Source organism: Xenopus laevis, chromosome 6L (genome assembly GCF_017654675.1).
Source record: "Xenopus laevis strain J_2021 chromosome 6L, Xenopus_laevis_v10.1, whole genome shotgun sequence".
In the NCBI taxonomy this organism is placed as follows: Eukaryota; Metazoa; Chordata; class Amphibia; order Anura; family Pipidae; genus Xenopus; species Xenopus laevis.
In genome coordinates this window covers 57,991,091-58,135,269 of record NC_054381.1, presented here as the reverse complement: position 1 = coordinate 58,135,269, position 144,179 = coordinate 57,991,091, and the positions used below count along the sequence as shown (strand labels likewise).

The 144,179-nt window shown below is 38.3% G+C and overlaps 1 protein-coding gene across 3 annotated transcripts; it reads left to right on the top strand.

Annotated features, from left to right (window-relative positions):
- Positions 1 to 29,200: 29,200 nt before the first annotated feature.
- Positions 29,201 to 119,771, top strand: lars2.L (leucyl-tRNA synthetase 2 L homeolog). Of its 3 annotated transcripts, none has more exons than XM_018266444.2 (22): positions 29,201 to 29,355; positions 32,821 to 32,880; positions 35,274 to 35,526; positions 39,809 to 39,937; positions 45,985 to 46,076; positions 59,492 to 59,552; positions 65,688 to 65,777; positions 74,826 to 74,969; positions 84,894 to 85,001; positions 90,102 to 90,261; positions 93,117 to 93,221; positions 95,992 to 96,107; positions 97,165 to 97,448; positions 98,977 to 99,075; positions 101,479 to 101,616; positions 108,342 to 108,445; positions 109,246 to 109,428; positions 110,034 to 110,203; positions 111,691 to 111,768; positions 116,299 to 116,410; positions 117,093 to 117,220; positions 117,315 to 117,807. In XM_018266444.2, the coding sequence occupies exons 3-22, from the start codon at positions 35,305 to 35,307 to the stop codon at positions 117,492 to 117,494; spliced, it is 2,703 nt and encodes a 900-aa protein (XP_018121933.1). In that variant the 5' UTR covers positions 29,201 to 29,355; positions 32,821 to 32,880; positions 35,274 to 35,304; the 3' UTR covers positions 117,495 to 117,807.
- Positions 119,772 to 144,179: the final 24,408 nt, after the last annotated feature.

Genomic DNA, 144,179 nt, shown 5'->3' with positions numbered 1-144,179 from the left:
GGTCTGCAAGTTTGGATTGCTCTGAAAGATTAAATTTGTGCTAACAAACCAGTGGTTCCAGGATCACAGTTGGCCTCGAAGACATAAACTTGAAAGTTAAATGCTCTCATTAAGGGCAGAGACACACGCGAAGATTCAGGGAGATTTAATCGCCTCTTCTTCGGGCGACTAACCTCCCCAAAAGGACTTCCCGCTGGCTAGAATCAAAATCACCGGTGGGATGGCACTTCATTTTCCGAAGTCGCCCGAAGTTTCCTTGTGAGGCAACTTTGGGCGACTTCAGAAAACGAAGCTCTCCGAGTGCCATCCCAACGGCGATTTTGATTCTAGCCGGCAGGAAGGCAGTTCAGGAATATTAGTCGCCCAAATAAAAAGGGGATTTGTCGCTGGGCGATAAATCTCCCCGAATCTTCGCGTGTGTCTCTGCCCTTATGGCATGTAAATACCAGTTGTTATAAGTAGGCTTTTACAACATATACATTTTTGATTTAAGAAACTTGTTTCAGACTGCACCTTTCCAGGGTTTGCAAATGGGGCTGACAGGCAGACCTCTCCAATCCTGCACCATAAGTGTTCGTTTTCCCTAAGCTGCCATTGCAGCCTGTCTGGAAGGTGGGTTACAAAATGTCCTAATTACTTTCCATATTACTTCTATTGTGTTATAAGCCCATTATAAGAAGGCAAGTCACTAAATGAATACCAGCAAATGTAGTCTCCTGTAAGCATAGTTTTATAGAAAAACATTAGAATACTTTGGGAGTGCATAACCACTTACAATACATAAGGGCCTAAATAAGAATAAACATATCCAAAGTGTTTGTTATTATATAGAATACAGGTATTGGATCTTAGAAAGCTAAGAATTATGGGATGACCATCGCCCATAGATTCCTTTTATACAAAAAATCTAATATAAAATCTGTAATAATAAAATAGTAAATTGTACTTGATCCAAACTAAGATATAATTAATCATCATTGGAAGCAAAACCAACCTATTGGGTTTATTTAATGTTTAAATGATTTTCTAGTAGACTAAAGGTACAAAGATCCATTATACAGAAAACCCCAGGTCCCAAGTATTCTGGATAATAGGTCCTACACCTGTACAAACTTTTCTGTGCCTCGTTTACTTGAGTTGCTTCCCTGGGGCCTTCTGTGTAGTTCAGAATGAATTCATAGAGAGGAAATCATTATAGCCCATAAACACAAATACTAAAGTTGTCAAGTGCTTTTAACAAAACATATTCTAACTTTTCTGAAATGAGGCTCAGAATTGCAGTTCAGCTGTTTCTATATATAGGTCCATTCGTTTTTGAAATGTGAAAATAAAGACATGAAGGCCTAGGCTCCTCATACAAATTCTAATTGTCAGAATATGCGCCCAAGCTGATAACTTGCATTCAACGCACTTACTATTTTTGCTATTGCGTATCTGAAACATGGCATGTCACAATATGATCTAATTAATCCCTAGGGAGATAGTGACAGGAACGTGCCAGAGGGGACACATACCAGATAATTCTTCAGTTTTAGGGTATCCTAATTGGTTGCGTGATGTGATATCTTGTAAATCCCTCTCTGGGATTGCATTCAGTATTAGGTCCTGTTTTGTTGATTTCTAATCCATTGTGTGCACATAATAATGCTGTAGGTTTATGAAGATTCTCATTCTTTCAGGTCATGGTATATAAACTGCTGCTGTTTATCGATCCCATGTACTGAGATTGATTCAGCTCTGATCACTTTTTTGGGGGAATTATTATTTTAGATGCATTCTTTATTAATGCAATAATAACTGGATTAGTTACTAGATATATGTTGTGAATTAGTTACTAGATATATGTTGTGAATTAAGGAGAAAGACCATATATACCTTATTAAAATTGCATGCTTCTTCACAGGTATTGTAATGTAAGTAATATGCATTGATATATAGTATACCGTATATACACAGGCTGAACATGTGCATTAGCAATCCATTTCTTATTTTATGAGCTTATAAATCTGTATATTACCGGTATTTTTTTCTTGCAGCTGGCCAACTCCAGAATTTTGGTTAGACCAAGCACTGTCAAAAGAGAGCTTTCAGCAGCTGATCAATGCTACAACATGCCCTAGAATAAAGTTTTTTTCTTTCATTCCTGTAAAAGTCGTCTTTTTCACAGGTATACCTTAATTGGCTAGTTTTTAAGTTTCCCTTCTTGTCTTACTTGAGCACCTCATTAATTGGTTAGTGAACAAGGTTGTACAGCTGAGTTTCACATTAATGCATACTGTTGGTAGGGCAATAATGAGTTTAAATGCAATATAAGAAACTTACTTAATTTGGCCAAAGTGTGCTACGCTTCATTTTTCTAATAAGTATTCATATATATATCTACGCAGGCTGAATTTGACCAATGCAGGAATGGGATCTGTTATCCGGAACCTGTTATCCAGAAAGCTCTGAATTACAGGAAGGCCATCTCCCATGCACTTTTTTTCATAGTGAATTTTTTTAAACAGAAAAAAACAAAACAGGAACCAGTTGGGTTGGAACAAAACATGGGGAAGGGGAAGCCAATTTCTTTACATACTGCTTGATGCATTTACGGTTATTCTGATGTGTATCAATAATAAAGTGAGGTACTCACTTGTACAGTGTTACAGGTTATTTGTAATAAAAAGGTACAGATATAATATGGTATCTCTGTTCCATACATTGTTCATTAGTTACCTCATGGATCCCATTGCCATCCAATCCCGGTCCCACCAGGCACTCCATAGCTTATCAAACCGCTTGGCGCCCTAGCTATCTGAGTTAGTTTAAGAAGAGGTAGTGTTTGATTAAATAGGAATATCCATTGTTGCACTGTTGGTCCCATCCATGATTTGGCAATAAGCTTCCTGGCATAGAAGAGTAGGGTCCTGTATCTGTGCCTGGCTTGTCTGGTGGTGACTAGTTCATCCACTACCCTGAAAATGCACACCAGAGGGGTTAGTATGTTTGGGAATTATATGGCTGTGTTTCAGCCATCAGCCTAGTGATTTATTTCCGGAATTAGGCTACTGCTGGACATTGCCAGGCCATGTGCAAATAGTCTGCCCCTTCAGCCCTACATCTATGACATCTGGCTTCTGGGTTGGGCTTTGTCTAATTTAGGCTGAGTCCACCCAATCTCTAACAAGCCAAACTGTGCTAGGACTATTTGATTCAGTTGTAAGTATCTCTATTGGGATAACTTTGGATCCTTTGTTTTATTTGTGAGGACATCTTCTAGGCGTTTGATTTGCTTACGGGCCACTATAGGAAGTCCTCATAGTGGTAAAAGTGTGGAAGCAGTGAATTCGCCCACAGGGGTAAGTTTGGCATAAGGATGGGGCACTTCACAGTGTATAGGCGCAGAGCCTGTACCCAGGCTTGCAGCAGAGTAAACATCACAAATGGGCCTTGGTAGATCTAATAGGGTTTTGTAGGGTTGATATCTGAGTGCTTCCCATGAGCCGACCTGTAGGGCCTGTAAAGTAGTGTTGGGATTATATGGGTCTAAATCAAACCACCACCTGACAAAGTGCAACTGGGCAGCAAAGTAATACATGTAAAGTTCTGGCAGTCCAAGTCCCCTTTCTGCTGTAGGGGGGGGTCAACTTGTGTCAGGACATCCTCGGATGCGTCCTCCCCATATAAACTGGATTAGTGCTGTTTTGAAGAAGGGTTTAGGTATTGGTTTATTATAGAACATATACATGAAGTGGGAGAGTTATACCATTTTAAAAATGTTGATTTTATCCCACATTTTTTGACCAGATAACGATGGCATTATTGGGGTTAGGTTTTGGCATATAAAGGCAGAGGGATCTGTATGTACATAAATGCCAAGATATATAAAACGTTTTGTGTTTCCTTACCTGTCTCAGAGACTGTTCCTCCTCATTCTGCTGCTGTTGTGTTTGCAGGTTGGGTGGAGATGCGGTTGCGAGTCCGCGGTGCCATGTGGTGGTTGCAACTGAGGTGTGCCAGGCCTTAAAGCAGGGGGACTGGATGTGCTTTGGCTCTTCGTATTTGCAGTAATCTGTCCATTCTTCTGTCCCCATGAGGTTTGTTTTTCTGCCCACCCCTGCTACGAGGCTTTGGGCACATATGGGTGCAGTTTGGAGCATTTAAGGGCCCAGGATTCTGTACAAGATCACTATGGACATGGGAGAGCTCTTGGCTCAAGTCTCCTCAGAGCACCATCTTGGACACGCCCCCCCTCATGCCCTCTATTTTAATCAAATCATTCAAAATGTTTAAACATATTTCCTTTTTCTCTGTAATAATAAAACAGTACCTTGTACTTGATCCCAACTAAGATATAATCAGCAACAGACTGGAGGTCCGGAGTTCTCCAGTCCGACGTCATGTTTTCATGTCATCTTTTCCAATGACAGAATCACTTCAAAGTTTCTTTGTGTCCAAATCCTCTACTTTCAACTCTGTATATTTGTGTTGGCGCCGCTGCCTCCTCCCATTACAAACTTTGCTACAGTATTACGAACTAATGACACACAGTTAGCAAAATGTATTTTCAGTTGCAATTGCCATGTTTTTTTTCTCATTGAAAAAATAATCAGATGATACCCTTGATTATTTACTAATTTATCCACTTGATTAGAGCTGAAGTCTGATTTAAAATCAGTATAACAGAATAAAATTAATTAGAAGAGAGAGAAAAGCACCCCGCTTCTATCAATTACAACAACTGGTCTCCAAAGGTTATTGTCTTTCCAATTCTAAACACAAACGACCATAGGAATTAAAGAATCAGTAGAATATCAACTGTGCAACAACACCAGTTCAACCACCATAATAATTAGTGGTCCGCCTTCACTTGACCTAAAGTTTCTTATTAAAGTGCACGTGCAATTGTTTCAATTCATGAATTTACTATTTGCAAATCAATTGATTAATGCCTCCTTCTGATAAAACAATTAATTAATAACTATATAAAGTGCATATAAGAATTCATTAAAGAATAATTTTCTCATCCCTGTGTATGACATACTAAAATGTATGTTTAAAATCATCTTACCAATTGTAGTTATTGTAGTTTTTCCTTACCCAAAATAGGAATGAAATAAACTCGTAATATTATTTTTACATGATATTACATAAAATAGAATAAATGTGACTTTAATGTATTTTAATGTACTTATATAGTTATCATAAAAAAATGTTGGTGTGTGAATCATACTTTCTTCACCTTTGCATAATGCTGGTAATGGAGGTCTGACACAATTCATTATTTCATGTATTAAAAACCATTTAATAATCTCCTTGATTTTTAATAAAGCATAAATAATTAACATGATAAATAAAGGGAACTGCATTGAAATTTAAAATTTTTCAATGTTTTAAGATTGGTTAGAGAATTTCGTTTTCTCTTGCTCCACAACAGATGCTCAGTTTGTATAATTCGTAGATATAGGGGCCGATTCACTAGCTTCGAGTGAAGGATTCGAAGTTAAAAAACTTCGAATTTCGAAGGTTTTTTTGGGCTACTTCGACCATCGAATGGGCTACTTCGACCTTCGACTACGTCTACGAATCGAAGGATTCGAACTAAAAATCGACCATTTGATAGTAAAAGTACTGTCTCTTTAAAAAAAACTTCGACCCCCTAGTTCGCCATCTAAAAGCTACTGAAGTCAATGTTAGCCTATGGGGAAGGTCCCCATACGCTTGGCTAACTTTTTTTGATCGAAGGATATTCCTTCAATCGTTGGATTTAAATCCTTCGAATCGTTCGATCGAAGGAATTATCGAACTATCTGCGCTAAATCCTTCGACTTCGATATTCGAAGTCGAAGGATTTTAATTCCTAGTCGAATATCGAGGGTTAATTAACCCTCGGTATTCGACCCTTAGTGAATCGGCCCCTTAGTTATGCAATTCTCATGTGGGCAAGTTCAACATAAAATCATAACATAAAATCAGATTTCCTTTATTGGTGTATTGTATGTGTTTTTCCTTGGACGCCCTTGGTTTTTATGAACTTGAGAAATTCTTGTAATAAACCCCATTTAATCTTATTCCATCATAAGGAATTCAAACAGCATATTTGGGCATAATGCTCAGGAATAAAAAAATTGTGTTTTTGAAACCAAGTGCAATGTAAGATATACTATTTTTCCCACAATGCAGCATTTTCTATTGTTTTTTCATGCAAATTAAACTTCACATACACTATATAAATTATTTAAATCTTGTATCCTTCAGCCTTGGAATCACACAATCACAGCAATCAGGCAGGTGCCATATTGTGGACACTGTTATTAAGGCAAGCTTTGCATCATCCCAAAATCTCGTTTATGTGCCAGAATGGGGGACCTGATGCTCATGTCCATGCACTGGCAACACAATTTGATGGTGAAGAGGGAGGGGGAATGTGAGGAGTGCAGTCACATGTTCACTTGCCACAAATTGTAGCTCATGGGATGTTGTTGACTGACTTATTAATTCGATAGTTAAAACCGTACTAGCCTTTGTTGATGTCAATGTGGTATATGGGTAGTCTTTAATATCTTGGCCAGATTTTCCATAGCTTTCCTTAAAAGAAGAAGAAATATTTTAATTCTATGGCTGAAGTTATCTTTGAGGCCAGAAGAACAAAATGTGCTACTTCTTTCTCTTTTTGAGTCTTTGTTTCTCTTTTTACAATCATTGTTCTATTAATGATGGATAGTAAGCCATTCTTTAATCACCTATTACAACAGGTGCATCAAATAGTCATACTAAAGCTTTTTTGGTCTGCAAACCAGGAAACAGATGCAATGTTGAGCTTGTATATTTAAGGGCTAACCCCAGTTTTATTGTCTATACAGTCAAAATATTTATTTACGCTCTAGCGCCACTGTCGCTTCTGAAATCAACATGTACATGTGGCAGCTCATGCTCTTTATATAGCTAGAGTCTGCTTTGCAAGGTTTTAAGCATTATAATGCTGGCATGAAAGATATGTGTAAAAGTATGACATATGGTCTTTTTTGGGGATTGCCACATAGACAGACAGTTTCCACTGCTCTTTTTTTTCCAAAAAATATTTGTATATATCAAGCAACAATTTGATAGGTTATCTTGCAGAACTTTGGAATCCTGCAGCTTTCCAGAGAATCTGATCACACCCACTACGGAAAGCAGAGGGACTTCAAGTCCCATAATCCATCACATTGCATAGCGATGGGAAGGGTTGGATTACACTGTGAGCCTAAGTGATGAAGGGAACAGGCTCCAGTGTGCAAAGAGACATACTATCATGGTTTTTGGACTTGATGTCCCTCAGTTTTCCAGAGGATCTGATCACCACCCAGTATGGAAAGCAGAGGGACTTAAGAATCCATTAACAATGGACCAAGGTATGGAAGGAGTTGCTCTGATTTGAACTGGAATGTTTATATAATTTTTTCATTTGTAACTGAGCACTGATTTGACTTCCTTATATTGAATATGAGGGCTATACCATTTGTTCGGCAGGATTTGTGCAGAAGAGTTGTTGGTTGATGTGAGGTGCCACAAAAAGGTACATTTAATTCACTAATTCTCAAGAAAGTTTACAGTCTTGAGATCTCATCTCAATCAAAATTTATCTTATGTAAATTTTACATTCCAGGTTCCAGTGTAATACAGTTATTTCAATAATCCAAATTCAATGTGATTCTGGAAACATTAACAGCTAGATACCTCTAAGTTTTAATCCAGTCATATCATAACATCACAACTTTTGTTCTTTCCCAACAATACTTTGGGCACTTTGCAAACCTGTGGGGCTTTTCTTTCAGTGGCATTTCATTATTTCTTTGGTTGTTTTGGTCCATGGTAATTTCTTCTCTAAAATATTGGAGTGGGCTGGCATTTCCTTCTCTAGTGAACAGTGTTCTGATCTCTCTCTAATCTATGACCTGCCTTGGACGGCCCTACATGATATAGCGCATAGCTTCAGTAATATATACCAGTTCAAGGCAACAATCCTCAACCAGGGCTTTTTATGGGCCCTACAAAGGAGGCAAGAAATCAGGTATATTATGTATATTAATGGCATATTTACTATCTTTAGCTGTAAAGTGTACCTAATGGTACTTATGCAACATTTATATATATATATATATATATATTTATATATATATATATATATATATATATATATATATATATATATATATATATATATATATATATATGATTTATGAACCACAATAGAGCACCTTGGGGTTAAAATCACGAAGACTTGTCAAACCTTATATCAATCTAACTTTCCATCTATGTATAACAAACTGAATTTTTTTTTATAGATTGGAATAATTTACATATCTCATGGTATGGTCGTATTGCTGCTATACGAATGATAGTTCTCCCTAAGATCATATATTTATTCAGAGCTCTAACTATAGCGGTTAAAACAAAGGACCTTACATTACTACAAAAACAGGCTTGGCAATTTATATGGAAACATAAACTCCTTAGGTTGAATAGGAACACTCTATACTGTAATCCACGGTGGCCTTAAGATTCCGAATATTCGGCAATGTTATAGATCAACCAGGCTAGCTCAGATAATTCAATGGCATAATACTCCCGGCACACTTCGATGGGTAGATTTTGAAAATGATAACATATTTCTTTTACAACTTTCAGCACTTTTATGGACCACTACCAATAATATTATAAAATACACTATTACCAACCCCATTGTTAAGTACCATTTACATTTGTGGAAAACAATGAAAGCTAAGATCATCCCACACACGGCTAACAGCTATATGCAAGGTATAATTGGTAATCCAGATTTTCCCCCAGGACTGCATCATTAAGAATTTCAATGGTGGTCCTCTGAAAACTTCACCAAACTGTATGACCTTTTAACTCTCGGAGGTTTCAAATCATGGACTACTCTTAAAGGGGAAGAAAACCTAGTCGGCGCAAAACACCCACCCCCCCACTCGTTTGTTGCCCACCCTCCCTCCTCCCCCCTGGCCTACCCGTCCCGCTGGGCAAATGCCCCTAACTTGTTACTTACCCTTCTGCGCAGGTCCAGTCCAGGGAGTTCACAGACGACATCTTCTTCCACGCGATCTTCTTCCTGCTGTGAACGGCGTTTTGGCGCATGCGCAGTAGGATCATTTCGCCGGTACGGATCTACTGCGCATGCGCCAAAAGTCACGCGCATGCGCAGTAGATCGTACCGGCGAAATGATCCTACTGCGCATGCGCCGTTCAAAGCAGGAAGAAGATCTCGTGGAAGAAGATGTCGTCTGTGAACTCCCTGGACTGGACCTGCGCAGAAGGGTAAGTAACAAGTTAGGGGCATTTGCCCAGCGGGACGGGTAGGCCAGGGGGAGGAGGGAGGGTGGGCAACAAACGGGAGGGGGGGTGGGGGGTTTGTGCCGACTAGGTTTCCTTCCCCTTTAAAGACCAGTCAACTATACCCCAGAGGGAATTTTTGAGATACTCCCAACTCTGTCATTTTGATTCCTCCCAATTGGATCGTAAACCCACTCTAAGGGGATCATTATATGAGAATTGTTGTAGAAATCTGCTATTTATTAAAGGGAGTATTTCACAGATATATTAGTTACTAATAGAAATACAACCACCAGCTTTAACGTCTTATATGGCAGCAAGGGAAAAAGACTTTCATCTATCTTGGTCTTTGGAGAACTGGACTAGATCACTGACATCCACACATAAAATTTCAACCAACATTGCGAGTCGAGAAATATCTTATAAAGTGTTGTCAAGGTGGTACATTACTCCACAATGTAAAAAATTTGATGCATCCCAATATATCTCCATTATTTTTTAGAGGTTATGGTACAGTCAGTGATTATAAGCATTCTTGGTGGTCCTGCCCAATAGTAACGAACTTTTGGCAAGCGAAAGGTTTCCTTGAAATGTTGTCCACAATATACTTTGTTAAACTACCCTTATCCCGGTTTATCTAAAGAAGCTAATTACTTACTGCTACAATTATGGGCTGCTGCTCGATGGGTAATAGCATTAAACTGGATCTCCCCGGAGTATGTTTCTAGATTAAACTACATGGAAGAAATGTTGTACTTAACCTCAATAAATGAGAATAATAGAGAGATTCATGTAATGAGGTGGCAACCATGGACTGAATTTAAACAGTCTTCCTCGTTCCCATTGCTACTCACCCAATCTGGGATTACCCAGCAACCCAGTTAAATTTCTGAGCTGACATATTTTCCATACCTTAATATCTGCTAGATATGTTGCTTCTTATGGAATATCTTAACCCTTAACTCTGCTGGAATATATATAATAAGGACAAGTCTACAACTTTTTTATTTTTTTATTTTTTAAGAAAGTTTATTGCTTTATTGGTTTTTTGTACAGTTTGTTTTTTCACTCTTATGCTCCATATGCTTCATGATAAAAATTTGATCGTACTTTACTGAAATTGTAATTTATGCGTTAATGAAACCTGTAAAAGATCAGTATAACGATTTCACTGTACAATTGAATGCGATTTCTTGACATGTATGCTTTACTGAAAATAAAGAGAGAAGTTAAAAAAAATGAATTTATGAATTTGGCATTAGGGGTAAAATGTATTGCCTTGGATTGGATTGTGTTAGTAATACCTGTTCCGCAGCTCTTTAGCTATTTTTCCTATTACTTACTTGTTAGTCGACATTTGGATTTGTAATTTAACAGCTGCATGTTGAATAGACCTTATGTAAAGTTTTAATGTTGCAGCTACCCAACAGAAACAGTATAAGTCAGTGGGGCAAATCATTTCTTTACTGTCCCCTTGCATACATTTTAAAGGGCCCTAATGTTCAATGTCCTGCTCTTCATCACACCCCAAGACAGCTCCGTAATAATAATACAAAAACTAAAATGAAAACTCATTTAATGCATTTTCAGGCGTTTAAAATATCATATATTATGTAACGGCAGCCTCAAATTGGTATTTAGGAACTATAACAAAGTTTAGTCATTGCAATTGCTGCTAATTATTTTACCAACAAAAAAGACTTTAAATATGAGAACATCACATCAAAGTATGTCTAGCCCTAGCAAAAGAATTAGCAGCATTAATGCTTATAGTCTGTGTTCTGAATGAAGATTTAATACTAATCGCTAGGACACATTGCTATAACCCATCAGTAGAGACCTACAATAATTACAGTATTTCTACAAAAGCTATTAAAGCTGTGACACTAATTATCCAAATTATTTGCTGTTTGTCTGCTAAATCATCAGAGAACTCATCATTAATGCATGGTTTCCTTGGTTATAAGTCAGTTCATATTAAAAATGTATCAGTTGCGTTGAATAAACTGAAAAAGTCTAATCAATATCCTTAGGCCGGCAGATGCTGTAATCTGGGGACTAATGTGATCTCTTTATTTTCAAGACACATAAATTGGCAGGGGCGCTTCGTCAATGAGGCGAACCGAGAATTTCGCCTCAGGCGGCAGCGCCCCGCTAGATACCAGGGGCGGCAAAAATGCCGCTCCTGGTACTCTAAGAGCCGAATTTCCGTTTTTCAAACCGGAAATTCACCTCTTCTAACGCAGAGAGCTCAATTGTGCTCTCTGCGCTAGCATCCTGGCCCTGTCTGCTGCCCTCGTGGACCCCCCCCGACCCCTTCCGGCGCAAAAAGGTGAGTGCACGGGGGAGGGGGGCGGCAGCAACCGCAGGCTGCCTTGGGCGGCGAAGGGGCCAGGATCACCCCTGTAAATTGGAACTTTTGTGTCACTGCCATAAGGGTGCTGCCACTTCACTAATACATAACGCGTTTGTGTCAGTAAAGAAAATGGATATTTATAAATAGTGATGGGCAAATAAATTTACCTGGCGCGAATTCATGGGGAATTCCCCCATTTCGTTGCTGGCGAATAATATATCCCGAGAAAATTCACCGGCGAAATTTGCCGGAATTAAAAAACGCACATCACAAAAGTCACTCATGTCAAAACCGTCACGCATCAACATTATTCAGGCGCCCAATTGACTGTAACACCGGCATCAAAATTGATGCGAGCATCAGAGTTGACATGGACGTCAAAATTCGCGTTTCGGGAGAAATTTGTCCATCACTTTTCATAAAATAATGTACAAAGAAAAATACTAGGGAACAAAGCAATTTGAACCCTATTGCTATAAATTATTGTAGCAGCCACAAATGTGTTCTAAAAAGTACTGCTTATTATTCAAATATAAAAATAGGAGGCTTGTCGTGTGTTTAAAGAGATACTAACACCATACATTAAATCTTTTTCACATCTATCATAGCATTGTCTTTGCATGCTATTTATAATTTTGCCATATGTATTTTCCCAATGCGTTTACATTACCTATCTGAGCCCCCATGTTCCACCGAAGTTAAGAAGGGACAGTCAGGTTGGCAATACAGGCAGTTTTAGGAATGTCAAGTAACAATTAATTACAAAAGCAGACCTCTCTGCATCAAACAATCAACATGACCTATAGGTAGCTTTTAATGTACATTAGTATTTTGAAGAGTGCTTTTTTAGTGTCAGTATCACTTTAAGTATATGCATTTGAGTATATTCCTCCTGAACTGCACAGTACACAGATAGCTGGGCAGTGACACTAAAATTGGTCAAACCGAGCAAACTGTCCATGTACGACAGTCTAAAGGTGGCCATACACGCATAGATATTATTGTATTAAACTAGGTTTCGACCGATATTCAGTGTGTGTGTGGCGGGATATGAAGAGACTAATATTGGCAAAAACCTGGGATAGGACAGGATGGAAATTTTTTATAAGGCATCCAAACATCGCCAAAACGTAAATGCTGAAAAAAGATAAGAATAAGAATACAAAAAAGATTATAAGAATAGGAGCAATGTAACAATTTACCGTGGTGGTCTAGTGGGAGGGGGTCTGCAGGGATACCTGCCGCCCCCTTGGTGGGGACGCCCACCACGAGGTGCATCCTCTTCTTCCGCTTTTGTGAGCACTAAAGGCGCGTTCGGCGCGCCTCTGCTCCCTTTTATAGGCACATTTGCACTGATGTGGTTAAGTCAGCGCGCAGCGCGAAGTTTGAAAGTATAAAAGGCACACTTGGGCTGTAGTTCATTGCCCATTATAGGTTGCTTTTATGTAAGTTCCGGGGTGTGCTCCCTGTTTGGTTTTCCTGATATCTGATACCCTGTTGTGACCCTGCCTGCTACTGCCGATTCTGATCTCTGTAATCCTGACCCTGCCTGGTAACCGACTCTACTATATATCCTTATCCCTCCTGATTGATCTCCTGGTTTGACCCTTGCCTGTCTGACTCCACTTGTACTCTGCCTGCCCCTACCCGGCCTGATTTGACTACGTTTTCTGCCTACGCCTGGTACTGTGACCTTCTGCCCAAAAGACTTTGCTTTACTGTTGTGCCCCTTTGCTCGTCCAGAACCTTTCGCTTGGCACCTCTCTTAATAAGACCTGGCGGCATTCGACTAGCCGAGGGCTCCTCCCAAGGTGAAAGGCGGCTGTTAAAGGCAGAAGCATGTGCTGAGAACAGGCTGCTTAACATTGGTTCTGGATTTAGGGTGCCGACCGTGACAAGCAAGCTTCAGACACAATCACATTAGACTTTTCATGAGCCTTAATATTGGGAAATTCAGCATTGAAAAAAAAAGATGCTAAGAACAAGAACACGCAGACACAATCACATTATACTTTTAAATCTACTGACTTTGTAGAATAAATAAATATTATAAGAGATTTGGATGCAACAAACATTTGTTTTTTTCCCCCCTCTATTAATGTACTGGCCTGGATTTTTTCCTGCTAATAATGAAATTGATTGATTTATGTAATATACCTGCTGTGGAATACATAAAGCCATTTTTATGCATTTTAAATCGTATAAAGGAAGCAATTCTCTTGGATGATAAGAGATTGCGGCATTGCCCCTTTTTTATGATGATGAAGGGAAACATATGAATTCATGTATAGCCAGAGAAATCTGATGCTCAGGTTATGAACTCCATAACAGTGACAGTGAAGTTTCATTAAGCATTCTTTTAAATATATTTCTTATTTATTTTACATCAGGCATTGCAAACAAATCGCAGACACAATAGGACGCCCCAAAATGTCACATAACTACCTAGTTTATTAAATTATACGTATGTTTCCATTTCATGGAAATAAACTGTCTCCTAGCAAAACTGCGACAATTGACTAATACTAACAGAACTATAAAGTTTCACTTTGTATCCAATGGCTCTGGCATTTCATAGAAGCATTGTATTGTGACCTTTCTATCTATCTTATGCAGTAGAAGCAGAAGAGAGATCAGACACAAAGGTGGTTGCCAGAAATATCAGACAACATTTGAAAGTGGATTTGGGAGATGGAATAAGTACTTATTTATAAAGCGAAAGCAAAGCCAGATAACGACTTAAGTGTATGTCAAAGACACCTTGTAGATATTTATAAAACCAGGCAGATTAAACTTCTTTCTTCTTTTTGATAGGAAGTCACTTAAAAAGAGTACCGTAACTTGTTTTTAAGTGTTGTTTGTTTCATAAAAATTTGTAACATAAAGGGCCAGTTACACTATTTTCCATCAAGCAATTGTAGGCTGAGACAAGCAAATCAGTCAATATATGTATCATTGGCTACCTAACCTTCAGGAACAACAGACACCTGGGGCCTCCTTTTTTTTAAAAAAAAAAACTCTAAAGATTTACTAAAGGGCAGATTTATTAAGGTTTGAGTTGTGTTATCCAAGAAAAATTTGAGTTTTCAGGGAGTCCAAAATCGATTTTTCAGAAAAAAAGGTTTTTTAAAAAACTCAAATTTTTCGAGATTTATTGTACCCCACCCTGGAAATAGGTAAAATCTGAAAATGCTTCATCTAAAACCTGTCAAGGTCATGTAGGAGTCAATGGCAGAGGTCCCTTGAACCATTTAAAGATGTTAATAGCCTTCATGATGTGTTTTTTCGGAGGGTTTTGCCTGAAAAAGCGATCAATTCACGTGATTCTAGTTTTTTTGGCCAAAACTTGATCAATTCTAGTTTTTGGATTGTTAACCTCAAAATTGCTGATTGAAGCTTTTTCTTAAAATATAAGCCATTCGAATTGTGATTTCATTCAAGTTCATTCGAGGTTAAAAAACTCTAAAATCGACCTTTGATAAATAACCCCCTAAGTGTAAAAATCATGAAAACTTTGCAAGGTATAGTTGTCAAGGTCCTATGGAAGTTAATGGGAGCTGTGTGAATCCTGTTGGACCGCTTAAAATCAATTCGGACTTTTAGAGGTTTTTGGATTTTTTTTTCCGATAGGTATTGCCTGAAAAACGCTGTTTGAAATTTTTTTTTTTATTATTTGGATACTTAAATAAATGTCATGACATTCAGAGGGTTATTTACAAAACTCAGGTCTGGCTTTTTGGGGCAAAACTCAAATTTTTTGAGTTTTTTTTTTTTAAAAAAAAAAAGCCAGATGCAGCAAAAAAACAGAATCCGAAAATCCGCCATCTCAGACCTGCCCAGGTTGTGTATAAGTCAATTGGAGAGATCCCTTATCTTATATTGAAGTGTATGTGGTCTTTGCTGGAATTAGCCCGAAAATCGAACCTTTTCCAGCTTTTCATGCAAAATCCACAAAATTCAGGCTTTTAGGGAAAAAGCCCAAAAAAAATTGAGTGATTTGGGAAACTCAGAAAAAAATCGTATGATTTGAGTTTTTGCATGATTTTATAGAGTTTTTGCCCGAACCGATTAAATCAAGCTTTTTTTAATAATAAATAAAGTCAAATTGCGGGTTCTAGTTTGGTTGGACTTTTTTTATTTAAAAAATCAGAAAAATTTGGATTTTGATAAATATCTCATATAGTATAGGTAAATCTAAAAACAACTAGACTTGCTGAGTAATCAATGAAGACGTTTCATTGATTACTCAGCAAGTTCAGTTGTTTTTTTAGATTTAGCTATACTAGATATACCATGACCTGGATGAATGAAAATCTTCATAGTCAACCCCCTCATAGTTTTACAGAAAGTGAGTATAGTTGTGGTTTCAAAAACCTCTAGAAACCACTAAATTCCGACCCATAATAACTAGGCCTCAATGTGTATATTTGTTTTTGTTTAAGAAACTCCTAACACCTTTGAAAGCAATATGCCTGGTTAATTATGCAGGGTGCCATGCAAGCAGGTTTTTCACAAAGTCTGTCTAAACATCATCTGTCATAACAGTTGTTCAGGGATGCAGCTTTCTGCAAACTCCCATGACTCTTACATAATACATGGAAGCTGTGGAGCAAAGTCCAGTAGTGCTAAATGAATACAGATAGAATAATATTTGGTTAGGGATATCTGGGCTTCAATACTGTTTTCACTATGAGAAAGGTACATATACTGTAGGTCGTATCGGAAATAAATCTTTAACAGTTAGGATTTTTGAAGGCAATTCCACTTTAAAAAATAAAAAATGCAAGCGTTTTTTTACAACTTTTATGACTTTCCGGCATACAGGATATGATGTCACTGACATAAGATTGAGGAGGCTGTAGCTTCATCTTTCGCCAGGTCTAAGGTGGAGAAGGAAACTCTGGTGAAAGAGGAACCGTTCTGTAATATTCACAATTTGCAGAGTAATGATTGTTCACCTGAGCGCAAATGCTTTCGCTAGCGAATTGTCATCTATGCCTGTTGTAAATTGGCAATGTCCCTGAGAGATTTCTGAAGAATTTTCTCTATCGACGGCCACTTCGCCCTTTAGTAAGTCTGCCTCTTTGTTCCTTTGCTTGACACTATCTACTAACTTTCAGATTTCCATTTTTTAAAAATGTCTCTAAAACTCTAAAAATGTGAGCTGTATTAAGTGTAAAACCACAAAAAACTGTAATATAAAACGTCTCCAAGTAAAAGCAGTCATGGTTCCATAGAAGTTAATCAGAACTGCACTGATCCTACTGGACCTTTTTTTTTTTTTAGCCATTTAGACTTTTAGAGGTTTTTGCTAGCCATTATCCAAGTTTTTAGAGATCTTTTTGGCATTCGTACTGTTTATGTTTGGATCTTTAATTAGTTATCATGGCATTCCAGATTTTGGAGAAATAGAGTTTAAATATGGTCTGCTTACCCATCAAAAGGAATGTGACCTGTTATCCAGAATGCTCGAGAGATGGGGTTTTCCGGATAATGGATCTCTCTGTAATTTGGATCTTCATACCTTAAATCTACTAGACAATTATATAAACATTATATAAACCCTATAGGCTGGTTTTGCTTCCAATAAGGATTAATTAAATCTTAGTTGGGATCAAGTACAAGGTACTGTTTTATTAACAAAGAGAAAAAGTAAATCATTATTTAAAATTGTATTTATTTGAATAAAATGGAGTCTATGGGAGATCGCCTTTCTGTAATTCTGAGCTTTCTGGATAACGGGTTTTCGGATAATGGATTCCATACCTGTACCACTAAAATTCCACCTTTAATAAATGAGCCCCCCAAGATTAGACACAAAGGGGTATATTTACTAAAGTGTGAATTTTGTCCTGATCTAACTTCATCAAAGTTCACTTCAATACATTAGGGGGCTGATTCACTATCGTCGAATATCGTTAATTAACCCTCGATATTCGACTAGGAATTTAAATCCTTCTACTTCGAATATCGAAGTCGAAGGATTTAGCGCAAATGCTACGATCGTACGATCCAAGGATTATTCCTTCGATCGAACAATTAAATCCTTCGAATTGAACGATTCGAAGGATTTAAATCCAACGATCGAAGGAATATCCTTCGATCAAAAAAATGTAGGCAAGCCTATGGGGACCTTCCCCATAGGCTAACATTGACTTCGGTAGCTTTTATCTGCCGAACTAGGGGGTCGAAGTTTTTTTTAAAGAGACAGTACTTCGACTATCGAATGGTCGAATAGTCGAACGATTTTTAGTTCGAATCCTTCGATTCGTAGTCGTAGTCGAAGGTCGAAGTAGCCCATTCGATGGTCGAAGTAGCCCAAAAAATACTTCGAAATTCGAAGTTTTTTTACTTCGAATCCTTCACTCGAATTTAGTGAATCGGCCCCTGTATATTCTCATATTTACAAAAAGAAGTACATAGTCGCAAGAATGATGTGAACATTTTCTCTTGGTGCATTTTCCCCATACAGTTAGAGTATTTACATAAAGATATGATGTATGTGAGATATTAGCATGGAGATGATAATAAATGCACAAGTGGCTGCAATAACTTGTGTAATTGTAGTTTGCTTGCCTGAACCTGAAGAAACTCCTTTTGGGTAACTGTGAATATTCACAGTTTTGTACTGAAAATGTGTATTCTCATTTAATTTAATTGCCAATATTGTGTAAATTACTTTCATAAATATGCCCCATAGCCTTTTATATTCTTTTTTTTTGGGATCTGTATAAATGGTTAAATGAGTGATATCAGTATTAGAATGTAGTTTCTCTATGTTTACATGATTAAGACTATCAATCAAACCCACACAGGGAGACGTGATAGTAATAGTGGGAAGGATGACATTTAGAGGCTGCAAGGAGGAAAGTGCTTCTCCACTGCGCATTCACGCATTCCCCTGCAATGTAATGCATTTAAAAGGATGCTTAATCTGAAAAGAAGTTTTTTAAATCTAAAAAATGTGAAATGTTAAAACATGAAAAAACTATAAGGGAAACATTTGCCTGTACATATAATGCACAGTGGAATAGCACTGACTCATGTTTTAGTGCAATTTAGAGCATTATGTCTAGTAGTAGTTATTTTCAAATTAAATGTGTAGGTGTACTGTGTGACAGATTATCTTATTATACTAAGCACAAAGGGATTTAATGTACATTATTTTTAATAAAATATAGCAACTTTTTAAAAGTTGCATAACGGAGTATATTTCTTTCTCCTTCAAATCATAGGTTTCTTGTTGTCAGTAGAGGCATGTTCAGTGGTCATGTTTTTCAAACTTAAAATAAATAATGCTTTTCCATTGTTGAAAAAAATCAAATGATTTCTGATGATAGTGCCTCCTTAAACGTTTTTTGCAAAAAAATGTAAAAATTCTAAGTGGCAGATTCACTAAGCGCCGAATTTGTGCTAGTGTCCGCTTCACTCACATCGCAACACTTCGCCAGGAGTAAATTCGCCCAGACAACGCTTATTCACTAACATGCGAAGTTACGTCCAGGGCGATGAACGCTGGTGTAGTTGTGTTAGTGTTACTTCGGCAAGCAAAGCGAAGTTGCGCTAGCGTTGGCTAATTTGACTACGGCGGGAAGTGAAAGTTGGATGCACGTATATGTTGCAGCAAATACATTACATTACACAAGCCCAGGGGACCTTAAAAAAATAAAATAGAGTTGTTATAATGTCCTATTCATGAGCCCAGTGTATAGTTTATGTGCCATATGTTAGGAAATGTAGGGGGGAACCGGGTACCCAAAAAAAATTTTACGGACTTTTTCAGCCTATCACCCTGAAAAAGTGAAAAGACACCGGCGTCTTTTGGGACTTAGAAAATTTTTCAACAAAAAATTGCACTCCATTGCACTTCGCCTGGTCTGAGCTGGCGAAGGCAAGTCTGGCGGAACAGCTAACGTTCAGTAAAATTTGCATCTTGGTGAATTTGCGCCGTTACGTCCATTCGCCAGAGTGAAAATTCACCTGCCGCTAGAGTGCGAAGTTGCGCTAGTGTCTCCTTCGCTAGTGAAATTATGCCTGCGCCTGTTAGTAAATCGGTGAAGTACCGAAATTACGTCACGCTGGGGAATTTTCGCCAGCGTTAGTCACTTTGCACCTCTAAAGAGATGGAAACAAAGAACAGAAAAGGATTGCCAAATTCTGAATTCCAATGCAATTTCATTTACAAGTGACTTTAAAACCAATGAATAATAATGTAATTATGTAAATGTAAAGTGGATGGTTCCCCAGAATTACATTTACTTTCATTATGCAAACAATGGCTTTTTCTTTAAGCAAAGAACATATTTAGGGCAAACTAAAAAAAAGAAAAGCTTCTAGGAGTGTCCTGATCTGTATGAATGTTGCTAGTGTCAAGGAAGGTTACATTTAGATAATACATCCCATTTCATGTAATAGGGGCTCTCCTTTTGCACTTCTTTCCCCACTCATCGTTAATGACTGCTACTGTGCCACATTTGGGTAGGCCCATTTATTAGCATTCTTATTTTAGTGGTTTTTGAAACCACAAATAAACAAATTTTCTTTAAAACCACAAATGCCATGTTTATGATTAAAAGATCTGAAGATATAAAGCATGAACGAAAACAAATCGTAATGATGCGCTAAAATTACGAAAAACCTGGAAAAATCCAAGTTTTTCAAATTTAGAAGTTTTGAATGGCTAAAAAAATGTCCAATAGGATCAGCACAGCTCCCACTGACTTCTATGGGATCTTGACTGCTTTTACTTGGCAAAGTTTTGTATTAAGTGTTTTTTCTGATTTTTATACTTTATAAATCACACATTTTTAGTTTTAGAGAAATAAAAAAAATACAAATGTTTAAATAAAAATACGATTCAAAGTGCTGTCAAAGTTATCTTCCGATAACTATATATATAACAAGCTAATAAAAGCTATGTTTTAAATATGGAGTGCGATCTGGTTGGACCAATATAACTAAGAAGCGGAATTACTCACTGCTATTGGGATCAGCACCTTTGACTTTGATATACATTGGGATTAGTGCATCATAAACGTTGGAATTGTATATATATATATATATATATATATATGTATATATAAATATATTACTCCATTTTATCAGCACTCACCACATAATAGCACAGTTCCACAGCTGAAAGCACTCATGGCAAATCACTCGCTTAGGTAGTGTAGTAAAAAAGCTTTATTTGTCCATTATAACATATCTACGCGTTTCAATCTGCAGAAGATCGTCATCGAATTGTCTATAAAGCAGGCATCTGCTGTACCCTAGGATCATATGTTACATTGCAGGAAATCAGCATTGTTAAAGAAAAGATTCTTTTGACAGCTTGAGATGATTCATGTACTTGGCCCACACACAGAATGCCTCTGAGAAGCCCCCCTTCCAATCTGTGCACATTTTTAAATAATCATCTTATTATAAACCACTTAAGAAACTGTTCAGCACAGGGGAGAAATATGTATCAGGGAAACAAAAGGATATTACAAGCATCTAATTGGAAAACACATACTGGCAGAGGTTTATATATAAGGCTAAGCAACGGTGGCTCATTTCTTAATTGTTTGGAAGCTTAAAAACGTTTCTAGGTGTATTATACACTGCATACAAACACCCCCTCTCTCCAAGCTTTGGGAAAAGGTGGTGTCCTATAGGCAAATTTTATATATTAAAACTCTGTAGCACAAGGGTCAGAGAGCACAGCGGTTACTGGCATAAGGGTGTAACTACAGGGATCCAAATGTACACCCCTTTAATGTACATCTCTTATTGGAGTTGTATCTATTTGGTTTTCAACAGTTTAGCACTCTATCATATCTAAAAGATTTGTGAGAAAGAACCATGGCATTCCTGTATTTTTTTTAATTTTAAGAATTGCTGTGATAAACTTCTTTCTAGAGTGCAAGCATGTTCCTGGTGGATGCTCTATGGTATGCAATATTTCCATCCAAATGTATCAGTTGAGAACATGAAAGTCAGCTGACTTTTGCATCACAAACTGATACATGCTTAGTTGAAATAGTTTGTTGTTTAAAGCAACCTTTTTCAATTCACCATTGCAAGATCATAGCTAGCAATCAACGCTGTTGTGCCATGAGCCTTAAAGTGGACCTGTCAACCAGACATAAAAATCTGTATAATAAAAGTCCTTTTCAAATTAAGCAAGAAATCCAAATCCTTTTTTTTAATTTAAGCATTCATATCAGTTGTAAACTCATTTAAAAATCTCAGCTATCAATCAAATACTGGCCGCGCCTCCTCTATGCCTTAGGCATAGAGGCGGGGCAGACAACTTTTCATTCAGCACTAACCCAAATTCATTCACTTCACTCCCCACATTCCCCCTGTCTCTTCCCCATTTAGGGTAGGACTACACGGACATTTTCGGCGCAATCTGACGTGCTGCTACAAAACGACTGCGCGTCGCTTCCGATGAACGCTGCGAGTTCATCCGACATTTCTATCTCTTACCTTATTTCTGTCGAGCGCAACTTCTGTCGCAGGCATTTTGTCGCAGCGCGTCGGATTGCGCCGAAAATGTCCGTGTAGTCCTACAGTTAAGTGTGTAACCAGTGCATGGGGATGGACATCAGGTCCCCCGTTATGGTGCACAAACAAGATTTTAAGATGATACAAGGCTTGTCTTAATAACAGTGTCCACAAAATGGCTCCTGCCTGCTAGCTTTAATTATGAGTTCCCATACAGAAGGAAACAAGATTCAAATAATTTTTACAGTGTAATTAAAGTTAATTTTGCTTGACTAACATTATAAAATAGGATTTGGAATATTTTTTTTGGGTGACGGGTCCCCTTTAAAACAGACCTACAAAAATGTTTTGATGATGTAGTTTTTATTTCTATATTACACTATTTACACTGCAAATAATTTACTCTACAATATAAATTCCTGAACCAGCAAGTGTATTTTTTTAGGTGTAATATTGGTATGTAGGCAGCCATCTCAGGTCATTTTGCCTGGTCATGTGCTTTCAGAAAAAGCAAGTACTTTAGGATGGAACTGCTTTAAAAAAAAAATCGCAAATTCAGCTCTTAAAGTTACCAGGAGCGGCAACCAGAGAGGCTCTGCCGGCTGAGGCGAGTGCCTCAACTCGCCTCATTGGTGGAGCACCCCTGATATAACTCCAATTATTGGACCATTATAATACATTTAGTTTTATATTATAGTTGATTCCAAGAGCAACAATTTGGAATAAACCTTACCTCAAATTAAAATATTTACCTTATGTAATATTAGCCAGTGAATTCAATTATTTTTCTATGTAGTTCTTCTTTTCAAGGGAGGACCTTTAATCTCTAAGTGCATTGCCCAGTGTTATAGATTTACACCGAGTGAACCACATAGCAATTATGAATGTAGAGCATGCCATGGTTGTGCCTGTGTTTCTTTAAGCGCATTACTTTTTAAAACTATTTTCATCTGAAATGTCAACATATGGCCACTAAGAAAAGTGCTACTGGCATAAAGTCTAAATAATAAATGAAGGGAAAAATGACTCATTAGACTTCATGAAATAGCTACTATTAGCTAGCACTATTATTGGTTGCCATATAAGTTTTAATGGTGTGGTTCAAAGGCACAATAATTACACACTGTTAGCTAGAACTGTTAATTAGATTATTTCTGCATTTTTGTTTGCTCAATACAATGACCATTCCAATTTTTTTCCTGTTACTTATTTGTGCTTCTTGTTAAATTGATTTATTCTAGGGTAAATCTGATCATTAGTTTAATAGCACATGGAGCATTTATTATGGGGCAGATTTACTATGGGTCGAATATCGAGGGTTAATTAACCCTCGATATTCGACTAGGAACTAAAATCGTTCGACTTCGAATATCGAAGTCGAACGATTTAGCGCTAATGCTACGATCGAAGGATTATTCGTTCGATCAAACGATTAAATCCTTCGAATCGAACGATTCGAAGGATTTTAATACAACGATCGAAGGAATATTCTTCGATCAAAAAAACGCTGGCAAGCCTATGGGGACCTTCCCCATAGGCTAACATTGACTTCGGTAGCTTTTAGCTGCCAAAGTAGGGGGTCGAAGTTTTTCTTAAAGAGACAGTACTTCGATTATCGAATGGTCGAATAGTCGAACGATTTTTAGTTCGAATCGTTCGATTCGAAGTCGAAGTAGTAGTCGAAGGTCGAAGTAGCCCATTCGATGGTCGAAGTAGCCAAAAAAACACTTCGAAATTCGAAGTTTTTTTAATTCGAATCCTTCACTCGAGCTTTGTAAATGTGCCCCTATGTGTAAAAACCACAAAAAAACTCTACTAAAACACTTCTCCAAGTAAAAGCAAAGTCCCATAGAAGTCAAAGGGGAACTGCACTGATCCTTTTAGACCTTTTTTTATAAAACCATTTAAATTTTTAGAGGTTTTTGTTTTTTCTTTTTGCTGACAATTGTCTGAAAAACTCACATTGTTAGAGGTTTTAGAGATATTTGTATCTTTTAGCACATCATGGAGCCGTCATACTTTTTATATTTGGATGTTTTAATAACTCAAGGCATTCGGGATTTAAAGTGAAATAGAGTTGATACCTGGTTTAAAAAAACTAAAATTTGATCTCTGAGAGGCCCATTTATTAATACTTGAGCCTTCCGCTACTTAAAGGAACAGTAACGTCAAAAAATAAAAGTGTTTTAAAGTAATGAAAATATAATGCAGTGTTGCCCTGCACTGGTAAAATTGCTGTGTTTGCTTCAGAAACACTACTATTGTTTATATAAATAAGCTGCCGTGTAGCAATGGGGGCAGCCATTCAAAGGAGAAAAGGCACAGGTTACACATCAGATAGCAGATAAGCTCTGTCTGTCTAATGGTGTTATCAGTTATCCATTAGTTATCCTGTGCCATATAGCCATTTTTCAATTTCCACCATTGCTCCCCAGCAGCTTGTTTATATGAACTATAGTATTGTTTCTGAAGCAAACACACCAGTTTTACCAGTGCAGGGCATGACAGTACATGATATTTTCATTACTTTAAAACACTTTAATTTTTTGGTTTTACTGTTCCTTTAAAGGGGTTGTTCACCTTAAAACACTTTTTTCAGTTCAGTTGTTTTCAGATAGTTCACTAGAAATAAAGACTTTGTCAAAGTGCATGTTATTTTCTACGTGTGAACTTTTTTTCTAATATTGAAGTCTAAAATTTTGTTTTTTTAACCTTTTCTTTCTAAAGCAGTTCTGGGAGGGGGGTCGCCGACCCTGTAATTGTTTTAAATTGATACATTTAGTTGATACATTTCTTATCTTTGGCCCAGCTGAGTAGAATCCACAAAGCTATTAGAATGTAATTGCTGAATACAATAGTTGCTAATATTCCAAAGATACTGCTGAGAAATATATTAACTAATGTAGCAAGTTGAAACAGTTCAGAATCTGCATCCTGAACACTGAGCTGCGAGACTGAAACACCAGAGACAGGAACATTAAACTCTAAACTTCAATTTTGATAAAACAGCAAGAATTGGAAAGCAATTGAAAAAAGTCTTTATTTCTAGTGAACAAATAACTCAACTGAAAATAACTCAATGGGAAAAAAGTGTTTAGAAGTGAACAAACCCTTTAAACTACATGTGAGCATGAATATATTGTCACCTAAATATCTTCATGCTAATAGCTGCATGCTGAAACTTGCATTTAATGACATACAGTTATTGCAATTTGTCTTGCTCTAGCTGTACAAAATGTAGCATCCCAGTTGTGAGGGACAGTGGATATCAGAGGCAAGCATAAATAACAGACAAGGGCAAATGGAAACATAGAAACGAGGGTTTCTCAATGTGTTCAAGAGTCCTGTGTTAATGGACTGTTTGTTAGTTAAAGTATCCCAGCATGGCTGAGAACTGCTTATTGGGTGTTGTTTTCTATATATAGCAGAGTTGTATTTCACTTCCATTATACAGAATGGTCTATTATACCCTGTATCTGTATTTGCAAAATTGGAGCCATTGTTTGTAGAAAAAAGAGGGAGAATATTTTCAGATATGAGAACAAAGACCCGATGAATGCAATGGAAATGCCTTTAATCAATTGAAGCTTTAATCTCCTTGAATAAAATAGAGACAAAAAATAATAGATACGAATGGAGGAGAAGAAATTTAGGTGACTACGGGAAGCAGGATAATGGAAGATATTAAACAGCAAGTTTAAAGTACATTCTGGCATAAAAGGGAATAAATAATGAGATCTAAGGCTTTTAAATAGTTCATGCTAATAATGTATAATGACTGTTCAGTCCTTTATAGAGTCAAGGACAAACTGGAGTGGCATAGAGTCAAGGTCAGAGAGTTGTAGGACAAAGCGGGGGTACAACAAAAGACAGGACAGTGCGGGCAAGGAGGCAGAATCTGGATCAGGACTGGGGAGCAGAACCAGACAGGACAGGAAACTAGGAGCAGGAGGGGTGAGAGCACAGGAACAGGAGAAGCTAATGCTCAGGCACCAGCTGTAAGGAAGGCTGGGCTTATATAGAGCAGAATCAGCCGACTGGCTAACCCTGCCCAACCTATAGGGCTGCTTGGCTAATGCAACACAGCCAGAGGAACAGGTGGAAGGGAGCTATGTATATACTGGCTGCCCTCCCAGCTAGGGTTGCCACCAGGCTGGTATTTTACAGACCTAGCCGGTAAAACACTAACACTTATCCCAAGTGAGGGGAGTTACTGGGGCTCATCTATGAGCGTTTTGTAGGTACTGATAGAGAGAGAAAATTCTGTGTATGCAGATTTCCCCATACAACTCCACTGACTTGGATGGATTATGTTATTATGCTATCCTTGGTCTCTAATACCCTGGTAAAGAGTTGGCACCTTTTATGGAAAAAAATACCGGCCTTCCTATATTCTGGCCATTTTTTCCTATTAATAACATTGGCATCAAGCATCATTTTTACTGGCCAGGTGGCAACCCTACCCTGGCATTGAGGGCAGAGACCCCATTTTGCAGTAAGAGCTCTTCTTTGCTTTTCTGTTTATATAAAGCTTGTGATTTCTTTGTTTGGGGTTCTGACTTTTGCAGAATCCACAGAGCTTGTGTCTTTTAACTCAAGTGGTCTCCAGTAGCTTTCCCTAAACAATACTAGAGCGGTTACCACATCGCAATTAGTTTTCATCGGTCTACATGAAAAAGAATGCAAATATCTGATTGGTTGCTTTAGGTAACTTAGCCCCTCTGTAACACTGTGTACCACAATCCATCAGTGCCTTGGGTGACTTGAGAGCTGAAACTGAATTACAAAGAGTAAATGGACAGAGTAAAAGGATGGAATGATATAAAACTGTGTATATTAGATGCTGTTAAGTGCATTCATGAGCTTGAAAGGCAGAAGCTACTTTTATGTTCTATTGCATTCTACTTCTAATAAAATCCCAAAGAAATTACAGAGGCGGTGCAGTTATCTAAAAAAAGGGGATACAAGGGCTGAGTACTTTAAACTACTTGAATGCCTTGTTAAATATAGAGCCGTGTAAAGCTGCCATAAACTTTAAAGAATTCTGGCAAAACACAGGAACTAAAAAGAACATTGCTAAACCTGGTAACACTCTGAGACAGGAAAATTATATATTTGTACAATAACAGAATTGCACTTGCTATACGCTGGAACAGGTTAGATTTTTTGTGCAGTATTTATACTTATGTCTTTTTAAATGGGTCCTCCACACAAATTCTGTTTTTATATCCCTTTGTCTTCTCTGGTTCTGACTTTCTGAAACATTCTCTTTTTGGACTGTTAATTAGCTGGATTCTGCTACATTGTTCCAGAAGTCAGAACCATTAGTGCAGAGAATATACACAGCCAAATGGATACTGCTTTCAATTGTATTTATAGAAAGGCAAAAACCAGTTTGAATTAATATACACCTGAAAGCTGCATAAAATGTAATTTCTTTTACTAAACAGAAACAGTTTTTTTATGTAGAACCCTTTTAAAGGGATACGCCTTTCACATTTTAACAGAACATGTGGGAGCCATTAAAAAGCTGCCTGTAACTAATCTAGTGTTCAAACAATAAACACCCTGCTCCCCTCATATATTTTTTTACTTATGATGGTCAGTGACACCTCTTCTTTAGAGCTGTCCCTGCTGGACAATGAGTTATTTCTAGGTGTTTTAAGTAAAAATTAGGGATGCACTGAATCCACTTTTTTGATTCGACGAACCCCGGATAATTCGCCAAAGATTTGGCTGAATAACGAACCAATTGCATATGCAAATTAGGGGTGGGAAGGGGAAAACATTTTTTACTTCCTTGTTTTGTGATAAAAAGTCAAGTGATTTCCCTCCCCGCCCCTAATTTACATATGCAAATTTGGATTCGGCCAGGCAGAAGGATTTGGCCGAACCCTGCTGAAAAAGGCCAAATCCTTGACCGAATGCTGGATTCGGTGCATCCCTAGTAAAAATTCACCTTAAAAAAAAATTCTAGCGTGACTTTACCATAAATAGAAAGAGAGAGACAGAAGTACTTTCACTTAAACCCTCCTTCTGCTCTCTTCTCCATACATTCAATTTTCTACCCATATCCCTCATTGCTGCTTTGTACTCTTGTTTTCCATCCCTTTTCTGCCCCTTCTACCAGCTCTTTGCACCACTTCTCTTCTGGTTTATCCTTCTCTAGCCATCATGTCTTCCCTTTCTCTTTACTAAACTTATGCTCTCCTCTCCAAATTCCCATTTCGCCCTCTGTATTCTTTATTATATTTGCTTCCTGATTGAAATGTGCATCTGTGTACTTACCCTAAAATTCATGTAAAAGGAAAAAGAAACATTCATCAAGGTTATATATTTAAAGGAGAACTAAAGACGTAGGCTAGAAATGTTGTACATTATGTTTTGGGCTTCTGAACCAACCCAATGTAATAACAGTCCTTTAGCAGTAAAGATCTTTGCCAAAGATGCCCCAGTAGCTTCCCATGTTCTTTTCTGCTGTCACTTACTGAGCTTAGTGACCCACTCACAATATACAGTACTCATAGAATATAAATGTCACAATATAAGGCTGATTAGTAATGAATATAGATAATTACTACATGGCAGCACAGAAACCAGTGCAATAAGTGCAGTATATAAAATATGGCATTTTTAGCCATTCATTTTTAGGGTTTAGTTCTCTTAGTATCTTTATTGTGAAACTTTCAGTAACAGATTTTATATATATAGTCAAATACATGACTGACAGCCTGCATTAGATGAACATCCAGAGGCACGGTGACCCCATCTCCATTCCACAAACTTTCAGAGGCAAAGGGAACCTCGAACATCCAGTAGCACAGTAATTTCCAGAGACACAGTGCACCTCTCCACCGGACGAGCATCAAGAGGCACATTGAAACCCCGAAACCGAAGCTAGGACTGTCACACTTTGAATCTGGCGTCAATGAATATACTAGCCAATATTCCACAGGGCAGCTAAATGGAAGGATCACGTGCTCGTGACGTAACCAAGGTCCATTCAAAGAATAGGCACTATCGCCTCCAATAAGAATTGTCAGGCACCCAGTTCTCCATCTTGTGTATGGCGGAAGTTGGTATTACCAGCAGTCACATTTAGCGTCGCACGAGTGGTGACGTCAATTAAGCGCCGGGCTGGTTGCCCTTGCTACTGTTCCATGCAGCGTATTCCATGCTTTGGAGAGGTAGGATGATGTGATTATTGCACATCTCTTTCTTCCTTGATTACGGTCCGTGATCAACACTAAAGCAGCTGCTCGCATTGGTGGCAACGTTTAAAAGGTGTCTGTTGTCAGTTTAACAAGTGGTGAATTCGTGGAACATGCTCATAGTACAATTATAATGTATGAAAAAATGTACATTACCTTTATCAATATGCAATTATGTTTAATACTGTAAGTGTGTGCTTTAATATAGTAAGTAAGCTACAATTGTAAGTAGTTTAGAAGTGTCAAGGGATATAGATGCTCTAGAATGTATCCATTTAGCATCATGACAAGTGTCCTTCTTTTATACTACAGTGAAACCTCAATTTTACATCCCCTGATTTTAAGTTTTCCCTCATTTTACACCGTTGTTGTTGTGGCCCCACCTATATATTATGTATAATACATTTCCCTGATTTTGCATTTTCCTGGCTTTAAACCATTTTTTTCTGGTCCCCTGAAAAATGTGAAACAGGGGTTCTACTGTAGTTCAGTCAGCTCTCACCAGGACCAGCTATGGCTAGGGGCGTGCTAGTTGCATGATTCAAAGTGGGAGAAATCCAAATAGGTGTCAGAGCTTATATTTAATGCCACCTGCCAGAGAATTACCCCACTCTGCTCAGATTGCTTATAGGTGAAGTAGCAAATACATGAAAACAGAGAGACTGAAGAGTATGTCACTTAAAGGTGTGGTCATCTTTAAGTTAACTTTTTAGTATGTTATAGAATGGCCAATACTAAGCAGCATTTTAATTGGTCTTCATTTTTTTCTATAGTTTTTAAATGATTGGCTTTCCCTTTCTGACTCTTTCCACATTTAAAATTGTGGTCCCTGCCCCCTTCTAAAAACAAATGATCTATAAGGCTACAAATGTATTGTCATTGCTGCTTTTTATTACTCATCTTTCTGTTTACGCCCACTCCTATTTATATTCCAGTCTCTTATTTAAATCAACTGGACTTGCTGTGTTTTGTCCTTAATGACGTTTCACCAGTCATCCAACTGGCTTTCTCAATTCAGAATAACTTGTAAAAGCAAGTTATTCTGAATTGAGAAAGCCAGTTGGATGACTGGTGCAATGTCTTCATGGAAAAAACACAGCAAGTCCAGTTGATTTGACTTATTTCTACAGATATACCAAGACCTGGATGAATGAGAATACTTACAAACTTATTCAAATCAGTGCATGGTTACATGTCTGTCCCAGTATTTGGAAATAGTCATTTATAATCCCTTTGTAAACGATAATGCTAAATAATACAAGAAAGTAATACAGATATATGGAAATACTCTGAATTAATTTAAAGGAGCCTTTGAATGATAACTTTAAAGGAATAGTTCAGCGTGAAAATAAAAACTGTGTAAATAGATAGGCTGTGCAAAATAATATAGTTATAATATATAATATAGTTATAATATAATATAATATAGTTAGTTTGTAATATATAGTTAGTTAGTTTCTAATATAGTTAGTTAGCCAAAAATGTAATGTATAAAGGCTGGAGTGACTGGATGTGTAACATTATAGCCAGAACACTACTTCCTGCTTTTCAGCTCTCTAACTCTGAGCTATTCAGCAACTTGAAGGGGGACCACATGGTACAAATCTGTTCAGTGAGTTTGCAATTGATGTTCAACATTCAGCTCAGATTCAAAATCAACAGATATGACCCTTGTGCCCCCCCTTCAAGTCTCTGATTGGTTACTGCCTGGTAACCAATCAGTCGAAACCAAGAGAGTGAGAGAAAAGCAGGAAGTTGGGCTATGTTCTGTTATGTTACACATCCAGTCACTCCAGCCTTTATACATTACATATTTGACTAACTAACTATATTAGAAACATTTTTTATTTTGAACAGCCTATCTACACAGTTTTTATTTTTACACTGAACAATTCCTTTAATAATAATAATGATTTAATAATCCTTTTGCTCGATGGTAACTGAGCCGCATTAATCCATATTGGGGGCAAAACCAATCTTTTGGGTTTGTTTAATATCTAAAAGTTTTTAATAGATTTAAGGTATGGTGATTCAAGTTATGAATAAACTCCATATCCTGAAAACCTGGCCCTGCTCATTAGAGCTTGAAATATTACTGTACAATTGCAGAAGAGACATATGCCTGGATATTACACAGAATAGGCAGAGACAAGAGAAACAGCAGAGCAGTGCAAACATGGCAGGAAGGTCAGTGGATAGGATGAAATCAAAGACGACTTGTAGTTAAAGAGGTGGTTCACCTTTATAATAAAATGTATTTTTGGCTTTCATGTGCTAAAAGAGCCGTTTCTGCAATATATATGCATTAATGAAAATAAAGGCTTTAGGAGATATTTACCTCTCTAATTCCCTGTTAGCCACAATAAGCATATCTCAAGATTATCAGGGGATTATCGACACTGTTTCTCAATCCTCCTCAGACTGGCTTACTTCAAAAGCAGATTGGGCACAGCCTCCTTCAAGTGCTGATGCGGTCCAATGAATTGTAACATATATGACCAAAGTGGCACAGGGACATGTGCATTATGCGCAACGGGAAGGCAACCAGATAACAGCTGCCTGGTAGATATAAGAACAGCACTCAATAGTAAAAATCCAGGTCCCACTGCGACACCTTCAGTTATATTAAGTAGGCCGAAACAATAGCCTGTGAGAAAGCAGTTTCATTGTGCAGCACTGGCTCTTTCTGAAAACACATGACCAGGCAAAATGACCTGAGATTCTGTGTGTAGAACGGAGCACCACTTGGAGTCGGACGTTTAAAATTCAATATTTATTTCATCCATTACAGTTTCCAAAATATATAAGCAGAGTATTGTCTGTAATGCTCGCAACCATTACACTTAATGCGTTTTGTAGCCCTGAGATGGCTGCCCACACACCAATATTATATGGTAGCGTGAATTATTTGTAGTGTAAACAGTGTAATTTAGAAATAAAAACAACACCATAAAATCATGACAGAATCCATTTAAATACCCAGTGCATATGCTTCTTGGTGTTCACTTCAGGAGTGTATGCTTAAGCTGCAAGCTAGTGAATAGTTAATCAATTGTGCAAAGAGAGGCGTATAGCTCTACAAGGAGATGTGTGGACCAGCCCAAAACCTGCAGCTTGGGCAGGTTAATTCCGGATCAGCACTTTGTTGGCAGATCGGGGAGGATGGTGCGTTAGAAAGGACATTTATGCCCTGCCAGCTGCTTATTTATATACTCCCCTCTAGTGACATCAGGGGTGGGTAGGTCTATTGCAGGTATATAATGATTTCACAGGGGGTCGGGGTGACTGGTTAGGGTCAGGTGCCAACCCGCACGTCACTACCTTTTATGCCATCTCCACTGCTACAAACGAGTTAACTTGTATTGAAGTTTTGAATAGATGCATATTTCATGTATTTTGTTTATTGTAGCATCTCATTCATGTGATTTATATTTGTTTTAGGTAACTGCTCAACTTGCATTTATTAAAATGAGTGATCGTACCATGTGATAACAAAATCAGGTGGGTTGATCTTTTAGACATGTACTAATATCATCATTAAGTAATTTAATAATACCACCTTCCTTGTTTACATTAATGTTGTATGTGACTGTTTTTTTAATTCTCAGTCCCCAAAACCACTATAATAGCATCTTGTAAAAGGATAGAGACGATGAAAACTACAGTTGAACAGAAAAGCCAGGGAATCAAAACTCTTACCTAAAATCTATTATTTCAAATCCAGATATAATAAGCAAGTTTTCTGTTTTGGGTTTTGAACAAAAGAAAAAAAACCAAGATTTATTACTGTTGCTGGATTTTCGCTTTGATACACAAGAGGATGTATAGACTTGATTGAGCTAGGATTAGGTTAGACAATTCACAAGCAAGTACATTATTTTTGAAGTGGCCTGCAATGCAAGTAATTCAATGGTGCACAGTCTTGTCTAGCTTATTAATAAACCAAAAAATGCCAACCGCCAGATATAATATTGCGTTATTCAGTAGGTCTTTGTTAACTCTTCAGGATGAGGGTTTCCGGTGGATATCATTAAGAGGAGCCTATTAGCTTGATAAAGGCATGCTTTAGAATTTTTTTAGGTTATTTTATTTCCATCCTGCTTGTAGAGCGTATAGGCATTACTGTACCATAATATTCTAGCTGAATTAAAATTTTCCCATGTTTGGGTGTATTTTTCATTTGTTGGATACATACTGTAGGATCAATGTTAATTTGCAATGTTTTGATAGCCCTGCCAGTGCTTATTTCTACAATAGTAAGTCAGGAACCGGAACATTTAATGTGGTTGTATGAAAGCTAAACACTAGACCTAGTATTGTATTGTTTTCAACTTCATCTGTCTCTTCTACACTTGTAATCCCCCTAAAGATAGTGTTTACTATATATAAGCCCGTGCAGCTCTGATGAAGTTATGTGGCTAGCTGTTAACTCTATGGGTTGTACTCTTCCTAGTTAGCTCTTTGAGTATTTTTAAGTTGCAGCCAGCTTACAATTTAAGGCAGAGCTTATAATTAAGGTTCCTATCACATACAGTGGTTGGTTTAATTTAGGGATGCACCGAATCCAGGATTCAGTTCGGGATTTGGTCAGGATTCGGCCTTTTTCAGCAGGATTGGGATTCAGGCGAATCCTTCTGCCCAGCCGAACCAAATCCTAATTAGCATAATTAGCATATGCAGATTAGGGACGGGGAAAAGAAAACAAGGAAGTAAAAAAAATGTTCCCTTCCCATCCCTAATTTGCATATGCAAATTAAGGTTCAGATTCGGTTTGGTATTCGGCCGAATCTTCGCAAAGGATTCAGGGGTTCGGCCGAATCCAAAATAGTGGATTCGGTGCATCCCTAGTTTAATTAGGAGCCAGTTAACCTTCCTATTTATTTTCCAACTGTGGGAGGAAACATGAGTGTCAGGTGGAAACCCACACAATCCTTACGGATACTCATGGAGTTCCAGAGCAACAAACCTCACATACTCTTTTTAAATGTAACCATTGATAGCAGAAAAAGTTAAGATTATTATGATATATTCAAGAGCACAGGTATTATGGGGAGTAGTAGGACACAGGCATGCAAATTTATATGAGGGTATTAATACATTAGGGCAGAATTCAGCATGTGAAAGTGTGTGAAGAAAATACCATATGTGACATTGGTCTTAACATGTTTGCCTTCCTTGTACTTTTCCTTCTACTTTTTCCCTCATGCAAAAAACTAAACATAAAAAGTATATATTTAACTAAGCTTGTATTACTTTTATAAGCTTATTCACCCTTCATTCTCAGTGGGGGTCCTATGAAAGTAAAGGGAGAAGCAGAGCTAGAGTTATTCAGCGGCATACAACAAGGGTCACTAAATCACTTAATAAATTCTTTATGTATAAATTTCAGTGCACCAAGTGCAATACATATAAAAGCAGAAGAAATACTGCTGATTCCTTTATACTATGTAAATGTAGAAATTCAGAGCGCTCCCTATATAGCATTGAAGTAAAGAGTGTTTGAAGAAAAATAAAATATATATATATATATATATATATACAATATATATATATATATATATATATATATATATATATATATATATATATATATATATATATATATATATATATATATATATATATATATATATATATATATATATATATAAAAAATCTATTTGAGGCATAGATACAAATGTCAAGTCAAGAGACTCTAACACATGGTCTGATTACTTGGCAAATGCCGAATTATTAGATCAGGGCCTGTTTTTGGTCAGTTTGGCTATAAGGCTTTGCAGCCAAATTGGTCAGAGATCTGCCAATTTGTTAATCTGGTTGAAGGGGTAGATCTTGCTATGTGCACTCTTCTTTAGATTATGCAAGCAATATTGGAATGACTTTATTTTTTCAAGGAGAAGACACACAGGAAGAATAAATCGTACCATGTTGGGCCTAGGGCTTTGCAGCGCCTGTTTGAGAGGAAGACTAAATGGCTGGGCACTGCCAAAGAATTGGAAAAAGGCTTTGAGCTTAAATGTTATACGATCCATTTACAGTGAGACTGGCAAGTGGGAAAAAGAATATGGACTGGAGACAAGGAAAAAGGTGGAAAGCTGTTGGAAGCCCAGAGTAAAAGAGCAATTCACAGCAATTAGTGAAGTAGATGTAAGTAATTCTGGAGTAGCTTTTTTTTTTTGACACAATCGTTTTTATTAAAACAACCACTTTACTCTTTTATTTTCTCTTAGTTGAAAGGAATTAGATAAATCAGTATATCATACAATAAAAATACACTGCTGTTCCCTAATGCTGCTTTTGGTGTAAGGCTGCACACACACTGATCTTTTATGTTTTCCAGCATGTCACTGCTGCTTGGCCATGTTTCTTATTTTACCGAATAAACTCCCTGCCCTGAAATTATTTGTATTTTGAATCAACATAGAATGAGTTTTTATGTTTTATTGTAGAAAGATATGTTAAGAAAATACACAAAATATGATGTTTGTGTTAGTATACAATCCTTGTTATTGTGTAGCACTACATTTTTACAGCTTTAAGTCTTTTTAGGTAACTATGTTCCGCGTTTGGACATTGTTTGGAAGTGATGTTGGCCCGTTCTTTCAGGCAGCTTTCCTTAATTTTTTTTTAGACTGGGTCATTGTAGTAAAATTCCAGTGGGCCAGCCACCCGCACACAACTTTGGAAAATTTCAAACAATATTAAAGGAAAGGATGCAGGCAGTGGTGAGGGATTTAAGGGTGGCTTTGGTTTGGTGCTGGGCCCTTGACTTGGGTACCCAATGGGCTCCAAGTACCTCAGTTCAACACTGGCCAAACAATATGATGCTATGACGCCATGCTTAACTGTAGTTAGCGGTCAGTAATATCAGGGGTTATTTTATGGTACAAAAGAATTAAAAGGGAACCATGTAAAAGCATTTCTGGCCAAAAAAAACACTATTTACTCAGCTAGTGAAACTGAAAGAAAGTTCAGAGCACTGCTTATGGCTGCTCATACCTATAACAAAGCCATAATGACAGTAAAGCCTGTTGGTAGTAACAGTATATTGTGGGCTCTGGTAAAAAAAACATCTTTCAGGGCAAATTACAGATGACACAAAATAAATCCCACCTGTACCAGTGTTCTGAACCATCATGCAACATTTTTTTGAAAACATGTCCACTGTTGCCCCCTTTTGCATTGCATACATTGGATTAGGGTGCCATATTTTGGCAAGTCATTATAAAATTTATACCTGCTAAAAGTTTTAACTATTAATGCTGCCTATACCTAAGATTTATCAATAGGTAAATGTAAATATTAAAAGTCAATTCTAAGGTGAACTGCCCCTTTATATGTTTAATGATAATTTACAAATATAAAAGGGTATAAACAGGTTACATTTTAACATGCACTTTCAGTATATTAGTGTGTTGTAAATCATTTAAGTTACAGTAATTTTCATGGGTATAGCCACGCCAACATTATATAAGTACTACAGGTATGGGACATATTATCCAGAATGCTCGGGACCTGTGGTTTTCCAGATAATGGATCTTTCTGTAATTTGGATCTTCATACCTTAAGTCTACTAAAAAATCATGTAAACATTAAATAAACCCAATAGGCTGGTTTTGCTTCCAATAAGGATTAATTATATCTTAGTTTGGATCAAGTACAAGGTACTGTTCTATTAAAGGACCAATAACATCAAATTTTTTTTAAAAAAAAATTGTTAGAATACAACCAAAAAAATACCAAGACAAATTAAAATTTCAAAATTGCAAAGCCTTTATTAAGAAATAACTTACCGAAACTCCACTTCCTGTCCTCTTCAGAAACGGCGATATGGCGACCATCCATAGTGCGGTGCTGGATTTGTCCTCCTTGGCTAGCTCCCATAGTCTGACAGCAGGAAGACGGTGCTGGAAAGCGGACGGCTGGATGAAGAGCTGAAGTGCCCGGTGTGTTCCCGGAACATCCTTGTGCAGAGCAGCGCGCCTCTGGGGAGATCTTGCGGGGACTCAGCCTCCTACTAACCCGGCCCTTCAGCAGCAGGCGATTCTTAGCGAGAGTGCCCCAGGCGGGTGGCAGGGCACACAGACATCGCTGATTGTCTCTTCATCCCCTCTGGGGCGCATCTATCAGCGCAGGAGAGTTACATCGCTCAGATACAAGAAGCGGTGTGCGGCGCAAGAGTGAGCGCACACCGACAGCTGCACACTTTTTTCACAGGCAGCAGCAGCACTCGGCCATTCTCAGGCACGGATAGTAATCTGCATCGCGCCGCTGCTCGGAAGCCTCCTTAGTCCCGCTATGGAGAGAGGCTGCTGGGATTGTATCGATTCCCCCTTTTGATTACACTCAAATCCCTCATCACCGGGGCTCCCCTCCTTCTCCTCAGGTTTATCAGCACTCCCCTGTCCCCTCCTTTCGCCTCCATCACTCCGGCTTCAGCTCCCGGTCACTGCCACAACTGCCGCCTGCATGTGAAGCACCCAGGGGCTCCCCGCCTGGGGCACTCTCGCTAAGCATCCGAGGTATGTAACTCTCCTGCGCTGATAGATGCGCCCAGAGGGGATGAAGAGACAATCAGCGATGTCTGTGTGCCCTGCCACCCGCCTGGGGCACTCTCGCTAAGAATCGCCTGCTGCTGCAGGGCCGGGTTAGTAGGAGGCTGAGTCCCCGCAAGATCTCCCCAGAGGCGCGCTGCTCTGCAGAAGAATGTTCCGGGAACCCACCGGGCACTTCAGCTCTTCATCCAGCCGTCCGCTTTCCAGCACCGTCTTCCTGCTGTCAGACTATGGGAGCTAGCCAGGGAGGACAAATCCAGCACCGCACTATGGATGGTCGCCATATCGCCATTTCTGAAGAGGACAGGAAGTGGAGTTTCGTTAAGTTATTTCTTAATAAAGGCTTTGCAATTTTGAAATTTTAATTTGTCTTGGTGTTTTTTTTGTTGTATTCTAATGAATTTTTTTTAAAAAATTTTTTTGATGTTACTGGTCCTTTACGGAAATCATCTATATTATTTGGATAAAATGGAGTCTAAGGAAGATGGCCTTTCTGTAATTCATAGCTTTCTGGATAACGGATCCCATACCTGTAAAATGTTTCCTAATTTGAAGTAGGAGAGACTATGGGAAATATTAAAGGAGAACTAAAGCTTAACTAAAGAAGTAGCTAGAAATGTTGTACATTATGTTTTGTGCTTCTGTACCAGCCCAAGGCAACCACAGCCCTTTAGCAGTAAAGATGTGTGTTTGCAAAGATGCACCAGTAGCTCCCCATCTTCTTTTCTGCTCATTCACTGCACATGCTCTGTGCTGCTGTCACTTACTGAGCTTAGGGATCGACTCACAATATACAGTACACATAGATAGAAATGTCATAATATAAGGCTGATTAGTAATTAATACAGATAATGACTACATGGCAGCACAGAAACCAGTGCAATTAGCATCAGAATGTAATAATCAGCCTTGTAGCATCAGCTTATATTACAGGCCAACCTCATTTTCTGCTTGATAATTTGTGACGACCCCTAAGATTAGCTTCTCTGCAGCTGCTCTGAGCCCACTGAGCATGTGAGTTTCACAGATGCTTTCCAAGATGGTGACCCCCTGTGACAAGTTTGAAGTCCTGGATCATTGCTGCTAATGACAAGCTGAAACTTTAGGTTAGCGCAATAAGTTCTGTATATTAAACATGCCATTTTTAGCTATATCTATTTTTAGGCTTTAGTTATCCTTTAAAGGGTGTGCCATGAGGTGTTCCATTCAGCATTGCCACTGAAGATATAGGCTGTATGGATGTCAGGTATTGATTCCATTTCTCTGAAACATTAAACCTATCGGGTATTAAAGTGGAAAAACTGAACTGTTATAGAAATTAATTAAAAGCCTTGTCTGCTTTTACATGTTCAAAGACACTAAGGTAGCATGCTGGTTAGACTGTAAATGTAACCCAGGCATAAGAAATTAGATAGCGTGCACAGCAGTTATAAATAATCACTGAAAATAATCCTAAAATAATTACTCATAAGTGTATACTAGGTCTGATATGAAACTGATAACAAATGTAGGTAACCTTTGTAATCTCAGCTCAGTCAAACTAAATAAGCAGAGGTTTCTCGTTACCAGCACGTTAGTTAAGCAGTAGTCTATAACAAAATCCTTGAATGAACTTGTTCTCTGCTGAACACCTAAAGTAGGCAAAACATTTAATTCATTGTCATTTCCCCTCATTACAGAGCAGTAATTTCTGTTATCGGAATAAAATAATTAAGGCCAGGAAATGTGAAAGTCATTTTCTTAGCACATAATTGTCAGAAAGTCAGATTGCTCTAATTTTGCTCTAAGTGTATTATGGAGAAATAGAACATTAAAAAACATTTAGTAATGTCAGATGAACAAAATATTTTTATGTTTTTTTTTTTGCTTTGTAGAAGTCAAAGTCGAAGTTTTATGTTCTGTCTATGTTTCCGTACCCCTCTGGAAAGCTCCATATGGGTCACGTTCGGGTCTACACAATAAGTGATACGATAGCCAGATTTCAGAAGATGAGAGGTATGCAGGTAAGCTTACTGAAAATCACTGAGCGCAATAAAAAATAAAGTTCTTGTGGTGCTGTATCTACTACCAAAAAAAAATTCTTAGATGAATGATTCCTTTTTCACTATTCTGAAAATATAGCTTTTTTAAATTTGAAAAGTACAACCCTGTTTTCAAGAGTTGACACTATGTAAAATTTAAATAAAAAGAGAATGTGATCATTTGCAATTCATTTAAACCCTATTTTTAATTGCAAATAGTACAAAGGCATCATATCAAATGCTGGTACTGAGAAGCATTATTGTTTCTTAAAAATAAATGCTCATGTTGAATTTGATGCCATCAGCATGTTTCAAAACAGTTGGGAAAGGGGCAACAAAAGACTTGAAAGGTAATGTAATGCTTAAAAGGGCATCTAAGAAAGGCTGGGTCACTTAGAAGTAAAGATTGGGAGGGGATACACCACTCTGACACGGTGTAGTCAAATATTGCAACAGCTTAACAATACATTTCCTCAACACAAAATTGCGAAGAAGTTGGGGATTTCATCCTCTACACTACATATCATAAAAAGATTTAGAGACTGGAAAAATCTCTGTACCCAAGGGACATGGCTAAAATGCAGTACTTCATTAAAAACAGACACAATTTTGTAATTGTTATATTTCCGAAAACCATTGTCTGTGAAGTCATCGTGGATGCTGCATACTAGGCGCTAAAGGGGAAAAATTCATACGTGATAGTATGGGGTTGCATGATATTTTTAGGTTTTAGAGAAACATATACAACCATAGACAAAATTTATTTTTATGGAAGGCCCGACCTGTCACTCATTGAAAACATTTGGCACATTATGAAATGAAAAATATAGAAAAGAAGACCCCAAACTGTTGAGCAGCTGAAATTCTGTTTCAGAATAGGCGAGCATATCACTTTCAAAACTGTAGCCGTTGGTCTCCTTTGTTCCCAAATGGTTATAGAGTGTTGTTAAAAGAAGAGGTGATGCAACACAGTGGGAAACATGCCTCGGTCATTTTTTTAAACATGTTGCTGGCATCAAGTTCAAAGCTAGCATATATTTTTTCTAAAACAGTATAGTTTATCAGTTTCAGCATTTGATATGTTGTCTTTGTACTATTTTCACTTAAACTGATACTGACACTAAAAATTTTCTTTTCAAAATATTAATCTACATTAAAGGTTACCTATAGGTCATGTTGATCGTTTTTTGCTGATAGTTCTGCTTTTTTAAGTAATTTTCACTTGAAGTTCCAAAACCTGACTGTTTGCCAACCTGACTGTCCATTCTTAACCTGTCAGTTAGAGTTTCTAATGCTAACGGACTACTGCTGCACAAATATGGCAGCCCCCTCATAGAGGAACAGGGTAGTAAGAAAGGTAATGTAAAAGCATCAGGTGAATACTTTTATGGCAAAATTATATATAGCATTCAAATACAATATTATGGTAGATAATAAAAAAGGTTATTTTCTGATGTTAGTATCTCTTTAAATATGCGTTTTCTGTATGCTCTTGCAGCCTGAATCCTGATCATTGACTAAATGAGGTTTGGACAGCTATACATTGTTTTTCACCAAATAGGTGGATTTTTTAATGTATTGTTACCTGTTTTTATATGGTTAATTTCAAATGAGCAAATAAAGGAAATGCCAAAGATCCCCCTCCACTGTGCTTAGGCCATAGGTCCTCTGTAGGTATATACTCCCCCAATTTGCCACTCAATGTTTCCTCTAAATGTTTTGTGTTTTAGACTCTCCAATCCAAGATGGCAACCCGTCAGGGTTTCAGCATGTGCTCCACAATAAAAGTTTGCTGCAGCATACAGTATTTAGGTAATGAAGATTGCTGCACAAAACAAAATTATTTTTTGCCACAGTTTCACCTGTGCAAACCTCCTCCGGCAGTATGAACAACATATAAAAATTCACAACATAACATAATGGAACAAGGTTAACTCTAAACCGTCTAACCCACACAACTCTTGTCCCTCATCCCAGGAAAAGAGCTAGCTCATCCACATATTCAGTTCACATCAAAATATGCAGCCGAACTACCCTAAAGTATATATACACTGATCCCAAGAAAGTGGCTAGTTCAGCTACATCATTCAATCCTAAACAGGGGAACAGTATGAAAACATATAATCTCTGTTCCTGTTTGACACATTTTTCCCCCTTTCTTCCTCAACATCTTAATCCTTTTGATATGTCCTTATGTTGCCTTATTCTGCTGGTCAATGTATGGAGTTTATTCCTGTTATAGAAAAGACCACAAGGGCAAACCATTACATATACTACCCCTTATGATTGACAAAAAAAACTTTAATGTGGACAGAATTTTCCTTATTGGACAATTTGTGTTATTGAAAAGCAAATTTACAAATAATTAACGCATTTCCCCCTGAGGTTTTGCAAAAGTGAAAACGTCATTAAACTTATTAAACAGACCCTGATTCATTTACACATTATCGGAACAAATTATTCTCGATGGGGCTATTATTTCCTTAATGATCTGATCCCACCTAAATACAAAAATGTGTTTTTTCCAGTTATATCAGCTAATTACAGCACAAATTTAAGATATTGTTAAATTTGAGAATTTTAGGCATACAGATATATTTATTTGTTTTTATGCAATTCAAATAGAATGGCTAATTCTAAGCAACTTTTCAGTTGGCCTTCATTTTTTCTTTCTTTGAATTCTTTGCCGCCTTCTTCTGACTTTTTATATGACTCCGATGTGCGTTACTGACCCAAATGCTATGTAAGGGTACATATTTATTGTTATCGCTTTCTTTAATACTCTTACTCATCTTTCTATTCAGGCCCACCCCTAGTCATATTGTAGTCCCTTATTTATATGAATGCATGGTTGCTAGGTTAATTTGGACCCTAGCAAACAGATTGCTGAACTTGCTACCTCCCTTGACAGAGAGCTCATCACTAACAGCCCCTGTGCTGGTTGATTTTTTACACACAGCCTCTGTTTTTTTATTTCATATTCTGGGTTTTATAGAGCATTCTGGGAGATATGTCCCTTCTTTCTTGTATTTTCCCAGACACAGCACCGAACTACATGTATCATCAGGTTATAGGGAACAAACTGAGATTTCCGTGATATGTGGATTTAAGGACCATACTTATTATTCAGAGTTCTGAAGCATCTTTGCCTGTTTTGAACAAATAGAAATACATAGATATTTCAACAAAAATAATTTGAATTGGTCAGAAAATGATCTTTTTGTAGTTTAATCCCAATAATATTTGATGGGGATTAAGAAGCTCAGAGACTTTACTGGAGCTTCTAAAGCCGCTTTGGCAAAGTGGGACTTTGCAAAACAAGAGGCAGAAATGAAAATAGCTACATTAAATTATGCTTTGCAGTGACTAAATGGACTGACAGACAAGACAAGAATAAATACTTCTCAAATATTCCACTGTAATTTATTAAACATTGTCATGTTTCATGTTGTCTTTAGATTAAAAAAAAATAAACTCGTGAAATTTCCCTAGTATGGATTTAACTATGGCATAATTGTTTCCTAGTTCCCGCTCAGTTCACAGCAACATGGAGTTTAGTTGATATTAAATTAGAATATAGATCCCAATGGATAGCTCTTTATATTGTAAGAGGACAGGGCCTGATATTAAAGGGGACCCGTCAATCAAAAAAATTATTCCAAATCTTATTTTATCACATTAGTGTGTGCTTCCATCAGTCTGGGAACTCATAATTATAGCAAGCAGGCAGGAGCCATTTTATGGACACAAGCTTGCATTATCTCAGAATCTTGTTTGTGCACCAGAATAGGGGACACGATGTCCGTCCCCATGCACTGGCTACCCAATTAAATTGTTAAGAGAACTGGGGCAATGTGGGGAGAGCAGTGACATCTAGGAGGTGCTGAATGGAAAGTGTAAGTAATTGTCTGCCCTGCCTCTATGCCTAGGCATAGAGGAGGGGCTGGAAATATTTGATTGACAGCTGAGATTTTTAAACGAGTTTACAACAGCTATGAGCATTTTAATAAAAACAAGAATTTGGATTTCATGTTAATGTGAAAAGGACTTTTAATTTATAGCTTTTTATGTCTTGGTGACAGGTCCACTTTAATGATAAATTAAGTCTGTAAAGTATTATGTAAATGTTAATGCTATACATAATAATAAAGGATATTAAAATAAAGAAATAAGAATAAACTTGAAGAACAGAGAATAAAAGTATAAGATAGAAACTTGTGTTGGAAAGGAGTTTATTTATACATATATTCCCCAGTATCGTTTCATTTGTCTTTAGGCTGGGACTTTGAGTTGGCCCCTCTTAAATCATAGTGATTTAATTCCCTTCAAAAACTTGATTGTATTTGAATATCAAATTTTGCTTGGAATTTAAGCATTGCCTTCCATGTGACTTTATATATGTTTTTCCTATGCTTAAAGGGATGTTCATCTTTTAAGTTAATTTTTGGTATGTTATAGAATGGCCAAAATGTAGCACCTTTTCAACTGGTCTTCATGTTTCGTTTTTTTTAAAAATAGTTTTTGAATTATTTTTCTTCTTCTTCTTCTACCTCTTTCCAGCTGTCAGATGGGGGCCTGTGACCCCATCAGCCAAAAAACGATTTCTCTGTGAGGTTACTATTTTGTTACTGTTTATTACTATTCTGTCCATTTAAACACTCTCCTATTCATCTTCCAGTCTTACGTTTAAACCACTGCCTGGGTGCTAGGGTAAACCGAAGCCTAGCAACCAGATAGCTGTTGAAATTCCACAAAGAAGAGCTGCTGAACAAAAAGATAATTCAAAAACCACAAAAAATAATAATTAAAACCTATTGCAAATACATACATGTGTAATTGTTTAATATGATGTGCCATTAACTTTTAGGGGTAATAATACCTTGGCACCTGAATCAGTACGTAACGTTTCTGTCATCTGAACAATATTTGGATGCCGGGTTGTTGGCTGAAATATTAGTACTTGTTGATATAGGATCTGGGACCTATGGTTTGCAGTGTGTGTGATATATATATATATATATATTGAATAAAGTACCCCCTTTTGTAAAATATAAGGATATTATAAGTTACCGAGGAGTTTCATGACCATATAAAAACACGAGGACGAAGACGAGTGTTTTTATACAGGTCATGGAACTCCGAGGTAACTTCTAATATCCTCATATTTTACAACTGGGGGTACTTTATTTATTATAATACACACATTTTAGTGAGTCATGTAACAGAAATGACATCACTACTCACCGTTTATAACTGATGACATCACTACTCACCGTTTATAAGGATATCATTTACAAGATATTCATGTCTTTTGTGTATTATAAACAGATATAATATATAGCATGGTGGTGAGTGGAGAGATTTTGTGTTGTAAAATTATACCGTGATTTAATTTGGGTACACTGCAATATTATACTGGTCTAGTGTATATTGGTCTAGTCTACTGGTTATATAGAGTAAGCAAAGATATGCCAGAGGTCTTTAAAGGAACAGTAACACCAAAAAATGTAAGTGTTTTAGAGTAATGAAAATTTCATGTAGTGTTGCCCTGTACTGGTAAAACTGATCTGTTTGCTTCAGAAACACAACTATAGTTCATATAAACAAGCTGCTGTGGAGCAATGGCGGAAATTGAAAAACGGCTATATGGCACAGGTTAACTAATAGATAACAGATAACACCATTAGACAGACAGAGCTTATTTGCTATCTGCAGTGTAACCTGAGCCTTTTCTCCTTTGAATGGCTGCCCCCATTGCTATACAGCAGCTTATTTATATAAACAATAGTAGTGTTTCTTAAGCAAACACAGCAGTTTTACCAGTGCAGGGCAACACTGCATTATATTTTCATTACTTTAAAACACTTTTATTTTTTGACGTTACTGTTCCTTTAAGTAGAAGGTATAAAATCCAGTAATGTGGAAAGTGGTTAATTGATAATTATGTGGACATTTTGAAACAAGCTGTCTTTTGAAATATACTGTTGTGCAAATGATTATATAAAATGTTATTGATTTATGTAATTTAGGTCATTAACCCGATGGGATGGGATGCTTTTGGGCTACCTGCTGAGAATGCAGCTATTGAGCATGGACTGAGACCAGATACATGGACTGAGAGGTATTAGACTAATTAACATTCACATAGTCTATGGCCAGTTTTGTCAGAAACATGTCAACATTCCTGTATGTTTTTGGATGTGTGGAAGGAAACTGGATACCATGCCATTCATGAAAAATATCCAGAATGCACGAGACCTGGGGTTTCCATCTTTCCATAATTAGGATGTCTGTACCTTTAGTCTACTAGAAAATCATGTAAACATTAAATAAACGCAATAGGCTGGTTTTGCTTCCAATAAGAATTCATTATATCTTACTTAGGATCTAGTACAAGGCACTATTTTATTATTACAGAGAAAAACATCTGGATTATTTGGATAAAATGGAGTCTATAGGAGATGGCCATTCTGTAATTCAAGAGCTTTCTGAATAGCAAGCTTCCAGATAACAAAATCCCAAACCTGTACTATTCTTTGTTCAGGTATGGGATCCGTTATCCTCAAAGCTCCGAATTGACGTGGTCATCTCCCATAGACTCCATTTTAATCCAATAAGTCACATTTTTAAAAATGATTTCCTTCTTCTCTGTAATAAAACAGTACCTTGTACTTGATCTCAAATAAGATATAATTAATCTTTACTGGAGGCAAAACAATCTTGGGGTTTAATTAATATTTAGTAGACTCAAGGTATGGAGATACAAAAGACCCCTTATTTGGAAAACCCCTGGCCCCAAGCATTCTGCATAACAGGTCCCATACATGTAGTACCGTCAGCAAACCCCAAAAAAGTTGTGACTGCAGCCAGCAGGCTATTGAAAAACAGCATAAAGCTTCTATTTTCTGAGAAGTATGTTTTGTAACAGACTAATAAATATATCATTATGCAATTCTAGTGAAATGCTCCTTCCCACAAAGGTATTTTTATCCATGGTGGTGGTAAGTATTTACATTATTTGCAACATCACATGGTCTCCAAAGTGATAAACCCCTTCGGCATGCCTTTTATTGTTCTCCAAAGTTATAAACCCCTTTGGCATGCCCATTTTATTGTTCAGAGAAACTAACTGGTAGGCAGCATTTTGCATTGTTAATATTAGAATTGTCAGATAATTTCTATTGAGTGTTCTTTTTTTATATGCATAGCTGTTCTCTCTTTATAATTATTACAGATACGGTGAACCTGAAAATCGTTGTTGCCTCTATGATTTAGTATTATTATTCAGTGACTGTGTTGTGTAAATTATTACTTCTGCAGATATTTGAGCCTGTCAGGGCAGATCATTTTAAGCAAATTCATCAGTATGCTAAGCAAATTGTTACAGTGAACTGTACCTTTATCAATGCCCTAATTTGTCTTCTAAAACAGAATTCATTCATAATTACATTATGCACAAATAGTTTGGAATGCCTTTTCTCAAGAAATAGTAATTCTACTCTCTGTATGTATGTACTGTTTTGATTTCATGAGTGACAGCTTGGAGGTTGGGTAAAATAATAAGTCTTTTAGAGAAAAAATATATAATAAATTGAGCTCCTATTTATTATTAGTGAAGTATGTAAGTACATAATGCTTCTATAGGAATATACTTGAAAGAAAGAGAAGACGTTAACCCATTATATAATCCTAGAGTCCTAGCACATGCCCCCTCGCCAGCTGCACCAAACTAATACCTCCAGAACAGCCCTGCTCCTCCGTACTAAAAATGAAAATGTAGAACTGTGAAGTTGGGTTGGTGTTGCTGCTTCTTTTCCTGTCCTTGGCTCTCTGTAGGTAATCACTGCTTAGAAGCATGCACACAAAAGCAAAAAAAACCAAATCAGTTTCCAGTTTGCTTGATCCTGTTTGGTGATCAGCTCCAGGAGCGTGGCATAAGTATTAAAGAATGGGTTTACTACTTCTTTAATATTTATTTTCATATTTTTTATGACTTTGCAGAGTTCAACATTTGCATAGCACCTAAAAATAGATGGGATACCTTAAGAAACAAACATTTGATTTGATAACTTGGATTTCTAGATACAGAGCAAACACTGATCTATTTTTATGATCTGTTATTAAAGGAATTGTTCAGTGTAAAAATAAAAACTGTGTAAATAGACAGGCTGTGCAAAATAAAAAATGTTTCTAATATAGTTAGTTAGCCAAAAACATAATGTATAAAGGCTGGAGTGATTTGATGTATATTATGTCAGTCAGAGCACTACTTCCTGCTTTTCAGCTCTCTTGGTTTACACTGACTGGTTACCCTGGTTACCAGGCAGTAACCAATCAGAGACTTGAGGGGGGGCCACATGGGTCTGTTGCTTTTGAATCTGAGCTGAATGCTGAGGATCAATTACAAACTCACTGAACAGAAATGTACCATGTGGCCCCCCTTCAAGTCGCTGACTAGCTCAGAGTTATAGAGCTGAAAATCAGGAAGTTGGATTCTGGCTGTTTTATTAGACATCTGTTCACTCCAGCCTTTATACATTACATTTTTGGCTAACTAACTATATTAGAAACATTTTTTATTTTGCACAGCCTATGCATTTATCCAGTTTTTCTTTTCACACTGAACTATTCCTTTAAATTGAATAAAATCACAAAGGCAGGGTCAGACTGGGCTGGCCGGGCCCCGGGGAAAAAACCCGTTGGTCCTGGCTCTCATTGTCCCTACCCAGGTTTCTTCCCTTTCTTTCAAACAAAACACTGGTCCTGAGAGAAATGTACAGATAAAAACATGATTTTGTCTTTCACCCACTCTCTGCCATCAAGGTTAGATTGAAAAGTCTTCTTTTTAGAGAATGATTTAGCTAAATACAGAGAAACTGAAACAATGGACAGTGACTCACATGAACAATTTACTAAGTGTGATTACCTGCCTTGAACGCTGTCAGTATAATACCATTCATCTGGTGATGTATCATCAGTAGCAGATAGAGATATTTCGTAGATTTGAGCTATCATATTTCTCTGATGTGAATTTGAAACATCTGAGATTTTATACTGATGCTAAAAGAATAAGAAACATGATTAAGAGTATAGGCAGTATAAGGAGAGTATAGGCACATTTTCATATATTTCTAGTGCTATTTATGGCACTGGATTAATCACAACAGTTCTACGCTAATGCCACATGCTGGTGCAGAATATGCCCTTCTGCTCCTACAGGTTTGAGATCCTATCCCAGGAACCTGATATTCAGATCCTCTGAATTATATGATGGCCATCTCAAATAATTCAATTTTTTAAAAATGATTTCCTTCTTTTCTCTAATAATAAAATAGTACCTGCACTATTTTATCCTGTTCTTGATCCTGACTAAGCTGCGTGAATCTATAGTGATGGTGGCAGAACAATCCTAAGATCCCTTATTCATAAAAACTCAGGTCTGAAGCATTTAAAACAACAAATTATATAAAAAAAAAGGAGGAGGATGGGGGCAGACCAGAAGAAGAAAACAGAAACTTATGACTAAGAGCACAAGAAAAAAGGGAAGAGGATGAATAATGGAAGACATTATAAATAGGGATGTCGCGGACTGTTCGCCGGCGAACATCGGCTGTTCGCGTCCGCCGCAAGTTCGCGAACGTCGCGCGACGTTCGCCATTTTGGGTTCGCCTTACCTGGCGCTTTTTTTTGACCTCTCACCCCAGACCAGCAGATACATGGCAGCCAATCAGGAAGCTCTCCCTCCTGGACCACCCCCACACCCCCTGGACCACTCCCCTTCCATATATAAACTGAAGCCCTGCAGCGTTTTTTCATTCTGCCTGTGTGTGCTTGGAAGAGCTAGTGTAGGGAGAGAGCTGCTAGTGATTTCACTGATTTGAGGGACAGTTGATAGTAAGTTTGCTGGCTAGTAATCTACTTGATACTGCTCTGTATTGGAGGGACAGAAGTCTGCAGGGATTTGAGGGACATTTTAGGGTAGCTTTGCTGGCTAGTAATCTACCTTCTACTGCAGTGCTCTGTATGTAGCTGCCTGCTGTGGGCACTGATCTCTTCTGATCTCATCTGCTGACTGCTGTAATAACCCAATAGTCCTTGTAAGGACTGCTTTTATTTTCTTTTTTGTTGTTTTACTTTGCTACTTTAACAGCCAAGTGCTATTAGTCTAGCAGTGTTGGGGAGTGGGACTGGTGTGCTACTGTGCTGCTCCTAGTAGTTCAGCAGCACCAACCCGAGAATATTTTTTTTTTTTAATATACATATAATTTTTTTTTTTATTTTACTTATCTTACTGTTCTTTAAGGTGTCCAGTGCTGTTTGCTGTTCTTCATAGTAGTGCACCAATAGTAGTGCACTTGCAGGCATTATTTGCCCAGTGGCCATCTAGCTGTGTGAGCTTGTTCACATTCTGTCTAAATATCAATAATAATACCGTCTCCAGAAACACCACCTGAGTGACGTTTTTCAAGCAGCAATAATATATTCCGTATCCACCACTGCTGTAGTGTATACGTTGACCTTGTAGGCATTATTTGCCCAGTGTGTTCTTCATTTTCAAACCACTCCCATCTAGCTCTGTGAGCTTGTTCACATTCTGTCTAAATATCAATAATAATACCGTCTCCAGAAACACCACCCGAGTGACGTTTTTCAGGCAGCAATAATATATTCCGTATCCACTGCTGTAGTAGTGTATACGTTGACCTTGTAGGCCTTGTTTGCCCAGTGTGTTCTTCTTCTTCTTCATTTTCAAACAACTCCCATCTAGCTGTGTGAGCTTGTTCACATTTTGTCTAAATATCAATAATAATACCGTCTCTAGAAACACCACCCGAGTGACGTTTTTCAAGCAGCAATAATATATTCCGTATCCACCACTGCTGTAGTGTATACGTTGACCTTGTAGGCATTATTTGCCCAGTGTGTTCTTCATTTTCAAACCACTGCCACTTAGCTGTGTGAGCTTGTTCACATTCTGTCTAAATATCAATAATAATACCGTCTCCAGAAACACCACCTGAGTGACGTTTTTCAAGCAGCAATAATATATTCCGTATCCACCACTGCTGTAGTGTATACGTTGACCTTGTAGGCATTATTTGCCCAGTGTGTTCTTCATTTTCAAACCACTGCCACTTAGCTGTGTGAGCTTGTTCACATTCTGTCTAAATATCAATAATAATACCGTCTCCAGAAACACCACCTGAGTGACGTTTTTCAAGCAGCAATAATATATTCCGTATCCACCACTGCTGTAGTGTATACGTTGACCTTGTAGGCATTATTTGCCCAGTGTGTTCTTCATTTTCAAACCACTGCCACTTAGCTGTGTGAGCTTGTTCACATTCTGTCTAAATATCAATAATAATACCGTCTCCAGAAACACCACCTGAGTGACGTTTTTCAAGCAGCAATAATATATTCCGTATCCACCACTGCTGTAGTGTATACGTTGACCTTGTAGGCATTATTTGCCCAGTGTGTTCTTCATTTTCAAACCACTGCCACTTAGCTGTGTGAGCTTGTTCACATTCTGTCTAATATCAATAATAATACCATCTCCAGAAACACCACCTGAGTGACGTTTTTCAAGCAGCAATAATATATTCCGTATCCACCACTGCTGTAGTGTATACGTTGACCTTGTAGGCATTATTTGCCCAGTGTGTTCTTCATTTTCAAACCACTGCCACTTAGCTGTGTGAGCTTGTTCACATTCTGTCTAAATATCAATAATAATACCGTCTCCAGAAACACCACCTGAGTGACGTTTTTCAAGCAGCAATAATATATTCCGTATCCACCACTGCTGTAGTGTATACGTTGACCTTGTAGGCATTATTTGCCCAGTGTGTTCTTCATTTTCAAACCACTCCCATCTAGCTCTGTGAGCTTGTTCACATTCTGTCTAAATATCAATAATAATACCGTCTCCAGAAACACCACCCGAGTGACGTTTTTCAGGCAGCAATAATATATTCCGTATCCACTGCTGTAGTAGTGTATACGTTGACCTTGTAGGCCTTGTTTGCCCAGTGTGTTCTTCTTCTTCTTCATTTTCAAACAACTCCCATCTAGCTGTGTGAGCTTGTTCACATTTTGTCTAAATATCAATAATAATACCGTCTCTAGAAACACCACCCAAGTGACGTTTTTCAAGCAGCAATAATATATTCCGTATCCACCACTGCTGTAGTGTATACGTTGACCTTGTAGGCATTATTTGCCCAGTGTGTTCTTCATTTTCAAACCACTGCCACTTAGCTGTGTGAGCTTGTTCACATTCTGTCTAAATATCAATAATAATACCGTCTCCAGAAACACCACCTGAGTGACGTTTTTCAAGCAGCAATAATATATTCCGTATCCACCACTGCTGTAGTGTATACGTTGACCTTGTAGGCATTATTTGCCCAGTGTGTTCTTCATTTTCAAACCACTGCCACTTAGCTGTGTGAGCTTGTTCACATTCTGTCTAAATATCAATAATAATACCGTCTCCAGAAACACCACCTGAGTGACGTTTTTCAAGCAGCAATAATATATTCCGTATCCACCACTGCTGTAGTGTATACGTTGACCTTGTAGGCATTATTTGCCCAGTGTGTTCTTCATTTTCAAACCACTGCCACTTAGCTGTGTGAGCTTGTTCACATTCTGTCTAAATATCAATAATAATACCGTCTCCAGAAACACCACCTGAGTGACGTTTTCAAGCAGCAATAATATATTCCGTATCCACCACTGCTGTAGTGTATACGTTGACCTTGTAGGCATTATTTGCCCAGTGTGTTCTTCATTTTCAAACCACTGCCACTTAGCTGTGTGAGCTTGTTCACATTCTGTCTAATATCAATAATAATACCATCTCCAGAAACACCACCTGAGTGACGTTTTTCAAGCAGCAATAATATATTCCGTATCCACCACTGCTGTAGTGTATACGTTGACCTTGTAGGCATTATTTGCCCAGTGTGTTCTTCATTTTCAAACCACTGCCACTTAGCTGTGTGAGCTTGTTCACATTCTGTCTAAATATCAATAATAATACCGTCTCCAGAAACACCACCTGAGTGACGTTTTTTCAAGCAGCAATAATATATTCCGTATCCACCACTGCTGTAGTGTATACGTTGACCTTGTAGGCATTATTTGCCCAGTGTGTTCTTCATTTTCAAACCACTGCCACTTAGCTGTGTGAGCTTTTTCACATTCTGTCTAAATATCAATAATAATACCGTATCCAGAAACACCACCTGAGTGACGTTTTTCAAGCAGCAATAATATATTCCGTATCCACCACTGCTGTAGTGTATACGTTGACCTTGTAGGCATTATTTGCCCAGTGTGTTCTTCATTTTCAAACCACTGCCACTTAGCTGTGTGAGCTTGTTCACATTCTGTCTAAATATCAATAATAATACCGTCTCCAGAAACACCACCTGAGTGACGTTTTTCAAGCAGCAATAATATATTCCGTATCCACCACTGCTGTAGTGTATACGTTGACCTTGTAGGCATTATTTGCCCAGTGTGTTCTTCATTTTCAAACCACTGCCACTTAGCTGTGTGAGCTTGTTCACATTCTGTCTAAATATCAATAATAATACCGTCTCCAGAAACACCACCTGAGTGACGTTTTTCAAGCAGCAATAATATATTCCGTATCCACCACTGCTGTAGTGTATACGTTGACCTTGTAGGCATTATTTGCCCAGTGTGTTCTTCATTTTCAAACCACTGCCACTTAGCTGTGTGAGCTTGTTCACATTCTGTCTAAATATCAATAATAATACCGTCTCCAGAAACACCACCTGAGTGACGTTTTTCAAGCAGCAATAATATATTCCGTATCCACCACTGCTGTAGTGTATACGTTGACCTTGTAGGAATTATTTGCCCAGTGTGTTCTTCATTTTCAAACCACTGCCACTTAGCTGTGTGAGCTTTTTTACATTCTGTCTAAATATCAATAATAATACCGTCTCCAGAAACACCACCTGAGTGACGTTTTTCAAGCAGCAATAATATATTCCGTATCCACCACTGCTGTAGTGTATACGTTGACCTTGTAGGCATTATTTGCCCAGTGTGTTCTTCATTTTCAAACCACTCCCATCTAGCTCTGTGAGCTTGTTCACATTCTGTCTAAATATCAATAATAATACCGTCTCCAGAAACACCACCTGAGTTGTTGTTGTTTTTGTTTTAAAAATAATGCCAGGCAAAGGCAGGCCGCCACGCAGAGGCACTAGGGGCCGTGCTGCTATGCTATCCTGTGGCCCTAGGAAATTGCCCAGTTTTAAAAAGGCAATGACCCTGAACTCCCAAAATGCTGAAGAGGTAGTTGACTGGCTTACACAGCACACCCCATCCTCTACCGTTTCTAACTTTACCACAACATCCTCATCCTCCACTGCTATGGGCACCCCACGTAACACTTCCTCCACCACCGGCGCCCCTTCTTCACTGGAGTCAGAGGAGTTATTTTCACATGAGTTTCTTGAACTGAGTGATGCGCAACCATTATTGGCAGAAGAAGATGAAGGAGATGAGGACGTTACACCAGATTTAATTCTGGCAGAGAACACAACAGAGATGGACATAATGAGTGATGACGAGGAGGTCCCCGCTGCTGCTTCCTTCTGTGAGCTGTTAGAAGAAATTGATGCATCTGAGGAGAATGATGATGAGGAGATTGATGTTTTGTGGGTGCCCAGTAGAAGAGAGCAAGAGGAGGATAGTTCAGATGGAGAGACGGAGAGTCAGAGAGGCAGGAGGAGAATAAGACTTAGAAGAAGCAGGGAGGACAGCTCGCAGGGAACAGTAGGGCAACAACATGTATCGGCACCTGTGGTCAGCCGGCCAACGCACCCGCCATTGCCGCCAACGCCGCCGACTTCTACTTTTACCCCCAGATTGCCAGCCTCAAAAAGGTCAGCAGTGTGGGATTTTTTAATGTGTGTGCCTCTGACAAAAGCGTTGTAATTTGCAATGAGTGCAGTCAGAAACTGAGTCTTGGGAAGCCCAACAGCCACATAGGTATAACTTCTATGCGAAGGCACATGAACGGCAAGCACAAAGCACTATGGGAGCAACACCTCAAAGGCAACAGGCAAACTAAAAGCCACCCTCCTTCTGGTCCAGCATCTTACTGCTCTACCTCTGCTGTCCTTGACCCGTCTGAACCACCCTCCACTCCGCCTTCCACCTTGACCACCAGTTCCCATTCCCAGTCATCTGCCCCCAGCCAAGTTTCTGTGAGGGCCATGTTTGAGCGTAAGAAGCCAATGTCTGCGAGTCACCCCCTTGCCCGGCGTCTGACAGCTGGCTTGTCTGCACTCTTAGCCCGCCAGCTTTTACCATACCAGCTGGTGGACTCTGAGGCCTTCCGCAAATTTGTAGCAATTGGGACACCGCAGTGGAAGGTACCCAGCCGCAATTTTTTTTCAAAAAAGGGAATACCACACCTGTACCACCATGTGCAGAGCCAAGTCACCGCATCTCTGTCACTTAGTGTTGGGCCAATGGTCCATATGACTACTGACGCATGGTCCTCCAAGCATGGTCAGGGCAGGTATGTCACCTACACTGCCCACTGGGTGAACTTGGTCATGGCTGGGAAGCAGGAAATGTGTGGCTCAACAACGACAGTGGAGTTGGTGTCACCGCCACGGATTGCACGCGGTTCTGCCACCACCTCTACTCCTCCTTCGCTCTCTACCTCGTCTTCTTCCTCTTCTTCGTCCTCTGCTGCTGGGTCCTCCTCCTCCTCCACACCTGTGCACCCCCAGCTCCCCCTAGGCTATTCGACGTGCCAGGTACGCCGTTGTCATGCTGTCTTGGGGATGACGTGCCTGGAAAGCAAAAACCATACCGGATCTGTACTCCTGTCATCTCTGCAGTCACAGGCCGATCGGTGGCTGACCCCACACCAACTGAAGATCGGAAAATGGTGTGTGACAATGGAAGCAATCTGTTGGCAGCACTGAGACTGGGCAATTTAACACATGTGCCCTGCATGGCACATGTTCTGAATTTAATAGTACAACGTTTTGTCTCAAAGTACCCAGGATTCCAGGACGTTCTCAGGCAGTCCAGGAAGGTGTCGGCCCATTTCAGACCTATACAGCCATGGCACGCCTTGCTGACATTCAGCAGCGGTACAACATGCCAGTCAGGCGTTTGATTTGCGACAGCCAGACTCGCTGGAATTCAACGCTCCTCATGTTGGAACGTCTGCTGCAACAACAAAGAGCCGTCAACGAATACCTGTTTGAACTGGGTGGTAGGACTGGATCTGCAGAGCTGGGGATTTTTTTCCCCCGTTACTGGGTGCTTATGCGCGATGCCTGCAGGCTCATGCGCTCTTTTGAAGAGGTTACAAATATGGTCAGTCGCACCGAAGGCACCATCAGCGACCTAATACCCTTTGCTTTCTTCCTGGAGCGTGCCGTGCGACGAGTGACAGATGAGGCTGTAGACCAGCGTGACGAGGAGCAGGAAGCGCACGATTTCTGGTCGGAATCACCAGAACGAACCCAGGCACCTGCTGCAACGCAGGGAGAGGTGTCAGAAGTGGAGTCAGAGGAAGAAGGTGGCTTTGTGGAGGAGGAGGAGGACCAACAGGAGCAGGCTTCCCAGGGGGCTGGTGGTGACCTTTTGGGGACCCCTGGTCTTGTACGTGGCTGGGGGGAGGAGACCGTGGATGATGCAGTCCTTGATAACGAGGAAGCGGAGATGGATACCTCTGCATCCAACCTTGTGAGAATGGGGTCTTTCATGCTGTCATGCCTGTTGAAGGACCCCCGTATCAAGAGGCTTAAGGAGAAGGACCTGTACTGGGTCGCGACTCTACTAGACCCTCGGTACAAGCATAAAGTGGCAGAAATGTTACCAACATACCACAAGTCTGAAAGGATGCTGCATTTACAAACCAGCCTGCAAAACATGTTGTACAATGCTTTTAAGGGTGATGTCACTTCAGGAACTCATCAACATTCCAGGGGCAGAGGTGCCAGTAATCCTGCCACGAGCGCACCTGCAAGGACAAAGCACTTTGGCCACTCTGTAACGTCAGACATGCAAATGTTTTTCAGCCCAAGGCAGCGGCAGAACCCTTCGAGATCCACCCTCAAAGAACGCCTCGACCGGCATGTAGCGGACTACCTGGCATTAACTGCAGATATCGACACTCTGAGGAGCGATGAACCCCTGGACTACTGGGTGCGCAGGCTTGATCTGTGGCCAGAGCTGTCACAATTTGCCATGAACCTCTTGTCTTGCCCCGCCTCAAGTGTCCTCTCAGAAAGGACCTTCAGTGCAGCAGGAGGGATTGTAACTGAGAAGAGAACTCGCCTAGGTCACAAAAGTGTGGATTACCTGACCTTTATTAAAATGAATGAGGGGTGGATCTCGGAGGGTTACTGCACGCCGGAGGACTTGTTCTGAGTTTCTGATTATGACTCCCCATGCAGCTGTCCTTCTCTGCACGCCTCATGACTCCACATACAGCTGTCCTTTAGCGTCCTCCTCCCTCCACCACCGTTACAAACTAGGGTGCAAACCCTACTGGTTTAATTTGAATCCAGGTAAATCCTGAGTTTTTCTGGCCTCTGTGCTTCAGTGGCTGCGACCAAAAAAAACAGAATATTTTCAGCATTTATATGGCATATTTTTTCTGGCCTCTGTGCTTCAGTGGCTGCGACCAAAAAAAACAGAATATTTTCAGCATTTATATGGCATATTTTTCCTGGCCTCTGTGCTTCAGTGGCTGCGACCAAAAAAATTGAATATTTTCAGCATTTATATGGCATATTTTTTCTGGCCTCTGTGCTTCAGTGGCTGTGACAAAAAAATGAATATTTTCAGCATTTATATGGCATATTTTTTCTGGCCTCTGTGCTTCAGTGGCTGCGACTAAAAAAAACAGAATATTTTCAGCATTTATATGGCATATTTTTCCTGGCCTCTGTGCTTCAGTGGCTGCGACCAAAAAAACAGAATATTTTCAGCATTTATATGGCATATTTTTCCTGGCCTCTGTGCTTCAGTGGCTGCGACCAAAAAAATTTATATTGTTAGCATTTATATGGCATATTTTTCCTGGCCTCTGTGCTGCAGTGGCTGCGACAAAAAAAAAATTTATATTGTTTGCATTTATATGGCATATTTTTTCTGGCCTCTGTGCTGCAGTGGCTGCGACCAAAAAAAAACAGAATATTTTCAGCATTTATATGGCATATTGTTTCTGGACTTCTGGTTCAGTGGCTGCGACAAAAAAAACATAATTTTTCAGGAAAGTACACATGCCTAATTTTTCAGGGTTCTGCAACAGTGGCAAAATCGCATCTTTTATGGTCACCGCAGGTGATCAATAAAGTAGACCAAAACTGGGCCCACACTGCAGAATCAGTGTTTTTTGGTTCGCTTCACTGTACATTGAATTACCTCTGCCTGACCGTGCACGTGCGCACAAGCACGGTGACTGCTAAACACACCACTACAGAAATATTGCCACCAACAGGACGAACATCCTGGAGGTGACAAGCAACTAGTAATTAAAAACTATTATTTGCTCACTTGACGGTATCATTCATTAAAGCTCTTTGCGTCTTTTTGCGTTGCAGTAAGCACCGCGTTTCGTCTTTGCGTGTGAACAGGCTGTAACTTTTACACGACTTGATTGGCATGTAGACGCCGGACGTTTTAAAGCATTTTATTACACAGGTTTAGAAATGTAGTGTGATTTCTGCCCTTTACAGCACAAAACGCAGCGCTGTGTCAACAATGGATTTTTTAGAAACATTTTTGCCCTTGATCCCCCTCTGGCATGGCACTGTCCAGGTCGTTGCACCCTTTAAACAACTTTAAAATCATTTTTCTGGCCAGAAATGTCTTTTCTAGCTTTTAAAATTCGCCTTCCCATTGAAGTCTATGGGGTTCGCGACGTTCGCGAACCGTTCGCGAACCGTTCGCATTTTTGACGCAAGTTCGCGAATATGTTCGCGAACTTTTTTTCCGACGTTCTCTACATCCCTAATTATAAAATGTTGTGAGGGACGACATAGCATAATGAGTTTTACAAGGCTATTTCATTAAAAGGGATCTAAACTGGACCAAATGGATTGGTATAAACTTATATAGAGGGGCCCTATGAATTCTTTACTTTAGCAACTTATTCATTTTTTAAGGAGTTTTTGAGATATTGGCAGTTTTAGCTGGTTTTATACTGCTAGACTGACACAGACTTTTACCTCAACTGCTCTTTTTGAAGGCCCAGAGAGTCCGTGACCTGTCTATGCACTTCCTGCAATCAATTCATTTTTGGGTTGCGGGCCCTCATTTGAACTAAAAGCCTTATATTAGCAGTTTAAAAGGTGCAAACATCTCAGGAGTGTGGCACTTCATAAATGAGACTGTATGTAAGTTAATGTTATGGAGGCACTGTCCTAAGAATTGTATATATGAATATCCATATTATGGCATAAGAATGATTTCTCTTGTTTTCAGTCATTCATTTTTCATATATTTCAGGAATATAAAGCACATGAGGGAACAACTTGAGAGAATTGGCCTTTGCTTTAACTGGGATAGGGTAAGTAACAGTATAAATGTTTAGTTCAGCTAACTTGCAAACTTATTCAATCAAATCTCGATCTTTAGACATATGTTTTCACCTCCATTCATTTTGCAGATTTTTTCCCTCCTCTTCAGTTCTTGTCATGGCCACCATCTTTGACTTTCAGCTGGTTCATTTTATTCTCCTTAGCAATCCTCCCATCTCCTCTCCCTGCCCGCTTCACTGCTTTTCCTTTGTTTTTCTCTTTAGCAATATATTCTACCTTGTTCTCGTTCAATAGCACATTGAACAGTTTCAGTTGAGTGCAGTTTCACCAACTCTGCTGGTACCGCAGGTTCCCATTTTCTCATGTGAGGTGATGTGACTACTATCACCTGTATGGCTAAGCAGTTACCTTCTGTTGTCCCATTCATTCATGTACATATACCATACAGTATAAGCATAATGTATGGTATCTGTAAATTGCTCATATGGTATCTCTGTGTGTGGGCTAGCATATGGCCACATTTACAGGCTGCTACACTTGCTGCTAAAGCTGTTGCGTCATCTCTATGAATGCGGTGAAAATGTTACCAATCACAATTTCTTTTGAAACTTATTTTGATCACAATCCAATAGAATTTTCATGGGTATATAATTTATTTATGAGACTCCAGAAAATATATATATATATATATATATATATATATACGCTTGTACCATCATAACAATAAAGTAAATTCCAGGCCTTTTTTGATGACTTTTCGACCAAAAGCCTTTGGAGGCAAAAGGTCACACGTGACAATAAACTGCTAGATTATTTTCTGTTAAAAGGCATTTTACCTCTCCTACCATGCTGGATAAAAAGTACAGTCACAATATTCTTTTCTTTTTGCTTTGATTGGTGCAGCATACTGCTTTGTTGGAAACACTTGTAGAATGCACTTTTAAATACTTTGTATTTCTTTTACCAGCTTTTGAATGCTCTTTCTAGAACATAGTTGTGTCATTGTGTTACCTGTCTTAACAGTTGATAGCGTTGCTAGGCAAATGTTCTTTTATGTCTTCTAAGGATCCTGGAGACAAGAACATAATTTTAACACAAAGAAGTTCTTTGGTTTAGATATTCTGTTCAGCTGTGCATGCCAAAAGCTCAATTCCCAGTTATACAAGTGAAAAAGAAAAGTCCTTATCTAAATTCATAATGAGATTAATCCAAATCTGGGGCAAAGATTTGTATAGGGGATACTGGGAATCATCAATAGCAGAACATTTTCTGCTTTTGTATGTTATTTGATGTCTCCACTATGTCTAAATTATACTTCCTCTGTAACACAGACTAAATAATCCTCAATCTGCCAATTTCCTATTTGACTTGTCTTTTTTTTTTTTATAACTCTTTATTTAAGTTGTTTTATGAGTTTTACACAAATAATAAGTAAGACACAATAAGAGACATAAGAAAACAAAAAAAAAATATAAAGGAAAAAAGAAAAAAATTACACAGTTGAGAAACTGAAGTATGCAAGGTTGTGGATATGATTGACTAAATACAATGCAATGTCATAGCTTTATAAGGTTTCACAAGATGCAGACCCACCCTACAGCAGAGTTTGGAGTGTGGTATCTGGGCAAACCAGTCAAAGAGTGTTATCGATTGTGGAGGTGGAGGCCTACAGTATCATAGAATAAATGGAATGGGGAGGAATTAGCCGCAATTAAGCCCTACGCGAGGAACGCAATTGTGTCCATTCTCTGTAGCCACAAACTACATATGTAGTGTGGGCGCTCTGGGCCCCAAAATTCCGAAAGTTTGTAGCGACTATGTTGTTGTGTAAATGTTGGGGAAATGGTATATCCAGTTCGTCCATATCTTATCATAAGCCGATTTGCTGTGATTATGTATAGCCGACATATATTCCAGTCTACGTATATCTTCCACCTTATCTTGCACTTCAGTCATAGTAGGGGCTAATCTTTGTTTCCATTTTGAACATATAAGTCTCCGAGCCGCTGTGAGTATGTGGTTCATTAACCTTTGGTCTGCTTTAGGATTCCCCTCAAGGGGTTTACCGAGTATATATATCTCCAGCGATCAAGTGGTATGGTCCGGAAAAGCACCCTACTCAAAAGTGTTGATACTCTTTCCCAGTACGGGACGATTATAGGACAGAACCACATTAAATGTGCTAATGTGCCTCGTTGTTTACATCCTCTCCAACATCTGTCTGTTGCGGTCGGGTATATGGCGTGGAGTTTATCCGGAGTGTAGTACCAATTAAGTAGAATTTTGTATACTTTCTCCTTATATCGAACACATGTGGAGGATTTTTTGGCATTCTCCCATATTTCTTCCCAATCTTCATAGGGTAAGTTAGTTGACAAGCTCTCTTCCCAATAGCGCATATATGCGTGTTTCGGAAAGGGTTCTGTAGGCAGTGTTATTTGAATTGTCTTATTGTCAAAATTATTTAACTAAATATTTTTTTAAAGGAATAAAGCAGCAGAGGCGTACTTTACAAATGCAGCTAAAAGTGTTGACAGAAATATTGTACTTATTGGAGTTTATTTGTTAAAGGTACTTTAATGGGGATGCGGTTTTGGTACAACTATAAAGCTGTGTAAAGAGCATGTTGGCATTAAAGGAACAGTTCAGTTTAAAAATAAAAACTGGGTAAATAGGCTGTGCAAAATAAAAAATGTTTCTAACATAGTTATGCAAAAATGTAATGTACAAAGGCTGGAGTGACTGGATGTCTCACATAATAGCCAGAACACTACTTCCTGCTTTTCAGCTCTCTTGGTTTATACTAACTGGTTACCCTGGTTACCAGGCAGTAACAAATCAGAGACTTAAGGGGGGCCACATGGGTCATAACTGTTACTTTTAAATCTGAGCTGAATGCTAAGGATCAATTGCAAACTCACAGAACAGATATTTCCCATCTGGCTGTTATGTTAGACCTCTAGCCACTCCAGCCTTTATACATTACATTTTTGACTAACTATATTAGAAACATTTTTTATTTTGCACAGCCTATCTATTTACCCAGTTTTTATTTTCACACTGAACTGTTCCTTTAATGCCAACATGCTCTTTGCACAGCTTTATAGTTGTACCAAAACCGCATCCCTCTTGCCCGTTATGCTGAATTGCACACTGGTTCGTCTTATGACAATATGAAACCCTGCAGTTATGTATCGGTAATTCTAGAGTTTCCACAGCAGGTTGCACCAATAGATGCACACTCCTGTGCAGCCGAAATTACTACCCTTGTAGTCATATATGACCTTTTAGATATGTTTTTATCTCTGAAGATTATTCAAGCCAGTGCTAAAACTTGGGGTTGTGTTCTGCTGTTATCTGATATAGGTAGACACCTGTGACATCAGGTTACATATTTTGGGTTGAAAAAATACCCCTGCTAACAAATCCCAGTGCACATATATACACGTACTTAGGCAGACCTATATACATATATAAACTGGATATGCTGATCTGATACCTATACTTACTGTAGACCTTCACATTACTGTAATTTTTGACATTATGCTTGTTTAAGAAATCATACAAGGCACTCTTAAAATCATTAAAAGATTCTAACATTAATACATCATCCGGCAGAGCATTCCACTCACCGTGAAGAACCACCTACACTGCTTCAACTGAAAGTTTGGTTCCCGAAGCCTAAAAGGGTAGCCTCTAGTGATTTGGTCTTTTCAGTGAGGAACCCCCCCCCCCCGCTATCTATCTATCTATAATTCCCTCTAATGTACTTGTAAAGAGTAGTCTTTACAAGTACATTAGTACATTTAGGGCTAGTCCACACGGGGAGATAGCCCTGCGTTTGCGGTCGCGGCGACAAAGCGCCGCGCCAGTCGCCGCGACCGGCGCAGGCGACAGTTTTGTATGGGCGCCTATGTAAAAACGCCTGTGCTAACCACACGAGGCGATGCGCTTTTCAACAGTCGCCTGAAAAAGCCTGGCGAGGCATTTTCAGGCGACTGTTGAAAAGCGCATCGCCTCGTGTGGTTAGCACAGGCGTTTTTACATAGGCGCCCATACAAAACTGTCGCCTGCGCCGGTCGCGGCGACTGGCACGGCGCTTTGTCGCCGTGACCGCAAACGCAAGGCTATCTCCCCGTGTGGAATAGCCCTTAAAGAAGTGCCTTTTCTAAAGAGGAAAAAAAACAACCATGACAGTCTAACCTCATAGTTTAAATCTTGGACCTGGGGTCTTTTGCAAGAATGGGGTAGACAGCTGCCACCTGTAGGCCTTTGTGATGGCAGTGAGCATCACAAAGGCCTACAACCAGGGTCATACTTTTGTATTCACAACTCTACTGCAATAAGCGAAAAAACAAAATTGTGTATTGCTTGGAAAATTACCTTGCGAATTGTATAAGCTAACACCCACCATAATGTCAGAATATGTTTCATCATTCCACTGACAAGTAAATGGACTCTGTCTATAATGATAAATGTTTCGTTGAAGCCAGTAGGCAGAGTTTGAAATGTGCAATAAGTAGACTTCTTGAAATAAAAATGATCTTAAAAGTCCATTAGCACTTTCAACTTGCTGTATATAAGTTTTGTTAAAACAGAAATTTGGTCTAAACTCATCAAAAATGTGACATCATTCCAAGAAAACATTTTACCTTGGCTTTAAGCGCAATCCTACCACGCCTGGATACAACCTGACAGGCCCCCAATCCATCCAGGGGAAGACTTGGATTTATTTTACTTATTCCTTGAAATGCTGTATGACAGTCTCCTATATAAACTGTGAAACCAGAACCCTGGTAAGAATAACTGGGCTTTTCTCTTTTTCTGAAATGTTTTTCTGCTGCTTTTTATCAACACGTATGTCTGTCTTTCAATCTAATGCATGTACACATTGGTAGATTCTCTGCCACCTCTTCAGCTCAGCCTTCTCTCTAAATAAGAAGAAACTCTTATTTGGTTATTCTTCAGTAAATATTAGAATAATGTGAGACAGTCGCTATGGCATTAGTGTATTTCTGTATCATACCAAAATGTCCCTGTTTCTGTTTAATCTGTAGGCATTTCCAATAACTGATGGCTTGTCTCATGCATATCTCCTATTATTTTGCTAAAATGATTGTGCCTCTTACTTAAAATTATAGTTTCAACATCTATGAATAGTAATCCATTAGGAGACAGTAGGAGAGTAGATGCAAATTATTAGGAATTTAACAGGACATGATACCGGTAATGAATGCCACAGCATTTCATTTTGACCACACTTGTACTTCTACTTATTAATTATTTAAATACTTTTCTGTGCTGCTCCTGAAGGCAGTGTATGGTTATTATTTATTCAGATGTAAATAAAATGCTAATGGCCGAAAATGGTGATATGGTCCAAGGTGTGTGTGCAGTAACTGACATGAATCTCATCCCCCTGTCACTGCTCAAAAGGTGTTGATTTTAGCCAAAAAATGTTGTGACATTAGCCTTTAGGCATAGGCACCTCTTCTGTGATGTGTGGAAATCATGAAATACAAAATGAGGTTTGTCATAGAAGCTGATGTTAAAAGGCTATTAAATGGATTGTTCACATTTAAATTAACTTTGATTATGATGTAGCGAGTGATTACATTTGCAATTTCATTTTTATTATTTGTAGTTCTTGAGTTATTTAGCTTTTAATTCAGCAGCTCTTCAGTGTGCAATTTCAGCAATCTGGGTGCTAGGATGAAAATGGAGAGGACCTGAATAAAAAGTAGGAATAACAATACATTTGTAGCCTTACAGAGCATTTATTTTTAGATGTGATCAGTGACCCCCCATTGATAGATGGAAACAGTCAGAAGAAAAGGGCAAATAATTCAAAGACTATAAAAAAGAAAAGGAAGGCAAATTGAAAAGTTGCTTAGAATTCGTCATGCTTTAACATACTAACAGTTAACTTGAAGTGAACAAGCCTTTTAAATTTTGATGTACAATACACTAGTGTCTAAGCTGCCATGGTGAATGAGTTATTAAGCCCAAAACACATAATGGGTAACATTTCTAACCTACGTCTTTGTTAAACATTTGAATTTAAACTGCTTGATAGTATGGGAATGACCCCTGGCACAATGGCAAAGATTTGTTTTTGGGGAGAAATTTGCAAGCTGTATAATGTCTGTTTCTCTTACTCCCAGGAAATCACCACTTGCTCAGAAGACTACTATAAATGGACACAGTATCTTTTCCTTAAAATGTACGAAGCTGGACTTGCTTATCAGAAAGAAGTAAGTGTTTCATTGATATCTAATTTTGTCATTGATTTACTGCCAGGAGAAGCCATCATCTTACTGATGGGTGTCGATTTTCCCATGTTTCTTGTTATTATTTTACTGTCTTGTTTGGTTATTACCGGTCCACATCAGAAATGTATAAAGCCGTGCAGGATAACATAAGTTTTTATACTAAGCATGAGGTAATAATTTCCAAGTCTAATCTGAGCTTATTTGACTTGCTATTTAATGACCTGATACATAAGGTGAACAGTTTTAATTTTTGTATATTGTTTTATCATTTTAGGACATTTTAGGTTCCTTGTGTTTTCCAGTTTGTCTGTACCAAATAGAGATTAACACATAATTTAAATTGGTCGCTTAATTCTGTTGATTGTTGATTCTTTCATTGAAAGAGACCCATTTGGAAACACCACAACAGTTAACTCTGGTTGCTGGGCAGTCATCTTACAGAATTCTTTCACACAACAAAAACACTGACAGTGGGGGATCCTGACCACTGTGTGTATGAAGCCTTTAAGTGTTTATTGGGTCATTATTCTTTATAAGATGGTATAGGTCAATGTTGTCCATCTGGCGGCCCACAGACTGCATCCAGCCCGCAACCCCCCTTGTGTGGCCCCCCATATGAAAGTCTGCCAGCATTGGCTGCTTACCTTGTGTAAGTTTTAAAAGGTATCAGTATTGAGATAAACTGGCCCGTGAGATAAACTGGCCCCTGCATTGTTTACACCTCAAATCAGACTAAACTCCTGCATTGTTCACACCTGTAAAACCTCTATTTGGTCACACCCCTAAAACTCTGTACACAACCGTAAAGCCCTGTACTGTTCACATCTTGGGCCCAGACTGAAAGTGCCCACATAGTTCACCTGTTCAAACATCATACTAGCTGCTGGAGGGGCACCAGCACTGTGTCACTGTATGTAGTACAGTGTGAACTGTTCATCTTATAGTGACTTTTATATATTTCCCTGTCTCCTGCTGTATTCTGCCTTCCCTATGCTCCCTGTGTGTGCCATAATCTGCCTGTCCTATGCTCCCTGTGTGTCTTATACTCTGTCTGCCCTATGCTCTGTGTGTGCCATACTCTGCCTGCCCAATGCTACTTGTGGGACATGAACCTTGTAGGTTTTGTTCAGGTTTTTTTTTAGCATTTGAAAACTCTTGTTAGGGGCCCCTAAGGTGTTTAATCAATTGCTGGCGGTGCTGTATTATCCAAAAGGGAGGAGGAGGCATATGGATGTTTTAATATGACTTGCATTTTGCACTTATGAGCAATGAGTGATATCCTTGCAGTGAGCACCAACCATTTCGTTTTTTGGCTACCACCATTAATGCGGATATGGTCTTAAAAGTTCTTATGATAATGTGGGTGTAGTTTAAAGTGGGAGTGGGCAACACTGACTTCCATTATAGGCCCTCCACCACGTTGGCCAGATGGTCACTAGTACACACGGTTCAACTAGTTGCACAATTGATTTAAGTTCTGGGTCGCTGGTGATCACTAGATCCAGTATTGCATGGCTTCTGGTTGGCTCCTCTGTGTCATGTAACAAGTTTATAAACTTCCCATTAACTGCCATACCACTCAATCCCCCCATTATCAAGACTTGACCCACACGAACGGCCTTTTCAATTTTCAGCAGGAGCTAAGCCTCTTCACTAACTTGAAAAAACCCACCATAAGGCTTCAGCTCCCTCATTTCCACCACTTCTTCCTTTATATTGGCTTTTAAATCCTGCTTAAAGGGGTGGTTCACCTTCCTAACACTTTTTTCAGTTCAATTGTTTTCAGATTGTTCACTTTTGATTCTTTAAAATGTTTTACCGTTTATCCAAAAGCCAAGTTTAAAGTTTAATGTTTCTGTCTCTGGTTGATTCTGGCAGCTAAATAATTCAGGTGCAGACTAAACTGTTACAATTTTGCAACATTTAGTTGATACATTTTTCAGAAGCATCTCTGGACTATTAGCAACTATTGTATCAATTATAACAGTTGCCTTTAATGAAACTTAGGGATTTCTGTTTAGCAGGGACAAAGATAAGAAATGTATCAACTAAATGTATCACTTTAGAACAGTTTACAGGGTCGGCAACCCCCCCTTCCAGTGCTACTTTATAAGGTGAAAAATGACACTTTACACTTCAATATTAGAAAAAGAGTCGCACATAGAAAGTAATTGCAAAAAGTCTTTGTTTCTGGTAAACTATCTAAAACCAACTGAACTGAAATATAGTGCCAGCACCTCCAGCTCTCCCATTTTACCAGTCAAACCGCTTAAAATTATGAACATCCATTTAATACAAGTACCAGCTTGTCAGTTGTGTAAATACAACTTGTGATCCTCCCTGCCATCATTGAACCCCCCAAACCCCCCAAACAAATCTCCTCCCCCATTTTCACATAATATGCCAACTACCTCATCTAACCTATCTTCCACAGAATTGTTTACTGCCCCAGCACAGCTAGTTTAAAATCTCCTTCAAACCTCTAGCGATCCTCTCCACCAAAGCAGCTGCATCATCATTGGCAAAGAGCCTGTAGCCAATTGACAAATCAGCCCAGTTCTCCAGAAACCCAAATCCTTCCTCCCTACACCAATCTCTCAGCCACACTCCCACGGCCTTCACAGGTAATATCTCAGAGATACTATGTTGCAAATCTTTGCTTTGTCATAAAAGGCATCCTAACATGTCACATGTTCCATGTGCTAAATTACAATATTTATTACGATTCTATTATGTTTTGAGCAACAGTTTTCAATAATTAGAACTTTTAGAATGGAAGTTGGCTCTAACTGGTATATGGAAGTTGGTCAGTTTTAAACCAGGATTTTTTCCACGGACTGTGGTGCTTTTTCTTTTCTGCCTCAGATATCCTGGTGCAGCAGTAAAGGCACCTTTCTCTTTCAGGTACTAGTGATGCCACATCAGGCAAACAATAACAATTATATATGCATCTGTCAGTCATACAGTAAGGCAAAGCTGACATTTATAAAATGTCTCTTCCAACTGAGATAAATCTATGACATTAGGTAACAGCATGCATTTAAAAACTCTGCTACATAGAAAATTACTGTGTGCACCTACTGTTATTGTTATTACAGTTTTAAAATTGAACTTTGAATGTTGATTGTTGTTTATAGCTAGTTAACACAAACACAAATGGTTTATATATTCCTATATTTTGTTATTTTTCATTACCATAGTTCTGTTTTCGGAGTTTATGGTATGTGTTTGACAATTTATATTCTGCTTGCTAGAATGTACATTCATGGTATGTATCTGTGGCCAGCTCACTTTTGATGTTACCATTTGGTATTATCCAGTGTGTTCCATTATTTTCTAACATGTTTAAATGGATTCCTCCCTGTACTCATAGGGAGACATTATCCCAATTGTTCATGTATGTACCATTCAGCCATCCAACTGAAAAATATTTCCATAGGCTAAATAACAAATGTATAAAGGCAACTTGGTATATTTATTAGGAAGACCAATGCCCCCCCATACATGAGGACCCAGTGCTGAGCCATGTGGGGATGGGTTTGACAAAGTCATTGTTTGGCCCCGTCACATCCTATCAAATGCTCCATGGCTATCAAGATTGAGGCAGCGCACTGGTCCCGGCTCATGATGCACATGTTACTGGTCAGCAACAGACCTGTGGGGTTTGACAGGATATAATTTGGCAGCCCACATGCTCTAGCCCAGCCCTGCCATATGATTCAGTAAGTACAGGGCTCGTCTGTGCCTGGCACCTACTTCAGTTTCCAAGCTTCAATTCAGTTTGGTGAATGCAAAAATTTGCAGATATGGGCGCAAGATAGAAATCTCATAGGCGGCAAGCTTTTTAATACTTTTCACCTTCCAACATAATAAATAATTCCTTATTTCTTTAGATGCTTTCTCTGTGTTCTGTAAATAACCATAACCTGTCACAGATGCATAAAGTGAGTTATTTTAAGAGGCGTCTATAGAACTGCATTTAATTACCATATACAAAATGCATGTTAAAATATGCAATCATGCTACTATTAAATCAGAGCTAAAAAAGCATGTTAATGAGCTCTATTGTTTTGTACATTACAGCTGTAAAGAATGAGGTAAGATGGCTAACTTATCATTATAGACTTTTGCTCTACATTTATTTTATATTGAGCAGGAAAACAGAGACCAAAAATGTGCTTTAGCTAAACAGGGTGCTGCTGTGGAATTTAGTTATGGGAATTTAGTTATTGCAGAGTGAGCTCAAATCACTATGAGGAGAGGGACATTTTCGCTTTGAAGTTAACCTTACTTTAGTCCTAAGGATACTGCTTTTTCCAAATGATTGGTCTGTATAATATGACCCTGGATCAACTTTCAGATTGCAAAATTGCACTTTCAGGCCTGTCGGGACAGAGCTGCATCCACAACCTGATTTGGTCCTCACTTAATGGGATCTTGATGAGAATATCCTTTTTCATTATTCACTAATCCTATGCCTAATACCAATCCTAATTTGGTTTATTTACCAACTTCGATGCTCCAGTGCAGTTCTCCAGAGCACCTATTCGTAAATGAAATCAGTTACTCCCTTGCTAATCTGCTGATCCACCACTCCCCGTCTGTCATGGTGCCACGACAGATGATTTTTTTGTATTGTTAAAAAATGGACAAACAAACTCATATCCATCAATCCAGGATACTTGTACTGGAAATAACACATAACAAAGTCTTGCATGATTGTATTGCTACATGTATTAACATCTTTACCTCTGTAGGCACTGGTTTACCCATTCTTTTGTGGGGGAGTTCTAGATAAAGACAACTTGAGTGATTTGTGTTGGGACGCTAAACTTGTGGCTCAGGAATCAATAATGGGTCCCCATACTGTCACGATTGGCTACTCTTGTTCCCCATAATAAAATGCTATGACTTCCTACGTTGGAAAACAACTACTAAAATGAGGTGCATTGTAAGAGATAACAAAATAATTTTGAGGTTCTAGTGCTTATTCCAGACTTTATTTGGGTCCCCAAAGAAAAAAGGGTTAAGAAACCTTAGGTTAGTGTCATTTAAAACAAACTCACAAAATTGCCTTTTGATTTAATTTTGATGCATCTAAAGAGTGCATGAAAACACAGAACACAGTACAGGTATGGGACCTGTTATCTAGAATGTTTGGGCCCTCAGGTTTTCTGGATAACGGATCTTTTTATAATTTGTATCTTCATACCTTAAGTCTTCAAGGAAATCATGTAAACCCAACAGGCTGGTTTTGCTTTCAATAAGGATTCATTATATCTTATTGGGATAAAGTACAAGGTACTCTTTTATTATTACAGAGAAAAAGGAAATAGTTGTTAAAAACTTGGATTATTTGATTATAATAGAGTCTATGGGAGACGTCTGTCCTGTAACAGGTTTCCAGATAATGGATCCTATACCTGTACTTTCAGTACAATTAAGCCAAAAAAAGGTAATGACAAAATGTATTTTCTTATTGACACAAACACAGAGCACTGAAATCCTCTGCTTAATATTGTTCATTACTGTAATGTTTAAATAATCTAAATCAGAAGAGTTACAGTTTTGAACATTACAGTAATCAACACTAGTGATCAGAGGATTTCCTATTCCAGAAGTGCTCTGTCTTTGTGTCAATAAGATAATACATTTTGTCATTTCCTTCTTTTGGCTCATTTGTACTGGAAGTACAGGTATAGGATCAATTATCTGGAAACCCGTTATCCAGAAACTCTTTCAGACTCTTGTACCGAAAGGAAGATGTATGCTTTATTGTGCAGAAATGAGAAATTTACAATCCCTAAGGTGATCTGGCCTACACTGCAGGAGTATTTATTTACCAGTTGATTGTCAGGGCAGGGGCAATAGAATGCACTGACACTATAATCTAATAATCTAATGCTTTGTCCATAAAAATTACTGATTTGATTGGATATACTGTAATCAATGTCTGTACGTAAGATTAACCTTAGGGCAAGGGCAGATGGTGCATAGGCTCAGCTGCTCTGCAGATTATTCAATTCTGATGCTAGTCGCACTGGTTTCTGAATAATATGAGGTAGATAATATTGCAGCATTTGAGATGATTTTTAGGAAAGCATTTGCAGCTTGCTAGTTTGAAGCAGAACGACATATATACTGATTTTGGATTTGTCAGAATGTATTTTTTCCAAAATATTTCTGGAGCTAACCCACTGGAATTTTTGGCCTTGCAATCTAATGTAGAGGTGCTATGTCAGAAAAAATAACAAACTATACATATTTGGTATTAAATAATATGGGAGATATGGTGTGTTTTTTTAATCTATTTTTTACAGGTATATCCATTTTCTGGAAACCCTTTATCCAGAAAGCTCTCAATTACAGATAGGCCATCTCCCATAGACTCCATTTTAAAGTAAATCACATTTTTAAAAATATTTTTTTTCCCTTTAATAATAAGTTTTTGTCCACAAAAGTGTAACAGCTCACCACATAAATGAAGATGCCCAGGTGCACTGCCCTGAACCTTCAGCAAAGGGGGCGGATTCAACCAAATATCTGTTGAGCAGGCACTCAGTTTAGGCAATCTTCTACCAGGTGAGTAAAAGCAAGTAGAGACTTTATATTATGGATAAGCAGCCTTACTCGTTTCATGTTTCAAACACTTAGTCATAGCCTATGACTGGGGGGGGTTATTTCTCAAAGTTTGAATTTTAGAGTTTTTTTTATACCTAATGTAAGAAATGTAAGCTTTCGGCACAAAGAACTTTTCTGGCAAAACCCTCTGAAAAAACATCATGAAGGCTATTAACATCTCCAAATGGTTCAGAGGACATCTGCCACTGACTCCTACATGACCTGACAGGTTTTAGATAGTGTATTTCCGGATTTGAGCTATTTCCAGGGTCGGGGTATAATAAATCTTGAACATTTTTATTTTTTTTTTAACTAGAAAATTTGGCTTTTGACCAAAAAAGTAACCTCAAAAACTCAAATTTTCTTGGAAAAAACAACTCAAATCGTAATAAATCTGTGCCTAAGTGTTTGGAACATGAAATGCGTAAGGCTGTTTATCCATGATATAAATAAAGTCTCTACTTGCTTTTACTCGCCTGGTGGAAGATTGCCTTAATTGAGTGCCTGCTCATCAGATATTCAAAATAAAAAAACAGTACCTTGTACTTGATCCCAGCTATAATTACCTTACTCGAGACAAAACAATCTTATTGGGTTAAATTCATGCCTTAATCATTTTCTGGCAGATTTAAGGTATGGAGATCGAAATTATGAAAAGACCTCTTACCTAGAAAAACCCAGGCCCAGAGCATTCTGGATAACAGGTCCCATACCTGTAGAATGTATCTATAGCTCATGAAAATGGAGCCAAAGCCATTAAAATGACCATAGAACTGTCCATATATGGCTGAATAAGAAGACTGAGCAAGAGATCTTTGCTTAGGCTAATTTATGAAGAAGAGACTACATGATATATAAACCTCAACACTATAAAACAAACAACATTCACGTTGCTTTGTTATATGTGTCTCTATATTCTTATAAATAAATAAATACATTTTAGGCATTTAGAAGTATACCTTACATAAGTGGAAATACACAAAAATTTCAGCAGATTTTAAAAGCTTAGGTGTCTTTTAGTTAGTGTAACAAATGGTAAGGTATGGGTTAATGCATTATTGCAAAATCAATATTCTTCGCTTTTTATTATATCCCTATTCAATTAATAATTATGTTCCAGCATTGCTTGCATGCTTAGTGCAATGAAAAGTTGCTGGATAGTTCAGCAAACTAATCAGAGCCATGATTTAAGTTATTTATAAACTAGTATTCTGATCAACTGAGCCCAGAAGAACATTTATTTTTCCCTGTATCATTGTTTTCAAAGGCTGGCTGCTTATTGGAGCATTGTGTTCCTTTGCAGCTAATTAAATGAGTTATTTTTGCAGTACTTATGTAATTAAAGAAGTTATTTTTGCAGTACTTATGTATGCCTAAGCATTTTGCCATTTTTCTATTTTGTGTTGCCTTTTTTAGAATCTAAATACTATTTTAACCCCTCTGGTGACGTTTAGGCGTTTGAAAAAGATTTATAGAATGGAACTAAAACCTATGTATGTATTGGAGCAAATCTCACATTGAATATGAAGCATTTATATCTGAATGTTTTTTAATATATAATTTTGATTTAAAGATTTGACAGATGCAATGAATAAAGTGTAGTGTAGTGAGTAGAGAAGGAATGAAGCAAGGGAAGTACTCAGGACTGGTGAGATTCTGCCCTGTGCAGTAAAGGATAAACTGGATAAGATTAAAGAAACAGTAACACCAAAAAGTGTAAGCATTTTAAAATAATTAAAATATAATTTACTTTATACTTTGCATTAGTATAGTTTGTTTTAGAAAGACTACTATAGTTTATATAAACAAGCTGCTATGTAGCCATGGTGGCAGCCATTTAAAGCTGAGAAAAGAGAAAAAGCAACAGGTTACTTAACAGATAACCAATAAGCTCTGTAATAGAATACAATGGTATCTGTTATCTGCTGTGTAACCTAAACTTTGAATGGCTGCCCGATGGCTACACAGCAGCTTGTTTATATAAACTGTAATAGGCTTTCTGAAGCAAACGCCCCAGTTTTACCAGTGCAGGGAACAGTGCATTATATTTTAATTACTTTGGAATACTTTAATGTTTTTGGTTTTACTGTTGCTTTAAGGTTTTGTTAACATCGCTTGGTGTTTTAGCACGTTTGCCATTTCGGCATTCCATCTGTTTTAGAATTTCTCTACTTATGTAGAGTAGCCAAATTTAGTAGCAAAGAGTTTTTTTTTTGCAGTGGCTGTTTGCATCAGGATAGTATTCTTTTGTATTCAAATGGCTATTTATAGCATAGAAAAAAAAGCCTGTTTTCATTACATTATATTTTGATGATTTTTAAAAGTTTCGTCAAGCAAGTACATTGTTTCTTTTAGTGGCTATTAGAAGTTGCCAGATGTGAGTGTGATTTTTTATTTGCTTGATCACAGGCCATGGTTAATTGGGACCCAGTGGATCAGACAGTGCTGGCCAATGAGCAAGTGGATGAAAATGGATGTTCATGGCGTTCTGGAGCAAAAGTAGAACAAAAATATCTAAAGCAATGGTTCCTTAAAACTACAGTGTTTGCAAAGGTAAGGACAAGTCAATCTGCATACAAGTGTCATGCTGAAGTATGTAGCGGAAATGTGCTATCAATTCACAGACCTCACCTTAAAGGGACAGTATTACTTTTATTCATAAGCAGGATTTATATTTACTGTATTTTCCAATAAATGTTCAGTAAAACACATTGCCAAGGCTAATCACCATAAGTAGCCTGACCTATCTGCTTAGTTATTTTTAATCATAACATTGGGAATAGCCACTATTGTTTTGATGACATAATGACTGTAATGAAAAATGATGACCGTGGGTCAAATTATCTGGAGAGATGGTTGTAAACATTAAACAAGATTAACTAACTATAAATCAATGTTAAACAACTCTAAAAACTCCCATCTCAACACTGTTATAAAATTCCAAAAACATAAAGGTGCTTATTTTTGTTTTTTACAATTTTTAAACCTCCTTATCAATAGCAAAATGGACAGCAAATATTTAAAAATATACATAGCAGGAGATGTATAGACTCAAACATAGGCGGACACATCAAAGAAGGAATTTAACCCTTTTGGGAACCTAGGGGTATATTTATCAAAGAGTGAAGTTAGAGATCTCCACATTCCGCTAGAGTGAAATTCTGCCAATCTCCATTCATTTCTTTGGGAATTTTTTCAGAGTATTTATCAATGGGCGAAAGTGAAAGTTCACCCTTTGAAAAATATGTCTTTCAAAATCCCATAGAAATGAATGGTGTGAGGAGGAATTTCACTCGGATTGTGGCGATCTCTAACTTCACTCTTTGATAAATATGTTGCCTTGTATCCAAGTAAAAAAAATCCAACATACTTCCATCTTTTGTAATAAATATAACTTGTCACCTTCTCTGCGGAGCAATATGACATTGTCTGTGCCCTGCACTTTCAATTGTTCTAGGTCTCCCCTGTGCCTTCAGCAAAATGCTTTCCTATTATCCTTTTACAACCTGTTGATTCTGATTCTTAATATACAGAATTTTAAGTGCGTGTAGTATATCTTACGTACTGCGCTCCATTTTTACGTTAACAAATATGCAACGTGTGTGGTATTGCAATTTATAAAATGTCTGATATTAGAAATCTTACCTGTAACTGTACTACTAAATTACTTTGATTCTGCTACAACTTCACATGTGATGAAGCATGATCAGCAACATCTTTACAAGCTTTTCGTAAATTCACCAATTTTCTTTCCGTGATTATGTAAGGAACAAACTTGGTGACAATTGGTTTGATAACGTTAGGGCTCGTCTAGCAACATAACTAATGGGGTTTGATTCTATCACTGTAGAATGTTGTAGAACAGGATAGCCAACTGCTTCTGTATTATGGCTTTAATCTGATAAAACTGGTCACTATTTGTAGTAATAAATTTAATTTCCCCTTTATTTTCTTTTTTTCGTGGTTGTCTCTGTTTAGCTCTAATTTATCTGGTTTACTAATCTGTCTCAATAAACTCTATCTTTACTCAATGTTTATAAGAAGCCTTGAACTAGTTGCTTGATGGTATAGCCACATGCTTGTAGGACAAAGACCTCCCTATCACTACATATTTTCTATAACTGTAGTAATTATCCCCTCGGGTAAACATGTGGTGGGTGTGTTGATAATTGTGAATTTCTAGAACATTTCTTATATAGTGTTATTACTATCTTGTTATCTTTTCCTGTTAGTCTGATATCCAGGTGGCCAATAGTCTGCTGATTAAAATTATACATAAACTGCAAGTTCAGGCATTAATTGACAGTTTGTCAGCCATTTGTTTAAAACACTTTTCTGACTATGTACCGACTATATTGTCTATGGAGTGATTCTGTAATTTGGAGCTTTTTCAATAACGGGTTTCTGGATAACGGATCCCATACCTGTACTGAAAATATCCATCATTACCTCCAAAATGTGGGTCTCCTCGCACCAACCTAAAGGTTGGCATACGCAGGCACAAATTTCCCCCGTGCTATGGGCTCAGGGCTCAATTCAGTGGTTTCAGGCGAAGGGTTCGTGGCATGAGCACCAGAACCACAGTTTAAATCTGGTGTGTAATATTATGGCATTAATAACCTGCTGCAGCTATGAGATGATATGAGTGTAAAGAGAAAAGGCTAATTTAATCTGCACCCATTGCTTGACTGCAGTGTTCCTTTACATACTGTTCTTGGTGTGCCTATCATGGCTGCCTTGATTGCTATAAAAAACAAAAAAAACCTTGCAAAGCGCTTTTATTTTCACGGGAGAAAATTGCAGTATAAATAATTCCCCTTTTCCTACAGCAGTTTATTATTTCTTTCTCTACAGATATAAGTATGTATCCTCTGTCTTTCTTTTCTGAATTACACCTACCAAGCACCAAGCCGCCTTCTACCACTTTGCACCCAACAAGTACATCTTCCCTGGACATATCCCAACTCCACAAACAGTGCATCTGTATGCCTGGACCTACATAAACATGTCTTTTATTGTATGTGAATTGAATAGTGTACCTATGTTTGCACAGATGTATACAACCAACTGATGTCATTAATGAAGTGTTATGTATTTGACAACACTGGACAGAATATAAGTTTATATATTGGTCAAGCAGCAGAAATATTACTAGTTTTAAACTAGTTGTAAAGTTACAGAGGGAAAAATGCCCAGGTGATTTTGGCCAATCAGCTGGATGCAGTAGGGAATTGGCCGGTGTATAGCCACATAGCCGATAGAATGTCTTGTTTTGTTTTTCCTTGGCTTACTCTACAGAAGCAAACTATTATTACTTTCGTAAACCATCAGCATTTTGTGTTAAATTATTTTAGTTTTAGGAAGCATTATTGAGCTATTTGGATGAGTGGAATTCTTATGATTGGAATGACGCAATAGCCATTCTGTATAAATTTTTCTATACCATCAGCATTTTGTGTTAAATTATTTTAATTTTAGGAAGTGTTATTGAGCTATTTGGATGATTGTAATTCTCATGATTGGAATGGCCCAATATACAGTTAGGTCCATAAATATTTGGACAGACAACTTTTTTTTTTCTAATTTTGGTTCTGTACATTACCACAATGAATTTTAAATGAAACAATAGATGCAGTTGAACTGCAGACTTTCAGCTTTAATTCAGTGGGTTGAAAAAAAGATTACATAGACATGTGAGGAACTAGGTGCTCAAAAGTAATTGTACCAGAGGTTCAAAAGTAATTAATGTAAGTTATACATTCTGTATAATATGTCATTGTATTAATCTTCTTATTCTGCATACTATTTGTTATCATATTGATTTTTATGGTTTATTGTGAAAACCAAATAAAATATTTCAAATCAAAAGTAATTGGACAATTGACTCAAAGGCTATTTCATGGGCAGGTTTGGGCAAGTCCTTAGTTATGTCTATCAATGAAGCAGATAAAAGCCTGGGGTTGATGTGAGGGGGGTGCTTGTATGTGGAAGATTTTGCTGTGAACAGACAACAAGCGGTCAAAGGAGCTCTCCATGCAGATGAAACAAGCCATGCTTAAGCTGCAAAAAACAGAAAAAAACCCATCCGAGTGGCAAAATCTACAGTTTGGTACATCCTGAGAAAGAAAGAAAAAGCACTGGTGAACTCAGCAATGCAAAAAGACCTGGACGTCCACGGAAGACAACAGTGGTGCTTGATTGCAGAATCATTTCCATGGTGAAGAGAAACCACTTCACACCAGTGAACAAAACTCTCCAGGAGGTATCCAAGTCAGAGGGTGCACTACAAGGTGCAAGCCACTCATAAGCACCAAGAATAGAAAGGCTAGATTGGGCTTTGCTAAAAAAAAAATCTAAAAAAGCCAGCACAGTTCATGAAAAAAGTTCTTTGGACAGATGAAACCAAGATCAACCTCTACCAGAATGATGGCAAGAAAAAAGTGTGGAGAAGGCGTGAAACAGCTCATGATCCAAAGCATACCACGTCATCTGTAAAACGGTGGAGGCAGTGTGATGGCTTGGGCGTGCATGGCTGCCAGTGGCACTGGGACACTAGTGTTTATCCATGATGTGACACAGGACAGAAGCAGCCGAATGAATTCTGAGGTGTTCGGAGACACTGTCTGCTCAAATCCAGCTAAATGCAGTCAAATTGATTGGGAGGCGTTTCATAATACAGATGGACAATGACCCAAAACATACAGCCAAAGCAACCCAGGAGTTTATTAAAGCAAAGACGTGGCATATTCTTGAATGGCCAAGTCAGTTACCTGATCTGAACCCAATTGAGCATGCATTTCACTTGTTGAAGACTAAACTTCGGGCAGAAAGTCCTACAAACAAACAGCAACTGAAAGCTGCTGCAGTAAAGGCCTGGCAGAGCATTAAAAAGGAGGAAACCCAGAATCTGGTGATGTCCATGAGTTCAAGACTTCAGGCTGTCATTGCCAGCAAAGGGTTTTCAACCAAGTATTAGAAACAAACATTTTATTTTCAGTTTTTTAATTTGTCCAAATCGAGCCCCTGAAATGAAGTGAATGTGTTAAAAAAAGGCTTTAGTTCCTCACATTTCTATGCAATCTTTTTGTTCAACCCATTGAATTAAAGTTGAAAGTCTGCAGTTCAACTGCATCTGAGTTGTTTCATTTAACATTCATTGTGGTAATGTACAGAGCCAAGATTATAAAAAAGTTGTCTTTGTCCAAAGATTTATGGACCTAACTACGGTATACATTCTGTATTCATTCAGTTAGGCTTAACTCTGCAAGGGTTTATGATTGTTGCCCCTTCTGTATTTCACTTTTTAAACAGGGCAGGGTTTGGTTAACAATAGCAGACCCAGTGGCTGGAAGTTAGTGATGTGCAGGCTGACCCGATACCCGCAGGACCCCCGGGTTTACCTGTGGATGGGTCGAGTTCGGGCTGACCTCGTACCCCCATTTGTGGGTGCCGGGCCAAGCTCTTCTTCCTGCTCTCCACACCCGCCAAATTACACTGCTGGCTTCTGACTTCTGGTTTTATAGCCGCACGCTTATAATAGGAACCCGGAAGTCGGGCTCGAGTGGGTGGAGGTAGGGCAGGTTTTACCCGGCCGGCACATCACTACTGGCAATGTCCAACATGCAACCTACTACTTGTCAGAGGGCATCTTTAGAGCCACAGTTTGCTAGTTCTTAAATATGGTGCAGCATTTCTAGAACATGTGTTAACCTGTTTACCACTGGACATATGCAGAAGGGTAGATGTAATGAATAGTTCCATGTAAATCATTGAAACCTCAGAGATTTGACAGCTGCTGTCATCCTACATTTAGAAAGGCAAATTGGGCTAATCATATTGTTTTTTTGTTCACAGTTGATTCTGGTATTACATATTCTGGGTTCATCTTTCTTCATTTTTGTCATTATTGCTGTTTTTAAAAATAGTCTAAAGATCTAATTAGCTGCAGAATTGTGACATTTATTCTTAATGATAAACACTTAAAAAGAGAGAGACGCTTTTATCCTAATTCGAATGTGTGGCTTTAGACTCCATAGCAGACGTTAGTTTCCATGGCTACAGGGTTCCACATGTTGGGTTTAATGCTAATTTCCATGTTTTGAGGGGAGTTTAGTATTGTCAGCAGTTGTGGTGCCCATTGGGATACAGTGAAATCCTTCCCAATGGCAGCTTGCTTACCTAGCAACAAAAACAGTGTTTTAACACCTTCGCATCTAGATATTTCTGCTGCTGTGCTATGCTCAAGCTACTTCTAACTTAATTCCAAAAAAAAAGGTTCTTACATTTACAGGCCTTGGAAATGTAAATCAAATTAAAAGAACTGATGTCTGTGGGACAAATGTAGCCCTCCAGGAGATTTTTATAGCCCTCAGCATGGCCATAATATACATATATAAAAGAACCTGGGTGCTTCCCTGATGCAATCTGTCATACAATATACAAAAATTAGGAGCACACAAGACCAGGTCTTGACAAAGGTCTTAGAAGGAAAATGAAACATTTTTAAATTAAATCATTTTTTATTCTTTTTCTTTGATAGATGCTAGAACAATACCTGCCAACCACAAATCAGGCACATTCTGTGGCTACATTTGAAATACAATTACAGAAATATCATTCAATATTACTTTCTGTTTGTTTTCCAGTTCATTGTCTAGTCATTTACACCTCAAATGTAAAAAGGGGGGTAAAAGTAAAAATATATAAATACAATGGAAGTATGACTGAACTGGCCAAATTAGCTACAAGCATACAAAAAAGAGGTGAGATTGATCAAGGCACATTCCCTGTATCTATGCAAGTCCATTTATTAATAAAAACGGGTTTTTAGTTACAAAGTTATGATTATAAAATGAGTAAGCCACCATACCACATCAAGGTAAACACCATATGGTGGTCCCTAACTATTTACCTTCAGTTATAGTATTCGAAAGCTGGCACCTCCTTGCATGGTAGCATTTCTTGGGATATGTGTCTCCTGCCCTGGGCTTAATCGAGGATTCGTTTGATTTTCGGACCATGTGTGCAGAGTCCCGTCATTTTTCGTCCGGCGGAGATCGGTCGTTTGGTCGATCGGACATGTTTTAATTTTTGCATTGCACTCTCATCGTAATCCCATCATTCGGCCACACGTTCAGATTACCCCCGATATAGCCATGCCCGTTAGTGGCATATCGGGGAAAGAACGGCTTGTTTGACAATGTTGCCAAACGAGCAGATCTTTGCGTCTATGGCCACCTTTAGTCTTCTTTAGAAAAAGAGAGATTCCAAGACCACAGCATTGGTTCCACAGGCTTAATCCTTCCCCACTTCCAGCTTTTAAGAGAGAGAGAGGCTGCCCAAACTAATACCCATTTTTTAAGGCATGGAACCACCATTTAAAGGGACAGGTGTAGTGCTGCTATATTATTCCGTTACCATGAAAAATTGAAAATTAAGACCAACTGACCAAGCTGTGTCACTAATGAATAGCACTAAAGTTCCTGATCCCTACATGCTGTTTTTTTCCCCAAGATGTTTCTTAGTATCTGTCACCATTGCCTGGTGTAACATTAGCCGAAGACGATGAACCATATTGTCTCTAGTCTAGACATCTCTTCTTAAACAGGAGCATAATGTCAAACATGTTATTCTCTCATTTATGACAGGATTTGGGACTTTGGGTGCCGACTGAGGCAGAAAGTGACATTGCCTCACTCAGCAAAGCAGTCTGCTAAGCAGCCCCCAACAGATGCTTAGCATGCACCCTGGCCCAGTAAGGATCAGTGGCTTTGCTTCGGAATGAAATAAGACAGCTGCTTATTTTTTTTTTTTTTGGATTTACTAACTAGTTAAAACCAGTAAAATTCATGAGTTAAAAACGGTAATTTTCCACATTTTCATTTAGTTATTTTAACAAAAATTCACTTGAACATTGCCTGCTTCATTTAAGGGAACACAATTAACATGTTTCTGAATCTGTAAGATAAATTGTAGAATCAGCTACCCAACAATTTATCAGTCAATTTTATTTAGGCCTATGTGTGCCATAGGGGTGGTTGACCTTCAGGTTAACTTTTAGTATGTTTTAGAATGCAACATTTCAATTGGTAATTTTTTTAATTGTTTACCTTCTTCTTCTGAGACTAGTTAGGCCCTCTATTCACATTCCCATCTCTCTTTCAAACCATTGCCTGGTTGCTAGGTTAAATGAAACTCTAGCAACCAGATAGCTGCTGAAATCCAAACTGGCGAGCTGCTGAACAAAAGCTAAATAATTTAAAAAAAATGCAAATTAATAAAAATGAAGATCAATTGCAGATCTTCTCAGAATAGCAATCTCAACATCATACTAAAAGTTAAAGTTAAGAAACACCTTTACTTTAATACCATATTTCCTTCCTTCTCTTAAAATCATTTTATCACCAGTTCAGCTGCCGAATAAGGCAGTATATATATGTGCAAATTTGCACCTGTACAGTAAAGGTAGCAACCAATGTGCTATTTGCTTTTATTATTCTCACTGAAGTAGACCACCTAAGCTAATTGCTGATTGTTTAATTTTGGCTTTCTGTATTGGTGGTGTTGGCAAACAATGCTTTAATATGTTAGTGTTAATATGATTATGTTTTTTATTTCTTTGTTCAGACTCTCGACATTGGATTTACTGTGTACTGATACTCTAACCACATCAATATCAGTCTGCGGGACACATCAATATCAGTCTGCAGAATCCCGCTGTAGAAGAAATCTTTTAATTGATCTGATATTTATGTGTGCAGATTAACTATGCTTCAGTGGTAATTGCTGCTCTGTTCTGCGGGGGATGGGGGGGCAGCAGGTTTCAGTCCATCTTCTGGAGCATCAGCACTATACTAGAAGGAAGTGTGAGCTGAATAAACCACCAGGCCAGGCTGAGGCAATTTTGCTTATATCTAAATCCCCTATACTTCACTTCATTGGAGCTAAGAGATCCTCCTTTGGGCATGCCACCAGTTTTTGTCATTTTGTATAAAGAGGCAGTCAATGATTATTCAGAACTGTAGCAGAAGTAACTTCATTGTAATGATTTACATTGCATACCCCAGATCAACATTACACAGGCAACACTACTAGATGTAAATGACAAAAGAACTCTGTTTCAGACTTCAGAATTTGATGCCCTGAGATTACTCTGTTGTTCTGCTTCTCATATTCTCGCTTTGAAATCCCCTCCATTTGCTGCTTCCCTTAGTTTTTCCACATCTCATTAATCACACAAGTTTCTAGCCTTACCTCTAGTGCGGTTAGTGGGATTCGAACGATCGTACATCTTACGATTTTTCGTCCACATCTGTCAGAAAATTGATCGGCCAGGTTAAAAAATCTTTATCGGTCCCAGTGCAATCTATTTATGTTTGCAGGGACAAGCAGGCAGCTCCCCTTTGTTTTCCTGGCAACTGGTCTTTATGGTTGATGGACAATTCGTACGATCGTTTCGAGACAATCGTGGTCTCACGATGACGATCGGATCTTTTAAAAATCTTTACATCTATGGCCAGCTTTACAGGGAGAATCATTTTTTAATCCAGCATGCTCCCTGCTGAGTATCTCTACCATCTTTCAGCTGCTTCTTCATGTTCTCACATCACTTAAAACATAAATTTATCTTCATTCGTATCAACAGGTCTAAGACGACTACTGGAGCTTCCTATTGTTGTTAATCCATAATGACAAAGCACAGCTTTTGATCTGTGCTGCTAGTATTAGGAGTTAAAAAGCCGGGTGTGCCATAGCTTTTAAATATAAAACCTGTTTTGTTTTTTAAGTTAGATGTCACTGATGCTTCTGTATGATCTACAGTATTTTTTTGTGTTGACGTGTTCATTATTTTGATTTTGTTTTTGTACAGCACTTTACGATATAGTAATGGTTATAATAATCCATCCCACATGGACCCGATATAAAGAACTACGGGTTTATTTATAATGTCCGCGTATAAAGTTCCAAAAAACGCAGCAATCAGCCATTATTTTGAATTGTGCCCACTGTGTGAGACATTGTGCAAAAAGCCACAGGCTTCTTTGCTCCAACTGCATTGCTAACTTATAAGTCAAGGAATGGCTGGGGTTGCAAAGAAATTGCACCCCCCCCCCTCCCCACACACACACAAGGTGATAAACTACCCTCTGGTCTTTTGGAAACTTACAGCAATCCTTTGGCATTTGTCCGAGCTTCCAAATTGCTATTCTGGGTCTGCCTTCAAGTATTATCCCTCTGAAAGAAATTAAGTGCAATACATTGTTCAACTTTGATTGCTCTGATTACTACCAAGTGCTTAGCGTGTTAAATTTTGGGAAGCCTTATAGTTTATATACCAGGACAATTATAAAGCAAATGTTATCTTAAATGTGGATTTTTTTGTTTTAATGAATTTTCTTTCATGCTTTCATGCTTGCAATTTATAATTAGATTGGAATTCTCTGTCTCTATTTAAAAATATTTTTTTTATTGTTGTAGGCCATGAGTGATGCGCTGGCAGACCTTCCAGAGTGGTATGGTGTGAAGAGCATGCAAGCAAACTGGATAGGGGAATGTATTGGCTGCTTTTTCGACTGCATATTAAAGGTAATATATGCTTCCTGGAGGGAAAGTTACCCTTAAAGGTATACTGTCATGGGAAAACATGTTTTGTTTTCAAAACGCATCAGTTAATAGTGCACTGAAATCCATTTTTCAAAAGAGCAAACAGGGGCTAGACATATTGTCAATTTCCCAGCTGCCTCCAGTAATGTGACTTGTTCTCTGATAAACTTCAATCACTCTTTACTGATGTACTGCAAGATGGAGTGATATCACTGTGGTTTAGTTGATTTTGCCACTTCCTGTTGGTATTTCCATAGTAGAGTGACAAGTATTAACTTGTAAATAATAATTGTTTATGCTATCTTGTTGAAACACAATTTTGTATAGTATGCAGTGTTCTGCAAACAAATGCCAACAAGTTGTGATGCTGCTGGATGCACATAGAAGCCCTACCAAAAACATACCTCCCAACTGTCCCTTTTTCGGAGGGACAGTCCCTCTTTTGACAGCTCAACCCGCAGTCCCTCATTTGTACTGGAAAGTCCCTCTTTTCTCTGCACTGAACAGCCAGAAAAAGAAACAAAGTTTCTCACTTAATTGGCTTTTAGCAGAGAGCCCAGAACAGGTAACAGGTACAAATAAGATACTTTGTAACAATTTTGAGGCACAAAAACACAGTTTAGATAAGGAGAAATATTTTCAAACTTTCATAACCTGCCAAATTTTGTAAAACAAACATGGTAATTAGGGGGTGTGGCCACAGAAATGGGTGTGGTCAAAAAATTGCTGCGCTACATGCGTAAAAAAATTTTTTGTCCATCTTTTTACTTCCAAAATGTTGGGAGGTATGCCAAAAATGATATGTCAAGCTTATAGCATAAAGTTTCTGTATTTGGTATGTGTGATATATTTGCAATACATCATGGAAAATGTATCCCTTTAATAAAGTATTGTATAGATTGCAGGGCCGGACTGGGAGTAAAAAGCAGCCCGGGCAAAAGAATCAAAGCAGCCCACATGTAAGCACGCGATGGTCTTGTATTCATCCACTCATATATTGGGGTAAAACTGCAAAAAAGTATGTGCATATAGAGAGCTGCCTTTCTCACTTAAGTGTAATTCATGTAAAATATGTTCAGCCTTGTGCCTTTATATGGTCACAGAACTACTCAGTGACTTCTAATATCCTTATCATTTACAGTAGGAGGTACATTATCACTTATAATACATGAGTGATACTCAGTGTTCCCTGTATAACTCAGCCTGCAGCCTTGTGCCTTTATATGGTCACAGAACAACCCCTCAGTGACTTCTATCCTTATCATTTACAGTAGGAGGTACATTATCCCTTATAATAGATGAGTGATACTCGGAGTTTCCTGTATAACTCAGCCTGTAGCCTTGTGCCTTTATATGGTCACAGAACTTCTCTGAATATCCCTATATTAAACAGTAAAGCAACATTAAAGCGATACTGACACGTTCCTATAAAAATCATAGTAACGTTTCAGTATCAAGTATGTGCTAAACCCGGAATATTTTCTCTGAAACCCCCGTCAAATCCACCCCCCCCAGCAACTTTGCGCAGCCGACCGCTCACACTACTAACAGATCTTCTGTGTTGCTTCCGTGACGCTGAGCTGGGGGACGGAGGGATCATTCCATAGGCTGATTTCCTATTTTGATTCGTAATCAGCCTATTGAAGGATCGCGCCGCCCCCCCCCCCAGCCCAGCGTCACTGAAACTACACAGAAGGTCTTTCAACAGTGTCAGAGGGTCGGTGCAGGTTCGCGGGGCTGGGGGACATTGAGGGGAAATATTCTAGGTGCTGAACACACTTGATTATTCTTATAGGAACGTGTCAGTATCACTTTAACATTATAGTGTAATTTTTAATTCATTGAATTAAATGCAGTGTCTCAAATGACCCAGCCTCACAAAACACAAAAATAAACCTACAATGTTCAATACTGTACAAGTCCCAGCATATAGACAGCTATTAGTTGTACAACAGCTGTAAAGGTAAAGCTATGCCACCGTTACTGACAAGAAGCATATAGAGGAAAGTCATTGATACTGACTCTGCGCCCAGAGATTCTGAGCTGGCTGCAAGGGAACTTGTTGCTTGTGGCAGCAGAACTTGCACTTGCTAATAATTCCTGTGCAATTAGACGCTAGTGACACACAAAGTGCACACACACAGTCATGTACATACAGGGCCGGTCTTATCAAATGTGGGGCCCTATTTGGACTATTGTGATGGGGCCCCCTAGACTGCGTGGCTGGCGGCACACCACGGGCTCCATTACCTGGCTGTTTCTCCTGCTGACTGCTGCTGTAACCCTGCATTTTCACCTCTCTCCCTTGTACCATTGCCTCCAGCACTTCATGGCACAATCTGGCCTCCATGCATTTCATTACAAAAATGCAATTTTACTGAATGTGGCTGTACTGCCTATATTAAACTGCCCCAACACTGGGCTTCAGTTCTGTTCTTTGCCAATATTATATACAGTCGCCGCTCTTGGGTGAATGGAAGATACTTTTTTTTTCTCTAATCTCACAGCTAAACCAAAAGCCCAGTTGATTCTTGTGCAGGATTCATTTTTAGTGAATTGAAAAAACACTTTGTGTTTTTGTTTCCTTGTATTTCCTTACTTATTTTCCCCTTTTTAACGTTTACCCACTTACTTTCACTTTACTTTACTATTCAGCTGTGCTTTTAAATCTCAATCTTTCTGTTCTTTTATGACTGTTTCTTAAATTTTTTCCTCCTCCATAGCTATCTTGCTCCTCTTCTTATGATCTTGTGTGCAGGAATGTGGAGGAGCAGGGCAGCAGCCTATTGCTATTTGTAGCAGTTCCTGGTCTCTTATCTTAAAGTGTTTATGTCCCGTTTCTTCTGTGCTGGAATGCGATTGGCTGCAAGAAAGGTCTTAGTTTACACTGCAGCCTCTGCATCATATTCTCGAACAGCCGAACTGGGGCATTACCTTTAGACAGAAGAGAGAAGAGCAAAAAAAAAAATCACAACGAACTATCAGAAGATTTTAGTTCAGTTTTCAGGCAAGTTTCATCTGTCCAGTTGTGGTGATCGCTTGTTTACCTTTCTAGTTGCTGTAACTCTTGGCTCCCTTCTCTGTGCAGCTGCCAGACACGCACACGCCTCTGGCGACTTAAATCAGCTTTAGTCTGCAACTTCACCTCCCGGGCTGCAGGTGGGTGCAAAAATAGGGAGTCAGTAGTGTGGGCGAGAAGCTGTGGTGCAGTTTCTACGGATCAGGAACGGCCCACATGAACACAATATAAAGCGGCCCCTCTGGCATTTGCACGATAGGCCAGATTGCCAGTCCGGGCCTGATAGGTTGCTTTTAATATTACTAGCCCATGTTCTGACACAAAAGTTTCTTTTACCATTTAGGCAATGGTCTGTGAAATGCTTTACACTTTAGAGGCCTTTGCTCAGCTTAGTCATGAAGGCAGTATAGCTAGTTTGCCTGTGCAGGTATGGGATCCGTTATCTGGAAACCCGATATCCAGAAAGATCAGAATTACGGGAAGGCCATTTTGATCAAATATTTACATTTTGTAAAAATGATTTCCTTTTTCTGTGTAATAATAAAACAGTACCTTGTACTTAATCCTAACTGGGATATAATTAATCCTTACTGGAGGCAAAACAAGCCTATTGGGATTAATTAATGTTTCAGTGTTTTTTTTTTAAGAGATCCAAATAATGGAGAGACCCCTTATCCAGAACAAATCATGTCCCAAGCATTCTGGATAACAGGTCCCATACCTGTAGTAATACTCGAAAATTTTTGCACCCTTGGAAACAGCCAAGACTGGAAAATATAACATATAGACAAAAGTAAAATTACTTTTTATTAGGACACTTCATTATATGAGACCGTTATGTGACAGAATGTTTTATCCTTAGTCTAAAAAATAAAAAATGTAGCTCCTTTTTTAGAAGACATGCTTAAACCATTTTCCGTTTGGTTCTGACATTTCCTGCTCAGTTTGCTGCAGTGTTCGCTGAAACACACAAAATAAATTGAGGCATGCAAGCAGGTTGCTTCCCACTGCTTGGTATGAGGTTTCACACTTCATAAGTTCTATATATAAATATCTATGCACTTTGCTCTGAGGTGCTATGCATGAACTATTTGTATTCGTACAGACTTCTCTTTTATATAAAGAATATATTATATATATATATATATATATATATATATATATATATATATATATATATATATATATATATATATATATATATATATATATATATATATATATATAAAAAAACAAAAAAAGGATCAGCACTCACTGGTCTTAGAAAAACAAATAATAATTTATTAAAGAACTATGGACTAACGTTTCGGCCCTTCCAGAGCCTTTCTGAAAGTGAAAGGCTCTGGAAGGGCAGAAACGTTAGTCCATAGTTCTTCCATTTAGTCATATTACTGTCCAGTTTTACATCTTGAACAGATTTTATGTTAATTGTTATATTTTCACTCTGGTTAAATATATCTGCTTGGACTGTTTTATTGATTCCAAGTCTGTAGCACATCGCAAAATATGATATAATATATGATATATTTTATTAGATGAAAGACTCTCCTCCAAACAGCAGCTCAATATAAGATGTTCAACTGTATCAGTAAATATTTATTGTAATTTCTTTACAAATATTTATTAATTCATATTCAGGTCTAATCCATAATTTAAGGGTTTTGGCAAATACATAATCCCTCACGTAGAGTTTTTTTTTGAATGTCAAACAAAATCCAAGTTCTAATTTTTATATGCAAAATTGAGTCCAATGAGCAGAAAAGCACCAGCTCAAAATCAATTTGTCATCTTCCCTTTAAAAACACACAGAATTGATTTGGTTCAGCTAAAACAAAGTGTTTGTCCAAATCCAAATATTGTGGTGGGTTTGGCCAAATCTCAAATCACTCTTAGTTTTGCGTTTGGGTTGCCACCTGTCTGGTTTTGAATAAAACAGGTAATGCCTTTTTTCCCATGCAATATTTGTTTTTTGCTCATAGTACTGATTATCATTATATGTATGCACAGCAGGGCCCTGTAGAATTGTCTTTCATCAAGTGTTTATTTGGCTGTTTTTTTTATAGGTTGATGGTATTGAAACTGGAGAGAAAATTTCTGCATATTCCTTTAACCCAGAAGCTGTATTTGGAGCCTCGCATGTAGCTATTTTGCCAAACCACAGACTCTTGCATGGTGCTAGCAGTCTAAAAGAAGCCCTGCAGGAAGCATACACAAAGGGAAAAGGTTAGCAAGACCCCTGAACAATATACTAACTGTTTTGATGATTTCACAATGTATTTTATGCTATATTAATTTAGCTTTAAATTGCTTGGAGTTTACCATGACATGTGGAATGAACCACATGACCTACACCTGGTAATAGTTATAGTATAACTTTTGCACATACTATATATAGCATTGCCATTCTATTAGTGACACAAACTCCTTGTTTGCCAGGACAGCACTTGGTATTTTCTACTTTCTTAGCCAGTGGTTTGTAGAATGTTATTCCCTCTTCTTACAGTTCTTCTTACAGCTGGATACATACAGTAAAGCCTCCATTTCACATTTTTCCATAGTTCATACCATTTTTTGTGGTCCCACCAATATATAATGTATAATACATTTCCCTGACTACACCATTTTTTGTGGTCCCCTGAAAAATGTAAAATGGGGGTTCTACTGTACATAAAGTAGAGGAACAACAGCAGGGAGAGGTTGTGCAATAAAATGTCACTAGTATAGAATCTCTGTTTATACATTCTATTCCAATGTAGGGGAAAGCTGCTTTGTTCCCAAAGTGGCTGAAGGGTTAGAAGATAAGTCATCCAAAAAAAACAATGAGGTGGATACAGGGGCAGGAGAGGGGGGTTAGGTACAAATATATATATATATATATATATATATATATATATATATATATATATATATATATATATATATATATATATATATATATATATATATATATATATATATATATATATATATATATATATATATATATATATATATATATATATATATAGTTACATAGGGTTGAAAAAGACAAAGTCCATCAAGTTCAACCCCTCCAAATGAAAACCCAGCATCCATACACACATCCCTCCCTACTTTTACATAAATTCTATATACCCATATCTATACTAAATATAGAGTTTAGTATCACAATAGCTTTTGATATTATGTCTGTCCAAAAAATCATCCAAGCCATTCTTAAAGGCATTAACTGAATCAGCCATCACAACATCACCCGGCATTGCATTCCACAACCTCACTGTCCTGACTGTGAAGAACCCCCTACGTTGCTTCAAATGAAAGTTCTTTTCTTCTAGTCTAAAGGGGTGGCCTCTGGTACGGTGATCCTCTTTATGGGTAAAAAGGTCCCCTGCTATTTGTCTATAATGTCCTCTAATGTACTTGTAAAGTGTAATCATGTCCCCTCACAATCGCCTTTTTTCCAGAGAAAACAACCCCAACCATGACAGTCTACCCTCATAATTTAAGTCTTCCATCCCTCTTACTAATTTAGTTGCACATAGTCTCTGCACTCTCTCCAGCTCATTTATATCCCTCTTAAGGACTGAAGTCCAAGACTGCACTGCATACTCCAGATGAGGCCTTACCAGGGACCTATAAAGAGGCATAATTGTGTTTTCATCCTTTGAGCTAATGCCATATATATATATATTTACAAGGGAAAGTTGTGCTCACCACTATTTTTTAAAACCATTAGGCGGGGGTGCAATGAGGCTGTGACCACAAAATACATATAGACAAATACAAGAGTCCTCTGCACTCAACCCATTATCAATATATTTAAGACAGAGACATTTTGTGCATACTGCTACTGAAAAATGCCTTACCCTTTAAACAAAACAGGTATTGTTTGTCCATATATTGCAATATATTTAAGCTGGCCAACTACGTCAAAGTCATCCCATATCTGGCCAGTCCTATGCTCAATTTTATCTGATTCATTAAGAATTCTATTAATTCTATATAATGAAGCAATAGAATTCTTAATGAATCAGATCAGGGCAAGGAAGGGGTTAATGTGCTTTGTGGCAAATGCACTGAGAGAATGGTTGTAGGCAGCACCAGAACTAGGGGTAGGCAGAAGAGGCAGCTGCCTAGGGCGCAACAATTAGGGGCGCTGGGCAGCTACCTCTTCTGCGTACCCCTAGACCGGACTCACATGGAATTCAGCGTGCGCTATGAGCCCTGTACGCTATTGTGCATGCGCGAGCTTTGTTACTGGGCATGCGCGAGCGGCGTTACTGCGCATGTGATGGGGGAAGGGAGGGGGCGAGATGGCAGCTGGGCTGCCTAGGGCGCCTGGCTTGCCTGGACCGCCTTTGGTTGTAGGCAAAACCCACAGCCAACCTGTACCTATAAGATTCAATAATGAATGTAGTTAAGCTATACACAGGTTCATTACAGTCTCTACACACAGGGGTTGTCAGACCTTCTTAAACGCAGTTGCCCTTGCACAAATTAACACTAACAGTTAATTTTACACACAGACATAGACACACACACACATACACTGGCATTGACACTAAGCTTAACACAACAGATTCAAACTCATCTGCCCTTGGAAAGAAGCTGCTTCATCAGGAGAAGATTCTCTACTGTGACTCACAGGAAGAAGGACTCGCAGAGGGAGGGGGCAGAGCTAAATACGTTAAGCTGCTCTAAGCAGAAGAATAGGCATTGGGATGTTCCATTATTTGAAGGGGTGCTGGCCATAAGATGCAAGCCTTTTATAAGCTTATTGCAGGTTCTTCATTTAAGAAATTTGTTTATATAGAAAAGAACAAAACAACATATGTATACATATGGCAAGAGAATATCCTTTATTATAAAGTACAAGTCCTTGCCCCTATCTGTAGACGACCATGCCACAGCAGGTAGGCGGTGGCAGTGCGGAATAAATAAAAATAGGCTATATTTGCGATGATCGTACACATTTAGTACATAACCGGATAGCCCAGGCAATTCTGACTAATGCTGGCCAGGTCCCCATATGCTTGTCTGTGTTTTCTGTTATAAAAGATGGCTAGTGACTTCTCTCTTTTATTTATTTATTTTTTAAGATTGTGTCACCCGTGTGTCAGCACTGAATCTGTTTACTAAACAGGAGGTCCCAGTTGTCATCGCTGCAAAAACTGAGTTTGAGGGTTATTTGGACACTAAAATTGGTAAGTGAGATTCTACAAGTAGCAGTAGAATTTACCTTTATATTTATTTGTTTTTTCAAAGCTGTACTATACCCTTTTTCCTGGCATGATTTCTTCTCCTACCAGCTCCCCTGCCCTCCAGAAAAGTAAGGTACAGTTGTGGAATGTCTTATCTGGAAACTCAATGTCCAGTAAACTCTGAATTACAGAAAGACCATCACCCATAGAGTTAATTTTAAGCAAATAATTCTATCTATAATTTTTCTCTCTTTTTTTTTTAATATGTAATTTTAAAACAATACCATGTATGTTATCCTAACTAAACTGCATCAATCCATATTGGTGGCAAAATAATCCATTTGGATTTATGTAAATTTAAATGTGGTTGTCCAAATTCCTGAAAATCTCTTATCCGGAAAACACACAAACTTTTTGCATAATAGGTAGTATTACATATCTCTAATGGTATTGTTACAGGAGAATATAAAGTTTTGCAACCTACCTTAGACAGGATTCACGTGTAGTGCCTAGATTCTATATATATAGATAGATAGATAGATAGATAGATAGATAGATATACACACGTATGGGATTATAGATGGCAGCTGTGCCTATAATTATCATTTTTTTTGACTGACACCCAGGTTTTATGCTTTATGGTGGGCACTCCACCCGTTGTGTTCATTTATGGGATTGATTAAACAATATATACTTATCCTTGTGCCATGTGCCCCACAGTGGGTGGTCACTTGAGAGCTGATGGGTATTTAAGGTTGTGTACATGTAAATTACTCTTGAAACATATTGTTTACCAATTGTTTTACTCATGAAAATATATTGGTTTTTTTCTTGAGCTTATTTCCATGTTTGATTCTTGCAAAGTAGATAGATAGATAATCACAAGAACCAAACATGGAATAGCTTCATTCTCTCTCTTCTTCCTGTTTAACTAGAGAAATAGCAAACACCATAGAATTTGCTTTATTAAAACAATAGGCAAAAAGTACGTTTAGTACAAGCCTTATTCATTGCACTTATGTTAAACAAAATGTATACTGCCCCTTTAGGGTAGAACTCAACGGTGCAGCTCGAGCCGATGCATCGCCATGCGACAAAATGCATGCAACATGTCTGATGGCCGGAAGATACAGGAAGTGAAGGAGAAATCACAGTTAAGAACATTTATCTGATTGCGCGTTTTCGGATAAATTTAGTTCTTACTTGCGATTTCTCCTTCACTTCCTGTATCTTCAGGACATCCGACATGTTGCATGCTTTTCGTCGCATGTCGGCTCGAGCTGCACCGTGGAGTTCTACCCTTAAGTGTGCACTTCTCATAAATGGAAAAACGCTGGGGGAAATGCTAGCTGGCTCATGCTGCTCAGTCTAAACAAAGCCCCAGTAGCAAGCAGATGAATCTTGTTAGCACTCCGGAACTCACAGCATAAGTAACCAACTGCACTAACAACCTTTTTGTAGGTACACAGAGAACACTAATAACCTGTTAGTTTATAAAAGGGTTAAAATGCAATTTCCTACAAAATGCTTGAAATGGCTATTCAAGGGAATTAGGTGTGGGAGTATTTTTCTAAGAATTGTGGAGGATTGTATTTTCACCTATTTTCTAAAAACTCATAAATCTCACAAAATCAATAAGATAAGGAGAGAATTTTTGAAACAGATTTATTTAATTAACAGCAACTGCAGACTGATAGTTTATATATACTTGACTGTTCCAATTTAAAAGGATTGTATCACCTTTTAACTGAAACAAGATATAGTATAGCTTCTCTAGCTGACTTAAATAATGCCTATTAATGGCTAAAAACTTGGCACATAGATGTATAGTATTCTTTGCTAACATTTCCAGCTGTCTGCATGGCCATAAACTCCGTAAATAAACAGACAGTTGGAGAATATGCCCCTTGTGCTGTGGGCCTTTAACAAGAGTGTTTAATCTGTGGCACCATCCTGCCAAATTGTACTTACTGCACAATCGCCAGTTGCCAAAGGAATTAGGATTTAAAGGGAAACTTTACCCCCAAAATGAATACTTAAGCAACCAATGGTTTATATCAAAGTAAGTGCAATATTAAAGAATCTTACCAAACTGGTATATATATTTAAGTAAATAATACAATTTTACATCTTTTGCCTTGAACCACCATTTTAATGATATTCTCTGTCCTGCCTCAGAGATCACCTGACCAGAAATACTCCAGCTCTAACTGTAACAGGAAGAAGTGTGGGAAGCAAAAGACATAACAACTGTTATTTGGCTCATGTATGGTTTGTGTGTGTGCACCGTGAATCATAGGATCCGAAGGGATGGCCCTTATTTTTTTAAAAATGGCAATTTTCGATTTATGATAGGACCCAATGGCACATACTACTAAAAAAATATATTATTGTTAAAAAGCAGGGTTTTACATATGAGCTGTTTATTCAATATATTTTTATAAAGTCCTACATTGTTCAGGGAGTATAGTTTGCCTTTAAGGTAAGGAGCTGCCAATGTAGTTCTTAGGTAGTCATTCCACAGCCCAGTGCAGTTTTCTTTTAAAAGGAGCACCAGCCCAAGAAAAAAGTTAAATATCTATTTCACTGGGGCAGCCTAATATTTTGGCTTTCCATGTCTTTTCATTTCCTAGGAATTTTCACATGTATCAAGAGGCCAGCTTTACCTAATAATACTAATGATAACTTACTTATTGTAAACCTGTGGGATTTATCAGGTTGTAAGTTTTTATTTGCCTTTGCATATTAATTATTATCTCACCTACTTACTTAGGTATCCCCAGTGCTAAACCTGAAGATGCAGAGTTAGCTGACAAGCTGGGGTTACAATATGTCAGAGTTATTGTAACAAGCAGCGATGGTACAGAGATGATATCCAACTCAGGAAAGGTTTGTAATGACTAGAATTTCAAGATTGATGCTTTTAACAACACTTGGTTAGTTTATTACTCTATCAATTCAATTACTAATGCTCAGAAAATATTTTTACAGTGCTCCTTAAAACATATGCAATTTATAGCCCAAGGATGTAATAGGTCTAGTGCAAATGATTCATGACTCTGATATTTACACATCTAATATAGACATAATAATGTGCAAATCATATAGGAGTTTTGGTCTGATGGCACTATGAAATGCTTGGAAACAAAGTAAGATTTGTCTAGACAAGGTCACATACATTTTAACAGGATCTTAAAGGGGACCCGCCACCCAAAAAAATGATTCATAATCCTATTTTACCACATTAGTCAAGCAAAATAAACTTTACACTATATAAAAATGTTTGAATCTTGTTTCCTTTAGTCTGGGAATTCATAATTATAGCAAGCAGGCAGGAGCCATTTTGTGGACACTGTTATTAAGACAAGCCTTGCATCATCTCAGAATCTTGTTTGTGCACCAGAATGGGGGACCTGATGTCCATCCCCATGCCCTGGCCACACAATTAAATTGTAAAGAGAAAGGGGGAATGTGTGGAGAGCCGTGACATCTAGGAAGTGCTGAATTAAAAGTGAAAGTAATTGTTTCTCCAGCCTAAGGCATAGAGGAGAGGCAGGCAATATTTGATTGACAGCTGAGATTTTTAAATGAGCTATGAATGCTTTAATAAAAAATAGAAATTGGATTTCAGGTTTAATTTGAAAAGGACTTTTATTATACAGCTTTTTGTGTCTGGGTGACAGGTCCATTTTATGGATCACAATTTACTTTACCTGCCTGCTCTCCACCTATATATTTGAATTTGCTGGTTATGGTATTTTATTATGCTGAAATGTTTAGTTAGTACTTCCATGTAATCCGATGGAGGCTCTTTACCACTTTTTAACCAGCGGCAATATATATTTCATTACTTGCTGTAAATGCAGATTGCAGAAGCTTTCTAGTATGGTGTACACTTTTATGCAGAAATTGTACTCTCTTTTTGCCTAATTTGTAGTATTTTTAGTTCACAGGTCTGTCTAGACAAGAAGCTTTTCTTGCCATAACCCAGCAAGCAAGTAGTGAGGGAGTGGGCGGACACTTGACAAGTGACAAGTTGAGAGACTGGCTCATATCAAGGCAGCGGTACTGGGGTACACCTATCCCTGTCATTCACTGTCCATCATGTGGCGCTGTTCCTGTCCCATATGAGGATTTGCCTGTGCTGTTACCCTCTGTGGCTTGTTTTACAGGAAAAGGCCTTTCCCCATTAGCAAGCGCCTCCGAGTGGATACACTGCAATTGCCCCAGGTAAATATTGGATCACAGATGGGATATAAACAGATTAATACTATTTGATGTGTGGTGTTTTTAACTTTTGTTATTGGATTACTTCTTTCACATAAGTAGATGATATGAGCGCACAGTACAGTTTCCAGAACTGTTGTCTATTCAGCAAACACTCTATAATGGCTAACTCTGCAGCAAATCATGACATGCCAGAGTGAGATTTACAAAGAAAATTATTTAGCTAGTTCTGAACATGACCAAGGGGCTGATATACCATTTGTTTGTAATACTTTTGGAAGAGCTAAACCCTTAACAAGAATATGGCTAGAAATGGTATATTTTATACAACAAACTTACTGAACCAGCCTAAAGGTTCAGCATCCCTATAGTAGTAATGATGCAGGTCTTTGAAGTTGTCTTGGATTTTGTTAGGAGTGGCTGCAACACACACATGCTCGGTTTGCTTTGAGCAGCTGTTGAGTTAAGAAGCTAAGCTTAGGGGTCGCCACAAATCATCAATCAAAACATTTGTTTTGCCTGTCATTTAAGCTGATGCTAGAGGGTTGATGAGTAAGTTCTGATACTAATTGTGCTGGTTTCTGAGTTGCCATGTACCAGTTATGAGAATTATTTCATTATTCAGTATACTTTACATCAGTCCCTGAGCTCAGTAAGTGACAGCAACACAAAGCGTGTGCAGTGAATCAGCAGAAAAGAAAATGGGGAGCTACAGAATCCTCTTTGGAGGCAAAAGCTTTAATACCTTGAGCTGGTATAGATGCCTAAAACAGTGTAAAACATTTCTGCTCTACTTCTTCAGTGAAGGTTTAGTTCTGCTTTGATTAATAGTTGCAGCCTTGAAAATATATGTTCAGATCCTTTGCATGTGATATGCAAAATTTATCTAAGTATTAGTACACCGAGCGGCACTATCCATAAGAAATTAAATGTGTTCCACAGCTGAAATTGTCACATTTATTAAAGATAATGTTTTTCTTACAGAAATGCTTTGATATATAGAAATCAGATCAGTTGATGGTAATCCTTCTGGATTCAGTCTTTCATAAATTCAGTACATTTCTCTGTAGTATCCCCATATACTTTTGTTTTGTTTTATTTAATAAAGTAACATTTTCATTTGCTTTGAATGCCAGCCTGAGAAGCATTACATATGAACTACTTTGCTTACTTTACCCGACAGAAGAAGTAAAGATAATCTGTTCGTTCTTACCCAACAATAAAATATCCATACTTGGTGCATGCACTCTATGTTCTACTTCTTATAGAGATATACAACAATAGAAGTAGAACAGCTTGCTTCATCCTCTAGATGTTCCTTAAGATAGTTATGTTTCTCATATTTTATTCGGTGCTTATACATTCTTGAATAAAGATTTTTTGTTTGTTCAAAATATTGTTAAAACTCAGGAGTAAGAATGGCTTTGTATTTCTGTTGTGATAAATATATTTTAAGGATTTTTTATGGTAGGGTGATAAGGATTTCTGTCCGAAAGAAGCAGTGCATCACATGCTCATTTATTTTCCCTAGGTGTGCGGGGGCAGCTGTAAGAGAGACAGACACAATGGATACTTTTGTTGATTCAGCGTGGTACTACTTGAGATATACAGATCCTATTAACTCTGAAAGGTAAGAGATGTTAATGTCCGTGCAGAGATAAAGAAGATATATTTTCACCCATTTCCCAATCGTATACAAAAGCTGCAGATTTTTTTTTAAGCAAGGCTCTGTAGTGCATAACAGGGACGTCATAAGTGAGAACAGCAGTTTGAAGTGGATATTCTCTAGCTGACATTTTATATTGTACTCCCACAAATGTTTTGACGTGCTCCCAGAATTTCAACACATTATTTGCCCACTTACTGGGAGCTCTTAACTAAAAGCGTAGAGCAGATACAGGCAATAGATGCAGAAAAGTAGGTCAGTTTTCTGCCATTAATTTTAGTACCGGATATGGAAGCTATGCAGTAAAAATGTAGCGTAGTGGCCAGATTTCATTACCAGTATGTCAGAACTGCAGTGGAAAGCACTGGTAGGTTGCAGTGAAATTCAAATACAAAATAGCATTATTCCTCAGCATATTGGAACTCTGATTATGAAACACTGGGTGCTTTCTAAAAATGCAAATTTACAACTTCACACCTCAAAACATATCCAAATTTGATTTTGTTGGGTAATGAATACCTGTCATATGCAAATGTGTTTAATTGCCATACAGTCAAAGCGCCAACTAATACAACCTTGTTGTTTCTAGCTATTATAATAAAAGTAAGCACAATATTTTAATGTTTTTGCCTTGTTTTGGTATTATGACTCATGTCTCTGAAAGACAGCATTAAAGACTGTTATGCTGAAATTCTTTTCTGTTGACCCTTTCATGGTCTGACAGTTTGACTCATCTGGTTGAATGAAGAAAATCATTTTGTTGAGGGAAAAATTTAATAAAACATGAGCTATACATAAAAACATAAACTATAGATAAAAAGTTTAAAAAGGATTATTTGTGAAACCATTTTATGAGTCTGCTTCTGCTGATTTAAATATATGATGTTTTCAAGTTATATACATTTGAATATAAAGAGTTGTTAGCAGTGAGTTCTGTTATCTAGCTTGTCTATGTTACCTCTGATCTGTTCACAAGCCTAATAAAACAAATGATTTATGCTTTCAAAGTTGGCCACAGGGGGTCATCAACTTGTAACTTTGTTAAACTTCTTTGCAAGACCAAGACCATGCACATGCTCAGTGTGGTCTGGGCTACTGCTTAGGGATCATCATAAATTATCAAAACCGCACACATCAAATAATATCTGACAGAAGCCGATACAGCAAGACCAATAATCAGAAAATGAAGACTGCACTGGGTCCTGTGTTGTCATGTTATCTAATGTGGATTTTATAGTTTTTGTATTACTTAATACAAACTTTCTCCAACTCTGCAGAACCAGTGGCTGCAGCAAAATAATCCTTCAATGAGAATCCCGGTTTATCTCTTTAAATCTGGCTCCATGATCTTTGTCCCTGCAGCCAGAGTTGGAAATATTAAATCCAATCCAGTATGTAAAGGCAAAAATAAAATCCAATACAAATCTCTACATCAGGGATTCCCAACCTTTTTTTACCCATGAGCCACCTTTAACTATAAAAAGAGTTGGGGAGCAACATGAGCATGAAAAAGGTTCCCGGGTGGTTTAAATAAGGGCTTTGATTGGCTATTTAGTTGCCCCTATGTCATCCCTATTTACTGCCAGCCAAAAGTGGTCTCTGTTTGGCAGTACACCTGATTGTTATGCAACCAAAACTTGCCACCAAGCCAGGAATTCAAAAATAAGCACCTGCTTTGAAGCCACTGCGAGCAACATCCAAGGGGTTGGAGAGCAACATGTTGCTCAGGAGTCCCTGATTGGGGATCACTGCTCTACACAGTCGCAGGCTGTTCTACAGGGAAACAAACAAAGCTGCTCGAATTCTGGGAAGTTCCTTCCCCCTGCAGTTTGAAAGTATTATTGTTTTCCTGCAGAGCAGCTAAGGACCATCTGAAGTTTCATATCCGCAGCAGTCAACAAGTCAGCAAGTAAAAGGGGGAATTTCACTGCGTAAAGTCAAATTTCAAATGGTACACATTTTTTTTTTACTAAAGTATATTAGATATATGTTTCTTTTTGATTAAAGAAAGGGAAAATGGGATTTTATTTTTTGCCTTTATATCCCTTTTATAAATGGGGTCAGTGACCCCCATTTGAAAGCTGGAGAGAGTCTGGAGACACGGCAATTAAGTAAAAAACTATAAAAAACGAAGACCACTTAAAAAGTTGCTTAGAATTGTCAATTCTATAACATACTAAAAGTTAACTTGAAGGTGAATCACCCCTTTAAGGAACATGCAGGTGATGCTAAATATAGTCCTGCTAAAGTGTAACAGAGTAACATGCTGGCTTTTGGCAGTAAATTAATATTGAGTTTAAAGGATCCTTGTGGTAATTAAAGCTACTGTGGAGCCCTTTACTAAATGCAGTGCTGTTTGTTTTACAGACCTTTTGACAAGACCTGGGCAGATTTCTGGATGCCGGTTGATTTGTACATTGGAGGAAAGGAGCATGCTGTGATGCATCTTTACTATGCACGATTCTTCAACCATTTCTGCAGTTCCCAGGGCATGACTAAGCACAGGTTAATATCTTGCCAATTCTCACTTTTGTAAGCTTTATTCAAGCACATAAATGATTGCATATAATCCTCCCCCCCTTTTTTTTGAGCACAGTCGCATTAAGGTTGAGCAGCATTTCATCAGTCAGTTCCACATCTATAGCTGATTTACATTTTCTCTCTGCTATATTTTAAATCTTTCTATTTTTCTTGATTATTTGAATGACATGGATTATTTTTCATTAACAAACATGAAGTTGTATTTGAGAAAATCAGTCAGCAGATGAGGGATGTAGATATCTCCTTAAAAAAAAGGGCAGTGCACAAATGAAAGCGATACAGAAAGACCATGAAAAAGAAAAGGGAGATCGGCACTCCAAAAAGGATGCCAAAATATAGTAAAAAGAAAACCACCTCTGAAGCCTTACACGTTTCGGGCACTTGATCATAGGCCTATAATTAAATATCTTTTGGGCATGAAACGTTTTGATTTCTAAGGCCAGTGGTAAATTGTCACTGGTTGCTAGGCTTTTATCATTTTTCTTCCCTTTGACAAGTATCAATAAATCCAGTGTCAGTCTCATAACTTTTAAATCTTTAGGTTACGTTCCCTCAATTAGGACTTGAATTGCCAGTGGAGTGCAAAGGATAAGGCTAATCTACCTTGCATCTATGGGCAGTCATGTATTAATCAGACATATTGTATGACAGGGGCATCTGCCAGTCAAGTCATTGCTGCTCTTGCAGCAGTAGGACATGCATAGACTGCAGGCATCTTATGGGGGCATGAACCACTGCCTGAATAAGTTAGAGCAACGGTGTCCACACTTAGTATAGCAGGGTTGCCTTTTTGTGCAATTATCATATCAGGGGGGGGGTCTAAACCCCTGAGACTTACCCTACCATAGTAATGTCCCTTTGTGTTGTATTTAAATGGACAAGACAAGACTCATTTGTTAAGTCATTGTTCAAACTGAAATGTATCCAGAATGATCTTTTGGAGCTGTGTGTGGACATTGTTGGGTTGCTGTGTCACATTCTACATTTTGAACTCCCTTGTATTAGATAATGTAAGTAATCTATGTAGAGTGCAGAATGGTTAATATTCCACAAGTCTAAATGTGTAGTGTTTTGCCAATTTGTGGTGGCATTTCTTTGCAAATTATGGATTTTTTGGGTAGTAGAGTGGGGAATATAGCTGGGGCAAAAGGACAATAGTCACAATCGGAATATTGTGCTTAGGGGCAGCCAACGTTCTGGCTGTGTTTGACCTGGTTAGGACTCGTTTAGGTTTCACTGAAAGAATTCGAGATTTATCATGCCTGGATCCTGGGAACAACTCGAATTTGACTATTCACCATCCAAGTCAATGGCAAAGGTCCAGTGACCCATTTGAAGATGTTAATAGTCTTACTGACACTCCAGATTTTTTTGGAGAAAAACTCGATTCCAGTTTAGTCGAATTCGGTCCAAATGCGAGTTTTTTGGGTGGGGAATATTTGTTTGAGTTTTAGACGTTCTAATTTTTTCTTAAATAACCTCGCATTCGAGTTGTGGTATATTTGAATTTATTAGAGTAAATAAAATTCACATAAACTCGAAAATTTCAACCTTTGATAAATCTGCTTTGTTAGGAGCGCATATGGGATAATTGGTATTAATTAGTCTGCAATCAAAACCTTGCATTTAAAGGATATTTCAGTTTTGTTGAAGTGAGCAGTGCAGTTATTATTTCATAATATTAATTTCCACAAAGCGACAGCATGAAGATGGTGTTTTTGGCCTGAAACGCATTATTGCGTTGCAGTGAAAAATGAAACACAGAGGAGTGTGTTTTTCCCAGCAAACTAGAGAATAATGACTCATTACCTAAATGATCACACTTTTAATAATCAAGCTCTCAGCCAATGCATTTATGCTTTCAATGTGACAATGAGATGCTTTGCAGCTAAAATCTAAGAATATGAAAGTAATATCTGAATGATGGTACCAGCATTTGAAGAAAAGTACCACATCTTGTTTAAATCCATTTATTCTGATGTGTAATCTGAATTATACTCGATGGAGATTATTCTTGGCTCTTGTCACATGGATGAAATGTCCCCACAACTACAGCTCAAGCCATTACTGACAGTGTTTACCCATTTAGGGCCAAAAGTAAGAGGCTGGAAAGCGACATGCCAGGAAGCTTGCCAAGCAGATGTCACAGCTGAGGTTCTGGGAAGCATCTCAGAAACTTTGTGCCACCACTATATGAACTGTGTTGAGCCAGTAGCTCATCGGTCACATCTGTCTTGCTGGCCACTAGCCATGTAGAGCTGTCTGTATGGTCTCATGGGTGTTACAGATAGGGGCAGATTTATCAAAGGTCGAGGTGAAGTTTCGAAGTGAAAAACAAATTTCGAGCTATTTTTTGTGTACTTTGACTAGGTAATAGTCATACTTCAATTCAAATTTGAAAAAACATCGAAATTCGAAGGTCGTACTGTCTCTTTAAAACTTCGACTTCGACCTTTTGCCACCTAAAAGCTGCCGAAGTGCTGTTTTAGCCTATGGGGAACCTCCTACAACCTGTATGGAGGCAATTGTGGGAGTTTGGGAGATCGAAGGTCGAAGTTAAAAAAAACTTTGAATCGAAGTACGATCTTACGATTCGAAGTACGATCGTACGATCATACGATTCGAAGTAGGCCGAAGTTTTTTCTAACTTCGACCTTTGATAAATATGCCCCCTAGTGTCTTACCCAACTCCTATTATCATGTCTGTATTGATAGAAACTATATATCTCATATTGGTTCCAAGTGCATGTTTTTTTAATCATGGGTAACAGTAGGTTTATTAGACCAGTAATTATAAGATCACTTATAAAGCTCACTGGGATATCTAAAGAATCCTTAACATGATTATATGGCATATTCTGTCATTTTTATACCACTGGGGCAAATCTGGTTTTCATGATAATTTCTGTGATAAGTGATATTTTTTAAAATGTCTTTCAGCATCAATGACTGTTATTTTCATAGGTAGGCACTGTCTTACGCCAGTGGAACCATAATGCTACTGTATGTAAGGTGGTTATTTATCAAAGGTCGAATTTATGTGAATTTTATTTTTACTCTAATAAATTTGAATGTACACGCAACTGGAATGGGAGGTTATTTATGAAAAAACTCAAATGTCTTATATTCCATCCAATAGTCCTGACCCGAAAAGTTTTCCTCCGAAAAAAAAACTTGAATGTCAGGAAGGCAATTAACATATTCAAATGGTTCGATGGATCTCTGCCATTGACTTGTAAATTAACTCTGCAGGTTTTAGGTGGCAAATATTAGGTGGCAAATATTTGAATTAGTACAGTTTCCATGGTCAAGGTGTGAAAAATCTCACATTCAAATTGGTGCTTTTAAATTTGAATTTGTGAGTTTTGACACAAAAAAAACCAAAATTCGAATTTAAATTTACCATAATAAATCTCCCCCTACCAGACTCCAACGGCCAGCAAACCTATACCAAAGCTACAATGGTTGTCAAATAGCATGAACATTAATAATTGTATTGACAGCCTATGTATGCCTGGGACTTGGACAAACTGGTGGAGGATTGCCAGGTCCCTGAATCCATTTTAGGAAATTAATGGATCTTGGCGCTATCTCTAGTTATTAATATCATTGGCATTGATAACCGCATATCAATTCAAACTGTTGTGATTTTGAGTACACTTTACATTTCATCAGCTTAATCAATTCTGCTTGGCACTGCCAGTTGAATGTGTGTTTGTTAAGCTGCTTGGGCCCTGACAGTGAGCAGAGATCATGAAGTTCAAAGAACAAGCATGGTGAACACAGGGGCACATTTGAAATCCAGCAGTTCAATATAGCTTTTCTACTAACTGCTGAGAGTATACCTCCAGTTTTTTTTTTTTATCTGACTTTGAAATTTTTTTTAACATCACCAAACATAGCCCATGTGGAGGGCAGGTGGTATGTAGGGTACTTTTACAGTAAAGAATAACTGCTTCCCAAAATGTTTGTATTAAAGGACAAATCCATATATAGTGATAAATGTCTTCTTTAGGTGCAGAACATTTCAGACAGCAATCTGACCATCTCACTTTTTTCCTCAGTTCTGGGGAGAAGTAACGAGTTTTAAAATACATTTAATGAAACTGACTTGAACGGAAAAGCGATAAAGAATTGACAGGAAAATAGGACAATTTTGCTTTTGACAAGTCTGGAATTTGATGCAACCATATCCCTGTTCCTTTCTCAAATAGCTTCTGATGAAGTGACTTGGGTCACGAAACGCGTTAAGCCGTTCCCCTACCTGCTCCTACAGTGTATTTTACCATACCTAATAAAGATTGGACTTTTTAATCAAGTTCGGTTTCCCCGGAGCCTGCCTGCTGATGTCGTCCATACAACCTAACTTGCTATACCTTTGCGTCTCCGCAGCCAGAGCGGCTTTGGACGGATCGCTGTGACTGCAGGCCCAGTAACGCTCTCGCATTTTCACCCACAGGGATGGCGTCTGCCCATGTGCACGTTTATCAGATAATGGAATTCTTAATAATTTGTAGAGATGGAGGGTTTTACTGTATTAGAACACAGTCTAGGTAGTTATCAGAGTCTTGCGTTTGAATCGATCGGACCACCGTCTTGAGTATAATGTCTGGCTTGCAAATATATCTCAGGACACTCCAGGATATTTGCCTTTTAGTTCCACTAATGTGTAAAGCTTTTTAGGAATGCATATTGAATGTCTCACCTATGTTACCCCTTGTATTGCCCATGTACGGGAAGTAACTTGTTTTAAATGCACATAATGTGACTGCCCATTATACAAGTCGTGTATTTTTTTTAAAGAATTAAATTAATTAAGGCACAGCACCCAAAATGAGCACCTCCTGTCACCTCCCTCTGACAAACCTAACGTAACATACCAGTGGCAAATTCTTGCAGAACTGACACAAGCAGAAGGGACACTGTGGACTATTAGCAAGAACAGTGATCCCTTACTCCCATTCTCCATATCTCTGAAGCATTGTGTTGGCTAAGTATTTTGGTGGCCAGTGAATGGGGGCACTTTCAGTATTTCTGTTCAAAGGCCTAGTGCTCACTTTGCCTGGCCCTAATTTATTGTTACCATGGCAATTGTAAAGATGTATTTTCCATAGAACACAGACTCTCTGGAGTAATTTGCTTATAGCATCTAGCCAAGTACTAAATTAACTTTATGCTTGACTTCTTTCCATCAAGCAAGTAAAGAAGACAAACTATTAAGAAATAGTGGCTCAACATTCCAGCATTTTTGACCTGAATGATCGTGATTAGGTAGTAATCCAGTTTCTGCTGAGTGGCGCCAACAATTAAAAACAAACCTGATGACATTCTCATTGGGAAGGATTGTTGTGCAGGGCAGTCATTATGGATGAGAGCTTTAAGCATTTTTGACATGTTGCTTCATACAATGGATATGGGGTCAGATACTTATCCTAAAATAATTGAAGTGCAAATTTTATCTTTGGAAAGCACATATTCTTTGGCAGATGTTTATGTAAATCATTACAATGGACTGCTCCCTTCATGACTAAAATGATTAAGGAAATCGATGTAAAAAAACAAAACCAGGCAATCTGGGGTCCACTGCTTTGTGCATTCCTGTTTATTTGGCCAGCAATTTTTACTGTTCAAAGGAACACTATCATTCCCTATCATTCCCATATGGTCATGATACTCCTCGGTAAATTATAATGTCCTTATATTTTACAATAGGGGGTACTTTATTTACTAAATCTGTTTAGAAAAAGTTGGGTACCTAAGAACGTAAATTAAAGTATATTATTATAGTATCCTTTGTGTATCTTACTAACCTGCAAATTCATAATTAGTGATTTAAATAAGAACCACTAAGGGCTATGGCAGTTTTGTTATTGGTGTTTAATTTCCTGCATCACGAACAAATGACTGAAGTTAAATTCCAACTGGTAATAATGTAAATCTTGGGAAAATCAATGCCTGTGTTTTTTTACTACTTGCTATTTATATAAATCCCGGTATTAATATAACGTCAGATGTTTTGTTTTAAATGTAGGCGACAAATGTCCCATCAGCTTAAGGGCACACAGAGTGTTAGCTCCGCTGCTTTCAGCCTGCATTTTTTTCAGGCTGAGACCATTTTACCTAAACTAATTAAAAAAATATATTTATATCAGAGGGGCAAATAAATCAGCATACCACTGGCCAGTTAGGTGTATATATATGTATATGTGTGTGTATATATATATATATATATATATATATATATATATATATATATATATATATATATATATATATATATATATACACACATACACACACACACACACACAAGGGTCTCCAAGTGATATGGACACTTTCTTGAGGACTCCTATTATATATACATTTTTATGACGTTAAACATAAATACAAAGTAAGATGTATTTATCTGTCTGCATGCGCCCTTATGTGAACGCTGATTCCGTAGACCTATATACTCCAAACGTATGGATTATTATATTATTATTATACTGTTATATTCTTTTAGTTATGTAATGCAGAATATTATTCTGGGCCAAAATATGTCATATTAATGGAAATCTGCTTTATAGTAATTGGACTTTTTTTTATGGTAAAACCAATTTACAAGTTTTGCCCAATGCTGTTTTTATATTGTACTGTAGAAGCTGTATAAATAATTGTGATAATTGTGTATCTTGTCTTCATTACAGAGAGCCTTTCCACAAGCTTTTAGTCCAAGGACTTATCAAAGGGCAGACATATAAGCTTGCTTCGACTGGGCGTTACTTAAAAAAGAATGAAGTGGATGATACTGGTAAGCAGTGAGGCTTATTGTATATTGGAAATACAGTGGTAATATCAAACACATCAGGAAGTACTGCATCAAGTGGCACCAGGTTTGTACTGGACCGACGGCATACCAGGAAAAAAAACGGGTGGGCCCCGGCACAGACCTGCTCCCTGCATTGAACTATTGCTTCTGCTCCTTGCCTTCCTCTCTAGCCCCAGGAGCAGCACTGGAAGAGAAAAGGTGCAGACCATGGGGGTGCCAGTTAAACGCTGAGTGACACGTTTGATACATTCCTCCTACATCTAATATAAGCAAACCTTTAAATAGGATATAAGCCTATATCCATAACATAGCAGCTTAATAAATATAAAGCTGTAATTAAAGAGAGATTTTTTTAAGAGGAGGGTTGAAGTGATCATGTTTGTGACTGGTGTTTTTCCTTTAGAAGTTAAAAGGTCAGTATACCCTCATGTTCAATATCAGCTAAGTGGTAAAGGATTGTGCTGAACAACTTTTCCTATTGTTTAATCATGAAAAAATCTATGCTTTTTGTTATTTCCATTCCTTGCAGCTGCTAAAAGATAAATATATTGCATGCTAGCTGAATTACCATCAAGTAAAATGTACTCTTTATTATCACAGAAAAAAAGGAAAATCGGTCAAAAAGTGTGTGCTCAAATAGAACTCGATGGGAAACAGCATTTCTGTATTTCAGAACTTACTGTATAATAGATTTTTAGATAATAAATCACATTCTTACTTCTTTCTTATGAACACATGACTTGGTTTGTTTGACTACCTGCTTTATGTCTCTCTTTTTTTAGGTTCTGAGGCTGTGCATTTGGAAACAGGGGAAAAGCTTTTGGTAACATGGGAAAAGATGAGCAAATCCAAGCACAATGGAGTTGACCCAGAAGAAATAGTGGATCAGTATGGCATTGACACAACCAGACTTTATCTGCTTTTTGCTGCTCCACCTGAGCAAGACATTTTGTGGGATGTGAAAAGTATGTTACTTTGACTATAAGTAATGAAGTTGCTGTTTTTGTCAGCCCACAGAAAGTCATTATATAGAGTACAGGATAGGTAGTAGGAGGGATTGAATAAATTCAAGGAAAAAACGGAAGCCGAGTTGAGCAGGCATTGGCCTGAAAATGCCTCCTTTCACTAGGCCTCCTTTCCGGCCTATCCTTGATGTTTCAACTTTGTGTAGCTGCAGCTGAGCTGTACTTGTCAGTGTACTTTTACTTAGGTGTGGAAGCAAGCGGATCCACTTCTTTCAACCTGCAAATAAGACTCAGGCTGAGAGCAGTGGAGCCAACGCTCCATGTGCCCTCAGCCTTAACCATTTTCCAGCTAAAGGTGGCCATAGACATTACAATGAAGATCTTTCCTGGAAGAGAACAAGTTTTTGTACAATATTATTGGTGTGTCTATGGCCACCTTAAAACAGAACTGTGTAGATTCCAGTTAAAATCAGATATGTTTTTTGCGGATATTTGTTTGTAACATTTTACTCTCCTGAATATAGCCCCCTGAGATAGGGTACTCTGCTCGGCTCATAGTAGAACCGCCCCTATGCAATATTTAACACACACCCTTTTTCTCTAAGCTGATGCTATACCTGGAGTGCGGAGGTGGCAGACTCGTCTTTGGACAATAACAAGCAAATTTATTGAAGCCAGAAATTTCTCATCTGTACCGAATCCTCACCTTCTAAATAAGAAAGAAGTAGCAGAAGCAAGACGTATCTGGGAAAGCAGAAATCTCGCTGTGCTAGAGGTAGTTATATAATTAATATTCAGCGTAAGCAACAGAACATTTCTGAATATCTGAATATTTGATTAATTCAAGTAAGGTATTTGTATCTTACTTTAAGTTGTTTTAAAACCTATTATTGCATTCTATTACTTTTTTTTTTTAGAGGCACTAGAGCATAGTGAGACAAACAATTCATTGAGTGAAGCATGTTTATTGTTAATTTCTCTCATACTTTCTCAGCAGTATACCCTCTTGTTCAACATAAGTGCAATGAATAGGGTTTGTGCAGAACATACATTTTGCCTGTTAATCAAGAAAAAAATCCATGTATTTTTTTAAAATATTGAGCTAATCAGGGAAACCGAAACTACTCTGGTCTTTTAAAGGTAGATACGGTAATTAGACACCAGTACGCAGATAACCAGTGCACAATGGACATCTGCTAACAAAACAGTGACAACAATGAGTGATAATACGGGGTAGGGGGTTGTATGCTGGTAATTTATTCACTTTGGGAAAGGAATTAGTATGTTCCAATTTTTGTTCCTGACAGGAGAAACCTTGGGTTATACTTTTAAAGGAAAAGGAAAGGTAATATCACTGGGGGTGCCAAATATTTAGTAATTATAGTCACTTATATCATGACTATTTTTCTAACTCTAAAGTGCCCCTTTCTAGGTTAGACTCCTAAGAAAATGTCTTAGGCTAGGGCCACACTACATGGGTCTTGGCTTGTATTTCTCCATTGCTCCTCTTCTGCTTTGCTGCCTACACCCAGAATCATTACCTCAGCTCTGGTGCAGGCAGGAGCGTTGGATTTCGATTTGAAATGCAAAATCTTGCGCTATGATGCCGAAATCTGTCGTGTCTGCCTGCACCCTAGCGGAGGTAATGATTCCGGTTGCTGGCATCATATCATGCAAGCTTGTTTTTGTTGCTGCGGTTTATATTCATCCTGGCGCAAAGGTATTTTCTGGAGCTTTGTTCCCTGAGATTTCTCACAAGCGACAAAAGTCACCATGTACCATTATTATAAAGGACAAAAAATGCCAAAAGTACTCTGATTGGCAGTATGTTAAAAAGTTAAACACACTCCGTTGAATTAAAGTGTCACAGTGTTGCAACACCATGTTTTTACCTTTATCATTTGTCTCTAGCACAGTCTTAGAATCACCACTACACAGTAGGGTACATTTCCAAATGTTTTCAAGCAAGCTCATTTTGGCTCTAAGAGAGCGTTTGGAAGGTTTTGCATGTATATAGTATTTGTGAATTATACATATTGTTGTTTTAAACTGGATTTCACACTTAATGGCCCTTTTTAAGCCAAATGTTTTTTTACCAAAGTTTCCATGCCAACCTTGTTATTTTGTAAGAAACCTTCACAAACATTGAACAGTTAATATACAAAAATATAAAATTCACCTGTGTCAAGGAATTAGCCCTTTGTGTTGTACTTCCGCAAATATGAGTAATCCAAAAAAGGCATTTTTGTTTGCGTTTCCTAGGTAACCAGCCACTTCACCGAGGATTACTTGTTCAATGCATCTATTTCGCAGTTAATGAGTCTCAGCAACACACTATCGGTAAGTGCACATGCCGCCTCCAGCACTCCCTCATTCTCAGTTGTGTAATTGCAGTAGGTGCTGAAAACAAGGGTTTTTTACACAGGAAGCAGAAATGCTTTATTTTTGTTTTTTGTTTGTTGGCCTTTTTTTCCCAAGACAGACTTTAGTAATAGCACATGTTCTAATTGTTTAAAAGAACATAACTCCTTTGAAAAGGGGTTGGATGGCTATTTAGCAAGTGAGTTCAGTGTTTGCCAACGCCTCCTTCTCTGAGCACCGGGCATTCGTTTAGGACAGGACGGCCAGGGTGTGCGAGGGTAATTCCTCCTTTCTTCCATTGGTCTATTTAGCAAGTGAGGGAATACAGGGTTATGGAAGATAGCTCATAGTACAAGTTGATCCAGGGACTAGTCCGATTGCCATTTTGGAGTCAGGAAGTAATTTTTTCCCTCAGGCAAATTGGAGAGGCTTCAGATGGTGTTTTTTGCCTTCCTCTGAATCAACTAGCAGTTAGGCAGGTTAAAAAAAGTTAAAAGGTTGAACTTGATGGACATGTGTCTTTTTTCAACCTAACTTACTATGTTACTATGTTACTATGTTCTTGCTGTGTTGGTATGAATGCAAATCAAAGATTCATTTTCCTTGCAAAATATCTGCTTTACATTGAAATCTTGGTGTCACAAAATACTGAGCATGCATTCTTGCAGAATATGTCTCCACTATATAGAATGAGGCACAATAATAACAGGATTCTTTTTGGATAAGCAAACATGGCAAATTATAACTTCTATGATAATAAATGTCATACTATAGCCCACCACTTTTATTCAACTACAGTGCCTCATATCACAATTTGTGAAATTGGTTAGTCAGCTAGATTGTACAGATCTACACTCATTTAATACCATTAAAGGAACATACACATGCACTGTACGCCACTTGCAGCAAATTATTAAAGCCCCATGCATATTACAGTTTCCCTGATATTTGTACGGCGATAAAAATCCTGTCAAGATCTTAGAGGGACAGTATACCCTTTTTTCCAACATGAGTTTAATGAGTAGGGCTTATACTGAACATACTTTTTACCTTATGCTTTCATATGTATGTTTTTTGTTATTTCTTGCCCTTAGGGTAAAATCTGTAAATTATCATTTTTCTTTTCTGATCCCTATGAGCACAATCAAAACAAATCACCAGCCACTTCAAAGCCTCTGTATAATGAGCTGCTCTTTATCTAAAACCTCACAGGCTCCAGCTGGGTAAAGGGAGTGGTTTGTTTACATAAAAGGATTCTCATTGGACGGTTTATTTGTTTTGATTTTCATTTTTAACCCTTACCCGACCCTTACAGCGCGCATCTACAATGCCGCATTCCGCGGAAGTGGGGCACAGTTAGGTTGTGGGCGGGAAGGGCAGCAGGAAGCATTTGGCTCGACCCTGCCTGCGGCCTGAATAGTTTGTGCGAGTGTTGGCCTGAACCCGCCCGACCTTCGGGCTTCGGGCCTACCCTTGATTGGTAATATAGCTCAAACTATATAAAGGGAATAGGCAGAGTTTGGGAGGGAAATTTTGTAGAATTAAGCATGGCTAAAAATATTCGCAGAAGAAATTTGCCAAACACAAAAGGATAGTGTAGCAGGGAAATCCCCTGCATGTCTGAGGAAGGGGCACACCCCCGAAACGTTATATCATATGACTAAATAAACGTGCAGGGGATTTGCCTGCTACACTAGCCTTTTGTGTTTGGCAAATTTCTTATTTGATACAGTTGGGAGAGGTGTCGACCCCTCCAGCCAACACAAGGCAATTACAGACAGGAGAGAATCAAGGGGAAATTGGATGTTTTTGCAGCCTAAAACAATATTCACAACATGAAGTGAGAAGGAAGGTATATTAAAAATAGACTTAATAAAACACAACTTTACAGAGGAACACACTGAATGGCCTTACTGCAGAATGGGGGAAATACTTTGCAAAGGTATTTAAGCACATATGGGTTAGATACAAATGTAATGAACTAGAAATGTAATGGACAGACAGGGTCAGGGCTGGAACTAGGGGTAGGGTGAAAAGGCACCTTCCTAGGGCACACTAGGCACCGTACCTTTCCTATCTGCATACCCCAAGTAGTCATCCCTCTAATTTATTGGATGCAAAAGAATATTACTTACAAGAGTTTACCCCACGAAAAACTATTTTTAGATTTGTATTTATTATAGAAATAACATAGAAATGAATAGAATGTGGGTGAGTTTTTATTTATTAAGCTTTAAACTGTCTACCAGAAAATCATGTAAACGTTAAACCCAAATTGTTTTGCCTCAAATAAGGATTAATAATATCTTAGACTGGATCAAGTAACGGTATTGTTTTATAATTAAAGACAAAAGGGAAATTGTTTTTAAAAAATTGCATTATTTGTATATAATGTAGTCAATGGAAGACGGCCCTCCCTAAATGTGGCCATACACAGAGAGAGCCGCTCATTTGGTGATGTTGAGCGGAACTCTCCTCGTATGCCCACCTTGAGGGGGGGGGGCTATATCAGGGTGATCTGATCGTGGGCCCCTAGGGCACAAACATCGGATCATAATGCAGAGAATACGGCAGTCGGATCGACTGACCATATCAACAAATAGATGCGGAGAGCAATGCGAATGGATTTTACCCCTGCCCGATTGACAGCTGCCCAACTTTTGGCCAGATATCAATCAAAGAAGCCCATACATGTGCCAATAAAATGCCGTCTCGATCTGTTGGCAGTGTTTATTGGCCCATGTATGGCCACCTTTAATTCAGAGCTTTCTGAATGATGGGTTTCCGGATAACAGATCCCATACATTTATTTGAATTAGTAGTACCAGTACTTTAATATTTTGATGAGCCACTTTTGCACCCAACAGCAGCAGAGTTTCTTTGTGTCCTTGTGCCTGCTCTACGTACCAGGCAGAATTTACTTTTCCTTTAGCTGTTTGCCTTGCTTACTGCTATAAAGGGAACTGTCTCCTAGAACAGAGCTGTCATCTCTCCTGTCAGAGCTGTCATCTTAAGCTGGCCATACGCGTTATGTGGGCAATATGCGATTGTTTGACCCTTGGGCCACAATTGCTGCTATGCGGGCCATTGGAACTAGGATCGAGTCAACACGCAAGGAATAAGACCAAGGAATACAAACTGCAACTTTCCATACTGAGCCTACAATAAGGGCATTGTCACACAGTACGTTTTGTCTTTCCTTCCTGACTAAATATTACAAATTACCTTAGTATTGGTGTCAGTGTGAAACGCAGGTGGTAAAACATTTGAATTACAGAAGCTCAGGTGAAAGCAATTTCCAACGCTAAAGCAATTCAGTTGTTTTACCACTACTGATTCACACTGACATCAGTGCAAAGGTATTTTCTGACGTTTTGTCTCGCCTGGTGTAGGAAATCAAGTGCAGGTGACAAAATGTAACGTGTGGCATTGCCCTAAAAGTCTGTTTGAAGTGCCATTATTTAAAACATTATTAAAACAGTAATTAAAGCTCTTCAAAGCCTCAGGCTAGATATGATGCACATACAATTTATTTTTGTTTTGAATTTCCAACCATATTTACATAACCCATTATGAGTAATAGATGTGCCGAAGAGAGACCTGCATGATTGCTGGATAGTGAGAAGCTTCCTTTTGCCATTGCCCATGCTAGATGGACAGGTTTCCACTGCAGAATTCAGAATGCTCGGAACCTGGGATTTTCCAGCTAAGGGATCTTTCCTTTATTTGGATCTTCATACCTTAAGTCTGATAGAAAATCATGTAAACATGAATTAAACTCAATACACTGGTTTTGCTTCCAAAAAGGATTAATTATATGTTAGTTGGGATCAAGTACAAGGTACTGTTTTATTATTACAGAGAAAAAGGAAATCATTTTTATGTGGATTATTTTGATAAAATGGAGTCAATGGGAACAAGCTTTCTGTAATTTGGAGCTTTCTGGATAACTGGTTTCCTGATAGAGGATCCCATACCTGTAATTGAAATTCTCATGACATTGCTTTTGCAATTTCTATATAAAAGCTTTTACTTTGGAAACAAAAATCCATGCAACTCTTTTACTAATATTCCCCATTATTATAGCTGCCTATTAGTCATTAAAATACTTTTTTTTTGTTTTTCTGCTTTGAAGCATTAGACAAATGTGTTTTATTTCATAAGAACTGTTCTTTATGTACTTTCCTTGCAGTTATAGTGCCCCCTTGTGTATCAGCATGCTCTTGAGCCTTGTATTATTGGATTCTTCGCGTACACATCGAGAGATGGAAAAAAGCCATTTGAATGCACAAAATTGACATGCATCCCTTCTGTGGTGGATCGGAGCCAGGGCTTCTCAAGCTTGACAGCACTTAGTTAATCTGCGTTTGTTAAAAGATTGTAATGCAAGTCTAAAAAATACGTTTTTAAGGATAATATTGTAGCAAAAGTGTCAGCAATATAAGGTAAGAAGAATATCAATGCAAGAGTAGTCACTCATAACTCTTCTCCTCTCTGTGTGTATTTTAGCAAGCATCCTCTCGGGTTATCCTACACAGCTCTGAGTTTGAAGATGCTCTGGCCAGCCTCTGCATTATGGTCGCCCCAATGGCACCACATTTGGCTTCAGAACTATGGAAAGGTAAAATATAATATACAGTTAGGAAGCCCCTAACTGACTTAATGATATGATGTAGTACTTGTATAAATATAGTATAGATATAACAGCCCCTCATCTCTTTGATTCTAGCAAACCGATTTTTGGGGCTTCAAGTGATATTGATTATATCCGGCAGTATCTTGGATATCCTATTGTCATCTTTTAAAAGTGGAGAGTATGATAGTACTTGCTGCAGTAGCACAGTTTATTGTCTAAAAGTGCATGGTCCTTCTCCAGCAGTGACCTCATATTTTCCAACAAGGGGTGCTTTATTTATTACAATACACAAGTTTTAGTGAGTCATGTGACAAAAATGTCATCACTATCCACTGTTTATAACTGATGACATCACTAGTCACCGTTGATAAGGATATCATTTACAAGATATTCATGACTTTTGAGTAATATATATATATATATATATATATATATATATATATATATATATCTCTCTCTCTCTATCCACAAGAAGTCGAGCACTCACAGGGCTTAGGATGAAAAAAGGTTGCAATTTATTGAAATGAAAAAATAGCTGAGGTTTCAGCTAGCTCTCTAGACTTTCTTGCTGAATATTTAACATATAATATATGTAAGGGTTAGGTTAAAATCTATTTATTCAGTTAGGCCAATATACTTTTTATGCATCATTTATTTAAACCTCTAGGAATGTCGCATGTCCAGTTTAAGTTGTGTACACAGTACAAGTGGGATGAAGATGTACTTGCCCAGCAGTGGCCCAGTGTAGACCCAGATTACCTACGACAACCTGATATAGTGGAAGTGCAGGTCCTGGTAAGCAATCTGGAACAAACAAAAAATGGTTGGGTTAGTTGGAAAGCCTATGACATTCTCAAACAATGCATTTCATTTCCCATCGTTTCTACAGATTAACAACAAAACATTTGGCACAGTTGGTGTCCCCCAGGAGGTTTCCCGTGATTCCAAGGTGGTTCAAGAGATGGTGCTGCAGAGTGACCTGGGTGTTACACATCTTCAGGGACGTACTATCACAAAGGTGTTTCTCTCTCCAAGGACAGCCCTCATCAACTTCCTTGTGCAAGATTAAGCTTTCCATACTGTGGCTGCAAACACAAAGAATCTAACATAATCCAGTTGGTATTTCTATATGCAAAGCTATTTACACGGGTGTACAACAATGCTTCATATTGATATTGAGTGTATAATCTAAGAATTTTACACCAACCTTCTGGAGTATTTTATTACTGAAAGACATACCTGGTAACATAAAGCATAAGTGCCTGGAATCAGTATATTTGCTGTTTCAGCAGGTGCTAGAAAATAGCAGTGGGGAAAAAAATCACTATGAACTGTTTTTGATTTAGAATCACAGAGTCATAAAGTTGTAAGATCTTTACTCATCCTTCCTTTAAGTATGGAAATATTTTTTTCTAAACCAATGAGGAAAAAGATCAGATGTAATTCGGTGTGACAGTATGGTGAAGACCGACCAAAGAAATTCAGATACAAAATTATATTGCTTTATTGGGAAACATTTGCTAGTCATGTATTGCTCCTAATGGTAACATATCAGTGCACTATCCCACCAGCAGTAACTTTCCCACAAACAAAACATCTGTGCATACTCCTGGGGAAAGGGTGCTTGTTTTCTTCTGCTTTAGACTGGAAAGACAAATCAAAGCAATGTGATGCACAATGAACTGACTGGGGAAAGGGTGCTTGCCTTAAAACCATAAGCAGTGCCAGACTGGGCTGGCGGGACACCAGGAAAATAGCCAGTGGGCCCCTGGGACATCATTTCTGGAATCCTTATAAGTCAAAAGATATTGTTCGCAATCAAAGTTAAACCAGCACACAACGACATGTGAAGCAGTGATAATCCCTGAACCTTTATTATGCCACACAGTAACTGCCTTGCCTGCTGCAGAGTTAAAGGAACAGTAGCATCAAAAAATGAAAGTGTTTAAAGTAATACAAATATAATGCAGTGTTGCCGTGCACTGGTTAAACTGCTGTGCTTGCTTCAGAAACACTACAACTGTTTATTTAAATAAGCTTCTGTTTAGTAATGGGGGCAGCCATTCCAAGGAGAAAAGGCTCTGGTTACACAGCTCTGATGAACATAATGGTGTTATCTGTTATCCACTATTTAACCTGGGCCATATAGCCTTTTTTCAATTTCTGCCATTGCTACACAGCAGCTTGTTTATATAAACAATAGTAGTGTTTCTGAAGCAAACAGATCAGTTTTACCAGTGCAGGGCAACAGTACATGCTATTTTCATAACTTTAAAACACTTAAATTTTTTGGTGTTACTGTTCCTTTAACTCTAAGGGGCAAATTCACTAAAGGCGAAGTGGCTAGCGCAAATTTGCCAGTGTGACGTCAATTCGATACTTCGCCTATTTACTAACGGGCGCTGGTGTAAATTCGCTAGCAAAGTGGACCTACGCTATCGCTACTTCGCACCCTTACGCCAGGAGAAGTTGCGCTATGGCGAATGGGACGTAACTACGCTGCGCATTTTACTGAACGTTACCTCTTGCGCCAGACTTGCCTTCGCCACCTGAGACCAGGTGTAAAAGGGATTGCTTCAAAAAAAAGTTGAAATTTTTTCTAAGTACCAAAAAACGCTGGCGTCTTTTCCTTTTTTAAGGATGATAGGCTGAAAAAGATCGTAAATCTGCTTGACGAATTAACGCTAGCGCAACTTCACTACCGTTCGCATCCCTGAGCACAACTTCGCATTTTAGTGAATTTGCATAGCGCTGGCGAAACTACGCCTGGCAAAGTGCGGTGGAGTGTGGCGAAGCTGTCGCCGGCGCAATTTCAGATCTTAGTGAATTTACCCCTTAGCCCCTGGCTGGCAATCCAGATTCAGTCCTTTGCACTTTCTGGACAGGAAAGTGTCACTGAGAAAATTACTGCCAGTTCCACAAGCAAATGTCTTTCTTTACCCATGAATGCCTTTCTTTTAAGTTTGAACAACACATAGCTCTTCTAACTGGAAAACATGTCTGGCTGCAGATTTTACTGTAAGCAGTTTCCACTTTGTCCTATAGATACAAACCTCTAATCTGTAACTTACGACTTATTTTTCTCCATACGCTTCAGACCTACAATATGTTCATTAGACGACTCTGCATCAGTCTATCGCATTCCTCTGCTGTATCCATACAATGGACTATTTTATACTGCCTAAAAGATATGTTTACTATTTGTATTGCTGCTGTCCATGTTTCCAGTTGTACACGTTCAAAACAGACTTGTTAGTTTTGTTAAATTTTTTGTATTTATGGTGATATGTTTAATGATGGATTATTATTATTGCTACAATGGTCATCAGGAGAACCTAAAGAAAAACTAAACCTAAATTGGCCTGCCTACTTATTTCTAAGTGCTTTCAACAGAATGAGGACAAGCATATATCTGTGCAATGGATATACTGCATTAGTCATACAGAGAACCATGATACACAGACTTTGCAGATGATGTCCTCATCCGACATATGTTTATCTGCTCAATTTTCTGCATGATGTTGGTTGGCCAAGGACCGCATACAGGGGCCAATAAGTTGATAACTTGATCTAGACTAGAAGGACCGCTTCAGCTTGTGTGTGTTAAAGAAGAGGTTCACTTTTAAAGGACAAGGAAAGACAAAAAAATAAAATCCCATTTTTACTTTTTTTAATTAAAAAGAAACCTATCTCCAATATACTTTAATTAAAAAATGTGTACCATTTTTATAAGAAACCTGACTGTATGCAGTGAAATTCTCCCTTCAGTTACTGCTGTGGATAGGAATTGTCAGATGGTCCCAAACTGCTGAGCAGGGAAACAATCATACTTATGAACAGCAGGGGAAGCCCCTGCCTTACTTCCCAGCCATGCAGAATTCAAGCAGCTTTGTTTATGACGATCCCTAAGCAGCGCAGACCACACTGAGCATGTGCAGGGTCAGGGTCAGGCAAAGATGTCTGTGGCCAACTTTGAAAGCATAAATCATTTGTTTGATTAGGCTTTGTGGTGCAGTAAGTTATTGCTTATGTTTATTATACAAAACACAGCATTTCTTATTCTATTTTAGACTGTCCTTGTCCTTTAAGTTAACTTTTTGTATTATATAGAATGGCTAATTCTAAGCGACTTTTCATTTTGCCTCCATTTTTTCTTTTTTATAGTTTTTGAATTATTTTTCTTCTGACTTTCTAGGTTTCAAATGGGGGTCACTGACACAATCTAAAACAAATGCCCTGTGAGGCTACACATTTATCATTATTGCTACTTTTTATTACTTATCTTATTGTTCAGGGCTTCTTTTATTCATATTCCAGTCTCTCATTAAAAATCAATGCATGGTTGCTATAGTAATTTGGACCCTAGCAACCAGATTTCTGAAAATATAAACTGGAGAGCTGCTGAATAAAAAGTTAAATAACTCGAAAACCACAAATAATAAAAAAATAAACAATTGCAAATTTTCTTAGAATATCACTCTCTACATTATACTAAAAGTTAATTTAAAGGTGAACAACCCTTTTTACAGTCAAACGGGATGATTAGCCCACAGGTTGATCAGTTGGCCTGAATACTGCCTTTAGCTCACAGAGGACAATGTGTTACTAAACACTCATTTTTTAAAACAATAATCTGAAGGTTCTTATGGTGCCTCCCATGGAGGCAAAGAGAAAGTCAAGGATATAATGTACCAAAGATAAGGAGCAGTAATTACATATACATATCTGCTTAAATTGCAATACTCTATTTTTTTTATATTATGAGCTGTGCTCTTTGATATGACAGGTATAAGTGCTCAATTGATTGTGCTCAATTATCCTCCAATGTACTACGTCTGTGAAACAATGTTGGTAGTTGGAATTAAAAGAAGCCCTTGTGTGCCACATCTTTTCTAAGTCCCTGTGTGCACGTGCAGTGAAGTAAAAGTTTTCATTTTATAGGACAAGAGAAAACATGGTGGTGTGGCGCTCAGTATAATAGTAAGCCATCTTGTCTTTGAAGCAGGGCACTGGCCTGGGGTCTGTGGTTAGTGATTATATAGTGGATAATGTACCCCCTACTGTAATTTATAAAGATATTATGTTACCGAGGAGTTATGTGACCATATAAAAGCACGAGGCCGCAGGCCGAGTGCTTTTATACAGGTCACATAACTCCGAGGTGACTTTTAATATCTTTATGAATTTCAAGTAGGGGGTACATTATTCATTATAATCTAAAGTTTCAGAGAGAGAAGGGAAGTTGTGGAGGGGTATGCCTGTGTGAGTGCTGAGGGAGAGAAGACTCCTACACAGACTGACTGAGGCTTACCATGTGGTCATGGTGGGTGGTGGCACACTGCAGTAGGCAGTCTCTCTGTTCGAGTCTCGTGAGCCGAGACCTCCACACAGGGCAGTCACACAGTCTGACTCCAGCCAGCGAAGCAGAGGGGAGGGGGGCGTGCCGGTGCAGCACAGCTGTGACGTCCACACTCTGTCTCCCCACAGGGTGTGGGAGGGGCATAAGAGGGAGAGAGGCGCTGATCATTCCCCATTGATTTGTGTTTCGGAGCACAAGCTTTTCTGCTGCTGCTGCTCTTAAAGAGCCTCCCTGCAGCAGGGCTATTTGGCAGCCCGAACTCTGCGTGAGGCTGCAGCAGTCACTAAACAGCGGCGCTGCTCCTAACAGGAGGGGGAGGGAATTAGGTCAAAGGTCAAAACCCGCCTCCTTAGACGGCACTCACTGCCTGACATCTCTGCTCCCTGGGGCTTAGAGTTTTGGCTCTGGGGAGAGGAGCGTTCCATGCCGTATGCGCTGCGTGGGTTAGTATGATTTAATCCCAGCAGTCAGAAGGGAGAGGGCAAGAGCGGAGGTACAGTAAAGCTGCAGGGAGACGGAAGTGGTGAGCAGCAGAGGAAGTGCTGACCCAATAAACGGCGCGTTCCGACGTCAGAACGCGCCGTTTATAAGGATATAATTTACAGTCTGGTCCCTTAGGGAAATGACCAGACTGTAGATTATATAGTGAATAAAGTACCCCCTCTTGTAAAATATAAGGATATTATAAGTTACCGAGGAGTTTCATGACCATATAAAAACACGAGGCCGAAGGCCGAGTGTTTTTATACAGGTCATGGAACTCCGAGGTAACTTCTAATATCCTCATATTTTACAACTGGGGGTACTTTATTAATTATAATACACAAGTTTCAGTGAGTCATGTGACAGAAATGACATCAGAACTCACCGTTTATAACTGATGACATCAGAACTCACCGTTTATAAGGATATAATTTACAGGATATTCATGGCTTTTGTGTATTATATAGTGAATAAAGTACCCCCTCTTGTAAAATATGAGGATATTATAAGTTACCGAGGAGTTTCATGACCATATAAAAACACGAGGCCGAAGGCCGAGTGTTTTTATAAAGGTCATGGAACTCCGAGGTAACTTATAATATCCTCATATTTTACAACTGGGGGTACTTTATTAATTATAATACACAAATTTTAGTGAGTCATGTGACAGAAATGACATCAGAACTCACCGTTTATAACTGATGACATCAGAACTCACCGTTTATAAGGATATAATTTACAAGATATTCATGGCTTTTGTGTATTATAACAGCTTATTATCCCTCGCCATATTTTCTCCATGAGTTCCCATTTCACACTTTCATTAAGGATCTGACAAAGAATAAACATAACACGCAGCAGCCATCTTGAGCATGCTGGATACACTTTTTACACTTTTTAGCCTCTGAGGAAGCCAGGAACACTGGTGAAACGCGTTAGGCAACAAGGACACATGACAGAGAGGCTGCAGACAATGCCACGGAGTGGATACCAAGAGAACCGGCAAAACCACCCCTGGAAGAGCGCCCTATGTTGACTATATGTGATTATTTGAGTGAGTGCAATTGTTTTTAAAAAATTTGTTTTAATAAAACGGGACTATACTATTTTCGGTTTCCATCGCTTCCCATACTTGCGAGTAGGAGACTGGTGCGGAGCCTGAGCTAAACCAGAACAGGGATTCAAACTACGTGCAGTTTCATACCCTTGGTCTGTGAGTAGGAATTGCTGCTACTGTATTTGGTGGAGGTCCACTAAGGTTTATGTGATATGATATCAATAAATTTTACCACAAAGGGATACTAGAGCAGTGTGTGTAGTACTGCAAAAGGGAGAGAGTAAAAGTAATAGGCACCTTTAGAGTTAATTGTAACCAAACACTGGGTGTCATTCCTTCTAACTGCACCATATTGGTTTCTAAACTTCTGTTGCCACAGGCGCTGGTCTTGCTTTTGCATATTTTGGATACATGCTCCCACCATCTTAACTTCACTCAGAGTTCAACTGCACAGACTGAAAACCGACTTCTCTTTTCTCAACACATTTGTTGACTCCAAGCATATTTGCAGTCTCTTCTGCCATTCATAAAGGTGAATGCTATTTGCTTTAAAACCTCTTTAAAGACCTATTCAAAGCAAGATATCAAATACTCTATACTAATCATTAAATACTCCGTAGTTGTACCGTACTTTATATATTAAGTAATAATAATTTTTAATGTTAGTATATCTTCTAATGCAAACCTGACAATAGGTAGTTTTGATATATGCTTTTTTTGGGGTTAAAGAGTTTACTTCATCTACAAGACACTCAAGAAATCATATATTTTCCTTTTCCAACTTTAATAAAGAATACCAGTCTTCCAATACACTGAGAGCTACTGTACATATCCCTATATTTCAGTAGAGATTCTATAGTCTTCCATGAGATGTCAGCTGAGATTTATAAATTTATCTGAGCCATTACTCCACTGTGGCTAATGTTAGGCTACAGTACGTCACCTGCTATCCAGAATGCTCAGACCTGGAGTTTTCCAGATAATAGATCTCCGTAATTCAGATCTTCATACCTTATATCTACTAGAAAATCATGTAATCATTAAACAAACCCAATAGACTGGTTTTGCTTTCAATAACGAATAATCACATCTTAGTTTGGATCAAGTACAAGGTAATGTTTTATTATTACAGAGAAAAAGGAAATTTTTGAAATTTGCATAAAATGGGAGTCTATGGGAGATGGCCTTTCGGTAATTCAGAGCTTTCTGGGTTTCTAACGGGTTTCCAAATAAAGGATCCCATACCTATGCTGTTGTTTCTCAACATAAAAGTATGTGGACATTTGTCTGTTCAACAACTTGAACTTCTGAAAGCAAGGATATTGATAGGAAGTTGGTCCTTGTTAGAAAACAAAAATCCCTCAAGCTGTTGATGGTGAAACACAGTCGAGAGAATGTGCTTCAGCTGCTCCAAAGTTGAGTTCCAATAGATGCATGGATTTGTCATTGGTAATATTAGGCTTATGCACAGCCAATTGCCAAAAAATGTATACCGACAAATTGTTATTGTGCAGTCATTGCTTTTAGAGACAGTTTGGAACTCCGCAAACTACAAGATCACATTGGACAGCTGAATTTTTTACAGGAACGTGAAGGAAAGCTATTGAAAGGTGTACATTATAGTGGTCATGGACTATTTTCTTCTTTTCAATGTCACAGATGAAGACACAATCCTCACTATAACACAAGCTGCTGCTGCTGCGGGGTTGGCCAGTGAACTAGAGACTTAGAAATAAATATATATATAGATATATTATATTTACACTGTTTTGGAGTATTCAAACACTTTTTAAATGGGCTGTCATACTGATGTGTTTATAGTAGCCTTTCTCCCAGGCATTTATTGTGACAAGCGCACAAATGCAATTCTGTGTTACATTTACAGGTTTGGGGATGTTTGCTGACACTTTGTAATTGCCATGACTGAAATAAATATAGTGCAACTCGCCGGAATATGATTTTCCCCCATCAGAGTCGTGTAGCAATATATAAAATGGCAGCTTGCTAATACACTTTATTTTTCTGTCTGTTTTATATGTAAGGTGCAAAGAAAGGCTGAAGCAAAATGTATGTTTTTAGTTAACTGTAGGACAAAACTAAAAAGGTACAGTGTTATATTTAATGTTATAGTTTTTGTACAGTATTTATTGTGATAAATGTGATTCTATATGTACAGTAGTTACCACAGTGTGCACTTGTAATATAACACAATTGAAGTTGCTGTTATATACAGGTGGTCCATTAGGAAGCATTTTTATAAGGGGGCATACCTATAACATGGTATGACATTATGATGTTTTATGACTTTATATTTGACCTTACATTCTCACTATTCCTTGTTTATAAAGTACTTTGGCATTGATCAAAATATCTCCAAAATGGTGACGGCACAGACATAAGGAAATTCCATTAGCAGAAGGGATCTTTCCCTAATTTGGATCTCCATACCTTGTCTACTAATAAATTATGTAAACATGAAATAAACCTGATAGGCTGATTGTGCCTCCAATAAGGATTAATTATATCTTAAGGTGGCCATAGATGTACAGATAATATTGTACGAAACAAATTTGCGTACGATATTCAGTGCGTGTATGGTGGAAAAAGAGCTGATATCAGCAGAAGACTTGGATATCGGTCAGCTCGTCGATTTTCCTGGATGGAAAATTTTGATTTTGTGCCTTTGAAGGCACCCAAACATCGGCCATTGTTAGTGCTGAATCGTCAGATACAGGTAGAATTGTATTGTTTCTACCTATATATCTGACAGTTCAGCTTGACACGTGCGTATTGAAAAGAACAAGATCATAATTGTTACGTCTATGGCCACCTTTAGTTTGGATCAAGTACAATGTGCCATTTTATTATTAAAATAAAATCATTTTAAAAAATTTGAATTATTTGATGAAAATGGAGTCTCGGGGAGGTGGCCTTCCCGTAATTCAGAGCTTTCTGGATAATGAGTTTCTGGGCAGGCCTGGATTTGTGGCAAGGCCACAAAGGCCTGGGCCTAGGATGGCAAAATATCAGGGGAGCTGAAGAAGGAAATCCAGGCCTGTTTCTGGGTAACGGATTTTATGCCTGTACATGATGCCATAAGAATTGGTTTAGCACATACAATTTCAACCGCATTCTATAGCTAAAAGTTTCACCAGAAAGATGATTTGTAAGAGGCAATTCCAAAAATTAACAGAATATTTTATGAGTGTTTAAGCTCAAGTTTGATGCTTCGTAAATAGGGCACTAAGCCCTGAAACTACATTATATGACAAGGCCACCACGAACAGACAATATGGTCAAGCAGTTGTTAGAGAATCAACTGTTTTGAAATACAAATGACCTATACAAGCCAGCAACTGCAGGGCTGTGTTCGGTTCACATATATAAAAATAGACTAGAGATATTTATTAATTAATGTTGTATGATACATTACATAAAGACTGAAACATTAGCCAACATTTTGCTTTATTAACATCTTTGAGATCAACACATTTGCCAGTGTGTGTCTGAATAGTACAACAGATGATTCTGCCCACACAATGCTATCTGCAGGGACTCACAATGCACACATTTTCTGAATTCTTTATTGCCTGTATACATTCTTACCATGTTATATATTTAAGTTGGGTTAGCATAGAGCAGTGATCCCCAACCAGTAGCTCGCGAGCAACATGTTGCTCGCTAACCCCTTGGATGTTGCTCCCAGTGGCCTCAAAAAAGGTGCTTATTTTTGAATTCCAGGCTTGGAGGTAAGTTTTAGTTGTATAAAAACCAGGTGCACTGCCAAACAGAGCCTCCTGTAGTCTGTCAGTCCATATAGAGGCTACCAAACAGCCAATCACAGCCCTTTTTTTGGCATCACCATGAACTTTTTCATGCTTGTGTTGCTCTCCAAAGTCTTTTTACATTTAAATGTGGCTCACAAGTAAAAAAGGTTGGGGACCCCTGGCATAGAGTGTCATTATGTGATTCATCCATTTAGAATTATCTTTTGATTTAAACTTTCTTTGTATCACTTCTGGAAGATCATAAAGATTTGCAGACTATTCTTTCTTAATAAACTACTGCTTTGCCAGACATTAAAGCAGTTGATTTTTACATTTTCTTAGTACCAAAAACTGCAGGCAGAAAACTATAACAAGCTATTCTTGGTACCCTTTACTCCTCCTCAGTCAGTGACTCGGCAGAAACAGAAAGATGGAAAAGTGGTTTGACTTTCTGGTTTAGTACAAGAAATTACATAAGTAGATATTTCTTTAAGGGGTTGCTCCCCTTTGAGTTAACTTTTATTATGGTGTAGAGCAGGGATCCCCAACCTTTCGAACCGATGAGCAACATTCAGAAGTAAAAGGAGTTGGGGAGCAACACAAGCATGAAAAATGTTCTTGGGGTGCCAAATAAGGGCTGTGATTGGCTATTTGGTAGCCCCTATGTGGATTGTCAAACTACATTGAGGCTCTGTTTGACCATGCACCTGGTTTTTATTTTTTTAGACCAAAACTTGCCTCCAAGCCTGGAATTCCAAAATAAGCTCCTGCTTTGAGGCCACTGGGAGCAACATCCAAAGGGTTGGGGAGCAACATGTTGCCCACGAGCTACTGGTTGGGGATCACTGGTGTAGAGAGTGATATTCTGAGACAGTTTGCTGTTGGTTTTCATTTTTTATTATTTGTGGTTTTTGAGTTATTTAGCTTTTTATTCAGCAGCTCTTCAGTTTGTAATTTTAACAATCTGATTGCTAGAGTCCAAATTACCCTAGCAACCATTCATTTATTTGAACAAGTGACAACTATGAATCGCAGAGGGACTAAATAGGAAAATGAGTAATAAAAAAGTAGACATAACAATAAATCTGTAGCATTACAGAGCATTTTTAAATGGGGTCAGTGACCCCCATTTAAAAACTGGAAAGAAGTCTGAAGGAGAAGGCAAATAAGTCACAAACTATAAAAAAATAAATAAATAAGGCTAATTGAAAAGTTGCTTAGCCATTCTATAACATACTAAAAGTTAACTTAAAGGTGAACCACCCCTTTAATTAAAACAGTTGGTAAAAATTATGGTCAGCAGAGGGCTATTGTGCCTTTAAATTAGCCAAATGTATCTTTTAAAAAGCAGTTCAGTAAGGGCAGAGACACACGCTGTGATTCGGGGAGATTAGTTGCCCAATGACAAATCTCCTCCTCTTTGGGGCGACTAATCTCGAATTGCTTCCCGCCGGCTAGAATCGAAATCCCCGGCGGGATGGCACTCGGATCAATTTTTCTGAAGTCGCCCTAAGTTGTCTCACAAGGAAACTTCAGGTGACTTCGGAAAACGAAGCGCTCAGAGTGCCATCCTGCCAGCGTTTTATATTCTAGTCGGTGGGGAGGCAGTTTGGGGAGATTAGTCGCCCCGAAGAATTGGAGATTTGTCACTGGACGACTAATCTCCCTGAATCGCAACGAGTGTCTCTGCACTAAATGTCAATGAGCTATTCATGCAAAGATTGATGGATCCTGCTTTATCTTATGGGTCACTGGTTCTGATGCTGAGAGCTGATCTAAAATCTCTGCTGTGAAGTAAGTAAGGAATTATGTTGTTATGCCAAAAGGGAATTAAAATGGTGGCTAAAATATGTTGTTTTTGTTTGTAAATGCTCTGTGTATAGCACAAGGTATGTGAATAATTTCTGTAACAGAAGGGAAATTGAAATAGGCAAGTGAGTTCCTAGAAATGAATTCCCCATACAAGACAGCAAACACTACTTTACACAATGTTACACTCAGTATGCAGGCAAAAGGAAAACCTTCTTTATTCTGATAACAATATCCTTCAGAGTAAGTTTTGCATCGGCATCGGCCATCACACTGCTTACCATCATAAAGTGTTTGTTGGCACAAAATGTGCAATTACACCTATATTTTACCCAGCTCCACCCTCATTATATCGTCCTTATACATGATTCAGGGAAAGAAATTGATGCTTGCATGTATCTTGCTACAAATGAGTTTGCCTGCTTCCTTTAAAAGGGATTAGACTCCCAAAAACAGTAAAAATGTTTACCCCACCATTTTATGTTCACACCCCATTTGCTAATGAAGGTGAATTGCCCTTTAAGCTTCAAGTTACAGTTCTCCCAAGAAACCTTCTTATCTTCTTAGTTACAATTGTATCTAAGTGCAGGTGCTGAGTGTTCTGGGCTGTTCTCTCTGCCAAAAGCCTCTTATTTAATTCAGTTTCAGAAACTTTTTCTGCCATCAGTCAAATATGTAGGAGAATGAATCTAAAAATTAACATTTGGATTGCCCACAATAAAATAATGCTAAACAATAGGCAACTCTGAGTGAAGAAAGATTATTATTTGGTGAATGCTAAAATGTCATTAATGGGGAAAATATAGACAATGCAAAATAATGATATTATATCTGTATGGTTGTGCTAAATACAAATTCTCCCTCCCAGCAGTGCCGGGATCAATGAAAGTGGTGCCCAAGGCATGCCCTCCACAGTGAAGGGACTAATTGGGGGGGATTTATTGCTGAGGAGTGGGGGATCGTGCAAGGATGTTTTCCTTGTTTGAAATAAGAAAGGTTACGGGGATTCTGTCATGATTTTTATGGTTTACTTTTTATTTCTAAATTACACGGTTTACAAGGCACATGATTCACGCTATTTAAAATTTTATTCTTGAACCAACAAATATATCTTTTTTTAGTTGTAATATTGGTGTGGACGCAGCCATCTCAGTGCATTGTGCCTGATTCTGAGCTTTGAGAAAGAGCCAGTACTTCAGGGTGGAACTGCTGAGAGTGTGCTGTACCCAGTCAAACATGGCACTTTTCCCTGTTTCGGGTGTAATTGTTGCTCAAACTGCCAAAAAGGCATTGTGATATACCATCCCCGAAAAGGAACCCCAATTAAAATACAGGGTTACTACACTTGTGCCACTTCTCATGCTTTATATGTAATTAAGTGTCCCTGCGGACTACTTAATGTAGGTCAGACAAGCCGAACTGTAAGAGAGCGAATCAGGGAGTACAAATCGGCAATAAGAACTAAAAAAACTGAGCAAGCAGTGGCGGCACACTTTGGAGAAATGAGCCATGGGATACAGCAACTCAAATATCAAATTGTGGACCATGTTCCAAAATACGTAGAGGGGGTGACTGTATAAAAATACTATTTAAAAGGGAGGCCCAATGGATAAGGAAACTCGAGACCCTTGTACCCTATGGGTTAAATAGGGAATACATCCTCAGGCAATTTTTCGTAACTGATTGTTATTAATGTGCTTTTAAATATTTATGTTTTACAGATATCTAATTGTTCTTGAAGAGATTAAGGAAAGGATATATAACAGGATGAAACGATAACAAGATATTCTGTGACTTTGTAGCAGTTGGTAAGCTTGAGAAAAGGCCATAGAGCCTGAAACGTCGCTGTATCCAGATCATTGCCAAATGGGCTTAATAAAGGCTTTTTATTTTTAAGCACAAACTGGTGCTGTGCTTCAAGTCTTCCATGGAACTGCTTTGAGACAGCTATTGTTTCTCCCCTCCCCCTTCAATTATACCACGACATGGGTTGTGCTGCCTAGCCCCACCTAGTGGAAGACATGAGAATAGCACTCAAGCAGTAAAAATGCAGAGGCTTTCCTGCTTTGGTGCTATTCTCATTTCAACCACTAGGTTAGCAATGCGACCAAATCCTTCAGCAGAGGTGTCAGGTAACTGCTATCTGGTTACCCTCCAATTGTTCTGTTGTTAGGCTGCTGAGGAGGGACAGTAGTAAAGAGTGACTGAAGTTTATTAGAGCACAAGTCACATGACCTAAGGGCTCCTAGGAAACTGACAATATGTCAGCCTTATGCCAAATTTCAAAATTAAATATAAAAAAATCTGCTCTTTTAAAAAACATATTTCAGAATTCCTTTATACAAAGGATTTTACTTAATGTGCTCAATGAGCGGGCTTCTTAGAGAAATAGCCCAGAGCAGTTCTATACAGGGTCGGACTGGACATGGGTGGGCCCACCGGGTAACTATACTCCGGTCCCCTGCGCGCATGAGTGAACGGCTGGCCGCACGCCAACGCGCATGTGCAAACGTCTTGGCGCACGCTGGTGTGTACGCAAACGCCGGTGCGCATGCGCGAACACCGTCGCGCATATGATACCAGTGCACCGATTAATTTTTATTTGGGGGCCTAGACATCGGCGGAGGGGGGCCAGAACATTGGGGGAGGGAGGCTGGCCGACGCTGGTTCTTCACATAAAAAAAACAAAGAAAAGATAACTGCAAAAAATAATAATTTGATCCAAGTAATTTACTAAGACTATCAACCACTCCCTGCATATTCACATATTCACAGCTCGGGGTGTCATAGGTTCAGTTATAAACCTGTGCGTGCTAGTTTACCCCAGAGAAAAACAGATTACATAATTTGTTTCAATTTCCTGTTCTATAATTTTGTTATTTAATAATATTCCACTTTTAATTCTAAGCACTGGAGAAATGAACACAACCCATAGACACAAAAGGCTAGTCAAGGGAAGCAGTGGGAGGGGAACAAAGAAGTCTGTAACTGTCTGTAATCAATTAATGGTGGCAACCACTGCCTTCGGACCAGCCGAATACTGTTATATTCTTCAGATGTATATATGATCCTCTATTTACAATGATTTCCACTTATAGTGAGCAGAATGCAACATGCTGCAGAATAAAAAGGCACACATTTCTAATATATATTATTAATGTTTTCTCAAAACGGGAACATGGTAAGAAAAACAAATAAGGCATTGTATCTTTATTGCCAGAAGCAGGGAGTGAATCAGTGGCATGATGGGAAATTCAGATGCAAAGTAGGCAAGTGATGCATGCAATCCCGCTGACAGGATGCTAGGATAAACATTACAGCTGGACAATAATAAAACAAAAATATTTCCTGATGTTCAATTTTATCAGCCGTTTATTTATCTTTATCCTCTAACTGTGTAAATAGAAGAGTCCACAGCAGGAATGCCCCCACCCCTGCAACAATAACACTGACCCTGCCCACAGTCAGCAGCTTCCCTAAAATTCCTTGTGTGTGTTAGAGAGGAAGCAGACGCTGGGATTAACACCATACAGCTCTGCAACTGAAAATTAACTCTTGCATGGAAACGGGACAGATTTTATTTGAATTATATATTTTAAATAGAGCCAATATGAGTTTTTGCACATGAGAAATATTTTGAATTTATTTTAAGTATATATTTTAAGTAAGCATATAGTACTTTGATAGTTGCCAATTTTATGCCCATTTGTGAACTTGCAGTTCTTTCACTAATTTCTGTTAGGAAGGCATGTGTCTCACACTTTTAAGAGAAAGGAGGAGACCAAAAAAAGGAACAGTTCAGCGTGAAAATAAAAACTGTGTAAACAGATAGGCTGTGCAAAATAAAAAGTGTTTCTAATATAGTTAGTTAGCCAAAAATGTAATGTATAAAGGCTGGAGTGACTGGATGTCTAACATAATAGCCTGAACACTACTTTCAGCTCTCTAACTCTGAGCTCGTCAGTGACTTGAAGGTGGGCCACATGGTACATATTAGTGATGTGCGGGTCAGGGTTTTCCTGACCCGCACCCGACCCTAACACGCCCTGCTCCAGCCCGCGCCCGCCGGGGTTCTTTTATAGACCTGCCCGCCGATGACGTCACAAAAGGGGTGGGGCGAGCAGACGTGGGACTATAAAACCGGAAGCCGGCATTTGAAGGTGGCGGGCGGGGAGAGCAGGAGAAGAGCTCAACCCGCACCTGCCCACCACCCGTGAGGAGCAGTGCGAGGTCGATCCGAACCGCGGGTATCTAGTACATATCTGTTCAGTGAGTTTGCAATTGATCCTCAGCATGCAGCTCAGATTCAAAAGCAACAGATATGGCCCATGTGGCTATGTCCGACAAAGCTGGTGACCCACTGAGCATCGTAAAATCAGCAATACATGCAGAGAAATTATCGGCAGCCGTCAGAAATCTTTTAACCTGAGCGATCTCCACGGGACGAAAAATGTTGGGACTCTCCACACACGGTCTAAAAATTGAGGATTCGTACGATTGGATCTTTGCGTCTATGGCCAGCTTAACTCAACAAAAGCCACCAGCCACTTGTCTTAAAAAACCTTACAGAGTTCCCAGAAGCCCTCTGACCAGCGAACCCTGCCAAGGAAAAAGGAAAATGCAGGTAGGGTCCAAGCCCCTAGGGTCACACATTAATTTTTAGGGGTGCCCCTATCACCTCCCAACTAAGGTTGTCCCCTGGCCAGTATTTTAACGGCCTGAACAGTAAAAATGATGGCTGATCAGCCATCAGCAGGACAACAATACATTATATTAAAATTACTTTAAATCACTTTAACTTCTGTTTCTTTAGCTACTGTTTCTTTAAAGTGAGAGTAAATTACACACTAATTTGTTGGGAGTAGGGTTGCCACCTTTTCTGTAATTATCTGTTATTAAAGGGGTGGTTCACCTTTAAGTTAACATTTCGTATGGTGTAGAATGGACATTTCTAAGCAACTTTTAATTTGGTCTTCATTATTTATTTTTTAGAGTTTTTAAATAATTTGCCTTCTTCTTCTGACTATTTCCAGTGGGGGTCACTGACCCCATCTAAAAAAAATGCTCTGAAAGGCTACACATAAATTGCTATTGCTACTTTTTATTACTCATCTTTTTATTCAGACCCTCTCCTATTCATATTTCAGTCTCTTATTCAAATCAATGCATGGTTGCTAGAGTAATTTGGACCCCAGCAACCGTAATTGCTGAAATTGCAAACTGGAGAGCAGCTGAATAAAAAGCTAAATAATTCAAAACCATAAATAATTAAACAATGAAAACAAATTGCAAATCGTCTCAGAATATCACTCTCTTTATCATACTAAATGCTAACTCTGCTATGTAACCTGTGCCTTGAATGGCTGCCCCCATGGCTACACAGCAACTTGCTTATATAAACTATAGTAGTGTTTCTAATGTAAACACACAGTTTTACCAGTACAGGGCAACACTGCATTATATTTTTATTACTTTATTTTCATTTGTTGGTGTTACTGTTCCTTTAAGTAGTACATGAGATATTGCTTCTTGCTGCAAGCATCAATAAAATCATTATATCACAGCACAATCAATCTTCTGCACGGGTGATTATGAAGGAACAACATTTTGGGCTTTAAATGTATGCGTGTTTACTGTACCATCTGGATTTATTGCAGAACATATCCATGACATACACACAGCCACTTGTATATTTACTACACCATCTAGATTTATTACAGCATTTATTTGGCCTTGGAAGGCATATTAACCTCAGTGCTGATTTTGGTATACGCGTTATGCAAATTCTGCTTACATTTAATAAGTGTTTATGGAGTTTAAGGACTTTTAATGGATGGTTTACTAATAGATATGTTTATGTTTTATGAACTCTCCTTGTCATTAGGCATGCTAAGCATACATTTTATCTATTGCTCATATGGGATTTTATATGGGAAATAGTACCTGCCATTTTCATTTTGCTTCCTTCCACTGTAATTTATATTATGTTTATCAATTATCATGATATATTACATATCACTTATCAGAATTCATTGGTTTCAATGAATAATTTATGTCCACTTGCTTTTTCCACCAAAAGTGATATAGATTAATGATGGGGAACAAATCTAAGTGTTGAACTCGATGTACAATTGCATTTTTTCACTCATGTTAACTATGTAACGCCAATGACCCAGTTAATCATTTGCTGGCTTGCTTCCAGATCTTTAAAGTTAGACAAATCAAGTATTTTCTCCTCCTTTGAAAAGTTATACAAAATTGATTTCATTATTTGTAAAACCACAGGTAATTTAGTTTGTATCAGCTGCCACAAACCTGGGGGTCTCTGTTAACATCCAAAACCTGAGGAATCTCTAATACTTGAAACAAATGTCCCATAGAAAATGAGTTAGCAGCAGTAAATTTGGTTGGAATTCTAAAAAAAGTCTTCCTAAAATCTAAGAAGACATGAGAGAACTAGGGCATAAAGTATGAACAGCCTCAAATATATTGAATTATTCTCCTGTGAAATGTTTGATATAGAAAACATTAAGCATTAGTATGCCATCTACTGGTCAAAGATGTGGAATTCAAGGATCAAAGATTTACATTAGGGCAGTGGTTGTAACTTGTGGTGTTACTTGGCCCAACAGCAAAATAATTTTATGGCTCCTAAAATATCCAGAGGTTGTCCTGTTTTACCAATATATATTAAATGTACTCATTAATTAGGGCCTCATGGGGCCCCCTGCAGCCGCAGGTTCTGCTTTCTCGGTAGTTACGCCCCTGCATTAGGCATTTTTAACCTTTGGAACAGGGTTCTAAAAGTGTTTAGTGTGGATCTCCATGATTAATTTCTGGGTCACAAAGCTGATTTTGCAGCTTTATTTGGGTCTCCTAACAAAACAGTTAATAAATGCTGATTTACATAGTAGTGGGACAGATATATGAACATTGGTGCAAATTTGTACAAGTGCAATTGCTAATAGTAACCAACCAGTTAATTTGGATCACTCTATTACAAGTAAGGAAATCAAAACAGAGAACAAATTTATCCTGACACCTGTACTGTGATTTTTGCAAATGTTATGGTCTTACAAATTAGAGGTGACAAGGTTTTCTAAGGGTAAAATGCACTAAAATAGGACTCTTGGAGGTAAATTCACTAAAAAGCGAAGCGGCTAACACTAGCGCAAAGTCGCCAACGTGACGTAATTTCGTTACTTCGACGATGTACTTATGGGTGCTGGTGTAAATTTGCTAGCGAAGTGGACCTACTCTAGCGCTACTTCGCACCCTTACACCAGGCGAAGTTGCGCTATGGCGAAGGGACATAACTAAGCTAATTCACTAATATGCGCATTTTACTGAACGTTACCTCTTGCACCAGACTTGCCTTCGCCACTTCAGACCAGGCGAAGTGCAATAGAGTAGATAGGACTTGCTTCAAAAAAAGTTTAAATTTTTTCTAATTCCCAAAAAACGCTGGTGTCTTTTACTTTTTTAAGGGTGATAGGCTTAAAAGATCGAAAAAAATTTTGGGGGTACCCTCCTTCCCCCCTACATTTCCTAACATATGGCACATAAACTATACAGTGGGCACATGTATAGGGCAAAATAACAACTCTATTTTATTTTATGAAGCTTTCCCAGGCTTGTGTAGTGTAATGTGCTGCTACATATATGTCCATTGTACTTGGTGCCGTATGAAAATTAGGCATCACCATTGTAACTTCGCTTTGCTTGACGAATTAACGATATTGCAACTTAGCTAACTTTCGCCTCCCTGAGCGCAACTTTGGATTTTAGTGAATTAGCGGCGCCCTGGCGAAACTTCGCAAAGTGCGGCGAAGCCAACGCTGGCGCAACTTTGGTGGTAAGTAAATTTGCCCCTTGGACTTTGACCAGAAATTAAAATATTCATTGGCTAGTACTTAAAGGGCACCTCCCAACCAAAGGTGCGGGCTAATAGAGCAGCCATGTCCAGTCACTCGCATGCACATAATGAAAATGTGTGTAACGTCACATGCCCGTTATGCACATGCTAGTGACACATCCGGGAGCTCCCTCCCAGTGCGGGTAGCGTAGCGCTGGCGGGGGGGGCATTTTTTAAAAAAAACAAAACTACAGTTATCCCCAACCGGAATGCGGGCTCTATTAGCCCACACTTTTGGTTGAGGATAACATTTTTACCCAACAAGTGCTCTTTAAATGTAAAAGTGTCAATCCTGGGTTAATTGTCCCATTAACACATGCCATCTAGTGTCCAGAGTATATACTACAGTGAAGAAACATCAAACAAAGCCACACAGAAAGAACCCGTTGACCATTATATTTATAGCATACAAAAGAGACCTGAAAATCCTGTAAATGATATCCTTATAAATGGTGCTTAATGATGTCATCAGTTATAATCAGTGCTTAGTGATGCGATTTCTGTCCCATGACTCACTGAAACTTGTGTATTATAATAAATAACATACACCCTGTTCTGAAATGAGGATAATGAAAGTCACCCGGAGTTCCATAACCTGTATGATGAAATGAAATATAAACCAGTAAATTAAGAAAAAAAATTAGGATACTAGTCAACTTTTAGAATGAAAAATAATACTTTGTGCTTTGGGTAAATGATCCTTCATGCTCTTATTCAACTATTCTTTGGTCAGTGTTAGCTGTGCAAGGGCACTTGTTACATCTGTGCCAGTGAAGCTTTTGTACCTGGAGTCTTCCAGTTTTGCATGTAGCTCAGTATTGTTATTTGACATTTTTTCACGAGGTTCATCATCCAGCAGCCTCTTGTTGCCTGCCATGGCTCCTTTGCTGCTTTAAAGGGCACCTATTATCAAAAAATGTTTCCCTCAATAGAGGCCGCACTCCAGTTGGGGGAAACAATAGTTTTCTTTTTTTTTAAATATCCACACACTGGGAGCTCCCTCCTGTTGTGGGTGGCTTAGCACTTGGGGAGGGGGATTTTTTTTTCAAAACAAACCTAAACCTGTTGTTTCCCCCAGCTGGACGGCAAGCTCCTCTAATGGTGGAAACATTTTTTGATGATAACTCTGTTTCTTCTCCAGAGCTGCCTGCAGAGATAATTTTTGCTGCATCTGCTAAGCAAACCTTCTCCTTTGTGCTTTGTCCAAATGCTGTTGCCTCTTCTTGACTTTTAGGTCTGGGACACACTGGGAGATTTGGGGAGATTTAGTCGCCTGGCTACTAATCGCCGCAACTTTTCTCCCGGAATGCCTCCCCTCACTCTGCGCCTGGCTAAAATGAAAAGTCGTCTGCGCTAATCACACACGTCGATTAGTTTTCCGAAGTTGCCTCACGAGGAAACTTCAGGCGACTTCGGAAAACGAATCAGTTTTCAGTGGTAACTCTAACTTTAAATTGGTTGTTCACCTTTAAGTCAACTTTTAGTATGTTATAGAATGGCCAATTGTAAGCAACTTTTCAGTTGGTCTTGAGTATTTATTTTCTATAATTTTTTATTTATTTGCCGCCTTCTTCTCACTCTTTCCAGCTTTCAAATGACCCCATCTAAAAAACAGATGCTCTATAAGGCTACAATTTTATTGTTATTGCTACTTTCTATTTCTATCATCTTTCTATTTCAGTCTCTTATTCAAATCAATACATGGTTGCTAAGGTAATTTGGGCCCTAGCAACTGAATTGCTAAAATAGCAAACCGGAGAGCTGCTGAATAAAAAGCTAAATAACTAAAAAAACACAAATCTAAACCAATTGCAAATAGTGTCAGAATATCCATCTCTACATCATACTAAAAGTTAACTCAAAGGTGAACAATCCCTTTAGAGAGAGCTGGGAGAGGGACATTGATGCCCACAGCCAACCTATACCAAATTCAGTCAGCAAAAGTGGCTTTATAAAGCAGTTGTCAGAAGTGTTCAAATTGAGGAAAAACAGTGTTTCTGATGCCTCAATACCCCTCCCAGTAACCAGTGCCTTTTGGAATGACGCTATAGTGATGCTGCAATCTTATTCTTACCTCCAGTTACTGAATGTAAAGGGTTGTTGGGTTATAGCAGGAAAGAGTTCTATGACACCTTAGTTACCATGGCAACAACATCACTGCAGCTCCATACTCAAGCTTCTCCTGCTGGAGACTGACTCCATATTAGATTGTCACTTTTGATTTATCTTGTAGTTTTACATAGAATGACCAGTTCTAAATCTAAACAGCCTTTCAATTGGTCTTCATTATTAATTTTATATAGTTCTTTTTTAAAGTACTTGCCTTCTACCTCTTTCCAACTTTCATATGGGGGTCACTGACCCCAACTAAAAACAAATACTTTTTAAGACTACAAATGTATTGCTATTGTTTGTTTTTATTATTCATCTTTCTAGTCAGGACTCTCCTATTCATATTCCAGTCTCTCATTCAAATTAATGCATGGTTGTTAGGCTAATTTGGACTCTAGCAACCCCATTGCTGGAACTGCACACTGGAGAGCTGAATAAATAAATTAAATAAGTCAAACGCTACAAATAATAAAATCAATTGCAAATTACATCAGAATATCACTCTCTACATCATACTAAAAGTTAACTTAAAGGTGCACAACCTTCCTGAAACATCACCTTTTTTTAAAAATGTATTCATATCTTATAGGCAAATATTAATAAACATATAAGCAACTCATTATAACCACCAGTAGTACAACGTGGCAAAGTAATCTCAGCTCAAAAGAGAAATCAAATATGGAGCTAAAGGTACCACTCAACACTCAATTGGGTCCTGAATCTGCAGCCATTCAAGTGCAATAAGTTGTTTCAAAAGACCAAGTATTGTGCACATCCAACATTATGTCTGGTGTAAAGTGCAGATCCCTATACTATAGATCCACTTTTTAAATGTAGGCAATACTGTTGAAGGTAGGTTCTGTAGCACTTGTACCCATCGCTAACTTGGCAGTGATCCTGAATCATGTCAGGACCTTTGGGGAGCATGGATGGGGCAGAGAGCGACACTGCAATATATTTGATGATCTATAAAGCAGCAGCAGTTTTATCTTTCCAATGCAAAATGCCCCAGTTTCTTCCAAGTCTGCACAGGCATAATTATACAGGTTCTTTACAGTTTAGAAAGTAGCCACTAGAGTGCACCTTTCAACCAATTATGTTATGCACAAATAATACAATGCAGAACACTGACGCACTGTTACAATGCTGTTCGACATGCAATAAAATTAGAAATAATTACACTCAGGCATATGTTCAGAAGAACTAGCTTCTCATTTTAATAGGCAAAACAATGTTTAATTAATTAATATTATTTTGCAACCTTCCTTCCTGTCTACCAACATGCACTGATTATTTTAAGTATTGGTTGTGTTTAGGTCAGATTTAGGCATGGCATTCTAAGATTGAGTGCATGGCCTAAAGAGTCTGATTGCTGGACTGTTGGAAAGTACAGTATGTGGGAGATGTAGTCCAGCATCACAACCTACCAGTGTCGGACTGGCCCACAGAGATACCAGGAAAACTCCCGGTGGGCCCAGGTGTCAGTGGGCCCTCATGCTGCTAAACTTTTGGCCTATTTCATGGCCATTCCCTATTTCTATGAGAACAAAGTGGCTAAATAGGTGGAAAACAGATTATAGTATGAAAAGAAAAGAGACTAGAAGAATAGAGGTTGAGTGAGGAGAGGAAGAAAATAGTACTGAGAGTGGACCCCTAGTCTGAAGTTTTTTGATGGGCCCCTGGTGTCCCAGTCCGACACTGCAACCTACAGTTCAGAAACACTGGTTTAAAGGCTCAGTAAACTATCAGTGGGAAACACTAACTGTGGTCCTAAATAAGCCCCTCTGTCAGCTGTACAATTGTGTGGGGCTATACAGCTATTGATGGCACAAGGTTGATTATGTAAATTTAACACCACACAAGTTGTGAAATGTCCTTCTTTTCATTTTTGTTATTATTTGGGTGGACATTCACTTTAATAAAGTTGAAAAATCATGACAATTATTGTGTACCATCCATCCAATGTACTGATAGATTCCAGACTAACATGAGACAGCACTTGCTCACTCTTACTGTGCATGCTGTATGCACATAGGCTCTGCTAAAACCAAAAAGTATTGTCTGGGACTGAGGTTGGCCTCCTGTTCGGGCATTTTGATTGCCTTTGTTAGAATAAAAAAAAGGGGTTTGTAATGAAGAGTATTTAGTGTGTCACTGGGAGAGCAGATATTTATACTAATATGAAACTGCATTCAAATTAGGCCCACTAAGGAGACTCGTTTGTTAATGCTCGAGCCTTTGGGCTGTGCTATCAGGTACTAAAATCACATACGATTTCCATTCGATTTTTCAATTTCAGCTTGCTGCCTATTTGTAAATGCATTTGATATTAAAAGACCCTATTTTGTGCAAAGAAGTGCATGCTTATTTCACAGGTCTGTTAATTAATTAGCTTCTGCTACATTTTTTCAATAGTCAGAACAGCAGTGCAGATAACAGCAAGGCACCTACAGATACTTCTTAAATTACATTCTTAATCATTACAAATTTGGAATGAATGCATGTTGAAGATTGCTTAGATTTACATCTTTTGATTTTAGGTTTACATCCTCTTAAAGCAGCAGTTTTTTTATATTTTTCTGTTTTAATTGTATCAGTGCTGATTGAAATGAAGGTTTTTCCATTTTTAGTGAATTATGGACCTAAAGGGTTTTAGTGTATAAGTCAGTAACGTAACTGGGGGGGGCGGGCCCTTGGTGCGGGACGTACCGCCGGGCCCCCGCCCCCTCCATACCAGATTATTTTTCCCCAAAATCGGCCGATGCGGCCGGAAATCAGCAGTGCACGAGCTGCCGGGGGGCCCTGAGGGGGTGCGGGCCCTGGCCCAATTGCACCCTCTGCTCCCCCGGTAGTTCCGCCACTGGTATAAGTGTATAAGAGCTGGAGTATGTGGATGGGAGCAGGGAAGAATATATGTAAATAGAATACTGACGGACAATAGGACGGTTAAAGGAAGTAACTACCTTAGGGAGCACCGTGCATGCAAACAGAGCCAAAACAATCAACTTTGCCATTGCTGTTTCTACCAGGTAACTTGTAGTGTTATGTCCTCAATGGAGTATGACTGCAGAGGGTTGGTAGCTCACAATCAATGGCTTCTAAGATTGAAATCAGGCCATTTACTGTGGTAATAGAGTCCTCTGTGTTGTCTCTCCTTGTAGATCTCTTTGTTGAACTCCCTGTTAAACTCTCCAGATCACTTGTAAATGAATCACTTTGAAACCAATCACCCTCACAAATGCTCTCCCCTAAAGAGGTCTAAATAAATAGAGAGAGTAGAAGCTGGGAACTGCTGCACACAGGTCTGGAGAATCACAACTGATTCTCATTGATCACCCAGCTGTGACAGAGAGTGAGAGCAGAGCAAGACTGAAGATGAATAACATAATAGTCAGAACACTACTTCCTGCTTTTCAGCTCTATAACTCTGAGTTAGTCAGTGACTTGAAGGGGGGCCACATGGGATATTTCAGTGAGTTCAATGAGTTTGCAATTGATCCTTAGCATTCAGCTCAGATTCAAAAGCAACTGTTATGGCCCATGTGCCCCCCCAAGTCACTGGAAGTAGCAGGAAGTAGTGTTCTGTTCTGTTAGACATCCAGTCACTCCAGCCTTTATGCATTACATTTTTGCATGACTAACTATATTGGAAACATTTTTATTTTATAGAGCCTATCTATTTACCCAGTTTTTATTTTTACACTGAACAATTCCTTTAAATAAACCCAAAAGAATGGTTTGCTTCCAATAAGGATTCATTTGGATCATGTTCAAGGCACTGTTTTATAATTACAGAGAAAAAGCAAATCATTTTTAAGAATTTGCATTATTTTGATAATATGGAGTCGACGTGAGACGACCTTCCTGTAAGTCAGAGAACTCTGAATAACGGGATTCCGGATAATGGCTCCTATACCTGTATTTTGATTAGTAGCTCTGGAAGAGTAAGGCAAACCCTCTTATTGCTTATAATTATAATGAGGTTATAAATACTTTGATGTCACAACACTGGTATATGAATATTCATGACAAATATAAATAGAATGGCAGTTCTGGAAGAAAAAGTGCTGCATTGCAGAATTATGTTTTCCTCCTTAGGTGCTTTCATCTTATTATATGTTCTAAACTGAGTCCATGTGACACTGATATAAATCTAATATGTTCTCCTGGGTAAAGCTTTTACAGATGTTGTTCCATATTTATTCTTTATATACTACTTTATTCTGGAAGCCACATGTTCATAATTCACTTTGTAATAAAATGGTGTGTGTTATCGGGTGTACTGGGAAAACATTGAAAAATATAAACACAATTGAGAAAGGGATTTACATTTTTGTGGTAATATTGGAATATTGCATTACAATTATTTGCAAGCTATTGATTATATAATTATAATATTTAACCGTTTTACTATGATGATGCTACACCCAGATGGAATAAAAAAACATATTTTTTTTTTAATGCAGAGGTTGAATTGAATTTATCCTGACACCAATCTGCAAGGAGTTTGTATGATCTTATAATTATAGATACATCTTGACACCTTATAGATATTAATTACTTCAGAATTTAAAGGGCCTCAAATCCCATATGATGACTATGGGGACAACAACCCAATATATAAAATAGATTAAAAGACAACAGGCAAGTAATTGGCTTCTTGTAAAGTTGACTTTACTGTGTGTGAATGTGATGGGGACATTAGATTGTAAGCTCCACTGGGGTAGGGACTGCTGTGAATGATGTTTAACCTGTAACCTGTATAAAGCACTGCATACAAGTGTTGGTGCTATATAAATAAATAGGGCCCTCTAATCCTATTGTACCCTGCAAACCCTTGTTTGTTATTTACTGTTTGCTCCCTGTTCATTATCTAATGTAAATCACTGCATAACTTGTTGGAGCTATATAAATAAATGATGATAATATATATTAAATAAAAACTATGCTCATCCCTGTAGATAAATATATATACTGTCTATATAACATAAGACTTACATTTCTCATAGAACATTTGAAAATGGATTATAGGTGAAGTGATGTCTGATAAAAGCACTGTGGATGAAGATGCAAATTTCTGGAAAAAATCATGTGATTCTTAGGTCATATGGTAGATGACAAAGGTCTTAAATAATTTGTGTGGAATGAAAGGTTGATCCTGGGAGCAATCTCAGTTCAAAGGAACCACAAACAGAAAGGCAGAGAGCTAGAGAGAAAATGTACCCCCATCATGAAAAATGTCTGAAGAGGTA

Excerpts from the sequence above, each read along its gene's own strand:
- lars2.L (XM_018266444.2), top strand. The coding sequence starts at position 35,305 with ATGTTGGGCCTAGGGCTTTGCAGCGCCTGTTTGAGAGGAAGACTAAAT. Across the intron at positions 96,108-97,164 it reads TGATATCCAACTCAGGAAAG|TTCACAGGTCTGTCTAGACA; the intron begins GTTTGTAATGAC and ends TAGTATTTTTAG. Across the intron at positions 110,204-111,690 it reads GAAATCTCGCTGTGCTAGAG|GTAACCAGCCACTTCACCGA; the intron begins GTAGTTATATAA and ends TGCGTTTCCTAG.